General features: G+C 40.5%; 1 protein-coding gene, 1 non-coding gene and 1 pseudogene across 3 annotated transcripts; all 3 read left to right on the top strand.

The window, feature by feature from the left end:
• The first annotated feature begins 39,126 nt into the window (after positions 1–39,126).
• LOC148367283 (junction-mediating and -regulatory protein pseudogene) lies at positions 39,127–40,682 on the top strand (annotated as a pseudogene).
• A 6,682-nt stretch (positions 40,683–47,364) lies between these two features.
• Positions 47,365–142,299, top strand: lrrc4cb (leucine rich repeat containing 4C, genome duplicate b). 2 transcript variants are annotated; one of them, XM_088334140.1, is made up of 2 exons: positions 47,365–47,546; positions 136,359–142,299. In XM_088334140.1, exon 2 carries the CDS (start codon positions 136,386–136,388, stop codon positions 138,276–138,278), a length of 1,893 nt encoding a protein of 630 aa, XP_088190266.1. In that variant the 5' UTR covers positions 47,365–47,546; positions 136,359–136,385; the 3' UTR covers positions 138,279–142,299. The 2 variants fall into 2 exon arrangements, with proteins under 2 accessions (XP_088190266.1, XP_088190267.1); XM_088334141.1 differs by lacking the exon at positions 47,365–47,546 and adding an exon at positions 47,597–47,681.
• On the top strand, positions 87,022–87,213 carry LOC148367282 (U2 spliceosomal RNA). The gene has a single exon (XR_015850377.1). It is a non-coding gene; the product is annotated as a U2 spliceosomal RNA (small nuclear RNA).
• Positions 142,300–144,179: the final 1,880 nt, after the last annotated feature.

The following is a 144,179-nucleotide window of genomic DNA, read 5'->3' as shown; positions in this document are numbered from 1 at the left end:
ACTTCCATGTTTTCCCTTTGAACCACACCTTTTTCGTTGTGTGTTGCTCCGGGTGAGATGCTGCTTGATTCATTCATCCACTGAACCTTGTCAACTGACCTGGGTGCAGAATTATGTGTGGCCCTAACTTGAAAAATGTTTTATTTGTTCAGGTGGCTTGATTTTGTTTGAAGCTCTCGGGGAAGATCCTGTCTGACCAATCAGTGGTCGGCAGTGACTGACGTCCTGGTTCGGTCCCGGCCGGTCTCTTTTGGAACCCCGACAGAGGTGGTACGAAAAACGTTGGAATCAGGTACTTTTTCATAATGGAAAACCAGGAAAGGTGAGGCGAGTTGGTACCATGTAGTGGGAAAGTGTCACATGATTGAAGCATTTTAAGGATTTTAAGAACTTGTATGGACGTTATATAATCGCCTGCTGTCCAACTCTACCTTAGCATCGAATAGCAGGCATGAGCGTCATAAACTGCCACATGAAAATGAACTATTAGCTCCATTAAAGTATCTTGAATGAGCTCTGAATCCTATTCTCCACTAATTTAGCTTCCCAGGGCCTGTGTATCACTCTCCTCCCACCAATTCACCCCCACACCTCAACCCCGAAGTGGCTCTCAGTGTTCTGTCATGCAAAATATTTTTCGCCAAATCAAATTTGAATGGATTGGAGAGGATGACAACCGTTCACGATGAATGGATTTGCAAGGGTCTTAGTTTCTTCTTGGCAAACGTCGCTGCTCGAAAACACTATCGCGCGGGAGAAGGGCTACGACGCTTCACGTATCTCTGCTATCGCTGCTGAAATACTTCGCCATTCCAACCGTGTATTTTCATGCATAATGCGATTGGATACATCTAGCGGAGATATGGCAGGCTCGCTTTTAATCGGGTTACTTGTACATCTGTATCGACAGTACTGTGAGCCAAGTTGTGGTTGGATGAACCATTGTTTTGTACCATCAAAGCGAGATCCCTGTTTATTTGTGAACGGCAAATGCAAGCGAGAGATTAGTCCTGTATTTGAACTTTGGTGATATAAATAGAAAGTTGGTACAAAAGGATGTACCCTCCTCCAGAAATGAAAAAAAAAGAAGAATGTGTTAGCCTGCGTTGTATAGCTTCATGTGGCCGAGCGATGTTAAGGATTTTCAGAGCTGACAGTTTCTTAATCTGTTCTTGTTCGGAACACGACAGCAATTTGGGCCATCTCACGATTCTTTAATGTTTATTCTGCCTGTCAGTGCCGCATCTTTTGGGCTTTTGTCAACAAGTTACATCGGCGACATGTTGTCATGTCCTGCAGGCGCTATGCTTGCAAAAACACACACAATTGATCTTTGTTTTATTGTTTGAAGGACCCTGTAGTTGTCAAGTCATGTTTTATTGTATAGCCCTTAATCACAATGAGTCTAAAAGGACTACACAGATCACATACTATTACAGTATACAGACTTTTATTCCACCATCTCCTGATCTAAAACTTACACGAGGGCAAGGAAATACTCAAAAACCAGCATAAGGAAATAAAGACACCTTGAGAAGGGACCGCACATGAGGTAATCCTCCGACCAGGATGACCAGGCTGCAAAAGACAACAACAAACTATACACCGATATCATCAACGTTTAATATAGGGCATTCGTAAGCTATAGAATAGAAGTGTGTTTTAGCCTAGACTTATACAGTGGTATACAACCACTTTTTCAACACTAAAAAAAATAAAATAAAATGAATAAATAATAACAAATAAATAATAAATAAAATAAAATAAAAGTCTGTATTCTGTAATAGAACACTCTAAAACCTTGCAGATCTCTTCTTGGCTCTTGGGATCACTAGCCAACAGTATTTTCTGAGCGAAGGCTCCGGACCGGAACACAGGGGGAAATTAAATCTGAAATATATGAGAGTGTAAGTCCATGCATAGTTGTGTATCTGTTTAGAGCTGATGCAATTTCCAAAATCAAGAAATTGGCTTTAAAATTCCTTAAAAACATGCTTCCCATCGATCCTATGCATGTTGAGTTGATTAACATGGTGAAGCAGCAAGCAGCCATGCTTTGTGTGTGATACGTTCTGATTGGCTGAAAACAGCGCTGTCGGATCTATTAATTAGCTAACTCATTGACCACAGCAACAGATATTTGTTCAACAGTAAGTGTTTTATTTTCGGCTGCTCTATACGCGCTGCGTGTGATACATCGATACCATTACTATGGTGGGTGTGGCTTAACACTCTGTCAGATCTATTTGTTTATCTGTTAATGACAGTAAATCACCAGTGTCAGCTATCTAGTACCAAAGCTTACCCTGATAAATCATTAGGTCCCTTTTATTGTTCAAATGTTAGATTTTAAACACAAACAATATTACTTGTTTATTAAAAAAAGTATTGGCTCCCTATTAGCTTAAGATGTGATTTTAAGGTTCTGTTGGTAGTATACAAAATTATGCAAGGACTTGCTCCCTCATATCTCTCAGATTTAATTTCCCCCTATGTTCCGGTCCGGAGCCTTCGCTCAGAAAATGCTGGTCTACTAGTGATCCCAAGAGCCAAGAAGAGATCCAAAGGTCCGAGAGCATTCTCCATCCAGGCCCCAGTGCTGTGGAATGCTCTTCCCCCTGAGATTCGATCTGCAACCTCAGTGGAACTGTTTAAATCTAGGTTTAAAGCACACCTCTATTCTATCGCATATGAATAATCTATATTTTATGTTGACAATATTTGTGTATTATTTGTTATTGCAACATCCATTGCAGCCTGGTCATCCTGGAAGAGGATTACCTCATGTGCGGTCCCTTCTCAATGTTTCTTCATTTTCCTCATGATGAGGTTTTTGAGTTTTTCCTTGCCCTCATGTAGGTTTTAGATGAGGGGATGGTGTCATAATAGTCTGTGGTTTGCAAAAATCTGTGGTCTGCGCAGCCCTTCGAGACTCTTTGTGATTTAGGGCTATACAAATAAACATGACTTGACTTGACTTGACTTATTATCTAACTCAGGAGCGCCCCCCCATTTACGAAAATGTGAAAATATAATGATAACACAAACAACAATAAATAGTACTACCAATACATTTTGGTGCAAACTTGACCCCATTGTCCCTTTTTGTGACTACGAAAGGATATTATGTTCCTTATAGTTACTCACTACTTTTTCCCAAAAGTAACTCAGTCACTGAGTTACTTTAATATGAAGTAACTCAGTCACTGAGTTGCTGAGTTACTTCATATTAAAAGTAACTAGTTACCAGACAAAGTAACTAGTTTCTTTACTTATAAAAGAAGTTGTATGTCAAATAATTTGAAATTTTCTGAGCAGTATTCGACTCAGTTGAATAGAGAAGAACAGACGTGTGTTCTCGCATCTTGTCATATCAATTGCACCGCACCAGCAACTCATGCTTTCTACCGCGACCACTACGAAAACATATTTCAACCCCAAGCTCACTGTCATTGTACCCGAGTGAGACCTTGTCTAGAGAAGGGACTGCACAATACACAAAGAGGTAAGTATTAGTTTCAGGAGCGAGCAGCAGCAAGTCAACTGCAGGAGAGAGAGTGGGAAAGGTGAGATGGCACAACATTCATTTGGACAGGTAACTTAAAATTAGTTTTACCTGGTTATATCAGTATTATTTTCCCCCCATTTTATTAACACTCCACTTATTGAAACATGAATATTTTGTTTGTTTGTTTGTTTGTACATGATTCAATTGTTTGTTTGTTTGTACATGATTCAAATTGAATCTTTTCTTCCGGCGCCGTCACGAATGGCAGCCACTCCAGCAGCTCCCGTGTTATTTTCGATTGTTCTCGATTGTTCTCAGCTCAGGGATGCTGCTGGAAATGTGAATTTCCCTTCGGGGATGAACAAAGTATCTATCTATCTATCTATCTATCTATCTACTACATGAAAATACAGGAAAAATACTAATACAGTAATACTATAAAATAGTACTGCAGAAATGTTACAACAGAAATACTGCAAAAACAGTAATATTAAAAAATATGAAAGAAATACTACAAAAAATACTATGGAAATACTTCAAAGATACAACCGAAATACTACAAAAATACTACTGCAGTAATACTTAGGAATACTTCTACAGAAATACTACAAAATTACCTCTACAGTGAGTGATACTATAATACAAATTGCTACCACAAAAGTATTACGACAAAAAAAATATATTGACAGAAATACAGTTCTACAAAAATACGACAGATACATAACAAGGATTCTACTATTGAAACATATCAAAAAACTACTGCACATAAACTACAAAAATTCTACTAAAAGGAAACTGAAGTAACTCCCCCCCAAAAAAAAGAATTACTACAAAAATCTGACTGCAGGGATTCTACAAATATATTAAAAAATACAACTACACTAATACTACCAAGCTAAATATCAAATTTAGTGCTTAAAATAGGGACACAAATATTATTTTGCTTTGATTGCAAGTGTTTCAAAGGCAATTTGTTCAAACTAATTTAAATATAAATAAATATAGCATGTGCATGTATAGTCATTCATAAATGAAAGCAATTTCATAGGTCTCCAGGATCAGCCCCTCAGCTAAAAAATTTTAACCCAATGCGACTCCAAATAACTGCCCACCCCTTAACCAATTGTACTTTATACAATATTATTAAAATCAATTGGTAACAATCCGGCCTTTATAGCCACTTTTTACGTCTCTACTTTCATTTTCATGATTATTTTACAACTTGTCACAGCAGGACAAGAATAGCCTATTAGAGGCGTGCTGCCTCCTGGGTCCTTTTGTAAAAGCCGAATGATTTAACTCTGGTTATGAGCACGAGTTAAAAAGAGAGAATTTGACAACTGAAGCAAGTTTTGTGTAAGTGGCTGTGTGTTGTACAGTGAGGGAAAAGCTGTATGACAGGCTTTTAGAACAGTAATTCATACTTGCTCTTACATATAACATCATACTCTCACACATGCACAACAATACTCTCATACAGACACATTTATACCCATGCACAAACATTACTATACTTTTATACACACTACTTCACTCTCTCACCCATACTTGTATTCTCTGGAAGCAGGCCATGTAGGGAGAGAAAGGGGCTTAAAGTGTGCCTATCGGTCATACAAACAGGAATACATTTAGAGTCACTGAGGGTGCTAAGTGAGAGAGAGAAGGACGGCACTTTCTTCATATGTAAGTGTCTCTTGGAGGAAATTGGTAGAGGGGGAAGTTTCGATCATACGACGATACAATTGATCTGATCCAAGTACTTGCTTAGTATCCATTGAGACAAACCTATCCCCATATAGGTGTTGGGTAAAGTGATGGTAATGTGAATGTTACATTTTCAGTTGCAGGAAGTTCTTCCCATTTCTATTTGCCACTGGGAAATGCTGCTTTAAGTTGTTGCACGGCCCATAATAAATGTCCATAAAAAATATGTAATCCTTGCAAAAATACACATTTCATATTGCCTTGTTTAGGTGTAGCATGCACCTGTCCACCTCAGAGGACAATGCCCTACGTACTAATGCCAGCTGCCGTTAATCACAAGGGAAGAAGAAATGCAATAACAAAGCGAAGCTACCAGAAAGCAGTGTCTGCGTCATTTTAAGCAGACCTGTCCAACATGGCAATCGTTTCAACAATTTACAAGAACTTTGCCCAAAACTCAAGGACTTTTCAACCCCTTGAAAACAAAACATTAAAAATCAAGCAATTTCAAGGATTTTAAGTACCTGTACCAACCCTGATTACAAGATGCCTGGAAAAAAAGAAACTGTCCAGGACAGTACCTCACAATGGAGAATGGAGAAAAAAGTCAATGAAAGCAACAATGCAGATTCCCATCTCTGCCGGGTGTTCGATGCAGACGTTGACATGCTTCAGGTGCAGGTGCCGGTCCACTAAGTCATTTGATCGTCCTTCTCCCTTATATCACCACCAGCCAGGCAGCGGGAAAGGACAGGAAAAGAATAGTATGAGGTGGGCATCAATCATTAGCTGTTGAATAGAAGTGGATCTTAAGTCTAAATTTGAGGTTGCAGATCTTATCACTGGAGGCAGAGCATTCCACAGCACCGGGGCCCGATGGAGAACACGCTCGAGCCTACAGACTTCTTCTTGGCTCTGGGAGTCACAAGTAGACCAGCATTTTCCGAGCGGAGGCTCCGTGCAGGAACATAGGGGGAAATCATATCAGAGAGATAAGAAGGGTCATGTCCATGCAAACATTCGTACGTCAGTAAGAGAAGAATAAAGTCACATCTTTAGCGGAGCGGGAGCCAGTGCAAGTTGGCCAATATAGGAGTGATATGCTCAAACTTTCATGTCTTAGTCAAAAGTCTAGTTGCCACATTTTGAACCAGCTGCAAACTTTTGGTGCTAGATATCGGGAGACCGGAAAGCAATACATTACAGTAATCAAGCCGGAAAGTGATACGCGCATGAATTGTAATCTCAGCATCTGTTTGAGACAGCATCGGGCGAATATTCGCAATATTACGTTATCCTACTGATATTTTTCACATATAACTGAAACGACAGATTAGGATCAAATATAACACCTTGATTTTTGACTGAGCCACTTTGGGCGAGATTACATTTGTCAAGATTCAAAGCAGAGCCAGCCCAACCATAAGCGAGTAAGCGGCTGCTTAGGGCCCCGCAACTACTAGGGGGCGCCCAAGAGCTGTTAACTTTTTAATCCGAACATTGTCCCGATAGTAACTTTGTGTGTCCACTAAAAAACACATCTACAGAAATACAACAAAAATAGTACACAATAACTACAAAACTAAATATCAAATATATTGCTTAAAAATAGGGACCTCGTATATTATTTTGCTTTTATTCTGAAAATAAGAAAAAAATATAGAATTTCTACAAAAATAGTACTACTGAAGTATTTACTCCAACAATACAACATGTCACATGCATCATATGCGTCGCTATCAGTTATTCCTAACTATCCTTTGCCATTCACATCCATCCCTACAACACACCCTTGCATCCATTAAATTAACCTACCTCACATCCAGAGCACGTTTCACCCCATCCATCAACCGTATTTGGACCTCTCGTTCTACTTCCCACCACTTCTGCACCACATACTCATTTGGTCAAATGGCCTTTTTCCATTCTTTTCATATGTCCAAACCATCTCAGAACGTTTTCATCAACCCTCTTAGCAAGCTCTCTCACCACACCTGTTCTTTTCCTTTTGTATTCCTTAACCTATCCAGTCATTTCACTCGACACATGCTACGCAAACATCTCATTTTAAAGACCTATTACGCTCATTTCCTCTCAAACCCCATGCCTCTGAGCCATACATCACTGTTGGTACCTTCATACAATCCTTGCTTTGCATCCATTCGCAAATCTCTACGTGTGAACAATCCGTTCAGCACACCCATCGCCCTGCACCCTTTTCCCACCGTCTTCTTCACGTCCTCTACAAACCGCCACCTGCTTCCACATACGAACCCAAATACCTAAAACCATCAACCCCCTACAAGTTTACACCATTCAGCATGTGTTGTGAGTAAACTGACGATGAACCTGCTTTGTCATACTGTGTTTTCAGTGTTGCAGTCGTAAGACAAAAGACGAACATCTGCATTCCACCAGGCATTTGTCATCTGTCACTGAAAACCAATAGCGTTGTGGTGATGCAGTAGCCATAGTTGGAGCAACACCCCGTCACATACATACATCAAGATGTAGCTGAGTGTAAGGGTGCGTTGTTCTGTGGCTTACAGCCTATTAGTTATTGGGTGGCTGATGGACTCGGCAGCTCCGGGGAAAAAAGATACATTAATCCCTTGTTTTTTGCAGTGGTTGTGTTCCAAAAAAGTCCAGCAATAGTACAAACCCGCAAAGTAGAAACCCTCATTAATTAAATATCAGTAACATATGATATATATGATCAACACAATAACAACTGTAGATTAACAAATAAAAACACAGAATTGGAGTTGAATGAATGGTCTTCATGGACATTATACAATAATATTATACAATAGTACGACAACATTTTGATATTCAAGGTAACAAGCTGCTAAAATACTAGCTGTAGCCATGCTTCCCACTATGTTTTTGATGGACCCATTGACTTGAGCGCCCGCCAAGCTGTTTGACTGAGTACCGCGCACCCAGCACACACAGCCATCCGTCACCTGCCCCTGTGATAGCATTTGCTGTGTGTTGTCTCCTACAGAACACAACGCATGAAAGAAAAGCGTGATACAGTGAGGGATTACTGTACTTCAATTCTCTTTTTGATTCCTATCCATTCACTCATTCCTCTCATGTACTATCAAGAACTGAGAGAACTGAGTCTTCATTGCTGCTTATAGAGACAAGAACAGTACACTCTTGCTTAAATCTTGAATTAAACGGTGGAGTTGGCTGTAATGTACACGATTTAATTTATTTATTTGCAAGATTTGGCACAGCATATCCTATGAAATTGGTCTAGTTGTAAAAGACTCAGATATGTAAGGAAATACAAGTTGCAGTTGAAAAGTTTTGTCAATGGTTATTTGGCAGGAATCTTCCTTGTGACTGGCTCCAAGTCAGCCATTTTCATCATTCATAAGCTCTAAATGCTTTTTGTCTGAGTCTTTATCCTCTTTGTCACACATTGGCACAGTTTTGCGTTTAAGTTTGCACCTGCTGTTAGAAAAGCTTTTCTATTTTTTTAGAGCAATGTGAAAGATTTAAACTCATCTTCAGTTTGATAAATCACGTCAAATGGGAGACACTTAGATTTCGGAATTTACAATTACATTATATATTGCCTCTTTGGAATATTTATTCCTCTCCAAACGGGGAGTTTTTCAGCTTGAGCAATCAACTTTTGTACATCTTTTACAGACCTGTCTCTCCTGCTTGACCCAGAAATACTTACATGGCAGGGATCTCCAACATTGTGCATGCGTGCAAGAGGTAGCCCCCTAAGGACAGCTAAATTGCTATTCTGAAAATAACTCACAAATGCTTGGTCATTGTGATTTCAAGTAAAATGTTTTTTTTCTGTTGCTGAGTCTATTCACTTACAATATTTAACCTTTTAATGACATGGTAACATCATAATAATATTATAAACTGTTATTTTGGAAATGCATATTAAACTGATAGCCTTTTGAGCTTATTAGTAACTTCTCCACATAGAGAAGCGGTGCTTTGGAGAAATAGGTGGAGGAGCGAAGTATCAATCGAATTAAAATAGTATTGATCCCATTACGTTTTTCATTGGGAGGCAGGAACTTAAAACACGGGTGCTCAAAACAAAGACTGAAGTACCAAACAACCAAGTGGGCACAAATTGACTAATAAAATACCAACACAAGAAACCAGAAATAAACAAACAAACCTGGAACGGGAAAAATGCAAGGAGTAAAGTAAAAGAGAAAATAACATGAAAACCAGGATTACAATGCCAGACGAAACTAAAAAGTCGAGTAATGTTTAAAATTCCTTCTTAAAGGGTTCTAGATAACAGGGCATTGTCCATTCCAAACCCTGGTTGGGGCCCTCGGGAAAAGACCCCCCTCCCCACCTAATCAATTTGCCTAGTATCCAAATATTGATACTTACATTGATTCGCTGGCGGCACGAAGCCTCCGTGGTTACCGCGCAGCCCCAAAGTGCAGATATCCAGGGTTCAAGCCCAACTGCCGTAGCCTCCCTTTGTGAAGTTTGCATGTTCTCCCAGTGCCTGTGTGGGTTTCCTCCGGGCATGCATGACGGGCTAATTGGCCGGTCTAAATTGTCCCTAGGTGTGAATGAGCGAGTGAGTTGTCTATCTCTGTGTGTCCTGCAAAGGGCTGGCAACCAGTTTAGGTTGTTCCCTGCCCATTGCCTGAAGTTAGCTGCGATGGGCTCCAGCATCCCCGCGACCCTACTGGGGATAAGCGGCGCACATAATGGATGGATGGATTGATTGATTTGCCCACCCTTACTGTGGAGCAGGAGTCTTCAACATTTTCAAGCTGAGACACACTAAGTTAAATACTCTAGAAATTGAATGCCTGTACTTATTTTTGACAAGGTTTAAAAAGAAGTCGTGCTCCTTCCTATGATCTGATGTTTTTCCCTTCCACAAGAAGCTGATAAACGAGCTCACAAAAGCAAAAGTTAGCAAAAACAGCAGATCGGGCTGATTACTGCAAAACTCCGGCAAAAACCTACGTAATAATTTAGACATGCCAGCAGAAGCGAGGTCTTACTGTGCTGTTAAGAAACTGCAACAGCGCCTCATCTGTCATCTGTCAGCGTCTATTCGGCGTATCTCTCTGCCGCAGCTGGAGAGCCTCCTCTCTCTCCAAGCCTGCGATGATGCACCCGGCCTCAAATGTGATGGATGGTGGGTGCGGACTTCGCTCTTTTTACAGAGCGTGACTCCATTTACACCTACAATGTACCGGGTAACACTTGTCTAGTTCATGGGTCCCTCTGTTGTCCTTATCCTGACCACTTTTATGAACAAGTGAAGACAGATGAATGACCCCTTTTTGCACATTCTGACGTGACTCGTCAAACATTCGGGGGATGGAATTCCAGCACACGAGTATGTACACTATATATGTAGAGTTTTCTCTCAGATACAAAGTGTTTGAACTCGCACTTTGATTTAATGGAGTTTTCTCTCTCTAGGGGACTGTTGCGAAGACGGTCTAGGTTTAAAAATGTTGTTCAGTGCATGCAAATATAGTCATTAAAATCTGCCTTTTGTCCCAAGGGGTCCTGCGATAATCACATCGCTAAATGGAATTCACATAACAGATAACAGAATGGAACAATTATCAGTGTCCTCATTGTGACAGTCCATCAACTCTGGACACAAAGGGCCCCATTTTTATGCACTGGTAAGAATATTTGGGAATTTGGAACTCTACGTTTATCCTCACTTGCTTTTCAAATAAAACCTTGTTTAAGTCGTGACTCATGGTGGTGGTAAGCAATTTTTGTAGATTTGATCAAGCTGCAGGTCGGTAGATTCAGAGCTTGGGGCGGCAGTAGCTCAGGACGTATAGTGCTTGACTTGGAGACGGAGAGGTCGCAGGTTCCATTCCTGGCTTCTCTGAGTTAAATGTCTAAGTGTCCTTGGGCAAGACACTGAACCCCTAACACCTCCGATATGCAGGTAGTCTTCTTGCAAGGCAGACGCCGCTATCGGTGTGAAAATGTGTGTGTGAATGGGTAAGTGTGAAGCACATTATAAAGCGCTTCGGGAGGTCTTCATTAAAAGGCGCTATATAAACGCGGACCATTTACCATTTACCATTTCGCTTCTCGGACCTGTGGTGGTTTCTTCTAATACACTCATGTAAATGACAACATAATGGATACAAAATCCCTCTATGGTTTAGAATGATATTGTGAAGGATTATTAAGATAATCCATGCTTTGATATTTACCCTATGTTATGTATGTTTTACGGTTCAAGGATCCCTTAACCAGCAGGGTCCTCGGGGAAACACTACCTGTGGTGTGTCTTTGGCAAGTACAGGCTTCCTGTGTCAATCCCTCAGCAGGCCATTTTTTAGGGTTGGGGTTGAGGGAGTTCTGGTTACCATGGTCACCAGTAGCAGGAGAAGCCTCCTCATCTGACTCAGATTTCGCACTTTATCATTTGGTCACCTTTGTTTCCATTCTAATTTCTGCGTACAATTTTTCACAACGTTGATTTGAATTCCAATAAAAACAAGTAATCAACAAAGCTCAGAACATCATTGGCTGCTCTCTACCCAGTCTGAAAGGCAATGATACTGCAGAAGAGACATTTGCATTATAAAAGAGTCCTCTCACCCTGGCGACCACCGCTATGTGATGTTACCGTTCGGTGAAACAATTACTTTCAGGCTCAGGGGCATTTTCTTCCTCAGGGCCATCGCAACCTTAAACAGAGTTGCAAAACTATGAAAACATATATCTTGTGACTTACTTGGAATTGTTTATTGGTGTGAATTTTTTATTGCATTACGTTTAAAAAAATTAGATATTTTACAGGCTGGATATAGTCCGCTCCTCCTTGATCTGCTACCTTATCGTGGTGGAGGAGTTTGTGTGTCCCAATGATCCTAGGAACTATGTTGTCGGGGGCTTTAAGCCCCTGGTAGGGTCACCCATGGCAAACAGGTCCTAGGTGAGTGGCCAGACAAAACGCAGATCAGAAGACCTCTAATGATGAGACAAAACTTTGGTCCTCGATTTCCCTCGCCCGAACGCGGGTTACCGGGGCCCCCTTCTGGAGCCAGGCCTGGAGGTGGGGTCCGCTGGCGAGCGCCTGGTGGCCGGACCCTTACCCACGGGGGCCGGCCGGGCACAGCCCGAAGGGACGACGTGGGACCCTCTTCCCATGGGCTCACCACCTGTAGGAGGGGCCAAAGGGGTCAGGTGCGCAGAGAGCTGGGTAGCAGCCAAGGGAGGGGTCCTTGGCGCGACGATCCCCGGCTACAGAAACTGGCTTTTGGGACATGGAACGTTACCTCTCAGGCAGGGAAGGAGCCCGAGTTGGTGCGTGAGGTTGAGAAATTCCGACTAGATATAGTCGGACTCACCTCTACGCACGGCTTGGGCTCTGGTGCCAGTCCTCTCGAGAGGGGTTGGACTCTCTTCCACTCTGGAGTTGCCCGTGGTGAGAGGCGCAGAGCCGGTGTGGGCATATTAAATGCTCCACGGCTCGGCGCCTGTACGTTGGGGTTCACCCCGGTAGACGAGAGGGTAGCCTCCCTCCGCCTTCGGGTGGGGGGACGGGTCCTGACTGTTGTTTGTGCTTATGCACCAAATAGCAGTTCGGAGTACCCACCCTTCTTGGGGTCCTTAGAGGGTGTGCTTGAGAGCGCGCCCCCTAGGGACACCCTCGTACTGCTGGGAGACTTCAACGCTCACGTGGGCAATGACAGTGAGACCTGGAGGGGCGTGATTGGGAAGAACGGCCCCCCTGACCTGAACCCGAGTGGTGTTTCGTTATTGGACTTCTGTGCTCGTCATGGTCTGTCCATAATGAACACCATGTTCAGACATAAGGGTGTCCATATGTGTACTTGGCACCAGGACACCCTAGGCCGTAGTTCGATGATCGACTTTGTCATCGTTTCGTCGGACCTGCGGCCGCATGTTCTGGACACTCGGGTGAAGAGAGGGGCGGAGCTGTCAACTGATCACCACCTGGTGGTGAGTTGGCTTCGATGGTGGAGGAAGATGCCGGCCCGACCCGGCAGACCCAAGCGTGTTGTGAGGGTCTGTTGGGAACGGCTGGCAGAATCTCCTGTCAGAAGAAGTTTCAATTCACACCTCCGGCAGAACTTCGCCCATGTCCCGAGGGAGGCGGGGGACATTGAGTCCGAGTGGACCATGTTCCGCGCCTCCATTGTCGAGGCGGCTGATCGGAGCTGTGGCCGTAAGGTAGTCGGTGCCTGCCGCGGCGGCAACCCTCAGACCTGTTGGTGGTCACCGGTGGTGAGGGATGCCGTCAAGCTGAAGAAGGAGTCTTATCGGGCCTTCCTGGCCTGTGGGACTCTGGAAGCAGCCGGCAGGTATCGGCTGGCCAAGCGGAATGCGGCTTTGGCGGTTGCCGAGGCAAAAACTCGGGCATGGGAGGATTTTGGCGAGGCCATGGAAGCCGACTTCCGAACGGCTTCGAGGAAATTCTGGTCCACCATCCGACGTCTTAGGGGGGGGAGCGGTGTGCCATCGACACTGTGTATAGTGCCGATGGGGCGCTGCTGACCTCGACCCGGGACGTTGTGAATCGGTGGGCGGAGTACTTCGAAGACCTCCTCAATCCCACCGGCACGTCTTCCTCTGGGGAAGCAGAGCCTGAGGACTCTGGGTTGGGCTCTCGTATCACTGGGGTTGAAGTCACCGAGGTTGTCAAAAAACTTCTCGGTGGCAGGGCCCCGGGGGTCGATGAGATCCGCCCGGACTTCATTAAGGCTCTGGATGTTGTGGGCGTGTCATGGTTGACGCGCCTCTGCAACATCGCGTGGACATCGGGGACAGTGCCTCTGGACTGGCAGACTGGGGTGGTGATTCCCGTCTTTAAGAAGGGGGACTGGAGAGTGTGTTCCAACTACAGGGGAATCACACTTCTCAGCCTCCCTGGTAAGGTCTATTCAGGGGTACTGGGGAGGAGGGTCCGCCAGGAAGTCGAATCTCGGATTCAGGAGGAACAGTGTGGTTTTCGTCCTGGCCGTGGAACACTGGACCAGCTCTATACACTCTTCAGGGTCTTTGAGTGTGCATGGGAGTTTGCCTGTCCGGTCTACATGTGTTTTGTGGACTTGGAGAAGGCATTCGACCGTGTTCCTCGGGAGGCGCTGTGGGGTGTGCTTCGGGAGTATGGGGTACCGCACAGTCTTATCCGGGCTGTACGGTCCCTGTATGCCCGGTGCCAGAGTCTGGTCCGCATTGCGGGCAGTAAGTCGGATTCGTTCCCGGTGAGGGTTGGGCTCCGCCAGGGCTGCCCTTTGTCACCGATTCTGTTCATAACTTCTATGGACAGAATTTCTAGGCGCAGCCTTGGCGGGGATGGAGTCCGGTTTGGGGGCCTCAGCATTGCGTCACTGCTTTTTGCAGATGACGTGGTGCTGTTGGCTTCCTCAGGCTGTGATCTTCAGCTCTCGCTGGAGCGATTCGCAGCCGAGTGTGAAGCGGCCGGGATGGGGATCAGCACCTCCAAGTCCGAGGCCATGGTTCTCAGTCGGAAAAGGGTGGTATGCTCCTCCGGGTCGGGGAGGAGGTCTTGCCCCAGGTGGAGGAGTTCAAGTATCTTGGGGTCTTGTTCACGAGTGAGGGTAGGATGGAACGGGAGATCGACAGACGGGTCGGTGCGGCGTCTGCCGTCATTCGGACCCTGTACCGGTCTGTCCTGGTGAAGAGGGAGCTGAGCCGAAAGGCAGAGTTCTCGATCTACCGGTCGATCTATGTTCCTACCCTCACCTATGGTCATGAACTTTGGGTCATGACTGAAAGAACTCGATCCCGGATACAAGTGGCCGAAATGAGTTTCCTCCGCAGGGTGGCTGGGTTCTCCCTTAGAGATAAGGTGAGAAGCTCAGTCATCCGGGAGGGACTCGGTGTAGAGCCACTGCTCCTCCGCGTTGAGAGGAGCCAGTTGAGGTGGCTCGGGCATCTAATAAGGATGCCTCCAGGACGCCTCCCTCGGGAGGTGTTCCGGGCATGTCCCACCGGCAGGAGGCCCCGGGGGCGGCCCAGGACACGTTGGAGAGACTATGTCTCTCGGCTGGCTTGGGAACGCCTCGGGTTCCCGTCGGATGAGCTGGAGGAGGTGGCTGGGGATAGGGACGTCTGGGCTTCACTTTTAACGCTGCTGCCCCCGCGACCCGACCTCGGATAAACGGAAGACAATGGATGGATGGATGGATGGCTATAGTCCGATTGAGATCAGACTTTGGGTTTCGGGACCAATCAGAACAATCTGTTTACATGACTAGGGACATGACACATTGTTTAGGGAATATGATTAGAAGGGTCGAAACCGAAGACATGACACAAATAAACATCCTTTCCACATGTAACTTTTTACAGAAGGATGATTTTATTCATGTCAATCACCACAATCAATTAAGTGCCCTAATTCTTCCTCCCTTACTCCAAACATCTGCTTTGTTGCAGCATCTCATGTGCTTACACGTTTTTCTTGTATGTTGCTTTCTGGAAGCACAGATTTTACACAAAATATGTACATTTTCAAATGCACCATTTTAGCAATGTCACGGAAAAATCAAAACTATTTACATAAGGCTTGTTTAGCGAGTCTGCCAGAGTTAGCGTGTATACAGTTACTTGGTGTCTGTTCTATAAGAGCAAGGTTAACCCAGAAGATGAAAATAGTACAAATCAAACAACAGCATGGAAATGGATCTGATAAACTGAAAAGGAGTAACTCAACCCTCCTCATCAGACTATTAACAGTCCGGATCAAAGCATGTTTGGGATTGTGTGGGCGTTCACTTGACCATTCAAAACCAGAGTATCTGCAATATTCTGACCGTAATCTGACGAATTTAGGCATGTAAACGTTTTGATTGTGAGGATGAACTTAGTCATAAGCCAAACAGTTGGATTTATTGTGTAATATTTTTCCTCAACTGTCCTCAGCCACTTATTCCTGCCAACTAGCTAATATTGGGCACACATACACCGTTTTACCTGGGCACCTGGGTAACACAACCTCTTTAACAGAGTTGTGTGTTTTTGGAGGTGCGATTGAAGATAGATAGGATGAAAAAAAAAATTCCTCCAAATGTTGTGCGTGAAAAACAAATACACAAAGAACTAGTTAAAAAAAGAAATATAATTTGTTCTGTGTTCTTCATGTCATGTGCTGAAAGAGAGAAATCTGAGGAAGCAATATTAGATGGCTCAAGTAAGAAATATTCGATTGGACAAGAAGTATTCATGCTAATTAAACCATTTTTAATAATCTATTTATTCATTAGCTACGTAAAACCTTGATAGATCACTTAGCGAATGCTTGCCGGTGTTAAGTTAAAAACAGCCAATAATGCTTCAGATAAGATTTCCCTCTCAATTTCAGTGTTAAAATATTGGTCAGGGTTGTTGTGTTTGTAATACAAATCATGTACAAAAAAAACCCCACCACAACTACAATATATATAGTTCACTTAACATAGGTAATACATCACTTCTGAGTGTTTTTGTTTTTAATATTGGTTGATGCCAGTTTGTTTTGCTGACTCTTATTCCTCACTGTTTTCCGTTGTTTTGACTAATGTGCAATTTTTACGCCATTGTTTCCATTGGCCACAATGTGGCTGTTCTTTTGATTTCCACACCCTTCAGGGTGGATCTGCTTTTCGTAACCTAGATTTAATAAAAAGTAAGGGCTCATGGGAGGACTTTGAACAGCTTGGACTTTTTATCTTGAGCACTATTGTACTGTCTACTGTTCTCTTTATAAGCTTAAAATTCATTGATGTCTTCTCTCCTTATTTTGAGTGTTTACTAAACTAGAAACTTATCAAGTGGAAACACTTTTTGTCAATGCATTTGGTTTGTCAACCTCAGTCTTGACTCTACCCCAAACATTGATTTTATAAAAGTAAAGTTTTGAGAAGTTAAAATAAGAATGACATATTTTATGAAATAACTAGTTTAATATTTGAAGTATAATCTGAGACATCCTGCTCCAAAATTAGGTTTTTATTGTCCGCCGTATTAATGGTTGGACAAGACATTTAGCCTTTAAGTGCCCCGTAGTGCTATGTTAAAGCCTAATCAAAACAGATCTAGAACACTTAAGAAAAGATGCTGAGAGATAAAGCCAAAGAAAAAAAAAATTAACAGTATTATTACATTTTGGAATACAGACATGTAGATTTATGAGGCGTCTCTAGTGGTGGGCTGTTAGGCCTGCAAGGCCTTCTGTACTGGCCTAAAAAAATACCTGAATCATGTGATGTTAATTATATTTTGTCCATCAACACTGATTAAATAATTCCAACTTATCTGTAAGCTTCCTTTCCATTGCGTTTCCCTGGTTGTTTTACTTCCATATGTGTGCTTTCATACTTAGGCATTTAGGCAATCCCATCTCAGCCATGAGTTGTTGCTTGACTCAGAAATCTACCTGGAAGCCTTCACAAAAACTCAGAAGGCTGTGTATCAAAACATCTGTCTTTGAGAAAGCTGTTGGTTTAGCCCAGGGGTCGGCAACCAATGACAAGCGTGCCATCAGTGGCACGCGAGGGTTTAACCAGTGGCACGCAAAATAATAATGATTGTTTTTTAAAAATGCCTTTTTACCTGAAATTTAGACATTTTCAGTTGCGCGCCGTGTTATTAAGAGGCATTATGGTAGCGCCCCTCCTCCTCTGCTTTGTGTGTGAGCGTGTATCTGCGCGGCGCGGAGGTGAGATCCGTGTTAACCCAGCCACAGAAGCACCGGCGCGCGATAAATGACCGAATCATGACCGAATCATGACCGCTCCTCCAGCAAGAAAATCTCGTTCTTTCCAGCCAGCGTGGGCTTTGTGCAAAAATCACCTTGCTGTTTGTGCATTATGCCTCAAGAGCGTTGTACCTCGCACATCAAGTGCTAAACATCACTGCTAAAAATGCCTCCACTGAAGCAAGCTATCACATTGCTCACTGCATAGCAAAGCACAGAAAACCATTTACTGATGGCGAATATTTTAAAGAAGCGTGTGTGCGTGTGCGTGCGTGCCTTCTATTTTGCTGCTGTTATTTCAAGTTTTGATATTTTCTGCAACAAGATATCATTGATGAATGGTATGCTAGCTGTCCATATTACTTGTTTGTTGATTGTAGTTTATAGTTGATGAAGAATGGTTGATTCTGGTTAATTCTTGTGGTAAAAAGTTGAAGTCATGACAGGCATTCCCACACGTTGTTCACATTCATTTTTTTGTGAATTGATGAAGAAGAGAAGGGGAATATAAATTCGTCAGGTATACGATTAAATGTATTCATGTTGTACATTTGGACTGGTGAAAAATCACAGCTCTGTTGGATATAAAAGAAATGTTGTGCGAGTCATTAATCTTTGTGTGGCACACTGATTTACAAGGAAATTTGAAAGTGGCACTCCACACCAAAAAGATTGCTGACTCCTGTTTTAGCCAATCAGATTCCTCATTGGTGGAAATTGGGCTTCTGAAAGGCGTAAGGAAACATTGTAAATTCGACAAACTATGATTGGCTAGGGGGCGGTAATCCACTAAAAGGATTACGCCAACAGCCGTTTGTTGAAGAGAGCGGGCTGCAAAAGGAAATATATTGTTGTGTTTTTGTGTCTTTTGTTCGGCATTGTCAAGAAAGGTCGGACAACTTTAAAGTGAGCAAGCCTTTTGCAGGTGGGAAAAAGTTTTGTCCGCCACTTTCAGTTTAGAGGTAATATCTTAACCCGGAGTCTGACCTGAGCCTAAAATGTCAATCACTACGCTCGGGTTGGCTCGGGCTTTGCTGACTTTTGCAAAAAAAAAATATATTATCCAACTGTCATTCTTATTTGTTGTCCATTAATACAGTCTTGTTTAACTTAGAACTTGTTACATAAGACAGGCTTTACGAGTCGCACGCCGCAGGACCCCCTTTAATGACATTCACTCAACCAGAATAGGAGTTTTGTGTAGTTGAATTTGCTACTGAATCATGGACTGTTGTTTAACATTCATTTCGCTGAAATTTGGAAAATCCATAGGAAGATGGTATGGCAAATTCATAACGGATGTGCGCTTATGCCCCGCTAACAGAACGGGACACTCCTCAAACTTAAGATATGAGAAGTTCGAGCTGATTTTCAGCAGACAACAACTGTTTAGCGTGTTTTGAAAAGACAACTGCAAATGAAGCCTTACTAGATCAGGTTAGTCCAACCGTTGAAGGACCACGTTATTTTTAACAATGAGGTGACTTTTCACGTAAATGGCAAGATTAACAAGCATACTACTCTTATATGGGGTACTGAGAACCCACTCTAACTTCTTGAGCATCAGCGAGATTCCTCAAAGGTGACCATTCTTCTTTGAAAGAGCAACAGTCAATGGAGAGACGTACCTCTGCATGCTGGAAAAGTGGTTTATGGATTAATTAAGTGAGAAAGAGTGGGTGACTTCATTTTCCAGCAGGATGGGGAAGCATACTGCTACGTATAGAAAATATTTTATGTGCTTCTTTAACCAATAGCTCTGGTTTGTTGGTAATTACATTCTGTCCCATATTTCCACATTTCAATGTGTCCTTAAGCCATAAACTTTGTTTCCCAAATTGCTTCGCCAATGGTGAAGGATCTTGATTAGTGTTAATTTTGTTGATGAAAACTAAACGTAAACATTGTAGTAAACACTCATATTCCAGGCTGAAGGTTTGCGCAGTGGGAATGTTAACATGGAGCATCAAACAAATCCATGTAAAAACTGTATTTTTAGGGCGTAAACAAAATGGCTATTTCTCTATTTCCGTGACATTATTAACTGGCTGCTGGACTTCCTCACTGACAGACCCCAGTCAATGCGGATTGGTCAGAACATCTCCGATGTCATCACCCTCAGCACGGGCTCCCTCTAAGGCTGTGTCCTGAGCTCCCTGCTGTTCACCCTGATGACACACGACTGCGTCCCCAGGTCAGCCACAAACCACATCGTGAAGTTTGCGGACGACACAACAGTGGTGGGCCTCATCAGGGACGACGACGACCTGGCCTACAGAGAGCAGGTGGAGCAGTTGGTGGGCTGGTGCAGAGACAACAGCCTGGTCCTGAAGGTTGACAAAACTCAAGAGATCATCATCGACTTCAGGAAAAACCAGCCCAACCATGCCCCACTTCTCATCAACAACAAGGCTGTGGAGGTTGTCAGCAGCACCAAGTTCCTAGGGGTGCTGTCAAAGTCAATCATTATTATGACTATTTCGTGGCCATATTTGCACAGATAAAATACATGTATATGGTTTAATTCGACATTATGGTGGGGGCAAAAAACTCACGCGACCTCTTGTTGAGTTTCCGGAAAGAGAGAGAGAGCCAGGAAGTTTATTCGTGACGTCAGAGGAACCAGTACAGAGCCAGAACGACTTCAAAATAAAATACAAGCTTGATAAAAGTACAAAAGATATTACACTCATTGTTAAGACGTTACTTTATGTGTGTTTGTATGAGAAACATTGTTTTTATAATTAGTAATATAAAAACAAGTTGATTACCTTGAGACATAAAATCAAGAGATTTACATTAAAAACCTGACATTTCCCCCCTGTTGTTAATCTCGAAGAATTTTAAAAAAATAGATTGGTAATCACACGGAGAAGTAAAAAAACCTTCAACAAAAGAAAAACTTTCTCGCCTCCAAGGAATGTCTCTTGCTGGGAAAAACAGGATAAAACAAACACAGACAAAAGCATAAAAAAGTTGGCCAACTAAAACGAACAAAAACAAAAAGGTGAAAAAGTTTAAAAGTGAAAAAATCTCCAGTTAAGCAATCGCTAACTCCAAGGTTATTAATGGAAACCGCGAGAATTAAGATAAACAGAATGAAAAGATCCCCAAAATCATTTTCGAAACTGTAGCATCACTAGTTAGGCAAGAGGTTAGAATGCATGGTGCCAATTTATCAAAAAATTGTATGCATAAACAAACCTCTAAAACCCTTAGGAAAAATATTGTTTTATTTTATAGCAATATGACAACCAGCATCGTTAAGATGTGTGGATGTCTCACTATAGGAATAAAACCCAAAATCAAAAACATTATATCCTGTCACCCTGATGGGTTCTTCATCAAGTTTGTGACCTAATGTTGAAACGCATCAGAAAAACCTTGATATTTCTTATCATACGTTCATTCTATGATCTGATTCATGTGAAAAAACGTCATTCTCTTATGTTAGCTCAATTGTCAAGTTCTTTGACCTAGCAAGTATTTGTTAGAGAATAAACAAAAAAATCAAAGAATTAATCAATTAATCAGTGTTAGTTTCGATTAACCCAGTAACTATGTTTATAGTTGTGGAATATCTGGTTATTATCAGTGAAATTGTGTGATGTGTGGTTGCTGATACCAATGTATCAAAGCAGTCCGCAAAATCCTAAGTTTTCAACAAAACCATCTTATTTTGGTACTTTTACGACCACCATCTCTCTAGATATTGAAGAGTCCGATACCTATTCTTTTGGAAGAATAGATTAGGTCACTATTGGAAGCTTTGATGCCGTTCTTCATGAGCATGGCCACCGTTAGGATCCCCACGCCTCCTGGCGTGATGACATGTTGCTTGTGGATGATAATGGCCTCGGACGTGTGTAGACATAGCTGATGGCGAAGGTGCTGGCACACTCCCCAGAGTCCTGACCTCTGGCCTTGGGAAGAAGTTAAGTTTGACGCTCCCTGGGCTGACAGAACTCCATCATCTGATCAGCAAGGGTCACCTTCTCCTGTATGGATGAGAAGCATAAATCAATACCATAGAACTGAATATTCAGGGAAAGCTATAGATGGAAAAAAGACTAGACTTAAAAAAATTTTTTGTAGTAGTTTATTCTATGCCTTTCTTCCCCCCTATTGAGACTTTATGGCTCAAAACAAATTAAAAAAAACAACAAATTCATTTATAGATTTGTATATTTTCTTAAGTTGTCTTTATATTTATTATAAGTGAAAATCAAAATCCCCACTATAAGTTTCCCTATCCATTTTGAGCATTTTATCCCAGAATTCCAACTCGAAGATAAACAATTTATTTTTTAAATTGTCAGTTCTAAATTTCAAATTTTGCTTTTTCACTAAATCTAGTCACTGAATCAGTTTAACCATTATCCTTGTCAGAATCATTTACCCTGATTTGAGTGATTGAGTGTTTTCTTTTTTGTGGATTGATCATATTCGGAAAAAATTTGTATGCACTTTTTATTTGCATTTTCTTTTGATTTTCAATGTTTTATCTTGCTGCTGGCCATTCCCCTCGAGGTAGATGACCAAGATAGATTGTTAAATTGTCAATTTAACCCAAGAAAAGACGTTTTTATTGTTATGATTCACTCTTTGTTTTGCCTTTTGTAAAAATCATAACCTATATATTATCTTTTCAGTAAGTAAATTTGTTCAAAATAACAGTATTTTGCAAAGAAAGCAGGTAATTCACGCTCAAAGTGAATGATTTTGCCAAAAATGAAAAATACCATCCAAAAATGTTCTCAATGTGGGCGATAATCTAATGGTAAACGGTTATTTTAATTGATTTTTGTTAATCAATTTGATAAACATTGTAAATTATGTTATATTTCTTCTGTGTAAAATTTTTCTATTCGTCCAAATTTCGTAATTTGAATCTCAAAAAACAGTTATATGGAGAGCTTATTCAGAAGACAATTTTTCATCAATTGCGGAAAAAACTAGGTTTTAACTTATATTTTACGGAATGTCTCAACTTCCCCCCTGAGTTAAAACCTAAGTTCACAATCTATGAATAGGAGTGAAATCAGACACATTTATAAATTTGCAAGATGAATTTATCAATCTTCCTCAAATACATTTACACTTTGTATTAACAAGACTCTATATAACTTCAAGCAGACGTATTCTTGAATGTTGTTGTCTTTCAGTCTTTTGATTTGCTTATTCCACATTTCATTCACCATTTGAATGTTGCTTTTGGCCCATCAAAAATAGTTTTTCAAAAATGTGTCCATGTCAAACACAAAATGACTTTATTGACTTTTTTGTCAATTTCACTGGTAACGACTGCAGGAATCTCCTGTTAGCTGTCTGAAAAGCAGCTGGGATGTGCCCCATCACTCCCTTGATGTCGTTGTTGATGAGCGTAGCTGGGATGTGCTCCATCTCACTCCCTTGGCCTCGCTGTTGATAAGCGGCGCAGATAATGGATGACTGATGTCTTTGGCTCTTTCAGCAAATTATTTTTGTCCATGATTTCTTTTTGACAGGGTGGTATGTCCTTTGAAGAGTAAATGGACTTTCAAAAAGAAAGGAAAGAGTCTTTTTGTGGAATTCACTGGCACTTAAGAGTCTCGTTAATTCCATTGTGCTTATGTAGTGGGATTTTTTTAGTAAATTGGCCGGATTATTCCATGTCTTAAATTTTTCTCTAAATTTAAGTACTAGTAGACATTATCTTTGTTTAATCAATTTCTATCCATTTATTTCCCATGCAATTATTTTTAAATTAGCATGATATGTCTCGAAATCAACTAGTCCTTTACTTTTATTTCCTATGACCCTTTTCAAGATTGATCAGTTTCTCATTGTCTTCTAAAAATGCTCTTCCATAGAAACCGTTTCCTTTTAACTTAACCAAACCATAAGTCAGTATTTGTTATACATTTGTTTATCACTTGTCAATCGTAACACTCATTCTAAAAAAATTCAGTGTGTAATCAATTGTCCTCCCAATTTCCTTTGGGCTAAATTTGTCAAAATTCCAAACCCTCACACTAAACATCAAAAATCTCAAAAGATCAACAAAAATTTCTCAAAAAATGCCAAATCGAACTTAATGTCATAACTTCTCTAATTGTATTTTCTTCTCTCTGTAACCATAATCAATCTTTTGTTATTGATTCAATATAGAGCCATACATACATGTCACTTATGAATTATCTTTTATTCTGCGCAACAATCTTTGTTTCTACGCACTAGTCTTCGTTCTAAGCATCCTTTCGAGATCCCTTGTGATTAAAGCTAAACAAATTAACGATCTGGTCCGACTTAATACTTGTTTCTTTTTTTTCCTGTTTAAAAGAAAAAAATAGATTCAGTGACTGAAATAGCTTCAGCTACGTTATGATTTCTAGTCTCCAATTCTTTTTTGTGTTAATTTGTCGTCATTTTCAAACTTCTTTCAAAATTTTGATTATTTGAAATGGTTCAAATGACCTATTGAGAGTAATCTATTATTGAATACGAGAACAACTAGGGAAATAACCTTTACATATTACGCCTCTTTTGAATTTGTCCATTTACGAACAAGAAGATGAACACTAAAATTATGGACGGTTTTCCAGTCATCTTCATTGCTTTTTTCGTCCCTGCTTTATCAGGAGCAAAACTACATGTCTTAGTTATTACCCTTTTGCTATTCGCATATTCAACAAGAAATGATTAGTTCGGTTTCCCTTTAAGTTGTCATTATCATTTAGTTACTCTTTAACAAAGATTTAACACATTACAAGCCTAATCGTTATTTTGAGTTTTATTTTCCTGCACGCCGATCTTAGCTAACGAGATCTCGTCGCTTCGAGATTACGTCATTGTTGTTGGTAATTCTTGTCGAGCGAAGGTCAGTCTTTTTATTAGACAAACTGCTTTTTTCCTCGTTCAATTCATCAAAGAGAGCTTGCTTTTACGGCTCATTTGCTTTGATGATATCACGAATTATGTTGTACTAAGATGTTAAAGAGAGAAGTACAGAAAGTAGAAAAGTGGAAAAAAGACAAGCCTGTTATTTGCAATTACCATCAACAAATGCAGAAAATAAATTAATAATTTGATGATCAAAACTGACAGGGAATTTAAAATCCCTATCATATTATCATTATTGATAGTTCAGTATTAAAATTGTTTCATATATATATTATATATGTGTGTGCAGCACGGTGGCGCATTGGCCAGCACGTGTGCGGCATTACTAAGGACCTGGGAACAGGTGTGTGTGTTCCAAGCCAGCCACTGGGCTCCTGTGCGGAGCTTGCATGCTCATTGTTTCCGTTAGTTTCCTCCGGCTATCCGGATCACTTACCTCTTTCAAAAACATGCATTTCAGGTGGACTGGCTGGTCCAAATTGTCCCTACGTGTGAATGAGCTAGTGAATTGTCTATCTTTGTGTGCCCTGCAATTGGCTTGCAACCAGTTCAGGGTGTCCTCCAATCGCTGCTCGATGATCGCTGTGATGGACTCCAGCATTCATGCACCCCATTGAAGACAAGCAGTATAGCTGATAAGATGAGATCTATACCAGCTCAGTAGCCTAGATGGTAAGGCGCCCGCTTTGAGACTGGGAGGTCGGTGGTTCGCGCCCCGGCCGAGTCATTCCTAAGACTTAAAAAGTGGTCGGCGGCGCCCTCTGTTGGCTGCGGCTGCATCGGCTCGCTACAACGGGTCAGGTGCAATCGACATTTCGTTCTGTGTACATTGTTACACAGAATGACAATACAAGGAAATTATTATTATTATTATTATTATTATTACTTATCATAGTTATGGTTCATACCGGCCGAATATGAACTCAAAACTTTTCTGCATCTCACCTGTAACGCCCTTATTGTTGATATATTCCTTTAATATCATAAAAATTGGGTTTTCACTTACCATTGTTCAGCACATATAATATCTTCATCATGTTATTAGTGCTACCTTTCGCTGATCCTATTTTCTCCTCATCGGGTTGTTGAGTCCAAATGACACAAGAACCAAAATTCTAGAACTCAAAACATCGTTAGTGCAACACTTTTGCTGTAAAATCAAACTTTACTTCAGTTCCTTTGTAGTGTTTTCACGGTAGTTCCCTAACAATATTTCTGTAACCCATTTTGTAACTATGTCAGTAAATGTATATTCTATTCTATCATAAATGGTTTGCATTTATATAGTGTTTTTCAAAACCATGAGTAACTCCAAAAACCTCACATAATGTGTTGTTTTTCACTTTTCTTCGCAAGTTTTCCATACCCAAATTCCAGCAAATTGTTTTATTTAAGTATCTTTTCCCTTTTAACACTCTTTTTTAGCTTACCAGTTTAAATGTAAAAATGACGTGTATTGATCTACGAGTCATTTTAACATTTTTATTCCACTCAATGAATTTTCTGTCCATATTCATTGAAAATAAAGTATTCATTCACTCTTTTTTGGTAATTTTGTATAAAAATCCTTTTACCTCAAAATCCATTCCAATTTGCTCAATTTGATACTTCCCCTGTCTTTACAGTCCTTAATTTTCTAATTTTGAACTGAAAACCGGAATATTCTATCATTATTTTTATTATTGTATCTTTAGTAAGTGTTATTCTGGCATTAACTTCATTTAACGCATCTAAAATAACTCAAACATAAGTTTTCTGAACTTACCACTCCTAAATTTATCGTTTTCCAATTGAAAAAAACTAAAAAAAATTTGGACCGAAAAAAATATTTATTGGAACCCCTTAGGCCCGCAGGCGTTATGTTGTACACCCTTAGCGTCAAACGCCGATTTCCCAAAAAACGAACGTTTTCGATTCCTAACGCGATGTGCTCTCGGTTCCACCCAAAAACAACATTTTCAAACGGTCTTACTGTTAAAAACAAAACGTTTCTGTCGTTGCAATGTGCACTTAAATTCGCTTCCTTTTTTTCCTCTTTTTTTTTTAAAAAAAATGCACGCGCTCTCTCGTTTGCGGCAATTTTCCCTCGTATTTTTCTATTTTTTTCTTTTCAGTTACGTGGGCCGATTAAAGCCAGCGCAAGACAAACATAAGACAAGAAAAATAAGAATACAGGAAAGTATACAAACATTTAAAACATTGAACAAACATAAAACATTTGACAAGACAAAGGCCCACCAAAATTGGCTTTGTTTAGATAGTTTTAGACGGTGCACCGTGAAGCCATGTAGTCTACTTAGGGTATTTTGTTATCTTTTCATTTTAAAACGATTTCAAATCGGGGACTCTACCAACTGTAGAGATTTAATATATTCACAATAGCGAACCACTTTAAGCCCTCTTCCTCTCTATGATATACGTGGCAAATTCCAATATCATAAGACTGCCGTCTAACTTTCCGTTAACAGTAACTGAAACGAGGCCATTCCTCTAGTTTCAGGGCTACCGACACTGTTAGCGATGAGGCGAATCCTCGAATCCAGTAATCGGCTCGTCAATTTATGAATCACACATACACACATATAAATATATGTATCATATATATATATGGACATACACAATCATATTTGACTCGGTGAGGCACAACCCTCGAACCAATTTAATAATTCGCTAATGAATCCCCAATTATCAACTTCTTCTTTCATTTTATGGATTTTCTTAAAATTATTCGAAATTTGTATTTAAATACACGCATTTTACCCCTGCAAGTACACCACTCCGGTTCGTTGAAGCCCGTTCCTACTCGATTCCAAAGGACTTTGGATGCTAACCTCGGTATGCTAACCGTCTGGTCCTTTGTGTTGTTACATCCCCAATCCATCCGAATCGAATAAAAAACGCGGAACAACCGGGTAATCGGCACCATTTGTCAAAGTCAATCATTATTATGACTATTTCGTGGCCATATTTGCACAGATAAAATACATGTATATGGTTTAATTCGACATTATGGTGGGGGCAAAAAACTCACGCGACCTCTTGTTGAGTTTCCGGAAAGAGAGAGAGAGCCAGGAAGTTTATTCGTGACGTCAGAGGAACCAGTACAGAGCCAGAACGACTTCAAAATAAAATACAAGCTTGATAAAAGTACAAAAGATATTACACTCATTGTTAAGACGTTACTTTATGTGTGTTTGTATGAGAAACATTGTTTTTATAATTAGTAATATAAAAACAAGTTGATTACCTTGAGACATAAAATCAAGAGATTTACATTAAAAACCTGACAGTGCACATCACAAACAAACTCAGCTGGACCGTGAACACTGCATCACTGGTGAAGAGGGCACAGCAGGGCCTGTACTTCCTGCAGAGGATGAGGAGAGCCCACCTGCCCCCACCCACCCTCATCACATTCTACAGGGGCACCATAAAGAGCATCCTGACCAGCTGTATCTCTGTGTGGTGCGGAGGCTGCAGTGCCTCAGACTGGGGTAGTGTGAGGAGGGTGATGAGGACAGCAGAGAAAATCATTGGGACTTCTCTCCCCTCCATTCAGGACATTGGCCAGAAGCACTGCCTATCCCGAGCCAAGAACATCATTAGGGACCCCTCTCACCCCCATCATGAACTGTTCACTCTGCTAGTTTCTGGGAAGAGGTACTGCAGTGTGCGGTGCAGGACCCCCAGGTTCTGCAATAGTTTTGTCCCCCTGGCCATTAGACTGTTAAATGGTCAATCACACACATAGTAAGTCTAAACTGCTGCTAATCTGTTTGTCTGTTTTGTTTTTTTGCACTACTAGGAGTTCTTTATACCCAGCCACTCCTTTGCACATCTGTTCTCCTCTGCACTATCGTACTACAGTGACTTGTTTACCTGACTGCCCATTTTGAACATCTGGTTAGCTGCTACTCCTGCACTCTTTGCACTATTGTATAATACTAAACATAGCCATAATTTTTTAGTATATTATTAGTACTTCAATACTCCAACTCAATACAACATTTTATTTATATCTGTACATTCAAGGAAACTGTGCGGGTCAGATGTATCGACATTTCGTTCTGTATACACGTGTACTAGAATGCCAATAAAGTATATCTGAATCTGAATCTTAATCTGAATCTGATAAATCAGATACAATTTTATAAATTGAATAAATCATAAGATCGATCAAGTACCAATTCATGAGCTCAAGTAAGTGATATTGTGGGTGCTAAGATGTCACTTTGTTTTTAACATATAATTACTAGATCTTACTAGAACTTAGAGATCTGGTCAATCGCTTGGATAAAGCATCACCCCAGTATGGGATGGAATTAAGGACAGAAAACACACAAAAGTAATGACTAACAACCCCCAAGGTATATCACCACAAACAGTACTATTCACCAAGAGATTGACCCTGTCACCACATTTAAATGTCTTGAGCTGTCACATCTTAAGATGGGTCTGAACGGGCAGGTTAAGGGATCCGTGAACTTGCTAGATCAAGTCTTATAATCGAACAAATCCTGATTGATCGAAGTCTACCTCCATTTTATGAAAGAAATATTTCACATAAGCATGCCATAATGGGTGTTCTTACATTTTGAAGGAATAAATTCCCCACATTGTCTGTTTTGGGAATTGTTTACTTGGATTTATTCCTTCTTTCGGTATTTATTCATTATTTTTCTCCTGATCCCATTCCTATCGATTGGCCGCACTCCGCTGCTGCCGAAAGCAATGGTTAGGTGGCGCGTAGGCGTTTTATGGCCCATCCTCTTCCTCTCGCCACCCTGTAAAGTACTTAACGACAATCAATCTTTACTCCTCTCCTAAGGAGATCACATCGACCACCAGCTTGCTATTGATTTGTGAACAGCCCTCCCGGTAGACTTTCCTCAGACCTTGCCTAGTGGCAATCAGAATCATATGCTGATTTACGAATACGCTAACTGATCATGGCGGCATTACAAGGCCCCCTGGCTTTGTGGAAATCCTACCTGGTAACACTGGTGAGATGACCATAATCAACCATACTCCCGTGCCAAAGTCAAGTATGAGACATTTTCAACTGAACAAAGATAATAAAAGCAAACACATTGCGAATACATGTGCAGTTCTGTATTTGGTCGAATCAAGGTCTTTTATCTGTTGCAGTTTCCATTATAGAAATGGTATAAAGCACGGGTCCCCAAACTTTTTCCTGTGAGTGCCACATAACTTTCCCTTTCTCTGGTGAGTGACTAGGGTCAGGTTGTAACAGTAAAAGTGTGACAATTGCAATAGTGGCTAAATATAAACGGCTATTGTTTTCCAGAAAGCCAGACTTGACCAACAGGGGTGTAGATGACTTGCGAGAAGGCAGTCAATTTAATCTCATTATGTCATGTTACCAGAGACAAATGTTAATTTCTTCAATGTAGCAGATTGTTGAGTGTAAGTATGCTAGAGATGTGTAAGATTAAGTACAATATAAAACGTCAAATGATTTGTTCAAATGTATTAAATATGAATTATGCCAGGGCCTGTGTCCCATATTAACAATTATTTGACTTTAAACTTGTGTGCCTCCTGCTAGTATTATAGATTGTTTAGGTTCATTTTGACCTTATTTGTTTTCATAAATAATGGTTTCGAAATAAGGTGCGAGCAGAGTTCTTTTGTAAAAATGTCACAAAATACAGCAAACGAGGATAGTATTTGCCTCCAGATGGCGCTTGGAGGAAAGAAGTGCGATGTCTGCATAGCTCTGCCCACCCCTACTACTTACCCAATCGAATTGGTCTGTGTGCTTTACTGGTGTTTCTGAGTGTTTACAGTTTGTTTTGTGTCTTTTCTTCAAAAAGTGTCTAAACAGCGAACCTAAATTCTTTAATGAGCTTCCATATAAAGGATTCTTAAACGATGTACAGCCAAAACAGGTTCTTTTGGTATGACACCTTGACTGTAAACTGTAGTGGGGAGTATGCTCTTTATGTACTGGACCGGACGATCCATGACATCAGCTTTACGTCTGCTCTGCACGCACTAGACTAGACTTTGCGCTTATCAGAATTTGAACGCTGTAGATCAAATTTGCGTGAGTATAGTTTTATCTAGTTAGCACGCAGCCCCACGTTGCAGAGGGCCAGGGTATAATTCCAGCTGCCGCAGCCAGCCTTTGCCCAGTGTTCATGTTCTCCTTGTGCCGGCGTGGGCTTCCAGGCACTCCCGTTTTCCTACCACATTCCAAAAACATGCATGCCAGGTTAATTGATCGGTCAAAATGAGGTGGTGAGTATTCTGTCTCTGTGTGCATTGCAACTAGCAACTATTTCAGGGTGCCCACTGCCCGTAGATGGCAGGGATGGGCTCCAGCACCACCGCAACTCTAGTGATGATAGCCGATGCAGATACTGGATGGCTGGATAGTTTTATCCCTGAGCTATTTGCTCATGAAAAGAGCCATATCTGGCTTGCGAGCCATAGGTTCCCAACCCCTACTCTAAGATATAGGGTAAGAAGCTCCGGAGGTCAAAACAGTGTGCTTCCACATTGAAATGAGTCAAATAAAAGTCAAAACAGCAGAAGATGCAATAAGAGAGGTACAGGAAAAAAAACGTTAAGACAAAGATTTGTTTAGGAATGTATGGGACAACTACCCACTGATATGCAAACAGCATGTATTCTAAGATAGCGTCTCTGGAGCTCCAACAACTGTTCACATTTTTGTTAGATTTCAAGCCCTGGATATCACATCTTGTACAAAGCCTCTTTATTTATCCCAGACTTCATCACTGGTTTATGACCACACTGAACAAAACCCCCCCAAAAAACAAAAAAAACAAAAAAACCTGTTCTAACAAAGCATGCTTAAGTCAGGGAAATCAAAAAAACTAAAAATAGTTGCTCTGGCGAACAAGGGCTATAATGCGTGATCCTGAGATTATTTTCCAACAGTAAATGGGTGTGTTAGTGTTTCTTGATCCTGGTGTTTTCAATAGGTATTTGTGATTCCTTTCATCCTTGGACTGTTTTTTTTTATTGAAATAGGTAACAGGATTCTGTTGACTGTGATCAAAAAGGATACATGCTTTTGATGAAAATGTTCTCTTCTTTTCTCTTTATCTTTCAGGGTAACAAGCATTATATTGAAAATCACACTTTTCTTTGAAATATCATGTGGAAGCTTGGACTGCTATTGAGGGAAACTCCTGCTGGCCATTTGCATGATGAGTCTGGCTGTTACCCTGGTTAGATAACGGTCCCGCTACAGACTTTGAAAGTGCCAAAACAGCTTTAACAACTTTTGTCGTGATCTAATGTGACAGTCCAAAATATAAAATGTAGACAGTAAAACAGAAAGTAATGCTACAGGCCTTAACTTCTGGAGCTTTAAATGGAAAACATGTTTTTTGTGGTCTACATCACCCTCAGACCTTTGTATTTATGACATCTCCTTTGCAGAAAGCTGTACAAGGGTAGCTGAATCCTCGAATGATATGCAACATTTCTATTCACCTAAAGTACGATTAGCATAAAAGAAAGGCATAGAGAGCTTTCAGGACTCAACATTTAGGTGTTCTGGTCCAAGCTCCTACATATCCAAGCACTTGCTAGAAAGGGGTCCCATTTAGCACATGTCAGCACTCGGCAGAAGCACAGCTCTATTGGGAAGTTTAAAGAAAAAAAACAAAACAAAAACAAAACAGGGATTCAGAAACGGAGATGGTGTATTTAACTCCCCCGTACTCGTTCGACTTTTCAAGAATAGCAGTCAAAGCAACGTTTTTGAAGAGCACTGTGGGAGAAAATATAGCATCACTCTTGAAAGAGCACAGTTCAACTCCAGAGATCAACAGGACTATGAGTGTGCTGAATCATTTATACAAGCTGCACATGAAATATCCTCGAGCATCTACGTGACAAAACCAAACCGTTTTCTTCAACTGTTTGACGTAGCTTTGGCACTTTTATTAATCTACATTAATCTGTTAGATTTTCCCTTTGATAATTTTATTCTGTATGTATCTGATTTTAATATTACTATTATTCGTTATTTTAATTGTGTTCCTCACTCTTGTTTCTTGATTTGACTATTATGTACTGTTTACATCTTTGGCCAACAACCATGATGTTCTCTGGAATTCCACACCCTTTAGGGCAGATATGCTATTTGTAAACTAAGATATTTAATAAAAAGAAAGAGCTCAATGGCAGACCTTTAGAACATATTAGAAATTTTGAATCGTGTGTTTTTTTCATACAGTACTCTCTTGTTGTCATTTCAAGTTCAAAATTCATTAATGTCTACTCTCCTTATTTTGAGTGTCTACAAAGCCTGTGGTTCTCAACTAATCTTTCTCGGGGACCCACCAATTACAAGCCTCGACGGCAGTAGCTCAGGAGGTAGAGCGATCGTTTTAGGATTAAGGGATCCCAGTTCGAATCCCGGCTTGTCTGTGTTACATGTCGAAGTGTCCTTGGGTAAGACATTGAACCCCCAATTACCCCCAATAAGCAGGTTAGCGCCTTACATGGCTGCACAGATCACGGCCGCTATTGGGAAATGTGAAGCACAATGTAAAGTGCTTTGGGAAGTCATTGACTTGAAAAGCGCTATATAAATGCAGATCAGCTCATTTCATTTCATTTCGACCCAAATTAAGAAAAAAAAAATCCACTTTTTAAACTTATTGATTGAAGAGCTCACGTCATTCTCGGCCATCTTGCTGTACGGGAACATAAAAGCTGATCTTTTTCCCTTAAACATGAAGAGAAACCTCAGAGAAGAGAGCAAGTGAGGAACAAGTACTTCCAGGGAAGCCAAAGGAAGAAGTGTTATAGAATCAAAAGCGCTCCTGAAGTGCTTCCTCCTTACTCCAACACAGCAGAGCTGAAGGTTGCTGCAGATGCATGACCAGATGGTATTGGAGCCCTACTGACACACAGCAGCATCCACCCAGCCTGTGGCAACCAGTGACCCATATTTCTAAGAGGACTTACTGACATGGAGAGGCGCAATGTGCAAATAGAAGTGAAGACCCTTGTCACCACGTGGGCGTGCAAAGAACTTTCATTTCTCTCTTATGGGACAACAGTTCTCACTGATCGCAGGTCAACAAACATTGAGTCACTCTTCTGAAGACAAGTGTCTTCTATGACTTCCGCACACACCAAGACCCAGGCTTTGACTGCTGGGCTTTTTATTCCACTTGTGTGCAAGCTTTTCTATAACATCTTTCTTATTTTATGAACATATTCAATGTTGAGTTATTATACTCTTTTTTTTTCCATATGTAGAAAAACTGTGTAAATAGATAAATACCTATATATATCCATCCATCCATTTCCTGACCCGCTTATTCCCACTTGGGTCACGGTGGTCCTGGAGCCCATCCGTACTCGGCGTTGGGCAGAGGACAGCTCGAATTGGTTTGTACACCTATTTTGTGCCCCAATTTGAGCATTTTAAAAGGATATATATGTGGACCTGAGAAATAAGCGTGTAAGTATTTTGGGGACAAATCTCTCCCCATATACAACACCGTGAAAGAGTATTTTCCCCATTCCTGATTTCTGTGATTTTTGCATATTTATCACTTACTTAGGTTTCAGATCACAAAATCAATTTTAATATCACACAGAGACAACCCAAAGAAGTAGCAGCCCGGCGGAGCAGTGGTTAGCGCATGTGCCGCACAGTTCTGAGGTCATGAGATTGAACCTCCTGTGTGGAGTTTGCGTGTTGTCCCAGTGCTTGCGTGGGTTTCCTCCGGGCACTCTGGTTTCCTCCCACATCCCAAAAACATGCATGTCAGGTGAATTGGCCGGTCCAAATCGTCCCTAGGTGTGAATGAGCGAGCCAATTGTCTGTCCCTGTGTGCCCTGTGACTGGCTGGCCACCAGTTCAGGGTGTCCCCCTGCCCACTGCCCGAAGATAGCTGGGATGGGCTCCAGCACCCCGGCGACTCTACTGAGGATAAGCGGTGCAAGATAATGGATGGATGGATGGACAACCCAAGGAAATACAAAATGCAGTTTTGAAATATTGATTCCATTTATTAAGGCACAGAAAAATCAAAACCTATCCGTCAGGTTCAGGGGGCTTATCCACAAATATACATTTTACAGTGCCCTGTTTGGATCTTGAATGCAACCCATTGGGGGTGATGCCGCCCCATAGGACAATGCCATTCAAACTGATGCCAGCTGCAGTTAATGACAAGGGGAAAATGCAGTAACAAAGCGAAGCCACCCGAGAGCGGTTTATGCGTTATTTTTAAGCAGATTTGCGAAACATGGCAACCATGTCCAGCATTTCCAAGCACTTCACTCAAAATTCAAGCACTTTTTAATCCATTAAAACACCTTATTAAAATTCAAATCTTTTCAAAGATTTTAATCACCTTTACAAACACTGTCGTTGCCAACCAGTCGTAGGGCATATAGAGACAGCCAATTCACCCGCTTACTCTCTTTTAGGGACAATTTGGACCAGCAAATCAACCTGACATGCATCTTTTCAGAATGTGGGAGGACACCGCAGTTCCCGGAGAAAACCTACACGCGCACCAGGCGAACATGCAAACTCTTTACAAGGAGACCAGTAGCTGGATTTGAACCCAGGACCTAAGAACTGTTGGGAAATGTTTTAACCGTGCAGTCGCCATGCCGCCACTGACAAATATATGCCATATAAATAAGTGAATACATGAATAATTTATGTAATATCTAAATATATACTGTACCAGGGTTGGGTAGGGTTACTTTAAATTGATCACTTTCAATTACTTTTGGATTACTCCAATACCAAATATGCTAATAAAAGATAAAAGAAACTAAATATGAATAAAATTATGGCAAAAATATGTTGGCAAGCTGTTGGGATTTATTTTCATTTTGTTTCTGTCGCATTTTATGTTAGTTTTGCTGGAGATCAAAGACATCAAAGCCAGGAGAGAAAGCTTACCACGTGTTGTGAGTCATCATTTTATTCATATTTAGTTTCTTTTGTCTTTTTTTAGCATATTTGGCATTGGAGTAATGCAAAAGTAATTGAAAGTAATCACGTTAAAGTAACCCTACCCAACCCTGTACTGTACCATAAATGCAATGAATTCATAATTTATGCATTTTGTTATAAAATTATAATTTATTTGTTTTGTCTTGTTTTTTTTTTGTCACAACAATATGTTATTCAAATGATGAGGTGGCCGAGTTGCCTGAGCTTTTCACCTATTGACTTATCAGTGATGAAAAAATCAGCTCCAGGTGAAAAACTTAGCCAGTTTGACCCACCTCCTAATTAGAATAAAACGTTGAGACAAAAAAACGCAGCAAAATAAAAGAATAAATACTACATGACCAACTCAAACACATAATGCATAAATATATTTATCTATATAGATTATATTTGTAGGCATTTATTTATCCATACATTTATTTCAACATATGGCATAAACTTGTTGTTTTTTATTTATTCATGCAATAAATTCCTCTCTACGTATGGCAGGATTGGTCCAATATAGCTGGATTTCTATTAAATTATTGTACAAAAATGATGTCAAATTTGCATATCTTGAATAAATAAAAAAAGAAAAAAGGAAAAAAAAAAGAAAATCTGATGGTAAAGTTAGCAAGTTACAGTTCTTATTCTGGATTCCAGGTTTGTCTTAATTTCCAGCATCCAACCTTGAGCCAGTGTTTTATGTATCGGACTCATATTACACTCACCACATCAAATACAACAGACATCCATTGATTTGGGCATTTCTCAGAGCTGGAAGCAGTGAAACCACGGAAAAGCATCGTAATTCAGGAGTTTTATTTTATTTGACATGTGCAGCATTCATGACAAAATAACCGGACGCACTAAATTTCCCTTAACTGCTGTCCTTGCACTCCTCATTGCCCAAAGCATTTGCATCTGTCACCATTCATACATTTAGGCTTGCATAGCTGCAGGTTCACACAATGAAGTCATACTTTTGAGGACAACCAGATTCAAGAGCCTATATTTTGTATTCATTCTACACTTTGTCATTTCCATCTCACAAAACTGTGTTATTTCATCACCTGTCACGTGTTTCTCTATGATCTTCGTATTTTAATTAGAACTCTCAGAGAACTCTCTCATATTTCAACATTAAAAAACAGATTCAATTAATTATTCTTATGAGGATGGTCATAACATTACCTCCTCTGATCTCGTGACACCTCGTAATAAATGCATACCATTACTTCACAATTTGACTTTAGTAGCAGCTGAATAGAATACGAGTTATTGTCTCTCAGCGCACAGTGTATAGAATTATACATATTAAATTGTTGCATGCAAATGGTCTGCATTTATATAGCAATTTTCAAGTCAATAAAGACCTCCCAAAGCGCTTTACAATGTGCTTCATACTTTTCCCTTTTACACACTAACTAACCAATAGCAGCGTCAGCCATTCAAGGCAACTACCTGCTATCGGGGGCATTAGGGATTCAGTGTCTTTGTCACAAGCCAGAGACAGGGACAGGACCCAATGGCGTTCGTTTAACTCAGTTTTTGAAAAAAGAGAGCAGTGCTTGCTTCCACGATCCGACGATCGTCAGACACGGGCAGCTGATGGCAGCAACACGAAAGTGGCACTTCCGTGTCGAGCGCGGATAGTCAAGGGTGGCAGGAAAGCTGGTCGGTAACTGGGACAGGGGAGCAAGGGCGGTAATTGAGTCCAGAAAAATAGTCGGCAACAATTTTAGGCAGGAAACAGGGCAAAACAGGTCGTGGTCGGCAACAGGTATCAGGCAGGAAACAGGGCAAAACAGGTCGATGGCCGGGACAGAACAGCAGGGCAGAAACGGGTCCAGAAACAGGTCAGCAACAGGTAATCAGGCAGGAGAAAACAGAGCAGGAGATTGTCGGAGGGTAATGTGCTTGCCTAGCAAAAGCGTAGGTTTGCAGGACGGTCTGACGCCGGTAACAGAGAGCCGGGGGGTTTAAAAAGTGTCAAGGAGCCAATCAGCGACCGGGGCTGTTGGCGCCAACAGGGCAGCCTCAGGTGCCCCGAATCAGTAATCATGACAGTCTTGCCCAAGGACACTTCAACATATAACACGGAGGAGTAGGGAAACGAACCTGCGACCTCTTGATCTCCAGCGCCAATGCCGCCCCGCATAATGCATAAGCCTTTTTATAAAAATACCGCATTAGTTCTTATACATTGCAAACAGAACACAATCATGTCTGAATAAGGAGCTTTTTGAGCATAGTACACTGAGGTCCAGCTCGTTCCTGAAGAGCGGGATAACTTTACACTGAAAAACAACAGCGACCAGATGATCAGGGTGCTGTATCTAAGTCCGATCAGGAGACTTCCCCTGCTACTGGTACACATGGAAATAAATATGATCTGAAAACTCCTACCCAAAAATCAGCCTGCAGAGGTACGGGTGCCACAAGGATTGTTGGTTGAAGGAGTTCAACCAAAATTGCCCTTTAGAGCTGTGTCGCTGAATAATAAGCAACATAATGTGCGAGCTTCCGAGTTCAGACAAGTCTGTAAAAGGAAAAATATAAGGGAATTTGAATCCAAAGCCTTTTAATTTTTTACCTTATAAACCAACAAGCTAAGTAAACGCTGTGTGTGGGGGGATGGACAGTGCTTTCCTCTTATTAAAAACAGTTCCAGATAATTGAAGTGGCATTTTTGTGTATGCATATTACACTAAAGCGTCTTTCTGGGTTGAGGAAAAAATAACTCAGTGTGAGAATTAGCTTTGATGAGGGTAAAAATTCTTACTCCTGAGGGCAAAAGGACAACTTCACATTTCTGTGCCAAGGAAAGCGTTCCTGAGAACGGTTTGACACCCTTTGAAAAGGAATATCAGTTTACTCCACTGTTTTGCTTTCATCAAGAGGCTACGCTATGCTAATCTTCTTGTGTGTTAACCAAACAGGTAGACACAGCCCGCTAATGCTAACACTATATTTGGGTAAGTACACTTATCCTTCGGTTATCACGAACCCCCTGCAAAATGAGAAAATCTGCAAATAACATCACACGTTCACATTTACATAGTATACGACTGTAATAAGATATTAACTATTGGTAAATAAACACAGGACACAGAATTTCACTTGAATTAATGGTCTTTATCATAATTATTTAAAACTACAACAAAATCAGGCTTTTTTTTTTTTTCAAAAAATCAATATAAAGAGCAGATGGCTAGCCGCACGCTAGCATCAGGTAGGAGCCATTTAAGCCAGATCCCTGCGATGATTAAAACACAACCGTCCTGAATTTGGCATAAGTTGTAACTCCGGGTCATTTGTTTTATGCGGAGCTTGCAAGGCGGCGAGGACGCAATGTTGCACCTGGACCAGCTGGAGGCGCTCTACTACGAACTTCAGCTGCAGCTGTACGACATGCAGGCCGAAGTCCTTCGCTGTGAAGAGCTGCTGCTGACCGCGCAGTTGCAGAGCCTGCGCAGACAGATTACGGAGAGGCAGGACGAGGTGGTGTACTACGATGCATTTGAAAGTCCCAATGCAATGAAGGGGACAGAGGACTCATCCGGACCTCCTCCTTTGCAGCCCCTTCGCGACGACGAAGAACTGGGGTCCTGCGACAGAGAACCCGGCAGCTGGAAGCCCGAAAGGGGCGCATCACCACCAAGAAGGTCTACCTCAAAAACAAGAAGGAAATCTGCATCTCCAGTCACAAACAGAAAATGGAAGCACGTCAAGGTCCTTTCGTCCATAAGGCCCCCCTCCAGTTGCAGGAATCGGAGGAAGAGGAAGCAGAACTTAATGCACGAGTGAGTCAGGAGAGGCAAAGAACGCTGGACCGGCTTCGCACCCTCAATCAGCGTTATCCGGGTCACGTGACCATGAAGTCAAGTCGTCTGAGGCAGCTTCAGACGCAGCAGCGAGCCGGTCAACCTCCTTGCACGCAGGCGGCCGGCGTCCAGACGGACGAGGTCGCTTCGGACCTCCCGGAACTCTCGGCGCCACCTCCGGAAGACGCCTGCGAGTCCTTACCCGCCGTCCACTTAGACGACTCGGACTCGTCGTCCCCGCCGTTCCTCTCTCTGCCGACAGCCATACTCACTGTGGATGGAGCCCCTCCCCCAGCTCCACCTCCTCCTCCGCCTCCACTACCTCCCCCACCTCCCCCACCTCCGCCGTCCTTATCCGCCGAGCCTCTACCGGCTTTGCCTCGCGAGACCAAGCCGTCCTCGCTTCCCCTCGCTCCCATCTCGCCGCGCTTCTTCGACAGCAGCCAGCTTTTGACGTCCAGGAAGAAGTTGAGGAAAACCTCGGCTGTAGATGCCGCGCAGTGGAGAAGAGCGAGCTCCCCGATGGACGAAGTCCTGGCGTCCCTGAAACGGGGCAGCTTCCACCTACGAAAAGCCGAACTGCGGGTCCTGGCCCTGGCCCCGGACCCGGACGACGAGAGCGAAAACATCCTGGCGCAGATCCGGCAGGGGGTTCGTCTGCGGCAGGTACGCGCGCCGGCCGAATGGCCCCGGCGCGCCGATCAATTCCCGCACTCGTCCGACGCCTTGACGCAAAGCATCCACGAGGCTCTGCGCAGGATCAAGGAGGCCTCGCCGGAGTCCGAGTCGGAGGACGAGGGCCTGCCCTGCACGGACTGGGAGAACTAACTTTATGGGGTGGGATTTCTTTTCTTGGGTGCAATTTGAAGAAGAAAAAACACTTTTGTATTCCAAGAGGGTTTTGTACACGTGCACAACGGCGCGCACGGTGGTCGATATGGATGTTTACCGTCGTACTGTTTCCTTGAAGGAGGTCCACTTGGGAACGCACAAGTTTGTTTGAGTTTACCATCTTAAATCACGCTTTTTTTTCTTCTGATCTAGCTTTCTTGTGGTGCGAGCGACCGGCAGCTCCAAGAAACAACAGAAGTTGTTTAGGTTGGCAGGCGTGTCTTAAGAGAGTAGTTGGCCTAGCCGTATTAGTAGGCCGGACCTGCCGCCTCGCTATTCCCTTTCTCCTGATCCAGCCTCTATCGCTTTCTGGACCCAATAACAATCCACATAGCCCCCACTGGTGATCACCATTTCTTTCTGCTCTTCTGACTTTTCTCAGAGTCTGATTTAATTGATGAATTTCTTTTTAAGGTAATGAGCCGCTTAAAGCTAGCCTTCACCATGCGTTGTGTTGGGTGAACACATTGACTTGTGCGCCTGCTGTTTGACGGACAAATTACACCAGCCTATCAAAGATTTGCACACAGATAGTCGTGCTCACCCAACAACCAAAGCCCTCCCTTACCTCCCCCCATGATGGTATTTGCTGTTTGTTGTCTGCTCAGAAAACAATGCACAATACACAGATATCAATAACAATAAAGACAGCTCAAACCGAAATCCGCGAAGCAGCGAAACAGCGACAACCGAAGCGCGAAGAAGCGAGGGGTCTTCATATGTGATAGCGCTTTTCCTCTTTCGAGCCAATTTCGTTTGACGTCTACCATTCATCGACTTGTGTGGCGAGGCCACGAAGAGTCAATCGCACATCACATGCTCTCTGCGCGGAACTCGCCTGCCGGAGCTTTTTCTCTTTGGGTTTCGCCATTTCAGTATTCAAAGCAAGACGAGAGAACAAGCGCAACGGGACGGCGGCCATTTAAATAATTGACGAGACTCGGCGGCGCTGGAGGATCCTCTCTCTTCTTTGCACTTGCCGTTGCCACCATCTTTCCCTTTCCTTCTCTTTTTCAGTCTGGCTGCTTGAAGTTTGTCCCAGAAAGCAGTCTGGGATTCACACGAGTGCAGCAGCGCTACCAACGATCCCTATGGAGCCGGGAAGGGATACACAGAAGAAGCAAAACAGTGAAGCTTCACAGCACGCATTTAGATAGATGAGTAACTTGAAGCCTGAAAGGTGGCATCACCAAAGAGAAGACATTCCTGACTCCCTTTGTAATGTTAACCAATTAAACAGATCTCTTTACTGACAGAGAAAACCGAGGTTTTCAAGTTAAGGGAGGAAAGGAAAAATTGTAAGTATCTTTTATTTTTAAAAGGGAAATCCTTGAAACACAATGTTAAGTGTCCCCTTATGGGGAAAATTAGGGCGCTAGAAGTGCATGGAGTTCATCTAATTATATAGTAATCAGGGGTGGGCCGTGGAGTATATTCTTAGGCCTTCAGCTCCAGTCTGAATTAGTGATGCCATTTTATATGTGAGGTCTCGGGTTGAGTTGAGGTGATTGCCGACCCCTGGGTCTCACGGGGCAATGGAAACTCCCCGCCCCAGGCAAGGCCTGTCTTTTGTAATGAAGTTAAACAAGACAGTTTGAACATTGACAAAGAAGAACAATGACGGGTGGAAAATGGTCAAAAACAAAAAGTCAGCAAAAGAGAAGCTCGGCCCGACCCGAACACAATGAGTGACATTTTAGGCCTGACCTGCATGTATATATATATATATATATATATATATATATATATATATAGTAATCCCTCGGTTATCTTCAAATAATGCTTAAAAAATATTTTTTATTTTTTTTTAATCATTTTATTTAATTATTATTATTTTTTAGACCTGAGAAGCTCTGAACCCGCGAACGTGGAACCGCGAACGTGGAACCACGAAGTAGCGACGCCCCTTCAAAAATGCTTAAAAAAAATAAAAAATAAAAAAATAATTATTCATTTTATTATTATTATTTTTTTAGGCCTGCGAAGCTCTGAACCCGCTAACGTGGAACCACAAAGTAGGGAGGTTTAATATATATATGTATATATATATGTATATATATATATATATATATATATATATATATATATATATAGCGCACATTCCAAAGACATGCATTTTCAGGTGGATTGTTCTTAGGTGTGAATGAGCGAGCGAGTTGTCTGTCTCTGTGTGCCCTGCGACTGGCTGGCAACCAGTTCGGGGTGTCCCCTGCCCACTGATTGCTGAGATGGGCTCCTGCACCCCCGCGACTCTACTGAGCATAAGTGGTGCAGCTAATGAGATGAGATGAGATAATATATTATGATATAATATAATATTTTACAATATGGCAGCACGCTGAGCAGTGGTAAGCGCGTGTGCGGCACAGTTTGGAGGTTGTGAGATCAAACCTTCCTTTGTGGAGTTTGCATGTTCTCCCCGTGCTTGCATAGGTTTCCTCCGGGCACTCTGGTTTCCTCCCACATTCCAAAAAATATGCATGTCAGGTTAATTGGTGACTCCAAAATGTCTTTAGGTGTAAATAAGTGAGTTGTCTTTGTGTGCCCTGAAACTGGCTGGCAACCAGTGAACCTCCATGAACTCCATACAGGGCCAACAGATTAGACGGAGAACACTGTGGTCATAGCCCTACATGCTGGATTCTGCCACCTGGAGGATAAGGGACACTATGTATGCTCTTTGTGAATGATACCTCTGCTTTGAGCACCATTCTACCCCAATAAACAGCTAGACCCGGGTATTCCACACCCTACCTATGCTTGGCTGAATGACTGCACACAGAAAGTGAAAGTAGGACACCACAAATATACAGCCATCAATACTGGCACATTTCAGGAATGGGTGTTAGTTCCCCTTCTCTACAACCTCTATACATACTATTGCGCCTCTGCTCGCGACAGCAACATATATGTGAAGTTTTCAGATCACGCCGCGGTGGTAGGGTTTATCTCTGAGGGAGACACGTCAGCCCAGAGGAAAATTGCAGAATACCTGGCCGCGTTGTGCAGCGAGCAAAACCTCACTCAACACGACAAAGACTAAAGAGATAGTGTTGGATTTCGGGACGACGAAAACCGACATTCCGCCTACAATGCTCAATGGGGACAGTGTGGAGTGAGTGTCTCATCTCCGTTTTCTGAGGGTCCACTTCGAGGACATCTCACCTGGAACATTCAAAGAACACAGGTCTTTAAAAAGGCGAAGTGAAGACTCCTGAGGGTGCTTAGTAGCTTGTCTCCTTTGACAGATGCTGCGTTGAGTCTATATGTACATACTGTGTGTGTACCGTTTATCAGCTGATGTGTACATCAGAAGGTGATCAGCGCAGCACAGAAAACTGGACTGTCTCCTTCCCTCACTTGATCAACTGTACAGAGCTTGCTGTGCTAAGAGAGTTCCGAAAATTGTGAAGGACATTTTCCACGCCAGACATGTTTGAACTGATGCCCCCAGATAGACCACTCAGGACCATCAAGTCAAGAACCAATACAATACAAAACAGCTTCTACCAAAATGCTTATGACAGGGATAGTGCAACAATGACAAGGGATGATTTAATTATTTATTATTCTATTCAATATCACTTAATTTTGAAATATAACCAACAACTTATTATTTTCAACTGTGGTATTTAATTATCTGGATTTTCTTACACAATCAGGATGGCACTTTTTGACTTTGCATCACATTTGACATGTTACAATGATAATACATTATATTCTTTTCATTTTGCTGATATTTTTTGTTTACAATGAGGGGGATCTGCTCCTTACAAATACTACTTAAAGGTATGGTGCTGCCGCATGCATTGCAATTCATTTGTTAGGGTCTGGCGCACATCCGACCACCAGAGGGCGCCTAATTGATTTTGAATTGGGGGTGTTCAATCACCCCACACATGTCCCTAGTTAGCCTGACCCTTCGTAAGGACATTTTGGACAGCACCAATTGTCAAGGGATTTTCATTTTCCACATTCAATTTCCACCGTTTGATTTGTGGAGTGTGGTTTTTTCCTGCTCCTGGTTCTGATAGTTTTGTGTTATTTTAAACCATTTCTTTGTTACTTTGTTGATTTTATTATTAAATGTCACCGTTTTTTGAGCACCTTGCCAAATGATAACACATTTTTAATTTTTAACTTAGATCAGTTGAAATATCAATAATGATCATATCACCAGTGTCACCTTGATTTGTGAGGTTTGTTTTTTTGTTCCTGGTTCTGACAGTTTTAGTTTTGTTTTTGATTGGTTAAAATAAAAATGATAATACCAAAATGACAATTATTATTATTTATTCTACTAACATCATAGTAATAATAATGCTAATAATAATAATAATGATGATAATAATAATAATAATAATAATAATAGGAATAATAGGAATAGCAATATGCATCTGTCCCTTTATACATCCTACCATCTATCGATCCGTAGCCAAAACTTTTATCCATCCATCCATTCATCATTGATCCGTTATGCATCCGTACGTCCATCCATCCATCCTTCCTTCTATCCATCTATCATTCTTTACCCCAAATTTGTATCTGTCCATCTATTCATTAATTGTTTCATCTATTCATCCATACATGAATCATTATTCCAAAATTTGTATCAGTGCATCCATACATGCACCCGTTCATCTGTTTGCCCATCCATCCACTTGTCCATCGATCCATTCACCAATCTGTCCATCCATCCATCCATCCATCCATCCATCCATCCATCCATCCATCCATCCATCCATCCATCCATCCATCCATCCATCCATCCATCCATCCATCCATCCATCCATCCATCCATCCATCCATTGAAATTAGTTATTGCTATTATGATTTAGTGCAATAATAGATTTAAAAGAAAGTTTTAATTCATTTTGTGCATAATTTTACATCATTGGTCCCCTGCCCACTGCCAGAAGATAGCCGGGATGGGCTCCAGCACCCCCAGTGACCCTACTGAGGATAAGCGGTGCAGATAATCGGTGGATGGGTGGATGGTAATATACTGTTCGAAAGGACCTCCAAATCCTGCCTTTTCAAAATTATTTATTTCTAGTTTTCTTCCTTTTTCCTTTTTTTCCTTTTGTATCTTCTCCTTAGCTTTTTTCCTTTTCTTTTTCTCACTTTTTAGTTTCCTGTTCTGCTTATTTCTTTTTTCTTGCTTTTTTTTAATTTATTTTTTTCAATTTACATTCTTTCTTATTCTTTTTTTCTTGTTATCTTCCTTTTTACTCCGGTTTTCTCGCTTTTTTTTCCTTTGTATGTCCTTGTTCGCTTTTTCCCCCATTTTTATTCTTTTGGTTCATTTCCCCCCTAACTTTTTTACTTTGTGTCCTCCTGTTCTTCTTATTTCTTTTTTCTTGCTTTTTATGTTTTCCTTTATTGAATTGAAATCGTTCCTTCTTTTTTCAGTTCTGTCTTTGAACATAATTTTCATCACGGCAACCGGCGGCACCTACTCTGGGTTCGGACACTTTTCTTCCTTTTCTTTTTCCACTGTGAACATCTGGGATGGTGAACAAGTCTGTTTTTACGCCACTTACATTTCGTGCAGCCACATTGATGTAGTCGCGTAGGTTAGTAAGGTCCCCTTACTGAAGAACACACTGTGAGCTTTAGGAGAGCCCTCGCTAGTGTCTGCTGACATACACAATATCATATGCATGGGACAGAATAAGATATGCGCTGCTCCGACTGCCCTCATTACTACATCCAATTTTCTTTGGGTGGTCAGACAGTGTCCATGGCTGGGCACTGCCCCCGTGGTAACGCCCCTGTCCATGGAAAACTTCAGATGGCAAAATTTTGGACTGTAGGTGGCAACCCTACCTCATCAAGGACTCAATCAGTGAAGCGCGCACGCGGGCGCCCGCACGCAAGTGCACGCACCTAACGCGTGAATGTCATCCAACCCTGATAATTGACGAGCGCTGCGTGATTTAAATGAGCAGATGGACGCGAGGGCAAAGTGGTCCAAGTTAAAGTGGTCCCTGGGCGACAGTTTGCCTCGCCGCCTCAGATGATTCCTTGCGCGCGCACGCGCGTGCTCAAAGGACATGCACGTTACCCAAGTGTGCAGGAAACCGGCGGGCGGGAGCTGCTCGTGAAAGCTGCTTCGCTTGCACTGCACGAACGCCTCTGCCGGCTGCCGCCACGTCGTACCTGCGGAATTATTACTAATAGGTGCGCTTATACGATCAATACATCGAATTGCTCTGTGTGAAGGGACGTGGAGGTGGAGGCGGGGGCAGCACCAGGCAGGCGGCTCAGCGCTTCTGATTTCTTTCAAAATACTTGTCCATATTGCTGAGCCATTTTTAGACAGCATCTCTGTCCTGTGTCAAAGACGACTCTTGCATGCTTTCGTGTCTAATAGATGTAAGCGCAAACACACGCACTCTCACTTTTTCACTACCCGGTCCTCCCGCTCCGCTCCCATCAATTCCTCTAAGAGTTAATTGTCTCATTTATCTGCACCAGTTAAGTGCAAAGTGATTGGAAGAAAACGACCCAAACCGAAATAGTCCAGATTTATTTCGATGCTCCTCCTTTTTATCAACGAGGAACCTGTCAGTGCGAGTCAATTTTGGGCTTGACTGGTTTTGGGTAACAAGAGCTCCATCACTTACAAGATCCTGCCACCTAGAACACCCCCACCCCCACCACCCCCACCATCATCATCATCACCATCAGAAACTCTGCAGGATCTCCCCTGCCCGGATCGGAATATCTCCAAGTCCGCTCTTGGGAACGGGTGGCATACGTTGCAGATCGGAGCAACTCTGTTAACCCCCCCACCCCCCACCCCAAGTGCTCGGCATTTTCCACAGGCGAGCGTTGTGACTTGTGATCGAGACGAAGACTCGGACTGCAGCAGCTTTCCGCTCCCCAACATACCCCCCACCCCCCTGCAAAAAAAGCTCCTCTCACATGGAGATTTGCACCTCTCTCGCACCGCTAATAATCCACGACGGGGACCAGGACCCTGCTGATTTTTCATCCATACATATTCACTCGATAAATTGCGTAAGTATTTGATCGCATCCGCTCACATTCAACCCACGTCCGGTGTTCTGCACGGATTGTGTCATATAGCTCACGTTGACCAGTTGCAATGCGGAAAACGGAGCGCTTGAGTCCCGACACACGAATGAATGCGTGGTAATGTACTTTTTAAACGTTTATTTCCATATTTGCGTCCATAATATCTGCTGCATCCGTTGTGTGTTTCCCCATGCGTGTGCATGCACCCCCATCAGATGTATAGATTAACATTCGATATATTTTGATCGGTGTAAGGGATCAACGCAACAAATTGCTGGTTTGAGCACTTGCTAGAGGCGGCATGGATGTGTGAGACTCCCTGTTGCCAGCAGGACATCGCTCCTCCAAAAGATGTACGTCATATGGTAATTCAAATTCTGTGCAGGTATTCTCAGCATGCACGTTTGCAGCACGAGAAAAATAATGCAGGGTTCTTGCCAGGCGTGGAAGGAGCCCGGTAAATGCAACGTGACATCTTGTAAACGTTTAAAATGGAGCGCTATTTTCACAGAATCTACACAGGCAAAACCTCCTGTGGTTATTGTATGTCTAGGCACCCTCCTTGTGTACAGCTTGTCTTCTCCCAGCGTGTCCTCACTGTGTGGTGGTGCAACTCGAGCAGAATAGAAGCTGTCATCTAAAATAATAATAAAAAAAAAACATCCTGTTAGTGTTGTCAATTAGTGTGAAATTCATTATGGATCCTATTTTTGGGGTGGGGGTCTGTGCAACAAATAATCCGTAGTATTACAAGAGTAAAGTTATCAAATGGTAAATGTTTGAGCGAAAACACATCGTTTCGATAAATCTAAAACAATTGAATGAAAACGAGTTAATGTCGGCAAATTGGCGCCCCTTCATATGCAGCTTTTATCGACGAGCATCTTTTGAGGCCTCCTGCAGCACATCACATTAACATTCCCCAAATGAAGCTGCCACGGAGGGAAATTACGATCATTGACACGCTGATGACATAGCGTCAAGGGAGACGGGGGCTTTTGTATCGTCTACTGTGCGAAGCATACATCCGTGTACAGAGCAATTGGAACTCTCCTCAAACCAGATCTTTTTAGACGGCTCGATGTTGCAGTAGGGTCTACCTCGGAAGTGGATAACCGAATTCGATCCGATTCGAGCTGGAACAATAGTATTCCGAAATAAAGACAGAAAATAATCAGTCAGCAACGTTCAAACACAAAATTCGTGACTGCAAAGTCAACTGAATGTTTTATAAGACAAGCCTATGCTTTTGGGGCAAATTGAATCGTTATAATTTTATATTCAATAACAGTACTAGAGCTGTACGGATTTTAAAACTTTTGTATTTGTTGATGCCATCTTCTGGCTTGTGTCATCATTGCAGCCTCTTTCAAGCATCGTGCATTTCTTAAACATGCTCGAATGAACTTCTTTTTTCATCATTTTAGGGATTCGGATTGGCGGTTGGACATTGTCCATCATTCTAGCTGCTACGGGTACCAACAAAATCCTTGAGAAATGCTTGGCAAAAAAAGCAAGGAAAAGTGTTGCAGTTTGGTCACATTGAGTTTCCGTAGTTTGTATTCTTCCCTGTGCTTTGTAGCACTTCTTTTCAGTAGCACTACACAAACAGTGACGTTTAGTGGTAAAATATTACGCACTGTCCCTTTAAGATTAGCACTGTTGCGCAACCACCCCAAGACACCGGATGTCACACTCATTGTTTTTACAGTACATTGCTCCTTCTTGAAAAAAGGGGGGTTTTGCTTCATAGATATTTGCACTTGTATTTTAATCCATCCATTCATCCATTAGCTGCACTACTTATCCTCAGTAGGGTCGCGGGGGTGCTAGAGCCCATCCCAGCTATCTTCGGGCAGTGGGCAGGGGACACCCTGAACTGGTTGCCATCCAGTCGCAGGGCACACAGAGACAGACAATACACTCACTCATTAACAGCTATGGACAAATTGTACCGGCCAATTGACTTGACATGTATGTTTTTGGGCTGTGGGAGGAAACCGGAGTGCCCGAAGGAAACTCACACAGGCAAAGGGAGACCATGCAAACTCCGAACAGGAAGGCTAATCGCTGGATTTATCCAATAACCCCAGAACTGTCCCGCGGACATGCTAACCACTCAACTGCCATGCCGCTTGCATTTAAATCCATATTTATGTTAAAAAGATCTTAGTTGAGAGGATGATAGATAGATAGATAGATAGATAGATAGATAGATAGATAGATAGAAAGATAGATAGAAAGATAGATAGATGCTATATAATTATTAGAGGTGAAATTATATGCTTCGGTCGATTCGATTGTATCACGATACTAAGATGCCAATTCGATTTACATCACGATTCTCGATAATTGCCATTCTACAAGTATTGCGATTTGATATCATTGATGATTGCGATTTATTTTATTTTCCCCAAAAAAAGCAACTTAAACATTGCTTATAAAATTGTCTCAAAGACCAAATGCATTCATAATATACTCAAGGTCTAAAAATCATGTCCCGGAAAATGCACACGCAGGATTATAAAACGCATATGTGACTCGCAGATTTTTTCTGGCTATCCAAAATACACGATTAACACAATTTTTCATTACTTTTAACGGCACTGGAGAAATTGGCTTTAAAAGTCCTTAAACTGTGCTTGAATTTGGTCATGAACCCTGTGTTATGTGCATTTGGGTTTGTCACAACATCAGAGTGATTGTGATGAATCTGAAAGGGATTGTGGGGTTTATTCTTTACTCATACCTGCCGAGAGACCAAACAGCCTCAAGGCACGCCTGTCCTGGTAACTAATCTGCTTTGACGGAAGCTTTTACCATTGGGAAAAAGGACCTTGACAAAAATATTGCTCTCCAATCGTGGCACGCTTACAGTCACCATTGTATCATCCCGGTGAGCAATCAGTGAAGCATTTTCTGTGGTATTTGTTCTTCAGCTATCTGCTGGGTAGACAAGCACAAGATTTGTGTCTAATTCCGGCTTGATGCTACACAATTGTTTCTTTATTGTCAAAATGTCGTGTGTCATTCTTTCTTTTCCTGTCACAATGTCTTGTGTCACGCTGCCATCTTTTACATAGATGTTAATAGTGAACTCAATAACAGAGTAAACGTTATTCATATATTCCGGAGCTATTGTCTCTCCTTTTTGTCATTACCGCCCATTTAATACACATTCTTCAGTCACCCAACATTAGTGCTGATCATTGCGAATTGTAACAGAAGCAGCGGAAACACATGTACCCCAACAGTCAGTCTTTTATTAAAGTCATAGGTTCCTTGCTGGAACCACAGGAAGTAAAATAATGAGAGAGCTGGCTGCACCCAACCTTTTTATTTCGTGACACTATGCATGGTGGGATGCTAATCACTGAGCAATTTCAAGGACCACTGGTAATGAGGGGAGCAAAAACAGTGTTTCCCTTTAGCTTCTTAAATAACCTGCATGGTGAATTATAATCCTTAATTATTGGTACCTTTCCGTGTTGCAGTGTACATGAAGCATGGCTGAAATCAAAGCAGCAGAAAAAAAAAGCAACAACACTTACTTACATCTCTCACGTTCAGTTCGTTTCACACGTTGTTCTTGGTATGCGTCATACCGACTACACAAACGCGTTTCTGTGAAAGTACTTACATTTTCACGTGTGTCTCATGTATTTAATTTGCTCTGCAGTATATGTAACAGCCAACAAATTAAAAAAAATACTACATATAGTCAGACTTAGTGGCTTGCAATTGCTGCCTTAAGAATTGGATTCTTTTAAAATATTGTCAATAGGGATGTCCCAATGATACTCTTTTTGTACCTCTTTAGCAGATACTCAGTACCTATACCTAGGCAATGCATTTGGAAAAAAATACGTCTATAGACATATATACATACATATATTCTTTTATATTAGCACATGAATCTATTTATATCAATTTAATGATAAGGTTATAGTTTAGTAAACACTCAAAATAAGGAAATGGGTTTTGAACTTCCAAGAAGAACAGGAGACAACTGAACAAAACCCTCAGATAAAAGATTCCAACCTACTTTAAAGACCCTCTCCAGAGCCTTTTTTATTACACCTCTTGGGGTACAAAAGGCAGATTTGCCCTAAAAGATAGGCAACTCAACAAACAGCAACATTATTAATAGTTACAATGATGTAAACAGAGCATATTAATCAAAATAACGAGCAAAGTGAGGAATAATAGTCAAAATACCAAACTGGCATCCAATGCAATCTTGTGTACCGATGGCGATATTAAAACCAAAAACAAACATAATAAATTTATCAGATAGATTGAAAAAACAACTCAATTTCATGCACTAAATTTGATGATGCACATACTGTAAAATCTACCCCATTTTTTTGATAATGAATTTAAAATACAAGACATTTAAACTGTGCAAATACAAAAAATATAGCCATGATATTTACATAAAGGTTGACTTTGTACAGTGAAGTGCAGCTAAGGTCCTTTAAAAAACTATTTTCATGGAAGCAAAATTCAGTGGAATTGCCGATATATTCATACAGAATGATATAATTCCGATTGAGGGCATTTGATTTGTAAAACAATAGGATTGATTTGGTAATATCTGCATGGAAATACTTTCTACATACCTATCTCCAAACTAGTAGTTTAGTATGTTGTTTACTGCTACCATTAGCGCCAAACTAGCAGGTCATCAAACAATTTGCACTCATTAAATACACTCCTAAAGTTTCGTAAATGGGAACGGTTGCTACCTGCTGTTGTCGTTCTCTCAACTTATGCAGTACGACAAGGCGCTTATTTTGATTGGCTCGGCAGTGACTATTGCAAAAAAAAAAAGGAGAAGGAGATCTATTTTTGTCCTGCATCTGCATAAAAATACAAGCTGATATGTTGCTGCAAGACCCTCACCTAGCGGAGCTCAGAGGGAGGAGGCGTGTGAGTGGCAGCTCTGCTCCTAAAGAAAACAGAAAAACTACAGTTGGGATTTGGCCAAACTTGTTTTGGCCTTGGAAAGGAAAATGTCTTTCTAGGAAAGCAAATCCAAAAATCCCAAGTCGGCTTTTCCTGGCAGTCTTCACATCTAGGGTAACCTATCTGACTGCCTGGAAAAGATGGTGTGGATGTTCAATGTTGTTCTGCTCTTGGAGAGTGCAATGTCTTTCTGGGAAATAATGCTGGAACCAAACAGGGAAGTGATTTTGATGCTCAACCGTCCAAATGGGTTCTTTTTTTGAAGAAAAAATTAGAGTATTGGCTTCATAACACTGATTTTCGAGGGCAATTCCTACATGGATTCACAAAACTAATGAGGGGTGTAGGTTTGAAGGGATGTGTAAATGATGTCTTTAAGGGAATCATGTTAATGCATTGAAATAAAACAATAGGAATCATCTTGATTCTGATTGTGGATTGAGTAATTGGGCCAAGGTGCATATACTGTTCAAAAGTTTGGGGTAGATAGGAAACGTCCTCATTTTTGACAGACTCGCCACTGTTTCCTTTTTTAATAAAGATAACACGAAACTAGTAGCTACATAGTTGTTAACAAGACAATTTCCAGCAACCAACAATCCAGTGTTCTAATTGTGCATTGTGTTTGAAAGTTGTGTTAGCAGGCTAATGGATGATTACAAACCATTGTGCAACAGTGTTAGCACAGCTGAAATCAGTTTTGCTGGTTAGAAAAACTATAAAATTGACATATTGAACTAATGGAATATCTGCATTTGTGAGGTGAACTAAACTTTCGTAATGGCCATAAAAAGAGAAGTTTCAAACTCAACAGTCTATTATTGTTCTAAGAAACAAAGGCTAGTCCATGCGAGAAATTGTCAAGAAACTGAAGATCTGTTACAACAGTGTGTACCACCCCTCTTAGAGAACAGCACAAAAAGCTCCTAATCAGAGTAGAAAGAGATGTGGCAAGATGGCAAGTACTTGGTCTCTAATCTTCGAAATAGACACCTTATATGTCCTCATTTAGCTGTGAAAATCCAGTATCAATAGCTACAGTGAGATGGCGGTTCAGATATACTGGCTTTTAGGGCTTAGTGGTAAAGAGGAAAGCCTATCTAAGACTAGGTAATAAAAGTTACGGATTAATATGGACAAAAACACAGATATTCTGCCACTCATTTGATAAATAACAGTGGGATTTTTTTTCATGGAACACACAAAATTCACTGGCTGACCCCAAACCTTTGAATGGTATTGTGTCTCCAAGCTGGCTAAATTTCATCTTTCTAATAGCTCTTCTGCACCTTGCAATTGATGGAGGGTGTCAGCAACGTTGTGGGTTTTGCATCCTAATATGACCCACTCTTTTGTTCCATCAGTTGTTATTGTCAAATTGGCCTTCAGCTTTCCCTTTTTTCCAGTGATATTAAGATTGGTGAAGGGAGTGATGATAATTTACGTCTGCTGCGCTGTCTGGATAAAGTGGAAAGTCACCCAGTCCCTCCAGGCATGTCTGTTTTAAGTCATAAAAAGGAAGAGTATGCATTTGTGCTTGGAGATGCTGAGTATGCGTCTGGGTGTCATAGATAAGTGAGCGGGATGCAGTTCGAGATTAGTTCGATTTCAAGTCAGCTCCACTTTGATCGACAATTCCTTGCAACTTTCCACTTGTGCCTCCAAACAACATGTGTTTGTGTCACGTCAGAAGACAGTCCTCCAATTTCAATGACTTGCATCGCTTGGGTAAGACGAACTGTTATGCTGTTGTCTACCAAAAGGGGATTATTGGTTGAAACTTGCTATGTGTCATTCACGCATGTGCATTTCCAAATGAACTCACGTCGATGTGCCGATGACTAACAAAGAAGGTTGCCTTGACTGGCGTTGTATAAACCAGCTGTTAATGTCATGATGACACGTTTGCTGTTTTGACAGAGGCCCACACTATTTTTTTTCTCACCAGTAAGTTTGTGTCATAGTAAAGCTACACTCAGGCTTTTTGGTAACTTTGTCTTTAGCACTTCACACATTGAGAACATCCGTACAACTTTACGTTGAGGCTTGTAGGGAACCTTGTGCAACACTTTAAAAAAGAAATAGCAAATAGTGTGAAGCCAATCGTTAGTAATGTAGTCAGAAGCTAGTAATGTAGTCATTGTACTTAACTGAGAGTTTCATTACTTCCATACAAAGTAAAAAGGTAGTCATTGAGGGTTCGTGCTTCTTCGCAGAAATTTTTGGTTGCACTAAGCCAAGCATGTCCAAAGTCTAGCCCGGAGACCAGTTACAGCCTGTGAACAATTTTTTGGGGCCCGCATCCTCTGTCATAAAATTAAAAGTATGTCGCCAGCCAATCATTTTCACCACTGTAAAAAATAATATTCTACAAAAATACTTAAATCACCATTTCCCCAGATGATGCCAGTAGCTCTTTAGTCACCTTGCCCTTGGCTTTCTGTGAGAATTTTAGCCCAATAAGTTTCCGACATGGTGACCGAAAAAAAAGAAAGTTGACTGTGAGGACCGCCGCTTCCAGGACAAGTGGAAATTGGAGTATTTCCCCCCTAAAATCTGAAACAATTGCATCTGCCTAATTTGCTAGATACTGTGGCTGTTTTCAAAGAATATAATATCAAGAGGCAACGCCAGACCAAACATGCTGACTACAACAAGCTAACTGGAAATGAACCCTGTTAAAAAGTGAAGCAACTAGAAGCTGTTTTAACAGCACACCAGCGCTTTTTCACGAGACCCTTTGGGTCAAGTTAAAATGTTACAAAGGCAAACAACAAGGCCGCGAGGCTGACGGCCAAGCATTGCAAAACTTTCATGGAGGGTGAATTTATTGAAGTCTGTTCGAAGAATGCCAGGCTAAATAGTCGGCCCTCACCCATTTTCAGCTTACCAAATCCGGTCCACTTCCTGAAAAGTTTGGACAGCCCTGCATTAAGCATTACAGTGAAGTCTGGTGGTCAAATAATACACATTGCCCCTATACCTAATAAGCTTCCATAACAGATATATATCTCATTTTGCTTAAAAGTTCATGCTTATTATTGGTATAATAGTCATATTGAATAAAATAGCTTAATATTGTTGCAACATGGCACTAGTAATCAAATGTTATCCAGCGGGCAAACAAGAACTCATCTATTAGTCTTGACTTTCACACATGCTATTTAATGGATGTAAAATCGAGGTAACATAAAACCATAGTGCACACATTTATTCAAATAAAAGTAAAATGTACTGTGGTAAAACTTACATTAGAATATATTTTGAAGTTACTCAACTGCATATAAAGGACTAAATGTAACCTGTTACTAGCTGCCTCTGTATGCAGTATGCAAGAGTCATTTACAAAATATGAATTATTCATTTTTAGAAAATGTATTTGTATGATAAACCTTTAGTATTAAAATTTGTTTTCATTGCCATACAGTGTTTTATTCATAAACAAGATTTACAGTGCACACCCCCCAAAAAATGCAATTTTGAAATGGTATACACACACACACACACACTCACACACAAACGCACTCACACTAGAAAGTGTAGGATGTACTGAAATTATGTTCTTTGAAATTAAATTTGCTCTACTACTCCTGGAAATGAGACCTGGATTCTCATGACTATTTTAAGATGGAATTCACAGCCTTTGGATAGGGCTTCTAAGGACGAGTTGTAGCTGAAGAGGCTCAAAGCACTCACGCATCTTTTTTAGTTGAAGTGGATATCAAGGTGTTTTTTTATGTTCTTCTGAAAACCTCCAAATCATTTTACTGAGTTCATGAGGTAATTTGGGTTGGATAAAACCCACAGTCCATTTTCAAGCTACTTTTGTTCTTCAGAAACAACACATTTCGTATTGGGTATTTGTTTTCTAATCAGTTTCATTTCACTTTCTTCTGATTGGTTACATTAGCGCCAACTGTTGAGCTTTCTCCCTTCAAATGTTTGGTTTTATTGGATTTTGATGGGCCATTATACTTTGTCATCAATATGTACCAACATGTAGTGCCTACGCTGTTAGGCAGAGGGAAGCAAAGGGATTATATCAGGAGGTACAGTGCTTGTCTTGGGATCGAGAGATCGCAGATTCGATTCCCGGCTCCTCGATGTTATATGTCGAAGTGTCCTTGGACAAGACACAGAGTCCCTAATACCCCCGATAGCAGGTATTTGCCTTGCACTGCTGACGCTGCTATCGGTTAGTTAGTGTGCAAAAGGAAAAAGTGTGAAGCACATTGTAAAGCGCTTTGGGAGGTCTTCAATGACTTGAAAAGCGCTATGTAAATGCAGACCATTTACATTCTATTTCAAGGTTTCTTTTTTTCCCCGCGCTGAGGTTTCGAGTTTTTCCTTGCCTGCATTGTAGGTTTAAGATCAGGGGATGGTGTCATTGTCACCTGTGCAGTCTCATCTCATCTCATCTCATCAGCCGTACCGCTTATCCTCATTAGGGTCGCTGGGGAGGCTGGAGCCCATCCCAGCCATCTCCGGGCAGTGGGCAGGGGACACCCTGAACTGGTTGCCAGCCAATCGCAGGGCACACAGGGACAGACAACTCATTCGCTCATTCACACCTAGGGACAATTTGGACCGGCCAATTCACCTGAAATGCATGTTTTTGGAACGTGGGAGGAAACCGGAGTGCCCGGAGGAAACCCACGCAAGCACGGGCAGAACATACAAACTCCGCACAGGAAGTCTGGAGCTGGATTTGAACCCACGACAGGTTCCCATGACATGAACTGTGCCGCACAAGCGCTAACCACTGCGCCGCCGTGCTGCCACCTGTGCAGTCCTTTGAGACATTTTGTGATTAAGGGCTATATGCATAAAAGTGACTTGACTACTGGACTAGCCCTAGGTTTGGTGAGTGGTAAAACTGTAAAGGTCAACCGAGAGCTTTATGTTTTGGCTCTGTACTCTTTGACCATGACTGATCAATACGGAGATCAATTGTGTGCTCGATTTTACCCTTATGAGTGATCGAATAACTCCAAGCTATCCAAACTGCTGCACTTGGGACAGCATCTCATACCAGACTACTTAAGTCGAGCAATCCATTTCCGACTCAGTACCATAATGTTGTCGTGTCCAGCATGGTCGCCGTGGCGACCGGCTGGCCCCGCCCCCTGGGCACCGGCTGTAGTAAATCAGTTAATTTGCGTGTGTGCTACTTAAGGGTGGCTTGTGGGTATTGCGGGTGCGGGTTCATTGCGTTTTCTGTTCTGCATTATTCTGTTCTGTCTGTCTTGAGGAAATCTGTGTTTGCACGTTTTGAGTTAAAACCTGTTTTGTGAGTATTCCCTGGTCTTAGTTCCTGTTTGCCTGAAAGCCTGCTTTTGTTTTGTTTTGACCTGAGAGTTAGGGACTTTTATTTTGCTAAAATAAAAGTACTAATCGTTAACGCAAATGAGTTCTCCCTTCCTGCCTCCTGCCTCCGTTCTGGTCCGGTCTCGTGACAAATGTCAGATTTTGGGATGTTGATTTTTATTCCAAATACTTCGTATTCAGGTATAAACAGATTTAGAGCTTAAGTCTTGATAAAACTAACAGAAACGGATCGAGTGCAATAAAGTAGCTGAGTACATAATATTGTAACTAAACCAGCCCTAATTGCTGAGCCCTTGAAATCTGTCCATCTATCACACAATGAACTCCTTTAATACCATCACGTTTTCAGAAGCCTTGGCCAAAGCCCCCAAAATATGTTATATTTGTTATTATTTTAAAATAGACATAAGCTCTGGCTTTTTCCAGTCAGCCCTAATTTTTTTCTGTTTTGTCAGTTTTTTATCAAACCTGTTGATCTGAATCGGAATGTAACCTTGTATATGATGATCAGTGGAAAAAATGCAAATGGCAATCAATCAATATGTTTCAAATATGTGACGTAACAAAGTCCAACCTTTTTCAGTAAAAGGAAGTCCAAAGTGGACCAAAATCTGGCACCAGTCCTAGAGTGACCAAACAGCTTGCATCAGAGTTTGAACCGCAAGTAACCCCTCTAATCCGCAGACCCTTATGCATAATACATATCTTACACTAGCAGAAGAAACACCTAAACTAAAAGCAAAAGTTGTACATGAACGGCAGGTGCAGTGCTAGCTGGAAAATAAACAGGAAATTGGCCTAGTTACGAAGAAAGTCAAGTTAATAGCACAGCGCTAAAAAGGACTATCAACAAGTAGAAATGTCAAATCAGGTACAAGGGAATGGTGGAGTGTTGAATACAATTTGAATCAGATGGCTCCCATGTGAAATAGTGATGTCCTGATATAGATTTCTTTATGGGTTCCTTGGTCATGTGAGGTTGTCATAGTCCTTGTAAAATGTATCAGATATTTTTAGAGACATTTTTTTAAATGAATTTGCCCAAGTCATCAAAATCTCATCTCATCTCATTAGCCGTACCGCTTATCCTCAGTAGGGTCGCGGGGGGGCTGGAGCCCATCCCAGCAATCATCGGGCAGTGGGCAGGGGACACCCTGAACTGGTTGCCGGCCAATCGCAGGGCACACAGGGACAGACAACTCATTCGCTCATTCACACCTAGGGACAATTTTGACCGGCCAATTCACCTGAAATGCATGTCTTTGGAATGTGCGAGGAAACCGGAGTGCCCGGAGGAAACCCACGCAAGCACGGGGAGAACATACAAACTCCGCACAGAAAGTCTGGAGCTGGATTTGAACCCACGACAGGTTCCCATGACATGAACTGTGCCGCACAAGCGCTAACCACTGCGCCGCTGTGCTGCCCTTCATCAAAATCAAATAAGCTTAAAAAAGAATCCCTTTGGGCATTGTTAAAAAGCAGAACAATGCAAAATGGGATGCAGGTTCGGCCCTTTTTAATGTTTAGAAACCTTATTGGATCATCAAACTTCACACGATGAAATGAAACAACTATACACAATATAGTAAAGTTAAGTCATGTTTATTTGTATGGCCCTTAATCACAGGGAGTCTCAAAGGGCTGCACAGACCACAGATTATTGCAAACCACAGACTATTATTACAACATCCCCTGATCTAAAACCTACACAAGGGCAAATAAAAATGCTGAAACCTCAACATGAGGAAAATGAATAAACCTTGAGAAGGAAGGGCACAAACCAATACAAACAATATAGCAAATAAAAAGGAAGTGGAGTGTCTATATTATTCACACATTATATTTTCTCGGATTTCCTTGTACACATATATGGTCTGTTCATGATACTAAACCACATCAAACAATTTTAGAATTCTATATAATGATGATTGATGGCTACCAAGCTAGTTCAATTTCCATAAAGAGCACCTAGTTTTTGTGAGAGGTTCCAAAGTCGCTTTAAGGTATTGAAACATGTTTCGTTAGTTGCCTAAATCTCTAATGAGTTAGTCAAAAATCCATTACAGAATTAACTCATTTAATACCATAACATTTAAATATTTTTTCAGAAGCCGTGTCCCTGAGTGCCAACACCTAAAAATATGTTTTTTTAGTTTTTTTCAAAATTATTTATCATATTATAAAGGGTTTTGATGAATCTCATCCGTAAGCATCAAGTCTTTAGGAATTATTGTTATGATAAATCACCAATAAATGGCAGGAGTGGCTTTGATCAGATCTTTGTCCACTCATTGAGTAATCCCCCTACTTCAGAGTGTTGCATCCTGTATCCAGCAATTGAGAGTGTGTAGCCAGCCCATTATTGGCGAGTAGACTTAGTGAAGCTGTGCGGTAAGAGTTAAGATATGTACAGACAGTTAACAATTTTTTCTTTCTAAAAAAGATGACAAAGTTCCTTCGTCACTGTCGGGGCAGAGAGGGATGACGTTTCAGGCAGGTCAGCAAGAATGGGACCGCCATGGTGACGAAAAATCCTGTGTCCATGTCACCGGTAACATCGAGCCCTGACAAGTTCTTGCAAAGTTCATGCGTCTTTCACAAAAAATGCATGCTTTAACAAAAAGTTGATTTTCTCAGAAGTTTTCTTAAAACGAGTATTTTAAAGAAACGTAGCAATGTTCAACTGATGTTTACTAAACAATGGTAAAAGCTAGAAACATACTTTTTTTCTAATGAATGATGAAGGTTGAAACTTTCTTTTGATATGTCCTATGCCTATCTAGCTACAGGACGAAACTTTCAGTTGGCCTTGAAAAATAAGTCACAATGGCAGAAATTGGCTAGCACTATAAGCCTCTTCCCATTTGAGAAAAGCGTCTGACATTGAATGAGTTAATAAGAAGACACAGAGCCAAATAACCAAACCAACAAGCTGATTTTTAAATTTGTCACACTTAAAACTCCACAATGATGGCCAACCTACACCAAAATCAGCTTATTTATATTCATTTTGATGTGTCAAGTTTGAACCCAGTTAAGGTGAAAGCAAGTCATTGGAAGGGCTTATCCTCAAAGCTCCAGAAAATCTCATTGACTGCTTATCATCCTCAAATTTACTCTGCCTTACTGAGATATTCCCTCAGAGAATTTGGAATAATAGCTCAAGTGATGACTGTCATGATGAGACTTCTTTCCCCTCCACATTCAATGACACTCCTCTTGCGTTTCTTTATTGCCTTCCTGGCTCTTCTTGCCCCCCCCGTTCACCTTCCAGCTCTCACATAACCTGATGCAGAGTTGTCCCTTGAAAGTTTATCTCAACAGGAGGCCATTAATGATATTTGGATTTCTTGCCATGCGACACATTGCATTGCAACACATTCCAATAAGATGAGAACTTACTCCAATTAAGAAAACATTGTTAACTGATATCTAACTTTGCACATATTATAGCTGCTAAAATACAGATGCTCGTCTTACTTGGCACGTATAAAAATTCAGTTACTGGCCCCCAGTCAGACACTTTTAAACCAAGAAGGGAATTGTCTACAGCTAAAAAGATTGCCTCAGTAGTGCATCGCCTCTCCTACGTTTGCTGCCTTTTATGACAACAGCTTTGCTCCAACTCCTGTTTTCTGGTGACTGAACAAGGCCGTTAGAACATATTGTTCCCTTGTTGCCATGTACTAATACATTATTGGTGAACCTCGTTTTTGTTTGCCACGAGAGGATTTAGTCACTCAAATTCGGGGAAAGCCAAAATGAGTCCTCCTGTGATCCAATTCCTTTTACATTCCATTATTAATAATAGAGAAAAGTGGCTTTTGTTGATTTTCTTAGACGTGCTGGTTAACATAAGAGAAGTGGCCTCTTTTACCCTGTTCCTTTAAGTATTTTCTCCTTGTTTGCATACACACCCAAACCCTCGTCTGTTAAACAAACAACTTTGTCTTTAATTCATATCCTAAGATGGAGGTGACATTTCAATAATAATAATAATAATAATAATAATAATTTAACTAAAAAAGATTTAAGCTTGAATCATGAGAATTTCAAAATGTAAGTCAGCAGCCTGTGCTTTGAAACACTGAGATTGTATTTTTCTAAATGGACCCATGTCGGTGAGGCAGAAACTAGAAGCACGTGATGCTCAAAACAAGGACTGTATTTATTAACAAAACTGGGACCAAAGCACTAAACACACAAGTTGACACAAACTTACTTACTTACTTATTGCTCCAGCGAAGGTCGGGGGGTCCCGTCCCTGTGCGTTGAGCCGACCAGATGAACCAGGTTTTTCCAATGCTGGCGGTCTTGTGCCAGCTGTTCTGCATCCTCTACGGCAACTCCGTGTTGTTGGAGGTCGCCCGCAACGACGTCGAGCCATCGAGTGCGGGGTTTCCCTCGTGGTCGTCTCCAGCCTGCGGCCTTTGGGTCAAACTGGAGAATGGCTCGTGTCGGATGGTCTGGTGGTAGACGAAGGACATGGCCAAACCAGCGGGTGCGGCGTTGTGCGACCAAGGAAGATGCTTGGGGCTGGCACGTGCGGGCTCTGAGCTCTTTATTGGAGACTCGCTGGGGCCACCTGATGTTCTCGATGGTTCTGAGAGCCCTGCTATCAAAACCATCGATTCTTGTGGCCAGGGTGTCGTTCAGGGGCCATGTTTCTGAGCCATAAAGCAGGATAGGGAGTACGGCGAGGTTGTAAATGCGGAGCTTCGTCTTGCGTGCGATGGTCTGGTGCCGCCAGAGTGGTTTCCAGAGAGACTGCAGAGCAGATGCTGCCAGGGCTCTTCTGCGGAGAATCTCTGGTTTTAGGTCCCCATTGTCTGTCACCATGGACCCCAGATATACAAAGCTCTTGACAGGCTCTACGATGTCGCTACCAATTTGGATGGGAGGTGGATCTGGTCCATCACCGACATACATGAACTTGGTTTTCGTCCAACTCACTTGCAGGCCAAGCCGCGCTGCCTCTTCGCTGTAAATGCCCAGAGCGTCTCTCAGCTGGCTGTAGGAAGTGCTGAGAATGATGGTGTCGTCAGCATACTCCAGGTCGACAAAGCAACTAACAAAAGGCCCAAACAAAAAAACAGAAACAGAATCAAAACCTGGAACGGGAAAAATTAAAGGAGTAAAGTAACATAGGAACCACGAAAAAAACACAAAGAAACTGGGCATTGTGGTCGTTTCATTTTCATTGTCATTTTCATTTCCACTACTATGCTTGTTAACACAGCTGGCTGCTGCCTAATTCATCCCCAGTGTTTGTTTAATACCCTAAAAATCAAATTTTGTTGACAAAGCATACGGTCAAGCAGTTGTTGCAGTATACCATGCAAAAAAAGAAGGGATTTCCCATATGAGCACAACATCAACATTATCTAAGGTTAATCAATAATATTATTTCAATGATTCACATCAATCTTTCCATGCTTGACGCAGTTGCAGGCTGTATAAATTTAGTATATTTGAACAAGCCATCAGCAAAAATGTGCTAGTGGATTAATGATCCTCTGCAGAGTCTGGATTAAATTATATCAATAAAATTCAGTCAATTACATCATATTAACTGGATCTCAAATGGTAAAATATTAAAATATTGCTCCTTATAAATGCAAATATCCATCCAAATTTACCGCTTATCCGGGGATAGGTCGCGGGACAGCAGCCTCAGCATGGAAGCCAAGACCCACCCTATCCCATAAAAACTTGGACAACTACTGTACGCAGGTGCATTCTGCGTTATGTACACAACACACAATACTTATACAGAGTTCATTGATTCATGTCTTTTATACCGAGGTTCCATTTTACATTACATACCATTTCTTATTCTTTTCAAACGCCAGCGGTAAATCTAACCTTAATTATTTCTTACACAGCCTACATTTGTTACACTCAGTAAACATTGTGCATTTCACTCTAATGGCCCCGTGGATACACCGCTTAAGTTGAATTCTGAAAGCCCATCTAAACAACACCTGCTGTTTGGACCTTAATAATACTAGCAGAAAAAAGGTACAAACTGAGGGGGAGTCCCAAATAAATACGTCATTTACAACTTAGTTATACGATTTGGACCTTAGAGGTGAAATTGACCATCGTGACTGACCTTTTCGGAACAGTCACTTGCAACTTTTTGTCTTTGTATCTTATTAAACAGCAGGTGCATTTGGGAGATTTTCATACCAGTAACTGTCTTACTCATATCCATAATCCAAGAATCTTGGTTTGACTAATTTCCCCTGTTGTGTCATTCGCAAAGGTAATGGCTCTATGAGCCTGCTCTTTTTTCCTCTTTGAGACGATTGTATTATCAGGGATACTGTGTTTTGTGATACCTGCTTTGGATGGATGGTGTTATGAGTGCACTGCAGAAAAGAGGTCTAAATATAGTGGAAACTAGAGCTCTTGTTGGTGATAGCAATGCGTGGAGAGGTGTTGTGAAAGGATAGTGGGATGTTTGGACGTGTTCTCAGGAATGGGCAGCGCACCTGTATGATGTGGCAGGGGTAAACCAGTGAAAGCTGTCGGGCCCTGCTGTTGAACAGAAGAGTGTGTTGTGTCACCCTGATCCGCTTTCTTGTGTCCGATTTCATCTGGAGAGACGAAAGCATGACCGACTTGGGTGCCGAGGTGCTTAACTTGTTTGGGTGGTTGGGCATTTGGGTTGGCCATGGTCCCTAAGTATTTTTGTGTGTGTTTTTTGCTACTATTTCCTTTTTTATTTCCTTGGTTTATTGTGTATGTGTTTGTCTTGCTGTTGGTCACCCCTCTTGAAGGATATGACCAGGGTAGATAGATAGAGAGATAGAGAGATAGATAGATAGATAGAGAGATAGATAGATAGATAGATAGATAGATGGATGGATGGATAGATAGATAGATAGATAGATAGATAGATAGATAGATAGATAGATAGATAGATAGATAGATAGATAGATAGATAGATAGATAGATAGATAGATAGATAGATAGATAGATAGATAGATAGATAGATAGATAGATAGATAGATAGATAGATAGATAGATGGAGGGATGGACAGACAGACAGACAGACAGACCGACGGACGGACGGACGGACGGACAGGCAGGCAGGCAGGCAGACAGACAGAAAGATAGTTAGATGGATAGACAGATAGATAGATAGATAGATAGATAGATAGATAGATAGATAGATAGATAGATAGATAGTGATGCCTGTTTCTTATTTGGACACACTGTTGTTTTTTCGACTATTACCTAATTGTCGTTATCGTGTTGCTATTCTTTGATATCCACAACCTGATCTGTTTTTTGTAATCTTGAAGATTAAAAAAAGAAATAAGGTGCTCTGAGGTGAGCTTTAGGATGGTATAGAATGTTTCGTGATCTGAGACTGAGAAGCTTTGTCTTGGTCCTCTTTGCAAGTTCAAAATGTATTGATGTCTTAAAGTATAAAATGAGTTAAAAGTGTAAATGAGTTGAACGTTCACTGTTAAGTGAAAGAGTAAAGGCGACTATTATGACTCTTTTTTGTGAGTCGAGTCAAATCAGCCGGTTTTTCAAAAACAGCCAGAATTCCCATGACTGCTGTATCCGTATCTGTAATTTAATACGTGGTTCGCACTAACTTTGTACTCATACAATTTTTCATTCAGACACAATAAATCATTTTCAAACTATTTTTGATTTGTATTTAAGAGTACAAAAAATAAAGTTCAACAGTTTTGATCTGTGTTTACGAGGGACATTTAAAACACACAAATTAGTGCATGCACAGATATGAGTCTGACAGTTACGGAAATGCTTTTTTTAAAGCCGTATCCAGGCTTGGGGAGTAACGAAATGCATGTAGCGGCGTTAAGTAATTAGGGTAAAAAAAGTGTTATAGTATTCCGTTAGTTTTAGAAAAGAAGACGCAATCAAATTACAGTATTTTAAATTTACAGTTTGCAGTATCTGAATCAGATCAGGAGGCTTCGCCTGCCACTGGTAACCATAGAAACCGGTACTATCTATTTCATGTGGGGGAGCAAAGCCCTACCCAAAAACAGGCTGGAAAGGGATGGGCGCCACCAGGCTGTACTTGCCTAAACAACACCACAGGGAGTGGTGCCCAGACAACCCTGGCGGTTAAGGGATCCGTGAACCTGTAAAATAGAAGGACAGAAAGCTGTGTTTTTCAACTGATGATTGGAGGGAGAAAAATAGACAATTCAGGCAAGGAACAATGCCCAAGATATATTAAATTATCCTGGGTGACATAGATGTCCTATTCTCAATTTGTTCCAACACCAGCATTGTGCTGTGGCCGCCTGCGATTGGCTAAATTAAGCAGAGAAAAGGTAGCAGCAAAGCGCAGCTGACCGACGGACTGTGTGTGTGTGTGTGTGTGTCGACTGTTGATTACGGCAGGGGACTTTTGTCCCATCTATTTCATATTCATGAGCCAAATGGTGCTCGTTGTAATATTCATGAACAAATTAGACGTTCAACACACCACTGTGAGTAAGACTATACGCGGGATACATTCGCTTACAACTCGTTTGTGGAGAGGCTATTTTCTTGGCATGGCATCCATCAGTTTTTCAGGGCGTTTGGCCTCATTGGGCTGGCAGGTAGGGTGGGCAATACTGGGAATCATAGCATCGATCCGATCTAATAAATACGATCCGATACTTTTTGCTTAGAAATGTCACGATCATTGAATAATTGAACCCCCATTTAGTAGGTTTATTTTTACGATATCCACTACACAAAGATTTCAGGCACTAAAAATGTTTTTATTTTTCATTAAATGACTACAATTATAACGTATATAAACAAACAGTATATAAAAAATAAATCCCAACATTATATTACAACTGTTTTTAGAACAAAACTCAAGAGAGTCAAAATGAAAAGTAGCAATGTAACGCAAATACAAATGTAAATATTTCAACATGTCCATTACACCTTCCATTGGACAATATTTTGAATGAATTAAGTCAGAAAGTACAAATTGGGCATACAATAAATTCTATAAACCTTTAACGGAATGCAAAATAAAAAAACCTGAAGTACAACAACTGTTACAGAGCAAACGTCAAGCGAGTCTAGCCGAAAAATCAGCAATGTGTCAAAAAAGCTGTGCTGTAGTTGTGATAACGGAATTACAGGTTTTTGTTCAGGAACAGTAACATGTTTATACTCCTAGCTACAGGGCGTTGCTTTCTGTAGTGTGAACTTTTTTCATTTGTTTTTGTAAATTTGCCACATTACCTCACAGATGACAACTGGCATTGCCTCTTCTGTTTGCCCCTGTCATTGTTAGCATCTGACAAGGGTGCTCACAGAGTTGGCTTGTTTTATATCTGCCTAGTAGGTAACGTTCAGCAGCAGGCCAGGTGGGGAGAGGTGCTAAAAGTGCTTAAACGTTAAGAGTGACCGCGGGAGCTGAGTGAGAAAGAGAAAAACTAAGCTATCTACATAGAGAAGTGGTGCTTTGCGGAAATTCCTAAATCCGACAGCACTTGTTTTCAGCCAATCAGAAGGGGAGGCAGACGTCAGCCCGTGGCTGCCGGTTTAGGTCGGCCATCCTTGTATCACAAACAGTGCCCGTGTAATTCACACGCTTGTCCAGTGTTTTGTATCAAAATGGTGATGTAATATTCACAGGCTCACTTGCAGACACTCAGGGCTTCAGACTTCTTCATAGATCGCCAACATTTTTTATCCACCCTTACAAGGTTAGCGACTTTGGACACCTTGATGCCATGAATATAACTCTGCATATAATAATTGAGAACCTTTTCTACCGAATTTTGAGCTACATTTGCAGAAGCCGGAAATGATACTGGTATGCTATCAGGAATATCGACAAAAGAGTCGCTTGCTGTTTTTGTTTCAGCCGCCATATTTGCTCCGCTTGTGATACGTGGATACTGTAAGTACAGTGGGTGCGGCCTAGTTCTCGCTGTGGGATGTATGAATTGGTGAGAGTGAAGTATAATTTCCAGGACAATAGTGTCGATCTGATCAAAGCAACTGCCTAGTATCCATAACATCGAAACGTGGATCGGTCCGCCCACCCCCACTGGCAGGTCAGCTGGAGAGTTTGATTTTGGGAGACAATGTTTGAATTGTTTTCTGCAGTCAGTCTTATCCTGCTCAGGGTCATCGCAGTTAGGTGGGGACCATGCCAAGTACTCCTCCTCTCTGTCAGCTGCTATAAGTTGGGATATGTCTGGAGGACAGACACACCGTTCAAATTCACATTCACACCATCCCTGAGTGAGAATTGAACCAGTCACACCATCTGTGATGAGACTGAATACATTTGACTGGCTTCATTATATAGCATGTCTTTTAAATGCATCGTGGAATCCATAATTTTGATGTAGGCCGTATTTAATTTTAGCATTTATGAGTCAAAAGACGAAAACATATTGTTACTACCCTTGTTAAGTGGAGTCACTCACAGTGTGGGTTTTCAACAGATAATTTCTTTTGCATTTATAAAGGAACGCCTGATTTATCAGGAGTTGCGGAACTTTGTTTATACTGTACTCATTACTAGTGTTGGGCGTGTTACTGAAAAGAAAGTAGTCACCGTTAGCAGTTACTTCAATTAAAAAGTAATTTTGTTACACCCTGGATTACTGACACTCAAAAAGAGCAACACTAGTTTGAAAGTAACTTGTATCTAGTTACAAATTACCGTATATAGTCGCATTGAAACCGACTAGCTAAAAGTACTTAAAACAGCTACATAATCAAATAAATAGAAGAAACCATGTAAACCAATCGTGGAAGCAGTGAAGTTTTCATATTTCTTGGGTAATTTTGAGAGCTTTCAAATGAACACTTATGAGAGACCCTCTATATCCATTTTGTCCGTGGGCTTCAAACCATTTGAAGATTTTCTCTTTCATTGTCCAAGCTGTTTTTTCCCCGGCATAGTGTATTACAAAAATTATTCTACAAATAAAAAGACATAAATTCAGAACACGTATACAGTTAATTCTGTAATAACGTTCCCCCCATTGATTTCATGGTGCTTTGTTGTTCCTGTATAATTCACACTTCCTCCACACATGCTGCCTACCATTCACTTCTGGTAACACACAACCAAACTTGTGGATTTAGGCTTACCCCCTGATTACAGTATTTTATTTTGTACTTGTAAACTCAGCTTAGATGTAGGGAGAATCTCACTAGGGAGAGATTCTTGTACCATGCCACTGTCGCTGTATTAAATTGTACTTTAAAGGGACATATGCCAACTCTACTTTGATGACGTAATTAGCGGTGAGAAGCTGTCGGACTAAGTGTTTATGAATCTGTCCTGAAAGTAAACAATTACATATGCTTAGATTTTGGGGGGCCTTGCACCTTGTTTGACTAAAGACTACATCTGGACAGTAACCAAATTTAATTTCCACATCAGAACCGATAAAAGAACAACGTAAGGTAAAATGAAGGTAACAGTTTTTAACAGCTTTTTGAGGCACTTTACTTTTCTTCAAACACAGCAGAAAATGAACAGTTTATTTAGAAATGATTAAATATTTTTTTCAGAATATTTTTTGGGGCAAACTAAGTAAGAAATGTAACTGATGCAAATCAGAAATACATATTTCTAAACAGATGGGATTTTTTTCTTTTAATTGTTGTTTATCTCACATAGAATGGTAGACTATTGTTGTGTAGGATGCCGTTGTTAGTCCTGATACCTAGAAACATTTAACGTTTAGGGTCTCGAGTAAGTAATTTATCCACTTTCTTGGACGACAAAAACTGCTTAGAATGCATTTGTTTCTGTAATATAAAGGGTGGAATGATAAGTAAATCATTTATTCAGTTTTTTTCCATCTGAAACTTGCAAAAACATTTTTTTCAATATGTCAGGGCTGTTTGTTATTTCGTCTATTATTATTTGGCATAGTTGTTTGCTATTTTGGCTCACTGTTCATTGTTCTGACAGTTATTTTGCACTGCTGTTCGTTATTTTGACTATTATGGTCTATTTACATCATTGTCACTATGAGCCAATTATGTTACTGTTCTTTGATTCCACAGCCCTTGGGATTCAATAAAAAGAAACAGCTTGTGGGGTGGGGGGCTTATAGAAAATGTTGTAATTATTTATGAATATCTTGAAAATCTCAACAGTATGTAAGGCACGCTATTACCTGCAGTGGCATATATGTATTTGACACTCTCCTTCTCACAACTGCTCATTTTCAACCCAGCAACAAGCACTGTGGGCTCTGTAAAATGTCCTTTTTATTACATGCCGTAGGCCATTAAAAAGGATGGTCAGCCACAAATGGCTCATCAGGCCACAGTTTGGACACCACAAATACACATCCTGGACTACAATTCCGCAATTACATGCCCGTTTCAGCTAAGAATGGATCCAAGGAGGAATGCGCAGGGTTGGTGCGTCATGTTTTCTCAAGAGCCTTGTCGACTACAGGCCCGTTTTAGCAGATCCGCGGAACAGAAAACGCTCTCTCTTTTTTCTTGTTTGTTGTAATGTACGTGTCGTGTTGGAGTTGACTGGATTTCCCAGAGATGTGTTTGTTCATTCATTCTTAAAGCTGAAAGGAAAAAGGAAGAAACACAAAACAAATGTTTGCCCTATCGTGCTCAGCGGTTTCTATAGTAACCTTTTCATTTTGGCATAGACTATATTTAAAAGTTCAAATTGAGGCAAGGAGTGGGGTCACTCAGGGGCCCAGAAGCTCATATATATTGTCATGCAATTTGGCCCCGTGAGCCACCTCCAGTATGCGTGTGTCTGCCTTGTAAATTCTGTCCATTACAGTATGTATTTAAGGTCAACAGAAAGGGCAAAATATACATAACTTCGAACGAGTAACGACAGGCCATGCAAATTAACTTCACAGTCAATCAACAATCAAATTAATATTCACCTCATTTAAATTCAGCCGAGCGACTTTCAAAGTACTCGGAGACTGCGGTGCAGTTGGTCAATCACTGTAATGGTGTGGATTTATAGTCTATTTTGCCCATTAGGCGATAAAAGTGTTTTATACCCGGGTGGGTCTAATCCTCTAATCGAATTGATCACCGTTTCTCGCCACCAAAACATGACAACCTTGATGTATATTTTGCAGAGATTTAACTCAGTAAACAACCCATTGAATAAAAAACAAATAAACTTAAAGCGGAAAATTACATCTAGGTTTAATAGATGATGACAGTAGATGCGTATGAGTGTAGCAGAGGTGGGCTTTAAGGGCCTACTCTGCTGTCCTAAAAATATCTGAATCAAGTGATTTTGAATATATTTTGTCCATCAATATGAAATAAATAATTCCAAAATGTCTGTCAGCTTTCTTTCATTGCTACTTGGTTGCATTGCTTTCAAATATGTAATTTTATATTCAAGCATTTAACCAATTACATTTTAGCAATTAGTTGTTGCAAGACTCAGTAATCCACCCAAGGAACTTCACAAAAAAAAATCTCATGTCCGTGTGCTATGAAATCATCCTTTCAGAAAGCTGTTGGACTACAAGTTGGCATCTGAAAGCCTGCTACAAGTCCTTGAGAAACGTAACAGGTTTCACAAACTTGCTTATTTTGGAGTTGTCCGACCTTTCGCTATTAAATGAACACAACAATATATTTCCCTGTGCAGCTTGGTTTCTTCAAATTTAATGTCTGCTCGCGTGATATCTTTGGTGGATTACCCCAACCTAGCCAATTATACTGTGTGAGATCGATAACGTTTCCCAAGGACCTCTAGCAGACGCTGACTCTCCAACTTGGAATTTGACTGAACCAACAGCTTTATTGTACACTGATATCACAGTTCACGGCGTTCAGGGTAGATTTCTGAGCCTAGCAACAACTTATAGCTGTAATGTGATTGGTTACATGCTTAATCGGAAAGTCACCCATCTGGAAGCAGACTACCAGGGAGAAGGAATAAAAGGAAGCCGACAGACAATTTGGAGTTATTCAATAAATATTGATGAACTCCTCTGCCGAGTTTACGTGTTCTCCCCGTGCCTTCGATGCTTTCATCCGGGCGCTCCAGTTTTTTCTCATTTTCCAAAGGCATGCATGGCAGGTCAATGGTTGTTTGAAAAAATACCCCCCAATCGGTGTAAACCATCAGGATCAGATGCTTATTTTGTGTTATGGTGGTATGTAGAATTTCATTTTTTTGTGCTATCGTACATCGTTTAATTTTCTTTGAACTGAATATGTTGTTGAGGTTGTATCGTGAACATTACTTATACGTCCCATTTATGTGTCACATACAATGCAAGGTTGTGCTCACTACCTTTTGCGCAATCTTGTCACTTGGTGAGAAAATGCCGCCGAGTAGAAAGGCAATCTGTGCTTTTGCTGTCTTTATCATGGGAACACTTGTCACTCACTTTTTTTCCCCCTGGTTTCGGGCTTGAAAATGATGAACCGCTAGCCCTAGATCCAGCCATGGTTGTCATGGTAACTAATCTTTTCTATACTTCTATTGGCGTACCTGTATTGGATTTGTGGACCCTTGTTCTTTGCATTCAACAGACATACATTGGAGATCAAAATTAGAGAACAACTTCTGAAAAATTGAATAATTTAAAAATAATACCAACTAAATTGTATTATATTGTGTCTACAGTATGTCACCCTTTTTTTTTCACAAAATGACTCATTTCACTAAAAATATCTTTCAGAAAACGCAAAAAAAAATTAGAAAACAACAATGACTTTGGCATAGATTTTCTTTCTGAAGATTACATCAGTCAGCAATTAGAAGTGTACAGGGCTCTGCTATAAATGACTTCAGCACATCTGGCCACAGGATAGCACTAGTTTCTCACATGCTCTGGTGGGATTTTGGTCCATTCTTCTTCCAGCCTCCTCAACAGCTCGGTGATTGTAGTGGGTTTCTTGACCATAACTTTGTCATCAAAGATTTTCCAGATGTTCTCTATTAGGTTGAGATCTGGATCCGAGGCAGGCCATGTCATTAATTTTGTGTTTGCACCTTCAATATTTTTTACCTGTTTTGCTGTGTGACATGGAGCATTGTCCTGTGCGAAGACTGCAGGTTGCTTGGGCGCAAGTAAGGAACCATGTGCTGTTGAAGAAGGTTTTGATACACATTTGCATTCACTCGGCCATGTAGTTGTTTAGGAGGCCCAGCCCCTGCTTCAGAAAACATGTCCCAAACCATGACTTTTCCCTCCTCCAAGTTCCACTGACATTTTACACACTTTGGGTTTAGTCTTTCTCCAATGTGTCTCCAAATAGATTCAATTTCCTTTCATCTTTGAAGTGAACTCTGGACCAGGTTTCCTCTGTCCACACAACGTGTTCCTCATCAAAGCTCAGTCAAGCTTTTTGTGTTTTTGTTTATTGCTAATGACAGGTTTATTCACTGCAGTGTGGGCCTTCAGTCCAAATTCTCTTGAACCGCGAGACACTGTATGGCGAGACAGATCCATACCCTATTCAGCACGGAACTGGCGAGCAATTTCAGCTGCAGTGTGGAAACAAATACCCATTGACATCATCTGCAGTGACCGGTCCCCTCTTGCATTTGTCTTCTGTGAACGACCAGCCTTCTTGGGCGACTTTAATGAGTTGGTAGTTTTGTCATTTTTGGGTGATTACCACGTGTGTGCCCCTTCTCAAGGTTTCTTATCTTACGTATGTTGATGTTTTGAGTTTTTCCTAGCCCGCATGTCGGTTTGAGATCAGGGGATCGTGTAATTCTGGCCCATGCAGTCCTTTGAAACATTTTGTGATTAAGGGCTATACAAGTAAATGTGGCTTGACTTGTTAAGATTCAATATTCTTGAATTCACTTATTTGGAACGATCAACATGTCTTCCTATGGCTGATAGGGTCATCCTTTTTGTTTTCATCCGCACAACCTGCGTCCAAAGGCTTTCAGTCACATTGAATGGCCAACCTTCTTGCAAAGTCAACAAACTGGCAGTTAGAATGCCAGTTAAATAGGGGTTGGCATATAATCAAGAAAAATAGCACCATGTGCTAGATTAGACCATTAAGTGGCAGGCATCTTGAAGTGTTCTCTAATTTTGATCAGTGCATTTTAGCTGAATATAGTTTTTTTTTTAAATGCCTTGTCCATTTTGTGAAAAAGTGTTGTCGTAGCATGGTTGACACACAACAAAAAGATCTTAAACTGTTGAGTGGTAAAGATGGCATTTTTTCAGAATTATTCCACTGTTTGTAAATTGTTCTCTAATTGTGATCTCCAGTGCAGGTACTCTTATCCTCGACTTTTCTCCACTGAATTCATTATTTTTCAGAGTTTCAGCTTGAGCCTCTGTGCATTGACATGTATTATTCATGAAACTCCTTCGGCCAACTGCATTACATATCTCACGAATGAATTTAGCATCATTCTCCTTCACAAATTGACTCAAGAATTTAACCTTCAATTATAGCTGTGCGTTTCAGAACGCAACATGGTGTGTCATTATGTCAGATATGGTTTCAACCTGCAGCTATAACTTGGTAATTAAATGTGCAATCAAAGACATGTTGATTTAATTTGCATCTGACAAAGTAATGGCTGATGTAGATCCTTTTGGTAATTAACTTCTGACCCGAAGGTCCAAAATAATCTTTGGATTTTGCTGGCTGGCAAACGGTTGTGATTTTCACACGTTTAAATTGGAAGATTAACGACCTTTAATGAGTCTCTTGAGGCGTTGTGAAATGCAGTGGCGGACTGTGTAGTTTACACCTAGGCTTTCAGTTCCAGTTTGAATGAGTGATGTGTCGTTCACGAATGAACTGTCTTAATGAGCCAAATGTCGGGAGTGAATTTTACCATTTTATCTTTGAGGAATCGGGTGGGATAGGGGTGATTTTGACCGACCCCAGCCTCCGGTGTGCGTCCGCCTCCCTGCTTCTGACAGCGCTGGGCGCCGACCCCGCAGAGTGCAGTCCACTCGGGGAGCCGGCAACGCGGACTGTGCAAGGGGTGGAGGGAGAGTGGGACGGGCGACACTTAAAGCCTGTCTTTTGTAACTGTATCTAATTTAAACAAGACTGTTTGAAAAGAGACTAACAAGAACAATGGCGGGTAGATAATAATGAAAAACAAGTCAGCAGAGAGAAGCTCGTCCCGTAACGTATTAATTGACATTTTAGGCCTGACCCGGCATGATATTTGAATCGACTTGGGCCTGCCCTCAAAATTTTACCTCTAAGCGTAAAAAGGTGGAAAAACCTGTTCCCGCTTGCGAACGGCTGACTTGCTTCGGAGTTCTCCGACCTTTCGCGAATGAATCAATATAACAGTATTATTTCCTTCAGCAGCTCGCTTTCTTCAAGTTTAACAGCTGTTGGCGCGATCGCTTTGGTGGATTACGGCGACACCAGTGGATGATATGTGATTGTTTAAATGCTTAATGAAAGCACATATTTGGAAACAGCAAACCAGGGAGAAGCAATGAAAGGAAGCTGACAGACAGTTTGAAATTATTTGATAAAAATTGATGGAGTTCCTGTGTTGAGTTTGCGCGTTCTACTTGTGCCTGCGTTGGTATTGATGGAAAAACATAATTAACATCACATGATTCAGAGAACGCGAGCATGTAACTTAACAAGTGGAAGATTGACTAGCTGCCTGAGAACTTTTCAGTTCATGAGAGGACCTCAGTCATGCTCAGGAAATTAACTGGCAGTTCAATTCAATTTTTTTTAATTTTTGTACGCTGAAGGTCTTAACCCCGACATTATTCCCTCAACAACCAATTGTATGTAAACTGCTCTAATGCCGCTCTTGCGGATATTATATTGACCTTGTGTTGTGATTGAGTGCCAGAATTCAGGAACAGAAAAACATTTGTAGGATATCTGACAGTCGAAATATTCCAAACAATCGATTGAATGTAATCCACCGGAATATTGTCCATGACATTGCGCTATTTTAATTCGAGTTGGCGTTGATCTGAACCAGTAATAGGATCCATGTTTTGTTCTGAATGATAGATGAGCCAACATCCTGAGCTGCTTTGTGTTGAAAGCTATTCTTTCGTTTATTTGATAAACAGTACAGAAAATATTATTTTTGTGGATAGAACAGATACTCGCTCGTCATGAGTCTTCATTCAGTTATCGCTTACTCAGAATATGACCTTTTCTGTGTGAAGGCAAAAAGCAGAAAAAGCAGTCGACATGGCACCATCTTTTTCAGAGTACCAAGTCAAGTGCATTTAAATAGAAGTTGCAATCAGAATTTTTATTAAGGGTTCAGAAAATGATTAATATATCGAAGACCATTTTGCTGACGGATGCATTTTCAACCTCCTTCAACTACCTGTCAAATGCCAAGCGAACACTTACCCTGCTGTATGCAATTGTATGCCATTGTCAGGTTAGACTGTAGTAAAATCTAGGAATAGGCATTCATGGCATTTTCTCTCCTTTCATATACTAAATGTTATTTTCCCGGTTGATTCATTTTGGTTAAGTCTTAATGTCTTCACCTGTAAAAGCCAATGGGGACACAGGGGCCATTAATACAGGAGCCTTGTTAGAAGAAGTTAGCCCTCTTTGACAGCCAGGAATCTTGCTTGTTTGTTGGTGACCAAATACTTATTTTCCACTCCAAATTAGAATTAAATTATTTAAAAATCAAATAATCTGATTATCTGTTTTTTTCTCCACATTCTGTCTCATATGGATGAGGTTTGCCCTTTTTGACAATTAAAGACCTCTCTTTTCAAGTAGGAGAACTTGCACAATTGGTGGTTGACCAAATACTTTTGCGCCACTGCATAAGGGTTAAGTAAAGATATGATATAACTTCTTTTTACTGTAATTGCATCCCTGAAAATTGTTTGACACAGTAAATACATGTTATTATTAATCAATACCTGTCCGATAATGATACTTTTTGCTTAGAAAAGTAATGATCATTGAATAATTAACCTTCCTCCTTAGTTTGTATTCACAATAAACATAGCCCAAATATTTCAGGCATGAATAATGTTTCATTTTTTTTAAATCAAATTACTACAATTCAAACTTCAACAGTTTAAAAATAAATACCTATTTTACTGTTACAACTGTTTCAGAACAAAAGCCCAGAGAGTTAAATAAAAAAGCAGCAATGTAAAGAGAATACAAATACAACAATATTAATGTGCAAATTTTACCTTCCATTGTACACTATTTTAGTAATAAAGTCAGAAAGTGTGAATTTTGTAACAATACAATCAAAAAATATTTAACAATATAAAAAAATGAAATACTTCTACTATAACAACTGTTACAGAATGAAAGTCAAACCAAAATATCAGCAATGTACCAAACAAGCCTGTTTGGATCTGTTTTCATTGTAACATCGTATTGACAGGTTTTTGTTCAGGAACAGTAACATATTTACATTTCTGGTTGCAGCTCGTTGCTTTCTGTACGATGAACTTTTTTCGTGTGTTTATGTGAATTTGTCTCAGTTGCGGACCACTCTAGCTGTGTGTGTGTGCGTGTGTGTGTGTGTGTGTGTGTTTGTAGATTTGGGCCTCTCTTTTGCCCGTCAGGTGTGATGCAGCAGCAGACCAGGTAGGGAGAGGAGATAAAAGTGTGCCTGTCAGTCACACAAACAGGTATTCACCTAGAGAGTGGCTAATGGTGCTGGATAAGAGAAAGACTGGGTTATCTACATATAAAAGTGGCGCTTCGAGGACAGCTTAAGTGTCAATCCTAGCACAATCAATCTGATCAGAGTACTTGCTCGATATCCGTGGTAATCTTGATATTTTGATTGATCCACCCAAGCCTAACTGGGTCCTCTGATGTAGTCCATGCCTGATGAATCCAGATGTTGTTGGATGAAAACGCTATTACACATTTATGATACCGGACTGATATCAATATCAGATCAGGACACCACTTGTATTAAGGAACAAATGTAATTGCTAGCATATTGAGTAACCAGTAATTTTGTGGTTACTTTTCTAATACTCGAAGCAACCTTGCTCCACAATTTAATAGCACAAAAAACAATCCAGTGCTTTTTTCAGAATACATTTTTTTTTATTCTGCCGCAGCAGCAATTACAAGCTGGCTGTGCCGTTTAATGATTGCACGGGTCTCATATTGTAATATTGGAAATAGTCTGACAGAAAAGAGCATTTAGCTAACGCTGCATTAAGCCCAATTCACACTGACTGCTGAACAGATGCGGTGCAGTTTCTGTAATGATGCCGAAAGGAATAGGAAGCATTTGAATTTGCGTGCCATGCACGCCAGCTACGAAACATATTCTGCATGTGGATTATCATCTGAATTAAATCTGTTATGTTAAAAAAAAGCTTGTATGGGAAGCAAGCTAACTGAAGTGTGCATGTTAAAAACCAAGAACCAAATTTACTTTGGTTGCACAGTGGCTGACTGGTTACCACGTCTTAATTACCGTTTGAAGGTCATGGATTCAATTCCGGACACCAGCCCCCCTGTATGGAGTTGGCATGTTCTTACTCTGCCTGAGTGATTTTGGGGTGGCACTCCAGTTTCCTCCAGAATACCATAAACATGCATGGTTGATAGGCAAATCCGAATTGCTTCCGGGAATGTCTGTATGAGTTAATCGTTGTCTGTCTCTGTGTGCTTTGCAATCATCTGGCAACCAGTCTAGGGTGTACCCTGCCCACTGCTCAAAGTCATCTGGGATGGGCTCCATTGTCCCTGCGACCATTATGAGGTTAAGCAGCTGGAAAATGAATGCATAATTCCATCCATACATCCATTATCGCTTGTCCTCAGTAGGGTCACAAGGGTGCTGGAGCCCATCCCAGCTATCTTCGGGCAGTGGGCAGGGGACACCCTGAACTGGTTGCCAGCCGGTCACAGGGCACACAAAGACAGACATTCACACCTAGTGAGAATTTGGACCAGCCAATTAACCTGAAATGCATGTTTTTGGAATGTGGGAGGAAACAGGAGTGCCCGAAGGAAACCCACGCAAGCACGGGGAGAACATGCAAACTCCTCACAGGAAGGTTCGAGCTCATGACCTCTGAACTGTGCCGCACATGGGCTAACCGCTGCACATGGGACAGGACGAGTGCACTGCGTTAAAGAGAGGATGACTGGGGTCGTGTATTTTGGGGAACAACCTCTTTCCCTCAGTCAGAGCATTGAAGATTAGCCGTGGCTCGGTCTTCCAACATGACAACGACCCGAAGCATACAAACATAAAAATGAGAGAACTAAAATACCTCTTATTACACAATATTTTGAAAATGAAGTCTGTGGTGCAAATAAAGTGCAAACCGAATTGGATCGGCTCTTTTTTGAGGTAAGGGTTTGCTATCCACATGAAACAGTACTGGTTTCCATGGTTAGCAGTAGCAGGAGAAACTTCCTGATCTGACTCAGATACAGCAGCACCTTCATTATCTGGTCACCGTTGTTTTTCGGTGTAAGGCGGCATCCAGCCTACAAAGGTGAACCGGACTTCTCCATTGACGGGGAGCAGTGTCCTTTTTGGAATATGATGCTATCTGCCTTTTGTTGAAAATTCCACTAAGGCTAATGCCTGCGGACAGAGGGGTGTTGTGGTGTCCGCGGACCTGTTCTCAAAATAGCTCAGTTCTGGGCCATTGTGATTTTCTAGTACAACGATATTTTTAGTCGTTAACTGAATCAATCCAGTCCTACTTCCAATAAGTAGCATGTTATTAGTGCAGTAACAAAGTAATAAATCATGATACATTGTTATTTTAGAAACACATATAACCCTGGTAGCGCTTTGTGCTAATTCGTAACAAAAATTGGCTCTCAGCTTCAAAAAGGTTGACGACTCCTGCTCTACGGTGAATACAGTGCAAGGGCTAACTGGAAAATAAGGTGACTGTTTGCCCGGGTTGTGTTTTTCATTACACATAGTCCTCACTACAGGGATCCTCAGGGAACCTTCAAAGCGACACTCTGGTTTTCACCAAATGTACCTGCTTGTCCCCTCGTCTCACTGGTATCAAGGAAATGAGGAAAATAGATGGGGGGAAAAAGTCCATCACATGCAAGAAACATAATTTGAAACTTCTTCCGTGCCCTAGCCTACCCTTAGGCTGTCGGCAGCGCAATTCACAAAAGGTGTTTGGCACTTGCAAGGCAGGGGAGATTGATGTAGGCCATAGGAGAAACCAGCATGTTGGTGTGTCTTGGGCGTTTAGAGGATTGCTCGTGTAATTCCATCCGTATTCAGGGGATGAACATCCACTTTTACAGCAGGGCGGTAAGAGAGAGAGAGAGAGAGAGGAAGAAAGACAAAGAAACGTCAGCCAACATCTGTCGCTCTGCCTTTATCGTGCTTTCCGTCATCTGCCAGTCACTTTCATCCATTTAGCATCAAGCCACGAGCCTCCAAATGTTAATTGGGGAAACAATTCAGTCTTACAAGAGAAATGTAAGATGAAATCCTCCGTTACCACCTGGCACAGAAACGACCCTACGCTTTTGCCGCAGGTATGGATAAAGGAAGCCGTAAAAACAGATGGTTTGTGCTGTGTAAAACCGTGATATATTCATCCATATTCAATGCACTGTGTTATGTTTCATTGTGCGTGGCCTTTATTCAATATTTAGTGGTCTTGTTGAAAACAATTCAAATCACCACCTTAAATTGTCTGCTGAAAAAACAGAGATTGCTATTTTTTAAGCAAAATAGATGTAGTGATACAATCCGTGAGTTGTTTTTTTATGAGATTCATTTCTTTTAGATAGAATAGGATCTAATAGAATAGAATAGAATAGAATAGAATTGTCTTTACTGTCATTGATAACAACAAAGTTAACATTGTTGCCAATGAGATTAACACTCCAAGATACATTTTTTTTACACGTAATAGACTTAGAAAAAGAAAAATGAAATATGTGTGAGATATGAGATAATGCCAGCTTAAATCGACAAAAACATTTAGGAAGTAGTACTCAAAGACTGGTCCACTTTTCTTTTGTATTATTAGTGCGATAAAAAATTGTGCATCTTAACACTAGTGCAATGAAAAGTAGTGCAATAACATTTTGTAGTACCAAAAGATTTGTATACCCATTTCCTATTCAAATACCCTTCTTTCAAAACAACTGGTGTGATAAACTGTAAAATTCGGACTATAATCCGCGACTTTCCCCCCCAAACTTTCAACCCTGTACCTTATAGATAGATAGATAGATAGATAGATAGATAGATAGATAGATAGATAGATAGATAGATAGATAGATAGATAGATAGATAGATAGATAGATAGATAGATAGATAGATAGATAGATACTTTATTCATCCCCAAAGGGAAAACGATGCGGCCAATTTATGCATTATTTCTAACAGCCGCCAGGAGCTCCCGAGCAGTAAAGGTTAGGGTGAGACACAAGTTTAATGTTACTTTGTCCTTTCCATTTGTAAACGGAAATAACGTGGCAAAACGAAAGGATTACAAAAAGCAACACCCAACGGAGCAAAAATGTTTCAGGCGTATTTTCACTGTCGGTATTATTATGTGCTTTGGAGTAAATATTTTACTTGTTTAGAGTCTATGGATTGTCCTTAATGTAACGAAACCCTTTTCGCGGACATTCAAAAAAGTCGAAGACAGCCAGGGGACATGATGGTGAGCTACCCCAGGTAGCTATAAGGTTTTGGGGTATTTTGTTTCAGACGGACTGTGATGTTTCTGTGATGAGTATATTTCAAAATGGTTATAATGTCTTGAATCCCAGGAGTATAAGCTTTCCAATGATATGTGGCATGACGTTCAGTGAATGGTGACGTCGTACCGACACGCCTACTAGGCTACCAGCGGAACGTTAAGGGTAACGTATATCATTAAAACTCTTACTCTGTACCATCTTTCTTTGTAAATATTTCCGATTTCATTGTGGGCCCATGCGGCTAATAGTAAGGTGCGGCTCATAGACCTAATGTTTCAGTAGTATATTTTTCACATTTTTTCACGCTTGTTCAGGATGGTGATGGGGATGAAACTGTCTCTGTGCCCTCTTGTCCTTGTTTTAAGGGATCCGTAGACCCTAACAGAGGGCAACAGGTAAAAAAGGTTGCGGCCAGGGAGACCGGAGCCCTTTATATTGTTGTTGGCAGTATTTTGGTATTGCAAGTCGGCAATGTCATCCAAACTGGGCAGAGAGCAGCCAATAATTTTCTGGGCTTTGTTGATTACTCTTTTGAACGCAAATGGTAATTTGCTAAACTCATGTGTAAATGTATCCATTCATTCATTTTCTAAAACGCTTATACTCACTAGAGTCGTGGGGCATGTGTAAATTGAATATTATAAATTGCAAAGGAACTTTCACAAGGGCAGCAACAAAGACAGCCAGCTAAGGACATCACAAATAAACAATAAAGACAGCCACAACAATTACCAGAAACACAAAGCGATATCATTCAGCAAAAGCATCAATTGAAAAATAAACTGCGATATACAGCATCAATTTTTCACAAGATAAAGGTTGACGCAGAGTCTTTGCCAGTTCTGCAAAACTGCTTCATAAATATTGTGCATGTCCACTCATCTCTTGAAGCAGGGGTCTCCAAACTTTTTCCCGTGAGAGCCACATAATAACATGTCCAGGGTCAGTTTGTAACAGAAAAAAGACTGACAATTGTAGGAGTGCCTAGATGTAAAATCTCTTCATTTTCCTGAAAGCCACAAGAAAATAAATAATAACACTATTTATTAAAATAAAAATAACGCAATAACACTCTATGGGTTCTTCAAAGAAAAAAAATGAGTCCATTGTACATAACTTTCTGATACTGTATGCCGTTTACAGTCTTAACAGGTCCAAGTTCAGCTTAGTTGTCAGGGCACTGTAGCACCAGTGGTATACAGTGGGGAAAATTAGTATTTAATTGACCACCAATTGTGTGAATTGATCACAGAGAACTGAGACCACAGTAGCAAAGGCTACTATTAGTAACACAATGAGCTGCCAGGGTCTCAAATCCTGCACTGCCAGACATGTCCCCCTGCTGAAGCCAGTACACGTCCAGGCCCGTCTGGGGTTTGCTAGAGAGTATTTGGATGACCCAAAAGAGGACTGGGAGAGTATGTTGTGGTCAGATGAAACCAATATAGATCTTTTTGGTGTAAACACAGGTTCTCGTGATACTGGATTCCATCTGAAGAACACCATACCTACTGTGAAGCATGGGGGAGGAAACATCCTCAAAGGGATCAGGACAGCTGATCTGTGTATAGGAAATGATGAATTGGGCCGTTTATCGAGACATTTTGGATGAATATCTCCCTCCATTAGCAAAGGCATTGAAAATTAGAACTGGTTGAGTCTTTCAGTGTGACAATCAAACACACTGCCATGGCAACAAAGGAGTTGCTTTATAAGGAGCATTTCAAGGTCCTGGAGTGGCCTAGCCAGTCTTTAGATCTCAACCCTGTAGGAAGGAGCTCTGCATGGAGGAATGGGCCAATATGCCAACAACAGTATGCAAAGGGTACATAAAAAAGTATTTAGATACACTTTTGTTATTGACCATAAACTTATTTTCCACCATGATTTAGAAATAAATATAAATTCTTTGAAAATCCCAAAATTTTATTTTCCATTTTCCCCCCCACATTCTGTATCTCGTGGTTAAAGTTTATACTGTAGCTGTATTACAGGCACAGTGTGTCACAGTACAGACATTTTCACTATATATTTTGGTGAATGTTTTTAAAAATGCAATTTTTATAGGGACACTGTCTCATATTTGACCAGTAAATGCCGCTGTATTGTGTAGTGCAACCGAAAACGAGTGCGATGAAGCACAAGAAAGAATACGAACTACAAATCCCCAAATTGACCGAAGTGATTTCATTCAGTTGAATAGGAATTTAAACTGTAATATTTGAAGAAAACTTGAGTCGAGAAGCAGACGAGAAAATAGATAAAAAAAGAGCGCTGTCATGGTCAGTGAGGCAGCTCCTGTTGATTGTTATGGAAGCTTTCTGTCATGGCAAGCATGTCCTCCTCATGTCTTTCATTTGTAAGCCATCAATGCATGATGAATTGCCCTCTGATTCACAGCATACCAATGAGATCACTTTGCTGTGTAACGGAAAAGTCCTGTTTTTGTGCAGCGCTGCCTGTGTGTGTTTGTGTGTGTGTGTTTTGTTACCTGTTAAAATATGTACTCTGTCATGTAATCCAAGTACCCTTATAATGAATAGTATATCTCGATTACTTTCAATTACTTTTGGATTACTCCACTACCAAAAATGCTAATACGATACAAAACAAACTAAATCTAAATACAACTTGAAAATGAAATAGAGGAAACCAAAATTAGGTTGTTGCTTGTAGTAAAAGGAAGCTCAAATTTTAACCCATATTGAGGAAAATATTCAAATTTTTTCCTTTGACATGACTGACTAGATATGCTCAGTTTTAGCTCATATTTAGAGCTCATTACGAACCAGATATTGTTTTATACGCACAAATTGTTTACTTACTAAATTTCCAACACACTCTGGGATGTATTGTCATTTTTCTCTGTCTCTCTCGGGCAGGGGTCTCCAACCTATTTCAAGCCCAAAGCATTTTGTTACTAATTAGCGCAAAAGGCACCCAGTTTGATATGCATTTCTAAAATAACAACTTATCATGTTATTATTATATTGTTACTGTTATCCGGAAGTTATTGGGAGTAGGGTTAAATACACTCAGTCAACAACATAAAAAGTCATTTTACTCGAAAATTACAATGAGGTATTTTCAGAACAGGGCACCAAAGCTGCCCTTAGGGAGCACACCTGGTTCCCGCGGACATCACATTGGAGACCCCTACTCTAGTGTCAGTGATTTAAATTGTGATAAACACATTCCATCTATCACTGCATTATGTATTTGTAAATGTAAAACACACGTGAATGAGTGCATGAAGTGAATGAGTGGGTGCTTGAAAGGATGCTGTGGAATAGGAAACATGCTCCCGGGCATTAAATTGCATTCATCATTTTATTTCATGTTATTTTATTTATATTTTATTTGTAAGTTGCACTTTATCTGTATGGTATATAAGATTTGGTATTCAGGCACTTGAGGCAGCTGCGAAGGGACCTGAGAGTGAGTGCAGCGGTGTGTGTTTGTGTTGGAATGAAAAGGATGGCAGAGAGAGAAAGAGAGAGAGAGAGAGAGAGAGACAGAGTGATAGAGAGAGAGAGAGAGAGAGAGAGAGAAAGAGAGAGAGAGAGAGAGGGTCAAACGGACATGACAAACATAAACAAAACTAATGCGATAAAGGAATAGGAAATGTGCAACATAAATCAACTGAAAAATAAAATTGTAATCCGTATTTTTACTAAATATACCAGTTTTTTGTAACTGTTACAGAATACAGTAATTTTTTTGTATCCTAATTACGTAACGCCGTTACACGTTTTCTGTTCTTCTCCAAGCCTATTCACTACAAGTAGGGAACAAGATGGAGTTGTTTCCCCACAAAGAACTAGTAAACATATACTGTGAAACGCTAATTACCATAAATGCTGAACTACAGAGCTGCACGCTCAAATTAAACAATAAAACTCAATTTTGTATTTGGACGAGATTTTAAGCTTGCAGGCTTTAACAGTCCTAAAAATAAATTCATTCACGTCCATTTTTTACATTTTAAGCCCGGCGCAATCCGTGTTGCGAATTTGGCGTCAAGGCCAACGCCAACTGCGCCGTGCCCCTGCAGACCTGATGTCGTTTGGTCAGTTCTGCTCCCACTTGTGTCTTCAAATCATGTGACCATTCAAGATGGCGATTTCAAAGACTCACACATGTCTGCCAACTTGCTGCTATGGGTATGCCCAAAGAACATTCAAGTTGCAAAAGGTTGGGCAAAAAAAGACAACATTTTCCTGTTAATTCACCTGTTCTCTGTAGGTTGTATTCTTCCTAGTGCTTTGTAGCACTTCTTTTCGGTTGCACTACAATTTACAGCACAGGTGTCAAACAGGCGGCGCGCGGGTATCTGGTTCTTCCTAGGAGGAGAGCCGGCTTTTAAAGCCTTTACGTTCGCTAACGATACATCACTAATCCGAGCTACATTGGTTTGCCGACAAAACTGCTATTGTCTTTGGATTTGTAACTCATTACAATGACGTAGTTATTGTTCAAACCTCATATTGTTAGAATATGATATGATGAAATTGTGAGTGTGTTTAATTGGTGTGAAAAGTGTCGATAAAAATTGTTCAAACCAAAAAGTTATCTTTGCAATGCTTTATTGGAAGAAAACAAATATTATACAGCTGTCACGAAACGGATCGGGAATCAGGAAGTAGGAACTCATTTGCGCAGACGTCCTCACACTTTTTAATTGAGAAAGAAAAGTTGTCCAAAACACAAACGGACCAGACCAAATAACAAACCGGGTCAAACACAGGCAAAACTACAAACTAGGCATTTCCAGAATTAAACCGAACTTGCAGGAATCTCTCAGAATGTTACACCGAATTGCAACAAAGTCCCACAAGCACAACAAGTATAACCAAGCATAAACAAGTTTTCAACAACGATCTGGCAAAGCTCAGTTCAAAAGAGAACGTTTAAGTACCCACAGAAGTAATCGGTAAATGCGAGTCAGCCTGTGTCAAGGGGCGATGCCAGCTGGGCGCCATGGCAACCGTGCAGAACCTGACAACATCAATGTCGATGAATGCATGGGATATATATATTGCCGCTTTGCAATTGGTCCGGACTGTGCCATGTGATTGGAATGCTTTGCTGTTGCAAATCAGTTTAAAGAGTCGATTCGTGTTGAATGAACGCAAACAGAGTAACACTGTTTTTGGTTGAAGCGTATTTACTCAATTTTGGTGTTAACCCGTTGCATTATGGTGAGACTATTAGCTTAACTGATCCATACCTGTCAACCTGTACGGTTTTGCCGTACAAAGTAAGTTTTTTATGCATTTTAAGACGTGTACGACGTACGAGAATATCTGTACGGAAAAACGCAATTTGTCAATTGCATGCGTCTGCCGCCTGGGGATTTCCCATCCTGCATCATTCCGAAAAATAAATAAATTATAAATTATTTTGTATTTTGTACGGGAAAATACAACAGTTTGTAAGGGCATTGAGCCGTGGAGGTTGACAAGTATGCTGATCGTGTCAGGTAATAAATTGTGTCTCAAAACCGATTGTTGGCATCGCTTCTCGGCCTTTTGGCTAAGATCAAGGTTAGTGTCTGTTCTTGTCAGTTTAATAACTGATACGTCCCTTATCCGGGGATCATGTTTTAAATTGATTTTTGGAAGTTTGGAGAGAGATTAGGGGCTTGCTGCGTCCACTCCACGCATCAGCCTGGTATAGTAGTACCTCAGGGAATGGTGTACCCCCTATAAATGTAAATAAAACTAATGTATTTACGCTTCGTAATCCTTTAGTAGTCAGAAGGGATCGAAAATGTGACTGAAATGATGTGTGTGTAGAGTGTGGTAGTAGTGATAAGATTGGATAGATTGAGAAATGAAACTGTAAGAGACACAACTGTAGTAGCAATGGATCTGAGCAAGCGTGTGGATAAGAGAGTATTTGGTTATTTTGGACACATGGCGAGGATGGATGTGGAGCGAATGTTGAAGAGGATCTACAGAGCCGAAGTAAATGGAAGGAGACCAAGAAGGAAGGCTGCGATTGATGTGGATGGATGGTGTTATGAGGTCTAAATCTAGTGGAAGCCAGAGCTCTTGTTGGTGATAGGAATGAGTGGGGAGGTGTTTTAAAAGGATAGTGGTATGTTTAGACGTGTTCTAAGGGATGGGCAGGGCACCTGTATGATGCGGCAGGGGTAAACCAGTGAAAGCTGTCGGGCCCTGCTGTTGAACAAAAGAGTGTGTTGTGTCACCCTGACCCGAGTGACTTGGTCGCTTTCTTGTGTCCCGTTTCATCTGGAGGGACGAAGCATGACCAACTTGGGTGCCGAGGTGCTTAACTTGTTTGGCTGTTTGGGCATTTGGGTTGGCCATGGTCCAAAAATGTTTGTGTTTTTTGCTACTTTCCCCCTTTTTTGTTTTCTTTGTTTTTGTATGTGTTTGTCATGCTGTCGGTCACCCCTCTCGAGGGCTATGACCGGGGTAGATAGATAGTAATGATCATCGTATCACTTGCTTGATAGTTGAACATCTATCACGTGTAGGAGTAAGGAGTATCCAAAATCATGATATCGTCCACATATAGACCGTAAATATATTTTACTCTTGGTTAATCCAATAATTTAGTGAGGTGGAAATCACACCCTGAATGCATTAACACGTGTTTGAAGAATGTTTTAACATGAATTGTTATGTCGTTCGCGAAACCCTTGAATTTTAATGTTGCGTTTTCAAGGATTAAAATGTGCTTGAATGTAGGGTGAAGTGCTGGTATATGCTTGCATTAAAACGTTTCACAAAAAGCCTGTTAAAAATGATGCAGACACTGCTCTTTGGTGGCTTTGCTTTGCGATTGCATTTCTTCCCTTTTGATTAACGGCAGCTACCATTAGTTTGTATGGCATCGTCTTATAAAGCGTAATCACCCACTTATGGGTTACACTTAAGAAGGTAGGTCGATGCTACACCTAAACAGGGCACTATGAAATGTGTATCAGTGCATGTATTACGTATCAATTATGGGCATTTATTATGGGCCATGCAAAAAATGAAGGTAGCGTTTCCCAGTTGTAAATTGTAATGCAACTGCACATGTAAGCGACATATTACCGTTATTTTACCCAACACCTATATGTGGGGAGATTTCTCAGAAAAATATTTACACTCGTATTTTTCGGAACCACAAATATATTCAAGATTAAAAATCACATTTGTAAATCGCATATTTGTGGCTCCGCAAATACCTGATCCACACGGGATTTTTTCTTTAAATGGTACTGGGGAAATTTTAAAATTAGCTTAGAAAGTCTTTAAAAAAGGTGCGCGAACCTTGAACATGTGCATTTTTTTTTAAATAATAGGTAAAACAAGATGTCAACACTATTTTTTTTTTCAGTTTTTGGACTTAATTTCACCTATTTTAAACAGTTTCCCTAGCATTTATTCATCCATTTAAGACTTAATTGTGTGGACACTTCCGTCATACTTGGCACCTGTAATTTAATTTGATTATATATTGAACTGAAAATCCTAAATTAAGTTGTTGGTGAAAAACGTGTGACGCTCATTACGAAAAAATATCAGATAACTTGCGAGACTTTTTACAGAAAGCACAGACAAAAAGACAAAAAGACTGGTCGATAAATGGGTTCAGGTTACGGCAAAAATTTGATTAGAGAATAAAAAACGACCCCAGAATATTTTCAATTTAAGTCTTCCGGATAAAAAACACAACTCAGCTCCTCTGAGTTGAATGTTGAAGTGTCCCTGGGCATGACACTGAACCCCTAATGCTCCCAACAAGCAGGTTGGCAGGCGCCTTGCTTGCTATCAATGTGTGAGTGTGTGTGTGAACGGGTAAGTGTGAAGCCAATTGTTGTAGCGCTTTGGGAGGTCTTCAGTGGCTTGAAAAGCACAGACCATATACCATTTACCATTACAACAATTCCTCATTTTTGTATTATACTATGTTCTTCCCTGTGATTTTATGCATTCGTATGTCTTGATTGTTGTCATTTTTTATGATTTGGAGAAGTTTTGCTTATTTCTGTCCCCTTTTAATTTTTACGATAGCAAAAAATAACTAAATTAATATGAAGATTAAGAAACATAATAAATTAAGGAAGGCGTGGTTATTTTTATTTGAAGGAAAAAGTTGTGTTTCTTTTTTTGACAAGTTCACTAAACTACAGTTGGCTTCTTTTTTCCCTGTAACATTCATTCAACATGGTTTCGAGTTAATTTTCACATTTGATAACCTTTAAACAAAAATAATCCTAAATTTATTGTTCTAATTAGTGCGCTAGCTAGCACTTGCATGATTTTGGAGGAAGTTAAGGCCTCAACGTGATCGGCACCAAAATCCACGCAATGAAAACACCAAAAGGTGAAATAACGTTTGCCAAAAAAGCATCGATCATATTTTAGCAGTTTTCAAATCCTCCTGCCTTTTGCCCTGTGAAAAAACATTGTGTCTTTAAGGCCTCATTAGGGGACGTTTTTGTTCGGATGTTTCTGGAATTCTGGCTCTTTTCAAGAACAGTCCCTTTCGGCTTACTAAAATTAGCCAGCTCTTTTGGCTCCCTCACTGCCCCTAAATCAAAATGTGATCCATAATAATGAAACACTATACTAAATGAATTATTTTACAACTTGTGTTATATCACTATGTTAATTTTGCTTGGGCAAGACACTAAATCCCTAATACCCCCAATAAGCAGGTCGGCGCCTTCCATGGCTGCATGGCCGCTAATGGTGTGTGAGAGTGTGTGTGAATGGGTAAGTGTAAAGCACATTGTAAAGCGCTTTGGGAGGTCTTCATTGGCTTGAAAAGCGCTATATCAATGCAGACCATTTACCATTTACTACTGCGCGGAAGGAAAACGGGAATGAGGGCTGCGTTGCGCAAAGTGCGAGCCCCATATTTTTAGACAGCAGCGCCAGGGGAACCATACGATGGAGAATAGGGCCAGATAGATTTTTATGTGTTATCATCGGTGGGTGCCGTGGTAGCAGACCAAATTGCATTTGCTTGTTAACGTTCCTCGAGGATTAAAGGAAGCTTCAGCAACCAGTGACACTGAGAGAGAAGTATAGCGATTTTGATGGATAACTTCCACTGCTGTTCAATTTGGTTGTATACAGTATATTAAAAACCTGACATGTGGGTGGAAAAGTTGAAATATCAATATTCAATAAAGTTCTGTTATGTATTAAAAGAATAATGTTGGCCAATAAAGGGCATCATGGGTTTTTACAGTCCCCGCAGTGTTTTGTATTTAGACTGCATGCATTGTTGTCAAGAGCAGCATGCTGTTTTTCCCTGGTTTCACGTCCCCCCAAAAAATAAAAGAAATATAAATAAGCCTCACTCTATTTACAGCTGCAGTGTTCAAAATGTGGCAAAAAGGTGGTTACTTGTACTCTGAAATTTACAGGAGTTTAACTTTACTTTTTTTTTTTTAAGTTAGGCTCAAATAATAAATAAGGGATACCGTACATAAATAAAAATCAAATCAATGTTCTTTCTGTACTTGAATATTCGAGGTAAATAACGTAAAAATATTTTCTTATCCTCAATGACATTCTGTCTCGGAACTGTCAAAAATCATGACAGCTATTTTGTCGAGGATTTTTAGAAAGTGTTACAATTTACCACTGGGAAATGCTACCTCCATTTTTTGCACGGTTCATAACAAATGTCCATAATTGAAAATGTAAGCTACATATTACCATAGTTTTATCCAACAACTATATGGGGAAGGGCGGCAGTGCGGCTGGATGGTTAACGCGCAGCCCCACGGTTACTCGTGTGGAGTTTGCATGTTCTTCCTGTGCCTGCGTGGGTTTCCTCCAGTCATTCAGTTTTCAGGCCACATTCCAAAAACATGCATATCAGGTTGATTGGCCTGTCCAAATTGTCCCTAGGTGTGAATGAGCGAGTAAGTTGTCTGTCCCTGTGTCCCCTGAACCCCGGCCCGAAAATGGCTGGGATGGGGCTCCAGCACCCCCGCGACCCTACTGAGGATAAGCGGTGCAGATAATTGATGGATGGATGGAACTATATGGGGAGAGATTTGTTTTGTAAACAAATATATTCGTGATTTAATATGCACTCTCAAGATAAAAAGATCACATAGGTAAACCACATATATATTTGTGGCCCTACGATTCATAAATGATTTATTTTTTTCTTAATGGTCCAGGATAATTTGACAAAATGGGTTTGAAGGTCCTTAACAAGTGCTTGAATTCGACCATAAAAAAGGTGGATGAACCTTGAGTCTGGAAAATAGAGTACAGTGCTGGTACTACAGTTCTGATTTTAAACTTGCATAAAACTGATTATCTCAATAATCTCAACGAATATGTTTTCTACTCCAGTGTATAAACATATTTTACAAGGTTTAATAACGTATGAGTAGCCTCCATTTGATGAACAGTACGCCTTGATGAATTCCAACTTCATTGTGGTTTTATAATTGATTACTTTGTCTATAAAGTGCATTGAATAGATGGTTCTTTGTGTCTGATTCATAGACGAGGGGTACATTTGCATTTTTTTACATTTCAGATGCCATCCCCTGTATCGTATCCAGGGCGAACAGGGCAGAGCAAGGTGCATCCTTCAAACGCATAAACACCGTTTGTCAAAATCAAAAAGCCCTCTTAAATTTTGCACAGCCCAAACCTGTTTACAATAGCTCTCTCCATTTTTGAAAGAGTCTGATTTTAATTACCATACATGGCGAATTAGCTAATGAATAATGAATGGATTTCTCACACTAAGTGCTCTGACTGCAAATGCACTTGCATTTCTCCCACTTTGCAAACCCTTCACACACTACCAATTTTAAAGCGGCCTCTCCCCCCCTTGCTCCCTTCCCGAGGCTGACACACACGCAATTGCGACCCATCATTTGCTTTTTTTACTCGGATTTGATTAGATTTTTCTCTGTGAGGAATTATTTAGCGATGAGAGTAGAGGATTAGACAGAGTCTTGCATAGGCAAGGACAGATAGTGGTTCCCACAGGTCTGAGGGAGAAGCAGAATGGTGCTTCGAGGAATGCAAGTTGAGGAAGGAGAAACAACACTCGAGGATTAAGGTGCTTTCGGAGCTGTAGATATAAGTCACAAAGAAAATTACTCTGTGCATAACTTCCAATTCCATTAAAAAGATAAGAAATGTCACCCCGGTACAAATATAGGGACATACATGTGGAAGTGATACTACTGGAGGGCTCGGGTTGGTTTAAACACAGCAAGCAGATGAATTCTCCATGGGATTTTTTTCCTTTCCTTATCTCAATCTTCCGTTCTTTTTTCACAGCTGCTCTAGTTTTTTTCTCAGCTTTCCAAAGACAGCCACGACAAGAAAAGTGGGGACTTGAAAGCGCCCAGAGGTGTGAATGTGTTTGTCTGTCGATGCGTGTTAGCGCTGTCGACCTGACTGAGGAGACTCTGGCTGGTGCATCCAAGGTGGCCGGAGCGCACAATAAACTTGGCCACGGTATCGGCGTGCTAGCCTCAAGAGAGCTCAGCCTCGGGCTAACTGGGATTCAATTAAGTGGAAACGGTGTCAGACATGAAAAGATAACCCAGAGTGCTGTTAGCTTGGGATTAAGTTGCAACGTGTGAACAATTAATGCGGCGTGATGTTTACTGTGCTTGCAACTGCATCATAACACTGCCAAGGTTCACTAGGAGGAGGAGTGTGTGTCTAGACGTGGCCACTGACTGTACTCAACTCTCGAGGAGTCACTGAGGTGATGACAAGGACCGATAACACGTGTACGTGATACAGGCAATTGGCAAGCACGTGCATTTCTTAAACGAACTCAAGTCAACTCTTTTTTTTTCTTTTGAGGTGTTTGGGTTCGTGTTTGGACTAGAATCACTGATACTGATACTTCTACATGTGAGATTATTTTTTTTCTGGATCATGTTCATATCTAGAATCGCTTGTATCTTGAGCAAAATTTCCCCATACTAAATAAGTAAAAAACAATTAATTCGTTCCCGCTCTCCCAAAAGCATACAAGTTAACAAAGTATAGCAATAATTTAAATCTCATCTCTGATCACTAAAAACACATTCAAATAGTAACTGAACATAAAAATACAGTATTCAGATGAATAGGATCATGGTGTTGCGTATACCGGATGGCTGGCTTTAGGTTCCTAGGGTAGCATGGCGGTCATATTGCATATGAAAGTGTTTTGCATTATTAATCCATAACAAGCATCTGTTCGATGCATAAATGATACTGAACATACATGATATATTATTTAAAGTTCCTAGGGAAAATCTTGAGAAACTAAAAGTAAAAGTAATCACAAAGAGGAAGGTTGGTTTTCCAATAAAAACAAACAAACAAAATAAAACAACAATAAAAGTCACCTCCACAACAAATATCATTTGCATTGTCTGATATCACACTTTGAAAATGTTAGAAATGTGGTCCTACAAAGCCACATAACACCAATGATTCAATGTAGTAGCTTTATTCTGGAAGGTGTCCCCCTTGAAGTTGAGCCCGGAGTTGCAAATGAAACAGGAGACAAAGTCAGGGTTTGTAAGGGTGCTTGAAATATTTGAAAATGCTTAAAATTTAATGTTGTTTTCAATCTTTTGAAAGTGCTTGCAAAGTTGCAAATTGTTGCTTAAAACGTACACCAACACTCCTCTCTGTTGGCTTCGCTTTGCGATTGCATTTCAAGTCAAGTCAAGTCTCGTTTACTGTATTTGTATAGCCCTTAATCACAAAGAGTCTCAATGGGCTGCACAGATCAAAGACTATTGCAAACTATTATTACATACTATTATGACACCATCCCCTCATCTAAAACCTACATGAGGGCAAACAATACTCATATTGTCAACATAAAATATAGATTATTCATATGGGATATAGTAGAAGTGTGTTTTAAGCTTATATTCAAACATTTCCACTGAGATTCCAAAATGAATCTCAGGGGGAAGAGCATTCCACAGCACCGGGGCCCGGATGGAGAACGCTCTCGAACCGGCGGATCTATTCTTGGCACTCGGGTTCACTAGTAGACCAGCGTTTTCAGAGTGAAGGAAATTAAATCTGAAATTAAATCTGAAAGATGAGGGAGCAAGTCCATGCATGATTTTGTATAATACCAACAGAACCTTTAAATCACATCCAACACACAGCTAAAAGGGAGCCAATGCTGGTTAGCTAAAATCGGTGTAATGTGATCAAACTTTATTGTCTTAGTTAAAAGCCTCGCTGCGGCGTTTTGTACCAGACCGCAGAGTAGTGCATTACAGTAATCGAGACGGGAAGTAACGAACGCGTGAATTATAATCTCCGCATCTGACTGAGACAGCATAGGACAAATTTTAGCAATGTTGCGAAAATGGAAGAAAGCTGTTCTAGTAATATTCTTCACGTGTGTTTGAAAGGACCGATCGGGTCAAATATGACACCTAAATTTTTAACTGAGTCACTCTGGTTGATATCACATTTGTCAATGTTCGGAGCAGTTTTTGAGAACAAGTCACGGCATTTAAATGGACCAATAACTAGCTTTTCGGAGTTTTCAGAGTTAAGGCGCAAAAAGTTGAGTGACAGCCACTCTTTAATATCAGTGAGGTAAGCCTCCAAATTTCCACAATATAGTGTGGCAGATTCCTCCATCGGAAGATATAGTTGAGTGTCATCTGCGTAGCAATGGAAACTGATATTATACTTGTGAATAATATCACCTAATGGAAGCATGTAAAAGCTGAAATGAAGGGGGCCAAGTACTGAACCCTGCGGAACACCACAGGTAACACTAAAGGGCTCAGATGTCATTTCACCGTATTTAACATAGTGCGTCCTATCTGAGAGGTAGGATCTGAACCATAAGAGGACGGTTTCTGAGAGACCAATTAATTTTTCCAACCGTTTTAGTAAGATATTATGGTCCACAGTGTCAAAAGCAGCACAAATGTCCAGCAGCAGCAAGAGTGATGAAGCGCCCTAGTCCATTGCCAGTAGAAGATCATTGGTTACCTTAATCAGGGCTGTCTCAGTAGAGTGGTTAGCCCTGAATCCTGATTGCATTGATTCAAAAAGATTGTTTTCGGATATAAAATCATTCAGCTGTTGTGCCACAACTTTTTCAAGTACTTTAGAAAGAAACGGTAGGTTTGACACAGATCTATAATTACATAAGCTTTCTGGATCAAGGTTGGGTCGTTTCAGTGTAGGTTTAATAACAGCGGACTTAAAAGCCGCTGGAACTACACCTGAGGAGCGTGATATGTTTATAATATTTAGAACTGAAGGTCCGAGGACCTCAAAAAGACCTTTAATCAGCGAACCCGGAATCGGGTCAAACAGGTAAGTAGTCGGTTTCCTCTTCCATTATGATTAACTGCAGATTACATTAGTTTGTATGGAAACAGTAAGAGCACAGAAGTCAAACGCATCACTTCCAACCTGTAAACTCATACCAGCTAATCTTCCCTCTCATCTCATAGTTACACTCCTAGTTGAAACTTAGTGTTTATGTCATGTTTGTCATACTATAGAAATCATATTAAAACACAAAATAATACCCTCCCCCATGTTTTTCAATTTGTAAAAATTTTTGGGAAAAGCGCAAAGGAGCCACTTCGCAGCGCTACCAGAGCTTTATGCGGCCTCTGAGCCGAGGGTTTCTGACATTAAAATTCAAGGATTTCAAGAGCTGAGTAAATCCTGGTTGTGGCTGGAGATTTTATAAAAGACAAAAAGAGTGCCTTTGCTCATAAAAGGTTGAGAAACACAGCATTAGAAACACACTAACAGGGATCCCCGTTTTTGCCCACTGGCAGCCTTTAACAGCCTATTAGCATGCCAGCGGAGACTACTGCCCATGAGGGAATAATGAAAGAGAAAACATGATGGACTATGTACCGTAGGCTGTCGATGCCGGCTACACCCAATCAATCATCTATCAGCAGTGACAAAACTCACACATAACGACCAGCAATTCGGCACACTGTGTGCCGTTATAGATAAGGAACTTTTTGTGCTATTAAACAAAACAGCATAACCTTTTACACTCCCTCCACTCTGTGGGAGAGTAAATAAGTTAAGAATATGCATCACATTAGTGGGGGCGAGTCGTTCGGTAAAAACAGAAGAAAAATGCAGGTGTCGTAAATGACCTCATGGAGGCAGAACACTAATTTATGAGAGGCCATTTGAGAAGTAAACCATACTTGCTCTCACATGTACCATCATACGTTCGCACATTTGCAGCTATACTCTCCTGCAGACAGTCATACCCATGCACAAACACTACTATAACCCCTAGCAAAAAGCATGAAATCATCAGTCAGTCAAGTACTCACTCCGACATTTTATTCTATAGAGTTTTTCAAAAGTACAACTTCTTGGCATTCAGAAACACTCAAAGAAATGAATAACAAAACTTTGGTCAGTAAATGCTACTTTTATAGACAAAGCACAGGGAAAAAAATTATGGAATCATGAAAAACAGACAAAGAAATATCAATCAAAACATATCACAATTATTTAGCTGCACCACCTTTGGCTTTTATGACAGCTTGCAGTCTCTGATGAATGGACTTGATAAGTGTCAAACAGTATTCTTTATCAATCTGGTGCCCTCTCTCTTCGATTGCAGTTTCCAGATCATCTTTGCAGGACTTACTGTGGACAATATTTTTCAATTTCCATCATAAATTTTCAATTGGGTTGAGATCTGGGCTATTTACAGGCCATGACATTGACTGGATGCGTCTTTCTCGAAGGAAGACTTTCCCAGTTTTTGCTCTGTGGCATGATGCATTGGCATCTTGGAAAATGAGTCTGTCAAACCCAAACATTTTTCCAACTGAACAAATAAGGAAGCTGTTAATGTCAATGTAAACTTGTGCATTTATTGAAAAATTGACCTCAGTCATCACCCCAGTCCCTTTCCCTGACATGCATCCCCATATCATTAAGGACAGTGTGAATTTTAATGTTTTCTTTAGGCAATTTTCTTTGTAAATCTCACCGGAATGGCACCAAACAAAATTTCCAGCATCATCACCTTGTCTAATGCAGATTTGTGACTCATCACCGAAGATAACCTTCATCCAGAGATCCACAGTCCATGATTGCCTCTCCTTAGCCTATTGCAGTCTTGTTCTTTTGTGTTTAGGTGTCAATGACAGTTTCCTTTTAGCTTTCCTATATAAAAATCCCATTTCCTCTAGGCGATTTTGCAAAGTTCTGTCACATACATTGACAAGAACTTCCTCCCCTTTCCTCTTCTTTTTCTTGTTGTGCATTATCTGTTTTCAAGGCATTTGTCTTTTAGTTGTTTGTCTTGACGCCTACATGTCTTCCTTGGCCTACCAGTATGCTTGACTTTACCAACCTTCCCATGCAGTTTGTACTTGGTCCAAAATGTTTGATACAGCGGTCTGTAAACAGCCCATATCTTTGGCAACCATACAACTAGAGTTACCTTCTTCAAGATGTTTGACAATCCTGTCTTTGGTCTCAAAAGACATCTCTCTTGTTCGAGCCATAATTCTTGCCAATCGATTTAGTCCAGGAGCCCTCCAAGGTGTAATAACTGCACTGTTTTTGACTTCTGACTAACGGGCAGACTTAATCTAAGCCAGGTGCCTAATTAAGAAAAGGAAATTGACTGGGTATGTCCTTTATATAGCACTCAAAATGCACTGATTCAATTTTTTTTCCCTCAGAATTGAGTGATTTCTAATTTATTTCCCTGCACTAGCTCTATAAAAGTAACATTTACTGACCATTTTTCTTAATTTCTTTTAGTGTTTCTGAATGCCAATATGTTGCACTTCCGAATGACATTACTATTGTTTCATGTTTGAGATCGGAGTTTTCTTCTATAGAAAAAATTGCCGGAGTGAAGGCTTGCACAAGACTGGTGATTCCATACTTTTTGCTAGGGGTGGTAGTATAGTAGTAGTGTAACGTTCAGCTCACCGCTCAGTGTTATTTTACTCCGGTTACTTTCATCCATCAAGTGGATGATCTGTGTGTATATGTTGCACAGTTCGACGTCAAACTGAATTTGCTCCTAGTATGTGTGAGAAAGTATAGTAGTATAAGTAAGAGAATACAGTAGTATGTGTATGTCAGCATAGTTGTGTGTATGTAGCCGCCACTGGTGCCGTATTCCCTACAATCAAGCATTGGGAAAAGCGCACCGCTTGCGCCACTTTAAAAACCATCATTGCTCAGGTATCCTCTTTTACCGGAGACTCTGACTTCAAACAGTCTGGCGGTGGTGGGGCATCCAGTGACGGGAGCAGGTTTGAATGAGTTGGAAGCTCTTAGCTGGAGATTTGCACGTTAGCAGCACGCTAGCATCTGGGAGTGAGTGGCAGTTGCTCTCGGCAGACCCCTGTGCTTCTGAAGAGCCCTATCTAGGAACCGCACTGCTCACCATAAAGGGGAAAAGGTCTAGGAAAGGTGGCCTTAAGATTGCCCACTCAGCGCAGTACCTGGATGGGATACTGCATCTGTCAGGACATTCCACCACACGGTCAAAAACCTATAGCATTTAGCATTGCAGCATGGAACATAAGGACACTGGATGCCAGTCCAGACAGACTACTGCGCAAAACATCTCTAATTGCCAGCGAGCTAAAGCGCTAAAATGAGGACGTTGTAGCACTTAGCAGTTAGACTTCGACTCTAAAATGCTCCGCCAGCATGCTTTGCGAATCCTCCCCCTCATGATTGTTTAATAAAGACAAAAGAATAGACCAAGGGTGGGCAACTATTTGGAGTCGCGGGCCGCATTGGGTTAAAAATTTGGCCAAGGTGCCAATTCTGGAGACCTATCCAATTTTTCTCATTGATAAATAAAAATAAATGCAGACATCCACATGTCGTTTTTCTTTAAACGATCAGAATTCAAGCAAATTAATATAATAAGTCCCTGTTTTAAGCACAATATTTGATATTCAGTATGTAGTATAACTGTAGTCATATATATTTATTGTAGTATTAATGCAGTTTGATTTTTGGAGTACTTCTCTACTATTTTTGTAGTAGTTTTATATAGCAGTATTTTTGTCATATTTCTCTTGTAATATTTCTCTAGTAGTATTTTTGTATTATAGTTTTACTGTAGTGGTATTTCTGCAGTATTTCCATAGTCGTACGCTTATAGTATTTCTCTGGAATATTTGTAGTATTTCTGCGTATATTTGGAGTATTTTTGTATTAGATTGTTGCTGTTTATCCATAGGAATTTGGTAGTATTACTATAGGTGTATCTTTTTAGTATTTTTCTTATAATATTTTTGTAGTAGTATTTTTGTATTATAATATAACTAATGATATTTCTATAGTAGTATTTTTCGGATCTCTGAAGTATTTTTGTAGCAGTATTTTTGTAGGATTTCTTTAGCATTTTTGCAATATTACCGTAGTTGTATTTTTTTATGATTTCTGTGGAAGTATTTTTTAGAATATTTCTATTATATTTATTTCTTTTCAGAATGAAAGCAAAATAATATATATTACATCCCTGTTTTTAAGCACTAAATTGGATATATAAATTTGTAGTATTTTGTAGTATTTCGGTAGTATATCTGTATTTTTGTTGTAGACACACAAAGGGACAATGGGGACAACGTTAGCACACAAAAGAACATGTTTTTACTTGAAAAACTTGCCATTATGTTTTGACCATTTTCGTTTGGCGGGCGAAATGAAAAAGCCTTACGGGCCTTATGTGGCCTGCAGGCTGTAGTTTCCCTACCCCTGTAATAGATAGGTTGAGGTGTTGGGGGTGTGTTTGAAAAATTGCCCCCCTCCCCAGTCGTGAGAAATTTATTGAGTCCAAATAGATTTGATGGCGGCTATTTTTAAAACAGACCTTAATCCTCTGCTCCGCCTTGATTGTGAATTCCATAATTATAGTAATCTGGATGGAGAGAATTGCATTTTTCCGGCAATGAATTGTTGTGCTGGTCTGGCCTTGCCGGCTTGCTTAAAGCGATGTTCGGCTTTTTTGAAATAACAACTCGATACTAAAACCGTGTTCAGGATCTATTTAGAAATAAATGTGGAAATAAATAACTACGAATAGATGTAAATTAATGAATACATAAATAAATAATGTAATAAGTAAATAACATTAATCAAATGTATTCATGTATTTATGCATTTTGTCTTTTATTTATTTCAGTTTGATTTTTGGAGTACTTCTCTACTATTTTTGTAGTATTTTTCTATAGCAGTATTTGTCGTGTATTTTGTCGCAACACATTATTCCTACTAGCTGAACTTTTCGATCAACCAATCGGTGAAAAACTCAGGCAATTAAGCCGCCTTCTCATTTGAATAACATTTTGTTGTGACAAAATGCACGACAAAATACTTGTCAAAATAAATGAAAAAATAAATACCAAAATAAATGATGAATTGCATACAAAAATCTGGGGTTTTACTGGTGCTTGAAATCCTTGAAAATGCCTGACCTTTGATGTGTTTGCGAGGGTTGAAAAATGCTTGAATTTTGGGTTAATTAAATCCTTGACATTGTTGCCATGTGTCACAACAAGTCTGCTTAAAAATGACACTGACAGTGCTCTCTGGTGGCTTTGCTTTGTTATAGCATTTGTTCCCTTGTCCTTAACCGCAGCTGGCATCAGTTTTTATGGCATTGTCCTATAAAGCGGCATCGCCCCTTATGGGTGGCATCCAAGACCTAAACAGGGCACTATAAAATGTATATTTGTGCAAGGATTACATATCAAGTATGCACATGCAAAAGCATTTTTAGAATTTCTCAGTCATAAATTGTAATGAGAAGATTTTCCTGCAACTGAAAATAAAAGCTAGATACTACCGTAATTCTTACCTAACATGGGGGTCAGTAACCCACCGCTCAGGAGCAGCATGCAGCTCCTTAGTGCCAGGGAGAGGGAGGGAAATATATTTTTGTTTTCTTATGGTTTCTGTAGTAGGACTAAAATGACACAAAATCATTTCAAGCTTTCCAATTCTGTAAAAATGCGTAGAATAAATATTACGTTTCAACTAGGGGTGTAACTGTCACGAGACGTGGTGGCGTGGAAGGTGACCGGACCAGAACGGAGGCAGGAGGCATGAAGGGAGAACTCAAATGCGTTGACGATCCATAGGTTTTATTTAATAAAATAAAAGTCGCCCAATACTCCGGGGCAAAACAGAACAATACAGAGTTCCTCCGGCACGAACTCAACAGGACAAGGCATAACAGACTAAAACAGGACAAGGCATAACAGAACGGGATTGTGAATAATGAGTAGTAATGAACCCGCAACCGCAGAGCCCACCATGCAGCCTTAAATACAGACCCACCATTAGTGGAACTGCTTTCAGCTGTTGCCCAGGGGGCGGGGCAGACTGGTCACCAAGGCGACCGTGACAGAATGAACCCGCCAACAATTGAACTCAGCGAACGATCCCAGCGCGACTTTGGGAGAGCTGGAGTGCGCAGTTTGGCAGGCGCCTACTGAGTTGGCCTTCCCTGCCCGTTCGAACCACGGCCCCGCCCGTCGTGGCCCTTGCTGTGCCTCGAATGGGGTCCCAGGAAGAATTGACGCCTGCCTGCCCGACTCCCGTGCCGATTGCCTGCTATTCCCTCTCCCCTGCGTGCAAGTCCGACTCCGACTCCGCTGCCCGTCGGTAAAAAGAGAAAAGTAACTGCAGAGAAATCAAATCACTGTAATAATGTGATTGTATTTAGTTTACCTTTTCAAAATTATATTTTATATTTTTGAATGCATGTTTTGTTTGACTAAAATATTTTTGTTGCTCAGATATGAGGCACGTTATGTACGTTCCCTTTTCTCAAAACAAAAATGACATCAAAGATTTGATTTGTGTTAAACTTGAGGCAGTTTACTACAACTGAGTAGTCATGAGGTGCATCATTATGCGCAGGATGTGCTGCTTCCAACTTAATGGTAAGCTATTATTGCTAATATAGATACACACAGCATGTGTTGCATTCATTATAAGGATTATATAAGCCTTTCAAACTTGCAGTTCCAGATTTTTTGTTCTGTTTTTTTGTCCAACATAGCACTTTCAACATTTTGGGTTGCTGACCCCTCACCTACGCCTATATGGGAGGATTTTGTCTCAAAAAAGAACATATTCACAATTTACTCAAGATCTAGAAATGTTATGTCTTGATAAATGCACACGTAGGAATTGCATTAGTGAATCTCAGATATATTTGTGGTTCTTTAAAACACATGATTTAATTGGATTTCTTTCCTGTCATGGTACCGTCAAAATTGCAAAATTGGCTTTGAAAGACCTGAAAAGGTGCTTAAATGTGGCCTTGAAAATGTTTACTAACTCTAATAAATGAATGAATTGCATTTACGTCATTTATTCAGCTATCACCTGTTTTATTTATGTGTTAATTCATTTATAGGCCATATTTTTAGGTGTCTATGTATTTATACATTTATTTCTACATAATTGTTGGTGATAGGAATGGAATGAGTGGAGAGGTGTTGTGAAAGGATAGTGGGATGTTTGGACGCGTTCTAAGGGATGGGCAGGACACATGATGCAGCAGGGGTAAACCAGTGAAATCTGTCAGGCCCTGCTGTTGAACAGAAGAGTGTGTTGTGTCACCCTGACCCGAGTGACATGGTCGCTTTCTTGTGTCCCGTTTCATCTGGAGGGACGAAAACATGACGACTTGGATGTCGAGGTGCTTAAATCTTTTGGGTGTTTGGGCAGTTTGGGTTGGCCATGGTCCAAAATTTTTGCTTGTGTTCTTTTGCTACCCTTTTTCCCTTTTTATTTTTTTTTAATTTTCTTTAATTTTCTTGATTTTTTGTATGTGTTGTCTTGCTGTCGGTCACCCCTCTCGAGGGATATGACCAGGGTAGATAGATAGATTTCTACATATAGCAGGATGGGTCCTCCAAAAGTATCCACTTACTTTACTTGGAGTTGCTCATTAGCAAAGGCATCAATAGGAAACATTATTCAAGTGAATAATATTGTTTTCTTGAGAAAGTAACAGAGTAATACAAGTAATTTTTTGATATATGTCCTCAACACAAAAATCATTTAAGTACATTTCTGACACGAAATACTGAAATAAATGTGACCAACAAAGGCAAAGTAGTCTCTTTGACTTCCTGTAACAAACGCCATAAATAATACACAAAAATGAAAACGAAGGAATATAGAAGGTAAATGTTTTTCTTAGGATTAGCCAGCTCTTTCTACACTTTAAAACACTTTAATGTTGCCTATCAAAGGTTACCTGAAATCAACTCCAAATGTTTCGAACTCATTATGCTTTGCACACGGTTGAGGATGGAAATATTTTTTGGCCGTAGTTAGGAATTTTCTTTTGATGGTAAGGAAGCACAATTCAGAAGCACAGATTAGTACAATCAGACAGTTGTCCTTCATAAGGGGAGTGTTCATCAAAAGAAAAGGCAGGCGGTGAGGCAATCAGTTTACAGAACACCAGAGACATCAAGCGTTACCAAATAGACAAGCAATAGGTTCAGGGAATCAGTGAGTCCAAGCAGTGAAGTTGACAGTTCAATAGTTCATGAAGTTATTCAAGAGGATGTCAGGCAGGTGTTCGGTCTACTGGGTAGGGAAGAGAGCTGTGACAAGATTGAGTAGAACGTGACTAGGAAGGCAATGAACTAACATGGAACCAAAAGGGACAATATACTATTAAAGGAAAGAGGATGAGACATGTTAGGAGGAAAAAGACATCAAGCGTTACCAAATAGACAAGCAAAAGGTTCAGGGAATCAGTGAGTCCGAGCAGTGAAGTCCACAGTTCAATAGTTCATCAAATTATTCAAGAGGAGGTCAGGCAGGTGTTCGGTCTACTGGGTAGGGAAGAGCGCTGTGACAAGGTTGAGTAGAATGTGACTAGAAAGGCAATGAACTAGCATGGAACCAAAAGGGACAATATACTAATAAAGGGAAGAGGATGAGACATGTTAGGAGGAAAAACACGGAGAAATTAAAACAAGTGTCAATATCTCTAAGGGAGAAATAGAAACCAGGAGTAGCCAAATAAGGTAAGGTCAAGCGACAGAGAGAGAGAGAGAGAGAGAGAGAGGGGGAGAGAAAGAGGACATACAAATAAGTAGATATCTGAGTGTAGGATTGTGACGGCTACAATTGTTAGGTAAAAAAAAATAAAAAATAAACGCCATAACCAGTTTGTTTTTTCAGCCCCTATCATTTCCGTGCTGTGAATTATACATGACGTTTGCTTGACGCTGGCTCTCAACAAAAATGGAGCACTGACATCTGGAACAAAACTTCTTTACTCAGAAAATTATTGTTTAACTATAATAATGCGTTACAATAGCACAAAATGTTAGGAAAAATACTGGTCCTGATCAGAAAACCCTGACCAATGGTATTGTAGTTTCGTTTCGGATGCAGATTTCCTTGATAATCACGTATTTAAAACAACATTTTCAGTAAAATGTAACTGACATTAGTGGTGGGCGATGCTGGCGTTTTTTTGTATCGCTCCGGTACAATTATGTCACGGTTGCCCATTGCCCTCACTTGGGCCAGCCCGTTGAGCGCCAGCTGCTGCTCGTTGCCTGATTGGCCCCCCTCCTGTTTAAACTCAGTGCTCTCATTCCCTCCTTGTCAGTCCGTCAACGAACCTCTGCACTTGCAAGACTTGTATTTTGACTCTGTCTGGTATCCTGCTCGTGTATCCAGTATCCGGTATCGATCCCGCCTGTCTCGTCCTGTCCGGTATCTTGCTCCGGGCTCCAGGATACGGTATCGATTCTGGGTCCTCGCGTCTGGCTCCTCCGTCTGTTCGGGTTCTGACACATTATAGTATCGGTACCGATCTGATGCAAATAATTGTTGCTTTGACATTTCATGATTATTGAATATTTGAACCCCTCTCCCTTGAGTTTTATCATTAGAATAAAAACTGCCTAAAAATTGCCTATTCTTTTATTAAATAACCACAATAAATATATATAAATGTTTGTATTACAACAGTTTCAGAACAAAATAAAATCAAGTGCAAATAGAGTAAACAATACGATGTAAAAACCGTTAACGATGTAAATAATAAAGTACTTCAACAACAAAAAATGTTTCAGAACCAAAGTCAAGCAAGTCAAACCAAAAAGCAGCAATGTACAAATACAATATAAATGTTCTAAAAAGACAATTAAAATACCATGTTTCCCGGACTATAAAGCACACCCAAACCCCCAAATTAGCTAGCTATTCAAAAGTGCGCCTTACTATACAGTGCATAAAGTCGGGTATACAGTAAATTAATCTAAAAATCTGTAACTACAGCAAAATGCTTCTGCATACGGTTGCTATTTATGAACGAATCAGATTCCCTTATATTGATGTTCTATAAAATATGTTAACATTTGTCTATTTTAATCTCATATTCTTTATAGTTCAATGCGCCTTATATATGAAAAAATTCTTTCAAAAGGGGGTATTTTTAAAGGTGCGTTTTAAAATCCCACTTACCTTATAGTCCGGAAATTACGGTGCTTTTTATTTTGAAAATAAAATCAGTAGTGCCAATAAAGTGAGTCCACATTAAATCAAATATAAAAGTTATAACGCATGAATAATTTGATGACACACTAACAACATAATATACCGTAAGTAAGAATTCAAGTGGGAAAACAGGATCGAGCTTACGACAATACTATCGGTCCGATCCAAGTGCCCGCCAAGTATCGACAATCTCGGTATTTTGATCGATCCGCACAACCTTAAGCAGGAATGTTCTTGCCCTGTCCTTGAGAAAGACGGCGGTTCTTCTGCTGACTCTTGGCCACCAGCGCTGGGAGCAAAGATGCCCCTCGCTGACCTCCCTTGAGAGAGCAAGTGTAAAGAGAAATCCTCTGCAGGGATCAATAAAGACACCGCATCCGAACCACCTTATCGACTTGCTTGCAGAAAAGGAAGCTTTGCTTGTGTTCATTCTTCGAGCAGTCGAAGTACGCGGCTTTCTCTCGCCAATTTCCCAACTATTCTAGTGCTCATGCTAGTCATATAAAACAGAAGCTGTCAGGTTCCGGATAGTTCTTTCACATCGCTGTTTGTCCAGGATTTGATCTTTTGATTCTTGTGATCTGAGCTGTTACCTAAATCCAATTAATAATTGGAGAACAAAATGTTTTAAGAATATTAATTTTGGTTGCAAAATGAAGTATTTCTTTTTTTCATTCTTTGGGGGGTTACACAAATGACTCAACACTTCCCCGTTCCGTTACGTCTGAGTAATTGCAGTGTCTGAAATAACGTCTGCCAGGACGCCCGGGGCGTGCATCTTTTACGTCGGGACTAAAACTTACAAAACGTCTCTGCCCGGGTGGCTGCCAACTTTTTTTTATTTTTTTCAAATCAAACGTTTGCTTTATTCCGATTTTGAAATCTTCGTTCGGTTTGGAAATTTTGGTTCGTTTGGCAATTTGCATACTCGGCAGCCAATGAGAAGCCTGCATCGAATTACTTCGTGCTTCCGGACTATCCCAAGCGTTATAAGGTCGTCCATTTGCATATCATTTTCCAAAGTAGACGCACAGAAAAAACAAGAAAAATGGATAAGTGGTTAGGAATCAAACCAAAACCTCAGAAGAACGATTCAAAAGAAGCTAACAAAATTTATGACGCTACAAAACGTTAGCGTACATGAAAAGCATCGCGGAAAGAGGAGTTCACGTGGCTTGTAGCAGACGACGCAACGCAAACATTGCAATGAAGATGAGTAAATACAGGGACATACTGATGGCAGATGGAAAACAGCAATGTCATATACTTATACTTATAAGTTGATTTATAATAAACTTAATTTTAATATGTGGTTCTGTTATGTATTCTGATTATCAATCCCTAATACTTTGCAACAACGGGTTTTTTTGCGATCAGTCGTCTTATTGTGTTTCAAGTTGTAAAAAATGGGGCAGGCAACTTTATGGCTGTGTAGGCAACTTTTCAGAGTTGTCTGCCCTGGTGTCCCGTAACTTTTTGACATGAATTTCAGACACTGGTAATTGTCAGGTTGCTCGTGTTTCCTTTAATCTTTGAGGAATGATGACAAGCAAATTCAAATATGTCAGTTACCCTGGACACCACTAATGACAACAACACAAAAAGAAGAATTCTCAAGTCTCTGTTGCAATCTTGCACTAGTCTCCTCAATGTGGTTGCCCTGGCGCTGTCTTCTAGAATAATAGACCTTGCATTTTATGCAACACGGCCCTCATTCAAGTTGTCTTTTGGCATAGTAGCAAATATGTGCTCCACTTGCCAATTGCTTTCACACTCTGTGATTGTCGCCATCCTGAATAGTCACATGTTTTGAAAACACGTGACATTAACTACTTGGAGTAAAGCTTAAAACGGCTGCAGGTGTGCTGGCCTAATTCCTCACGGCTTGCCCAGTTGCGTGCCATGGAGTTCATACTTGGGCCTTCACTCCAGTCTGAATCGGTAATGTGTCGTTCACAAATGAACCGGCTCTATGGAGGTAAAATTTCCCATTTTAATTGTGAGGAGGTGGAGTTGAAGTGATTTGGGCTGATATTTTTCTGTTGATGTTATTTTGGCGATGAAATACTCAGAAATCATGTTAGGAGTTATTATTTGTGGCCCCTCTTTTTCAGGACGACTCACTCTTTGAATATCTCGCAATACCAATCTGTTATACTATCTGTAGTAACAGCTTAAAACAAAAAGAAAACAAAAACCAAACATGGACTTGAATTTTTAGGATTATAATGACCGGAGAGACTGGAACTGAACATGAACACATTGTAAGACAACTTAAACTGGAAATATGAACTGTCATACATATATACCAAAAAGTTTTTTAAATCTTGCTCTCTCAGATGTCAATATATTGTCATTGTTATTTTTACTATAACCAGGCATTTTATGGGCCTGTGTGGTGTATGGTGAAGCAATTCCTGGCGACAGACACCCACAGGATACATGACGCATCAGTACCTCGATTCATTGGACCTTTGACAATCCAAAGTAATACGATTTTTATTGGTTACGGATAAGAAAAGATGCTTTACAAAATGTATTACTTATTATGCCCCTATTGTTGCATGCTAAACCAACAACTACATCGACACTGATGTTATGCCTCAGAGCCTGCTGAACTGATTCAGAAGGCCTCCAGGTAGATTTCTGGCCCTAGCAAAAACTAGTTGCTGAAATGTAATTGGTCAAATGCTTGAATATGAACGCCTAGAAGCAGTGCAACCATGGTGAAGCTATGATAGGAAGTATGATTAAATAAGTACTATTGGCGGACCACTTATAACTGACGTCACGATATAGATATTGCCGGGAAGTCCAGCAGAGAGGGCCTTGCGGGCCATGTAAAGCCCGGAGGCCTCCTGTTACCCATCCCTGCTCTCCTTCTTTCATCAAGTTCACAGTCTGAAGGAACTGGATCCTTCCACAAAAGAAAATAATTCGCACACATTTCCATTGTCTTTAAGTAGAATCTGCAAAAAAGTTAGACAATGAAACACGACAGCGCACCGACGGGTAATCAAAAAGGTTTCATTACATTACGGTGTGCGCAGCAAGATAACGCTTTGCAGTCTTGTATTGTATAAAACCAGTTGATCAAAAGGCAGCAACAGCAGGAGGTAAAACCAATGTGCAAATTGTTCCATTAAGTTCAAAATTGGGAGGGATGAAACATCAGCAGCCGAATGTGTTTAAATATACGTGCTGTGGATGATTGTAATGATCTCTGCAAAAACATGAGGAGGTGGTCTTTTCGGGCAAGCGGATTACTGCCCTGGGCATGCACGAGGGGTGGGCGTTACTTGGAATTTTGATTAACTGTAGATCCGATCCAAGTAAATTGTAGTAATATCAATACTGATACCGATCATTTTTTTCATGATCATTGATGTAGTGTTATTATTAACCTAAGGGCCCCTGTGTCTGTCTTTTGTGACAAAATTGAAGTTGAAAAAAAGACTGTGTAAACACAAGAACTATGATGAACTATGAACTGTGACTACATTGACCCACTTGCTCACTTCAAAATCCGACATTTTGCTATTAAAACTACACAATTGTATTATTTCCTTGTTTAATGGCTGTTGGCGCTAACACTTTGGTAGATTACCGCCCCATAGCCACTAAGACAGTCAAATTTTGTGCAACTGGTGATGTCGCTCAACATCGCTGGATCAGGGGTTGTGAACCTACGACTCTTTTCATGAGTACATCTGGCTCGGAGATAGAATACAACTTGCACAATCAATAACTGTGTTGTTACATGCAGAACCCACTTAAGTACGTGAAAAGCCGAGACACCTGGATTCGGTCGAGAATATAGAGGGTACAGCTTCACACCCACAGACCCTTTTTTGGCTGTAGCTCGCTAAATAATACTTTATATAGAAGCCAATTAAATAATCTCTGTTCATTATTGAGAGAGTTTTTGATTAAAAGCAACAAAACAAACCGTAAACACCCAAAATATCTAGCAAAGCACCAACAGCAATTTAATTCGAATAGCTGTAGGAATGGGCGGAGCTATACACACAGCACGCCTGTCCTTCTCCTTGCCATCGCTGTCCGCAATGAATGTAAATACATTGCTATACTCGTTTACAATATTTTGTGACATTTTTACAAAAGAACTTTGCGTGCGCCTTGTTTTGAAACCAAGACAAAGATGATGGTCAAAATGAGCCTCAACACTCTTAAGTAAATTCGATAGGAAAACACATTTTAAGTGGTATGTTCAAATTGATATGGGACACAGGCTCTGGCATTATTATTATTTTATAGATTTGCTCAAATACTCAAACATCACACAGTGAAATAAAATGTGCTAAAGAATTACCTTTAGTCTGTAGAGCATGTTTTGCAGTTTTGTCTAATTTTGTCCTAATATACATATATATATACATATATATGTATATATATATATATATATATATATATATATATATATATATATATATATATATATATATATATATATATATATATATATATATATATATATATTTTTTTTTTTTTTTTTTTTTTTTTTTTTTTTCTTTTACGGCTACGGGTCAAAAAGGTTCCTGAATCATATGCTAAATTCCTATCGGACACCAACTTAGAATCTGATTGGCAACACAGACTGCTCTCACCTAGACTGATTGGATCTCATCCTGAAGACCTTCTGTTAGATTTCTGAACGTAGCAACAAGTAATGGCGGACATGTGATGAATCAAACACTTAAATATGAAGGCACTCATCTGAAAGCAGCGCAACCAGAGAGAAGCAATGAAAGGAAGCTGACACAATTTCGAATTATCTAATAAGTTTTGATGGAGAAAATATAAGTCACATCACATGGTTTAGATATTTTTTGGGCCAGTAGAGAAGGCCTTGCTGGCCCTCACACCACTAGTAAAAAGCTTTAACAGTTACAAAAAAAAAATCTAATACTTCTACAACTTTTTCAGAGCAAAAGTCAAGGGAGTCAAACCGAAAAGAATTCCGCAATGTAACAAAGAAGACCTTCTTGCTCTGTTTCCATAGTGACACCAGATATAAAGGTTTTTGTTGAGGAAAAGTAACATGTTTACATTCTGGTTGCAACTCGTCACTCTCTGTAGTGTGAACTTTTTTTCATGTGTTTTTGTAAATTTGCCTCAGTAGCGGATCCCATTATCACACAAATTATACCTGTCTTTGTTCTTTTCTGTCGTTGAAAAAAAAAGCGTCCTGATTTCCCCTCATTTTTAGCTTCTAGTAAAGGGTTTGTGAGTAGATTTAATCCTCTCTTCTTCTTGACAGGCAAGATATATCAGCAGGCCAGGTAGGGAGAGGTACTAAAATTCTACTTGTCAGTCACACATAGAGAGTGACCAAGGGCACTCAGTGAGTGAGAGAGAAGGGCATCTGTATCTACATGGACACTTAAAGTGGTGAAGTATCGATCCCAGGACAATAGTATTGATCCGATCTAAGTACCGCATTTTAATGACCGTAGGCGCAGTCTCTGTACTCTGTACTTCTATTTCTGTACAGATGCAACAGGTGCACTGCACGATAGGGTGTTGGTGCCTTCGGTTGTGGGCCCTGCTGTTGTGCCTGAATCCGATTCCCTTCTGCATTAACTAATGCTTCACAGCGCTGCGGTGACTTTTGCATCCATCCATCTATTATCTGCATGGCTTATCCTCAGTAGGGTTGCGGGGGTGCTGGAGCCCATCCCAGTTATCTTTGGGCAGTGGGCAGGGGACATCGAAAACGTGTTGTCAGCCAATCACAGGGCACACAGAGACGGACAACTCATTCACACTTGCCTGGAAGAAACCCACACAAGCACGGGTAGAACATGCAAACTCCGTACAGGAAGGCTTGTAGCTGAATTTTAGGGACCTAGAACTATGACGCAGCCGCCCTGCAGCCCTGACGTATTGATGAACTTATTATATAAACTATGATCGCTTTTTTGTTTTTCATTAGGCCAATCATTATTCCTAAACAAACACATATCTCAACTCACGTTCTGTCAGAAGCATAGATTTCATGTACGATTTTGCAGGAGAGGGGTCGAATTTGGGTGCAACATCTCTCTCGGCTGCTCGGTTTCCATGATCCTTCGCTAGCGTACAAAACAACACACAACGGCGAACGAAAACACGGAAAGCGTTCAATGGTGGAAAAGTGAGGTTTTGGTTTTGGATTTGGGTGGGGGACACTCTGTTCAGCCTTTGGTAGCACAATAACTTTCAAATTGCTAGATATACCAGGGCGTTAGCATCCATGAGCACTTCCGCTAACAACGCATGATGTGTGATGTCATGCGTTCTCTTATGCACAAGCGGGAAGCTTATGGCGTCTGAACAAGAGTAGCTTAAAAGTCACAGAAGATCGCATACAAGTCGAATTTAGTTGAAAATCTGAACGATTTGGAAAAAAAACCCCTTGAGATTTCACTCAAACATGCTGTGGGTCTTGACTTGGCCGGGGCTCAAACCTTTAACATCCCAGTATCGGGGGCGGGCACCAAATCCTACGTCCTCCAAGCTGGTCCACATCTGCCACTTTGCATGACACAGAGGGCGACCTGCAAAATAGGGCGTGCCACACATTTAGAGGAAAATCTCAGACTTTTATGCGCGCCCCTATGGTCTTGAAAATATGATCCTTGCTTAATATTGATAATATCGGTGCTTGGATCAATCCGGCCACCTCTAACATGCGCTCTGAGTGAAAAATTGTGGACGGACCAAAATCTCCTAAGACAAAGATGGTCGAATCTGACTCTTGTAGAGTGGGCTCTAAGGCTCTTCCTCCCCCACCCCCCCAAAAAAATAGAAAGACTGATGTGCTAATGTGAGATGCTGATAAGCATCACAAGGAATGCTGATGCATTTGTGGGTGTTGGAAATGTCAGGGAGGGGGGCAGAGCGCTGACGACAGGGCCCTTTGTATTCACCGTGCGTTGCTGAGTCTTCCAGCGGGAGGCGGTGCCGCTTTTGTACAACAGAGTGAAGCAGTCAGGGATTATGGTGCCCAGGTAAAAGAAACACATTATGGCGGTGGGCACAGGCTGCGGGAAAAAAGTGCCAAATAGACTCCACTGCATCTCACCCTCGAGCAAGCGAGTATTTGATGTGCGGGAAAGAGTATGCCAGTCTGTGCATTTTTGTCAATATGCAGGCCTGACCTATACCAAGACATTTACAGTAATCCCTCGTTTTTCACAAGGATTACATTCTAAAAATATCCCGCATTAGTTAAAACCTGCGAAATAGAAGTCAAGTCATATTTTTGTATAGTACCACAAAATGTCTCAAAGGGCAACAACAAAATAACTAGGAAAATACAACATCAGCGAAAAAAATGTTTTTGTAGGAACGGGAATATTTTGATAAAAATATGAAAAATTAGGTATGTAATTTACATGCTCTGGTATTTTTTTTATAGATTTGAATCATTAAAGGACACACAATGAAGCAATACGGGTCAGGACCAGAACGGAAACAGAACCCAATTGCGTTACGTTTCTCACAAGATATATTAAAGGAAAGAGAAAGGGTTGCGCCCACGATCCGGTGTTCGCTGGACGGGGGAAGCAAGTTGCTCTTGTACTCGGATGGTGCTCCGAACGCAAAAGTTGATCTTCCGTCGCGAGCGATGGCGGTGTCAGGGACAGAAAAACGGGGAGGTAGCCGGGACTGGGAGAGCAAGGCGTGGTCGGGGTGGGAAGCGAGTCGAAAGTTGGAACGGGAGAGTAGACGTAGTCGAGGGATAAAACGAGGTCGTAAGCCAGGGCGGGAGAGCAGACGTGGTCAGGATCATAACGGGTCGAAACCGGAGACAGGTGGGAGTCAGGGTCGAAAAAGGCTTGGCTAGTGTTCACTGAGCTTCGCAGACGGACTGACAAAAGGGGACGGGCAGAATTGGGTTCAAATACTGATAGGGAGGCGATCAGAACCCGCGGCAGTTGGCGCCAAATGAGCGGGCACAGCTGAGTCGCATCAGTTAACATAAAAATATGTGCTGAAGAATTAGCTATTGTGTGAAGACAGGCTTGGTGGTTTTGTTGAATTCTGTCTTAAAATATATGGTGTAGTTCTCTCCAAATTTTTGGGAAATATTTTGGCTTTTATGTCTGGTTCAAAACAACATGGTTCATATTTCCCGGATCTCTTAACCACCAGGGTTGTAGGTCGGGGCATAGTTTTCTTTTTGTGTCATGCGGAAGTAGGCCGGTCTTAGGGGTAGGGGCTTAGAAACCTTAATTTGTTTATTACTCGAACAAATACAATTTACAGGCTAAGTTTGTGTTTAACAAATAAAAGTACTGTACTCTATTATGGTTTTCTCTAATAACTTTTGGCTTTCAAAAAATACCAGAGAGAGCGTTGCCACCGAGAAGCTCGGACACTCTTGACCTGGCTTCATGAAATGGGTTTTTTTGTTCTTCACTCTTCCACTTTACTCTACACTTTACAGAAGGTTCTGACTTTCCTCATCGTGAGCACGCTTTGCTAGAGTAAGGGCTAAAATTGAGAGGATGGGGGAGTTATGAAATTGAGCCTAAGACCAGTATATAAAAGGCACTAGAATTATGGTGATTTATTCTACACAGGGTGTACATTTTTTCTCCAGGTCTTGGGAACTGATTCATATCTCCCTCAAATATTATTTTAAATTAGGACAAACTTTGACCCAGATAGGTGATAGAGTAAGGTTAAATACATTAAAGGCACAAAAGCCGCAGGGTTGAACGTTTGTAGTTTATTGAATTTACGGTACTCAACTAATAATACTTTTACGTTTATTCTTAAATGCCATCTGTACTAAGTTTTAAGAAAAAAAACAGGCAATTTTACATGGTGGCGTTATTTACTAGAATCGTACTTGCTTTTGTCATGTTGAAACACTGTTAACAAATCGGGATTTGTGGTAGGGCATTTGATTTAAAAAAATACCTGCTTTGACTGTCTTTTAAACAGCCAATTTCGGGTTTTAATCGCTTTCTTTCATGTTAAAATGCAAGGGGAAAAATACCTTTTAAGCAAACTTTTATTTTCAAAAGTACAAATACGAAAATTTGTACAAAATTAAGCTTTGATTTGGAACATGACAAAATGAAAACAAAACAACAAATGGAAAAATAAACCCCTAAAAACAAACAATGTTATCGTACATGTTCGAAAGGGAGTAGGAAGAAGCATATGCTTATTAAATCCTATCCCTTAATAAAGCTGCATAGAGTTTTAACAACAATGTCTAGATTGAAAAGAATCACTGCTAATACGTTTCACCAAGATAACCAATTATTGATAATATTACTGTCACTACCAGAAGGGAATTAGGACCCAGATGTGTAACGCTAACCACAAGTTTATTGAGATATGGAGGAAAGGCAGCATCCGTGATCCAGTGCTCGCTGGACGCGGGAAGCAAGCCGCTCACATAATCTGAAGTGGATCTTCCGGATCGGGAGATCGTAGTGTATAAGATGGAAAAACAGGTCGATAGCCGGGACAGGAGAGCAAAACGTGGTCGGGGTAAAAAAAAAAAACAGTCGATAGCCGGGACAGGAGATCAAAACGTGGTTTGGGTCAAAAACGGGTCGTAGCCGGAGACAAACAGGGAAATCAGGAACGGACGGATGGAAAACGGGTGAAAAAGCGAGACCGACGGGAGTCAGAGTCATAATGCTTGCCTTGTTAAACAGAGGTTCGCTGATGGACTGACCACAGGCGAGTGAAAGGACAGAGCTTAAGTAGGATGGGGAACCAATCAGGAAGCTAGCAGCGGCTGACGCCAAACGAGCGGGCACAGATGAAATTAATCATTCATCATGACAATTACGTGGTTGTTTTATATGAATTTAGTATTATTTGAGAGTATCCCTTAACACTTTTGATTGCCATTTCATTTATTAAAACACAAACCTTTTTGTTAATGTCTAAACTCATTTAAGTTAGCAATGACTATATTTAGAATTCTGGATCGCTTTATTGGTTGGTAGCAGTAACTTCTTGTGTGCCAATATGTCAGTCATACGGCAGTAATAACTGTTGCCATTGGGCCTTCAGTTGCTTTATCAAAACTTAGGAAAAGGAATGATGTGATCCCCACTGTGGTGTCTTGAACCCAAAATATATAACAAGTTAAAAGCATAATAATGTAAAAAGAATAAAATTGCATTTCGTCCAATCTGTATTCATTTCTAAATTTTGATAAAAGGAAAAGCGTGATGAATGCCAACTAAATTGGCTGTGCGCCATTAGAACATTTCCTGTGTTGAGACGCAAAATAATTTTTTGGGTTGCATTTCCCTTTTCGGCTGGGTCATTCACCTCTAGAGTGACCTACCTCATTGCTTGTAAAAGATTGTGATCCTGGCCAAACGTGTTTTGGCCTAAGAAAGTAGAATGCCTTTCTGGGAAAGATGCTAAGTCAGCAAAAGCAAAAGTGCTGAGTCTACTTATTTGCTATTTTTTCACCAACTCTCCTGTCTGCATGGCATTGCTGTTGAAATTGAATGTTGTTCTGGCCTGGAAGAGGGGAATGTCTTTCTGGAAAAACTGCTCAGTCAGCAAAACCTAAAATGCTGAGTCATTTTTTTCATTTTCTCGTCTAGGGTAACCTACCCAACTGCCTGTAAAAGATGGTGTTCATTTCTAAACTTCTTAAAATTTTTCTCGGGTCGACAGACACACAAACAAACAAGAAGACAGACAATTTGTAAAGTATACACTAATTCAAAACAAAAATATCACCACCCTTGCTTTGGTGATTTAAAAGAAAGTAAATTATTGGGTACGCCAGCTCGGTGACCTTGGGGATAAGGGCGCCCGCCCCGAGACTGGGAGGTTGTGGTTCAAGCCTCGACTGAGTCATACCTAAGACTTACAACATTGGTACTCATTGCCTCCCAGCTTGGCGCTCGGCATTAAGGGTTGGAATTGGGGGGTTTGGTCACCTAATGACTCCCAACACATCAGTTGGGCTGAGCGAGGGGGCTGGGAATCCCCTCTTCTGTATCAATCTCCCAGAAAGAGTCAGAAATGACTCTAGCAAACTCCCACTAGGGGGATATGGCTCCGGTATATATATATATAATATATATATATATATATATATAAATTATTGGGTAACTGCCAACAACAAAATTGATCTCATAATCTTATCATTTTTAAAATCACAGTTCTCGTCTTTTTCTAAATTCCTCGTATGGTTATTGTACAACAATGGCTAATTGGTCATCAGTGTCGGGCATGACTGACAAAAATTTATTTGTTACTATTACTTGTTACTTCATTTCAAAAGTAATTCATTGTGTTCTGCTTTACTGTGGACCCAAACGCAGGAAGCAGGAAGCAAAGCCAGGTGCTCAAAAACAATGTTTTATAAAAATCGGAAAATAATTAACAAAGTAACAAATGCTCAAATAACAACTAAACTATCCAAACCAAAAATCTAATACCAAACCTCAGAAACAAAGATAAAACATGAAAAAAAAGGTGATGTTGGTATGGAAAGTAAACTGGAAGGTAGAAAAATACGAGTGCAAAATTAAAATGACCCGACAGGGGGTGCTGTCCAAAATGTCCTTATGAAAGGTCAAGCTAATTAGGGGCAGGTGTGGGGTGATTTGACACACCTGTCCCAATTACAAACGGATGAGACGCCCTCTGGTAGACAGAGACGTGCCAAACCTCAACATCTTGTCCCTGCGTGCCAAAACATATGGAAAGCATTGTTTGGACATTGGAGGCATCACAAATAGAAACTAAGCACCCAAGTGAAAGTTCTGCTTGAAATACAAGCTTTTAAAAAAAAGCTGTTTTCTTGTTAAAGATTTCCTTCAAGAAACGTAGAAAAGTTTAACTGTTGTTTATTAAACAATGGTAAAAGCTAGAAACATGCTTTGTTTTTTAGATGAAAGATGAGGGTTGAAGCTTTCATTTGATACGTCCAATGCGTATATCACTCTAAAATTAAATTTGCTGTAGGCTTTTTGACAGAAACGTCTGGCATTGAATGGGTTAATACTGAGCAGCTTATTTTAAATCTGTCTTGTGAATGCTGCACTGCATTCTTGTACTTGTCTATCTTCGGCATAAACTCCAGTAAGTCAGTTCTTTTGCTTCCCCCATTTTCACCTTTTGCCTCTTCTGCGTTGAATTGAAAGCGAAAGAAATGAGCTGCTCCCAATTTCCTGGTAGTAAGTCGGCTGTATTCCCTCCCACAATGGCACAAAATTTTTGTAATTGCACACTTTAGTGAAAACGCCAAGAGATGCACATGCACACTTTTTTACAGCACTTTGTGCTTGACTGGCACTGGGGACAAAAATAGGGCCCTTGGCATTAATGGTTGTTGTCTATATGTGCCCGGCAATTGGCAGAAAACCACCCCGTGCGGATGTCAATTGGCATACGCTTCGCTGCATCCGCAACCCGAATGAGGACAAACACTTTCCAAAACGGATGGATGGTTTTCAGTTGCAGCTCAATTACTTTAAATATGTTGGGTTGAATGCCATTCAAATAGAAAACTTTGAAGAAGACACGTCAAATATTACACTGGACATAAACTAAACCAAGGCTCTCTAACATGCAGCCCTCTAGCCAACTGCAGCACATCGTCTGCAAAAAGCAGAGATGCAATGCTGAGGCTACCAAACCGGCAATGCGAACCAAACTCTTGAACCGGTCATACAGGGACCGAACAGCCTTAAAAAGACTCAGGTACAAAATACACCCTCCATAGGGATCCATAGGGATCCCTAGGGAGCGCAGTTGAATACCAGCTTTAAGTTCACAAAACACAAGTAGAATGAATGGGCAAACTCCCATCCACCGTCAAAGACCCTGCAGAGGGGGCAGAGCTGGTCCACTTTTCTTAAAACCACACTGCTTCCCCTAGATCCAAGCCTTCCGGGCAGAATTTTCTATTCTGTACCCAGAAAAGACCTTACCATAGTGGTTACATTCCACTTGGTCAGCCAATAACTGCCAGCAGCTTTAGAACTCCCACAAGCCAAAAAGGCCATATAAGACTCCTTCAACTTGAAGCCATCCCTCACTGCTTGTAAACACCACTGTCTCTGAGGGTTTCTGCCATGACAGACACCAAATGCTTTACAGCCGCAGCTCCAAACATCCGGCCTCGATATTGGAGGCACGGAAAACCCTGCCTTTGGACTCAATGTCCCCGCCTCCCTTGTGGACATGGCCAAAGTTGAAACACTTTCTGACAGGAGACTCTGCCACACATTCCCAACATGCTTGGGTCTGCCAGGCCGGGCAGGCATCTTACCCCATCGGAGCCAAATAACCACTAGGTGGTGATCAGTTGACAGCTTTGCCCAAATCTTCACCCGATTGTCCAAAACATGTGGCCCCAAGTCCAATGAAATTACAACAAAGTCTATCATCGAACTGCGGCCCCTCGTACAGGTGGTGAGCCCATGGGAAGGGGGATCCACATCGTCCCTTTGGGCTGAGCCTGGTCAAACTGTGAGTTTAGGCGAATTTTAGGCTATTAATGTGATTTTAAATGAAGTCCTCGTGCTGCAAAAGCATTTAATAATTGTTGCAAAATGAGTGTTACTTTACACCAAAAGAAAAAAAAAGAAAGTATCTCCCTGGGGTTATCAAATTTACGGAGGTAGTTAAGCTTTTACGGTTTGAAATGTACTTTTTCTCATTAATGTCACAGTTGTAATTATCCTTAAACACAGCACTTATAGTGTTCTAACTGCAAGAACAAAGCAAGAAGGGACAGAGTGAGATTGCCTATCGATAGGTACAGAACGTTTTCTCAAGGTTAAAAATGAATCCATAGTTACTTGTTTGAATTAAATAAATAAATGAACAAATTACTTGTACTCAATCATCAGTACAATTCAATAATGCAATACATAATCTTGGGCCCGAAGGGAGCAGAACAAAGCAGAAGCTATTTACCTTTCAAGCAAAACAATCAAAATCAAAACAAGACACATGAACGCATCCCTCCCAGCACCCCCCCCCCCAACACCCCTCTCGAAAATACATATCAGACCCGCAATTACACAGCTAAGGCTGTCATCATACAAAGAATATATTGATATTATTTGTAAAATACTGAATGTAAATCCAAGGTTGAAGATTTCTGTAAGATTTTGGAGCGACACTTAAAAATATCCATTGTATATTATCTCACTCCAATAATTCACTTATTCATGTAATAATTAAAAAATGCACAAAGTGTATGACATCTGTGTACTGGCCCAAATTAATAATTGATGTTAAGCAAAACTGGATGAGTAAAAGGCGTGATGTACAGGCTTCCTTGGGCCGACCGAGCAGAAGTGTCACTTTTGTAAGAGAAGATTTTTACTTGCAGTTTTGTTTTATTTCCATTGGCCTGATAACAGTAAACAAACATATGAGCAGCTTTCTATAAACAAAGGACTTCAATTTGAACTGACTGGGACAGAACTGTGTGAGTTTATCTGATGTTTGACAAGAATAAGCGCTGAGTGAAGCTCTTCAAGCTAGCTAGCCTCTTTCTAGATGGCTGTAAAGTAGTGAGCCGTCATATACTTGTCTTTTATAAAGACCCGTAATTTATGTGTCTTATTTTATGATGTTTTACATCAGAAGTGAGGTTCTTTTAGTGTTCGATTGTACCCTTGGTATGGTAATTTTTCGAAAAAGAGAAGCGACTTTAGAATAACTTTTTAAAAGAGCAAATTTGACTCAGAATAACTTCTAATAACCACACCTGGTAGATGACAAAGTCAGAAATGCATAAAATGTGACAAAAAACGAAGGAAATAAAGCCAAGATTGATATATATACATATATGTACAATACCTATTTACATTTTGATATCGCCACACTTTAGTTTATTCTATCAATGGTCAACAAAGTATCGAACAAAATCTTACCATTTTTTGCATTTTTTTAATACATGTACCTCATCGGATAGGTACCGTGATGATTGGAACTGCGACAAAGGTTTTTCAATAGACTTTTGTGATACGTTACGATCACCTCAAAAGTATACCAAAATGTGAGAAATCAGTTCATGGTTTTTGCATACAATCTATATGTATTTAATCAGTATATTCCAATTAATCTCCAAGATAATACATTCTAAAGACAGTCTATCGCCTTTTAGTTCCTGAGTTGTGAAGTCATCAGAGTAACACCGGCTCCCTCTCAAGCCAGTCGCAATATTGGTCTGCCTGTTAATTGGTCAAAGACGTTATAAGTGTGTGAAGCCAAGTTTTGGTCGTTTCTGTGGAAAATGCCTAGGCTCTGCGTCACCGGTGGATGCAATATTGGTACAATAAAGGGTGGGAAACAATGGAAAGTGGCAACTGCGACAAACGTAACCTGGCCGGGGAATAAACCAATGGACACGGCAGGTTACTCGGCCGCTAACGGTGGCTAACCGGAATGATCAACTAAAAGCAGCTGCAGCCTCAGCGGAGAAACGTGAAGGTGGTCGACCGTGAACACGCAGTGAATAGCCAGGATAACAGGGATCCAACAACGAAATAGGCAACGGCGACAAATGCGAACCCGTCTTGGAATAAACTAATGGGCACGGCAGGCTACCCTGACCGCTAACGGGGGCTAACCAGAACGATTCACTAAAAGCAGCTGCAGCCTCAGCGGAAAACTGTAAGGGTCGCCGACCGTGAACACGCAGTGAGCAGCCAGGCTAACAGGGAACCAACAGTGAAATAGGCAATGGCAACAAATGCGAACCCGGCCGGGAATAAACCAATGGACATGGCAGGCTAGCCGGCTGCTAACAGGGGCTACCCGGAACACTCAAAGAAAGGCAGCTGAAGCTTTGTCAGAAAAAGGCTGGTTGACCATGAACAGGCAGTAAGCAGCCAGGCTAACCGGGAGACTAAGATGAAAAACGGCTACGGTGACAAAAGCAAACCTGGCCAGCAATAAACCACTCGACACAGCAGGCAAGCCGGCTGCAAACGGGGGCTAACTGGGAGCAAATAAAACTTAAGCCTTTGGCAGCCCCGACACTAATGTGGAGAAGCTAGCCAGACAATATTTTACCAACTGCTAGACACACGGCTAAAAACACAAACGAAAAGCCACAATCACCTACCTTAAAGGACACGAAGGCCTGCTGTAACGGCGGCAGGTTAACTTACCATATGCAGCTTTATGAGGTAGAAGCACGCAAATCAGACAAAACAGTCGTAAGGCCCCCAGTGACAGGGTAAGCAAAGATCCAATTTTTCCAAGCAGAAATGAGCTCTATGCAATCGCTTTTAACTACAATTGCCGTCTGCTTCGGAGCTGCCTCATATGTTGTGTTAACGGTATTTGTCTTGTTGAAAGTGATGTGTTGGCGTCCCAGCTCTAGAGGATATAAGCCAAATCAGTCAACATTGGGACAAAATTCATAGAGTACCCCGGCGCGTGGAAAATTTTGCAACACATCTGCATAATTCTCAGGAAGAACACTACACGTTCTGTACCTAGTTGACAAAAAATATATTTCTGGATATGTTTGAAAGAGTATCAAGACACTTGCGAAATTTAAGGTGTTTAATTTGTAATTCCCTTATTTCTATTGCCAGTTTGCTTTTGCACAGCTTGCATTTTCGAAAGACATCTATTGTTACCTAGAAAGAATGCAAACAGTTAGCGCTACAGTTGTCCTAGTCAAGAAAACATGGAGTGCTCTGGAAGTCTTCATTATTTAGGGTTGTGAAAATGGAATCTTTCTGTCTTAAACTCAATTAAAAATGTCATGAAACATTGCAGTCGAACTTCAAAACCGTCGAGTGTTATGGTAACTCAGGGTGTGGTTGCAACAAAATGACAAGTGTAAAGACTGTAGCACATGTTGCACGGCAACAGCTTTTGTCAGTATTCTTTCACCCTGAAGCACACAGCAAAACCCTAGAGAGCCCCCTCTTTCATTCACTCAATTTGCAAATTCGAATAGCTTGACAAGAATAGCTGCGACTGAGCAAGGCGAGCCCCTGGCAGTTGACGGAAGAGGCACTCTGCCAAGGCCGGCCATTGAAGCTTCACTGTGGTTGTGTCATTCTCCATGTGACACTGTTGAATGACTCCATGTCAGTCATTAAGAGGCAGGGCAACTGGTACCCCCCCCCCCTCTTGGAAAAATAGACAAATGCAACATGTTGTTGTAAATTTGTATATCGAGACACATTCATTGCATTTTAAGCTGTAATGTCCACAGTGGCATTAGAAGAAGAATATTAGGAAAAGGAACATTATTTGGTAAGCATGCTTTTTTCCAGGGCTGGCAGGGGTTACCCATATTTCTTTACGTGGAAATACAAGTACTGCATTATCCGCTTTATAGCACACCTAAAAACACACATAAAAGCCTTAATTATTTTTTCAAAAACTGAACATGGGCCTTATAATAGGGTACACCATCTACAGACCAATATTGAATCGCAACAGGACTCGCAACTTTGGTAGGCAGCCGCTGACTCGATTTCCCACCGCAGTAGTAGTGTGTGTTGCATGCTGGGATATATATGGGATATATATGGGATATATATATATATATATATATATATATATATATATATATATATATATATATATATATATATATATATATATATATATATATATATATATATATATACCTGTATGTATATATATATATATATATATATATATATATATATATATATATATATATATATATATATATATATATATACTGCATATATATGTATGTATATATGCATATATGTATACATTGTGTTGTGTTTCATTTCCTAACCAATGTGTCAATCATCATTTGAATCGGTCACTATTGGCTAAGTTATTTGGAGGTAAAGAAGGCGGGTACATTTATAGGCTCGTATAGGCTATGGCAGAGTGAAACAAAGCCTCCAATTGGCCGAAAAGGATGTGAATCACAAGTTCAGTTGGTCTACGGCCTACAGAAAATCATTTCACTAGTCTTTTTTGTAGATAGGAATTATGGGGCTAAACAGACAGCTAGCAACAAGCAACGTCCATCGATCCACAGGTGCTTTTCGGCAGATTTTATTTTATTTGTTGGCACAATTGTGTGTTTTGGAGTAAGTAAATATTTTAGACGGTTGGATTCACTACACTCACCGATGTGAGGGGACCATATTGTGTGTTATCATCAAATAAAGGCTTCAAAACCACTTTGGTGAGCTATCCCGGCTTTATAAATTTCCGGTATCTGAGGTGTTTTTGTGATGAGCATATATATATATATATATATATATATATATATATATGATCATCATATCCAGAATCCCAAGAATTTAAGCTTTCCAATGATATGTGGCATTTCAGTTACTGGTGAGATCGTACAGACACTGGGTCTGTACAATGTCACGTATTTACTTCTTAACACTAAGAGATTAATAAAGTTTTACTGACCTATTCGACTTTTTTGTTCACGTTCCTACCGTAGCGCCTTATGCTGTGAAAATATATGACAAGAGACTATTTTTGGGGGGTGCGCCTTATAATCAGTCTAGTCGCCGCTGGTTTACAGTTCATTATTTTTGCCTTACTTACACATACATGGAGACACAAAGTGTACTATATTTTAATGCTTTGTACTAGCTTTAAGAAGAAACACAGGGACACTTTTTATAAGCCTATATATAAGCCTTTATTGCATCTTGATTAGACCACTATGCTTTTTATATTTAGTAAGCAGTGTTCACTTATGTACTATGCAGTGGCGTGCCGTGGATTTACAACTTCACCTTCAGCTCTGTACCAATTTAGTGATGTGTTGTTCGCGAACAAACCGGCTCTTGGAGATTAAAGAATCCCTATTTTAGATTACATGATATAAGATGAATTAGGCATTGCTAAATGCATCTGTCATTAAACCTCTAGATCAGGTGTGGGTGAACAGGCTTTTCCATTCGGCTGCCAAACGAAAATCATGAACACGTAATCACAATATAAATTATTGTAAATGAAGTACTACTAAAATGTGTTCAATGTAAATGGTCTGCATTTATATAGCGCTTTTCAACAAGCTTCACACTTAACTATTCACAGTCACTCACATACCAATACCAGCCATGCATTGCAACTACCTGCTTATTGGGGAAATTAGGGATTCAGTGTCTTGCCCAAGGACACTTCGGCATATATAACGGGGGAACTGGGAATTGAACATGCGACCTCCTGATCCCGAAACGAGCGTTTTACCTCCTGAGCTACTGCCGCCAACTCTGTCCCTACTGCCCCTTTGTGTCTCTACAACCGAAATACCACCACAGGAATACTACAGAAGTACTACAAATTGCTAAGAAACTAAATATTAAATTTAACACATGAAAACAGGTACCTATTATATTATTTTGCTTTACGTCTGAAAAGAAAAAAAGACTACAAAAACACTGCAAACGAAAAACTTTAATAGAAAATACTACTACAACAATATCACAACAGATAAAGTACAAAAATAACTATACTAATATTATAAAACTGCTATGACAGAAATTCTTCAGAAATACAACAGAAAAACTACAAGAAATACTAATAAAATATCACTACGTTAATATTATAATACAATAATACTAGGACAGAAATTCTACAAAAATACAACTAGAGTAATATTTCAAAAATATTACAGACATACTGCAAAAATTCTCCCATGGAAATGTTACAAAAACACTAATACAAAATACCACAAAAATAATACTATGGCAATACTACAACAAAGTGCATAAATACTACAAAAAATAAACTAGAGTCATAATATGAAATACTACAGAAACACTACAACAATCAGACTAGGAAATACAACAAAAATACCATAAAAATACAATTACAGTAGTACTAAAACAAGACATCAAATTAAGTGCTTAAAACAGAGACCTACTATATTTTTTTGATTTAATTGTGAGCGTTTCAAAACCAATGAGATGAAACTAATTAACAAATAAAGACATGTAGATGTCTGTATGTATGATTATTTATAAATGAAAAAGATAATCGATAGGCCTCCTGGATCGGCCCTTTGGTCGAATCTTTTAACCCAAAGCGGCCCGCAACTCCAAATAGTTGTCAACTCCTGCTCTGGATTTACTCGCACACTGATATTTCATGTACAGCACTCCTTAGCTCATGATGCCAAAACGTTGATGCACCCTAGCATGACGGGAACATGTTAGAATATGTTCTTTCATCGCCACAGTGAGTAATTGCAATGGGATTGTCAAGCCACGTTTGTGCAACCACAAGCCTTTCTCCACTGCCGTGTTGCCTCCTATACATCAATGCTGAAAGTGGTGCGCTAACCAAATGACAAGAATACTAAGTGTGCCCTCATCCTCAGCCATGCAAGCGTTCCGTCATAATCTCTCTACAGAGCACATACCAACATCCATGGAAGTCCCTGGACAATGATTTAGCCCATGCAATTACCATAATGGAGGCAGCATAAGGTAATGTCTGATTAAGAATTAAATTATCACTTGATGAGTGTCACTGAAGCATTCAATTAGTTCTATTGGTGAAATTGATGAAATAAACCCACCCTCCACCATGGCCATCAAATATGGAACAAAAGGAAGACCAAAATTCCTCATTATCATTCTAAACTGCAGGAACGCTTACCACAGAAACACAAGTATTGCTTAAATTGTGACAATGTGAAGCAAAGAGCAATCGGCTATCGTATGTGTACAAATAACTGTTTGAATTAACAGTTTCTAATGGAAGCAGTGGAAACGAGAATGTTCCACTGGATTCGGCGCTCATAAAAAATGAACAGAAATAAATAGGTATGCTCCATAATTAGAAAATAACCCACATGTTTTCAGGTCATGATCAAACTAGCACTCGTTCATGAAGAATAAACACATTTAGTGTACACTGTACTTTCTGTTGCTAACCCTTCTCTTGGACTATATACTGGACTGTCTCAGAAAATTAGAATATTGTGATAAAGTTCTTTATTTTCTGTAATGCAATTTAAAGAAACAAAAATGTCATACATTCTGGATTCATTACACATCAACTGAACTATTTCAAGCCTTTTATTATTTTAATATTGCTGAATTTGGCTTACAGCTTAAGAAAACTCAAAAATCCTATCTCAAAATATTAGAATATCATGAAAAAGTATACAAGTAGGCTATTCAACTAATCACCTGAATCATCTAATTAACTCGAAACACCTTGCGAGGGTTTCCTGAGCCTTAAAAACACTCAGCTTGGTTCAGTAAACTAAATCACAAGTATGGGGAAGACTGCTGATCTGACTGCTGTCCAGAGGACCATCATTGATACCCTCCATCAGGAGGGTAAGACACAAAAAGAAATTTCTCAAAGAGCAGGCTGTTCACAGAGTGCAGTTTCAAAGCATATCCACAAAAAGTCTGTTGGAAGGGAAAAATCTGGCCGGAAACGCTGCACAACCAAGAGAGATGACCGCAGCCTTAACAAAATTGTGAAGAAGAGCCGCTTCCAGAATTTGGGGGAGCTTCAAAGACAGTGGGCTGAAGCTGGAGTCCAGGTATCAAAAGCCACAGTTCACAGACGTTTCCGGGAAATGGGCTACAATAGCCGTATTCCCATGGTCAAGCCACTTCTGAACTCAAGACAACGGAAAAAGCGTCTGACTTGGGCTATGGAGAAGAAGCACTGGACAGTTGCAGAGTGGTCCAAAGTCCTCTTTTCAGACGAAAGCAAGTTTTGCATTTCATTTGGAAGTCAAGCGCCAGAGTCTGGAAAAAGGCTGGAGAGGAGCAAAATCCAAGTTGCTTGAAATCCAGTGTGAAGTTCCCACAGTCAGCAATGGTTTGGGGAGCCATGTCAGCTGCTGGTGTTGGTCCACTGTGTTTTATCAAGTCCAGAGTAAATGCAACTGTGTACCAAGAGATTTTAGAGCACTACATGCTTCCATCTGCTGAAAAGCTCTATGGAGATGAGGATTTCATTTTCCAGCATGATCTGGCACCTGCCCACAGTGCCAAAATCACCAGTAACTGGTGCACTGACCATGGCATCACTGTCCTTGATTGGCCTGCTAATTCCCCTGACCTGAACCCCATCGAGAATTTGTGGGGTATAGTTAAGAAGATGATAGACACCAGACCTACAAATGCAAATGAGCTGAAGGCCGCTATCGAAGCATCCTGGGCATCAATAACACCTCAGCAATGCCACAGGCTGATTGCCTCCATGCCACGCCGGATTGATGCAGTAATCCGTGCAAAAGGATTCCCAAACAAGTACTGAGTGCATCAATAGACATTTTCAAATGTTTGATTTAGTTTTGCTGTTATAAAATTATTTTTTTACTTGGTCTGAGGAAGTATTCTAATATTTTGAGATAGGATTTTTGAGTTTTTTTCAGCTGTAAGCCAAAATCAGCAATATTCAAATAATAAAAGGCTTGAAATAGTTCAGTTGATGTGTAATGAATCCAGAATGTATGAAATTTTTGTTTTTTTAATTGCGTTACAGAAAATAAATAACTTTATCACAATATTCTAATTTTCTGAGACAGTCCAGTATATGCTAGAAGAATGACAATAATAATGACGCCCTTTATTTCAAATCGGCGTTCAGCATAAAAAACAGATAATTGAATTTAAAAAAAAAACAGAAATAAAAGCCAGGGCAAGGCTATGGACGAGGATGGTGGTTGTGTGTGTGTCTGTGTCTTTGAGGGAGGGTGAGAGGGTCAAAGATGTTTGATTGAGCAGAGGTTAAAGTAAGCTGACCGGGTGATTTTGTTTGTATAATAGTGGAAGCTGAGTGTACTGTTGTGGATGACACCTAGACTCTTGACCTGAAAGGAGCGAAAGACTAGGGAGCTGTTGATGGAGAGAGTGCATGGGTCAATTTTTGACTGGGTGGATTTTGTGCCAGTAAGAAGAAATTCAGTTTTAGTTCTGTTTAATTTTAACTTTAGTTAGCTGTGAACCATGATTTTATTTCAGAAGGGCAGGAAGTTAAGAACTGGGGTCGGAAGTGTGGAGTTAGGTTTGCAGCAAAGCTAGTGTTGGGTGTTGTTTGTGTAGCAATGGGAAGATATGTTAAATTACGGAAGATATGGCCTAGGGGGAGGTTGAAAGTTATGAAGAGGATGAGTCCCACATTAGAGCCCTGGGGCACACCGGTGATAACTGGAAAGTGGTTAGAAGAGAAGGACTTAATTTAGTATGGACGGTGGTGTCAGGACCAGAACGGAGAGAGGACCCACTTGCGTGCGTTTCTCTTAAGTTTTATTGGGAAGAAGGGAAATGATAGTACAAACCATGTACTAGGAAGAGGTTGCTCAGACGCAGGAGTGGCATTTCCGTGGTGAGAGATGGCGGTGTTGATTGCGGAAAAAACAGATCAGTAGCCGGCACGGGGGAGCAAAAATCGTGGTCGGGATCAGAAAAAGGGTTGGAGCCGGGAAACAGACCGAAATCAGAACAGGAGAGAGTCAGGGTTGAAAAGCTTGCCTTAGCGTAAGCTGAGGTTTGCAGACGGACTGACAACCGGTGACATGAAGACGGGGGTATAAAAAGTGACAGGTAGCCAATCAGCGTCCGAGGCAGTTGGCCCCAAATGAGCAGGCTCGGGGGCCTCGCATCAGTAATCATGACACATGGGGTAGAAATGGAACCATTGGAGAGGGGCTTGGGTGATGCAAAGAGAGGAAGGTCTACTGAAGAGGATGTGGTGAGAAATTGTATTGAAGGTGGCACTCATACAAACTACGGAGACTCAATGTGACCAAACCACACAATTTTTTTGCCCAATCTTTTACAAGTTTTTTGTTCTTTGGGGGCACCCATAGGAGCAACACGGTGGACAATAATGTCAGCTACCTATTGGAGCTGCCACACCTGCCGCTCATCAGGCGCTTTGTATAAATGGACTGCGCTAACAATCTTATTTGTCAGATTGTTGCGCTTTAAGCCGTTCCTGCCTGCCAAAGGTTCCACTCCTTGTCGCCTGTGCCATTCCCTTAAAAACCTGCCATTATTCCTTCAGCCATGAGTTGTTCAGACTGTGCTTTTGTTCATTTGTATTCTTCTTTCCTGTGCAGAGCGCCTTTTGTTCTATTTCCCTTTCCCCCCCAAATAAAACTGTCAATGCTGCTCATGTGTCATGTATTTTTGATTATTATTAAAATCCATATTGCTTGCTCTAGTTAATTATTTTTTTTACAACTAACCATCCATCCATTTTCTGCGTTTCTTATACTTACTAGGGTTGCGGGGGGTGCTGGAGCCCATTCCAGCTATTTTCGGGCAGAGGGCAGGGGACACCCTAAGCAGTTTGCCAGCCAGTCGCAGTTTTTAACCACTAGTAATGATATATAAATTCCCTTTAAAGAACAATGAGATTGGCATTGTAACTTATACAGTTAAGTTACACTGACAAGAGCTGGTAGCCAAGAAATCTTTTTTTTTACAATGTTAGGGCAATTGTCAGTTTGTCCATAATTCCAGATGGCAGTTTGATTGCTCCTAGTTAGTGCCTGTCTTAATTTAATATCCACTTTTAGACGGAGAGGAAAATTGAGGATTGGGCTGATTTTCAATCGTATGATTGTCCCATCTGGGAAAGCGCTAGTCCTCAGGGGAAGGTGGAGGTTAAATTCGGGTCAGAAAGGTCAAACATAACACCACATTGTGCTGTGATTTGATGCAAAAAAAAAACCTCTTCCCTTTTCTCTCTCTGCAAACGAGCTTGTTCGTTAACTGCCATTTATCAGAAATGATTGCAGCATACTGGCTCATAAATTTAAGGAGGCATTTTGTCCCCCCAATCCCCTCGAGTCCATGCTTATGATAAACGGTTTGGATTCTATGACATTGGACTATTTTGAGTTTAAAGTATACCATTGTTTCACTGGATACCACAAAGCTATTATTTTCTTTGAGGCCACTGAGCATGCATCATATTGACACTTTAAAGCTAAGGCTCAATGGGCCAAAACATATTGCACATAAATATCAAACGTGCGTTATTAAAACCATTGAATATTGCATACAAAGTGGGAAAAAAAGAGAAAAACCAACAATCATGCACTGGTCTTTCACATAGTCATGATTATGATAAAATGTGTTTACATGAATTTACATAATTTTGAAATTTTAAAGACATGCTAAACTTTTGCTGATAATTTCAATGCTTAGGAGAATTGTAAACAACATCTGGCCTGTGAATTGAAACATTTTCCCACAAACAACTAACAGACAAAGCCTACTGAATGTTCGCAGACATAATTAATCCACAATGTGTTAATATATTGGTGAGATAACGTTTAGCTCAGCAGCAGGTGTCTACAGTAAGAGCTGGAATGAGAAAACGTGTCAGATTTCGTATGGGAAGTGATTTCACACCTATGCCTATAGCTTTTCAACTTATAAAAACTTCACTAACTACAGTGTGGGGTCGAAAAGATTCCAAACACACCTTGATTTTTTTCTCAAATGTAGCTGGGGTAAGTAATCAGATTGTTTTTTTTACCTGTATAAGCATATGTTGACACCGGTTAATGCGCAGTTCGGATTTGTGGGGAAAATCCTTTTTTTGTAAAGTTCTTAAAATAGCACGGCAAATACAGAAAAGGAGAAGCATCAAAGATGAGGCACCACAGCATTCTTTTTTGCAGCTGAGAAGGTAATAGTTTAATAGACACTTAAATTCAGGAGAGAAGACTTAATTTTTGAACCTACAAGCTGTTTAAAAAGCCCTCACAATGCAAAATTCCAAATCTGTTCTAAAACCCCTCTCCTAAACCCTTTTTCTTTTTATTAAATAATCTAGAGAACATGAAGCAGATACACCCTAAAGGGTGTGTGATTCAAAGAACAGTGACAATGATGTAAACAGTGCGTAATAGTCAAAATAATGAACAGCAGTGAGAAGTTGCAGTCGAAATAACGAACTGACATGTGATCTTCTTTGAGGGTGTCCGATATTAAAAACAGAAATAAGAAGATTGACTGCTTATCTCGGCTATTTGCTTTTAATGGGTCCATTTAAATTTTTTAATTATAAAATGTTGTGGCACCATTGTCTTGAGTATTAATGAACTGTCCTATTAAATAAGTAGTCAGACCACAATTGTTGTTACTGGAATTTGTCGTTTTTCACAGTTAATGGGTATCAGAAGCCTTTTCCAATATAAGAAAATCTGCAAAATACCCTCGCTCCACACCATATTTTCTAGCATGCGCTCTGTCATCCCAGCATTAGTTTACCAGGGGTTAATGGATCGCCGCATTGGTGCTGTTCATTCTAGGCAAAATAACCACCACGCATGATCCAAATTTGCTATCTCAGCCACAGCTCTCGGCAATAATTGACTGGAGATAATCATTTGGACCAGTGCAGATCATTTTAGGCGGGACACAATAAAAATGTTTCAGTCAGAATCCCCCAAAAAGGGTTCTCTGCCTGCCCTGGCTCTCTGTAATACTCAATTAGAGATAATGGATCACGGCCATGACTCCTTACCAAATTTCCGTCTGCTGGTCCCCACTAAGAGCAATATTCGATTGGAATCAATGAATCGCGGCCACGTAGGTGCAGTTCATTTTATTCAAAAATACAGTATCAGCAACAACAACAAAAAAACGTGAGGCCTAACAAAAGTGCTTTCTGCAGGTCCTGCTTGAAGCAATATTTGATTGGGAGTAATGGATTGCGGAACACTATTCAACCTGCAAAGTACTGAGACTGGTAATTACAGAGTGCAAAGTATTTAGGGATCACAGTATTCTGCTTCATCTTTTACGAAAGGAAACATTAAAGTAAACTATTAAGGCACTAATCTTATCTAAAACTGCGATTTCAAACAGCTGTCAGCCTTCTCCTGCCCTCAAGGAGCATTTACGAGACTTTTGATGACATTGGGGTTGGATAACTGCAAACTGGGTATTGAAAATGAACGAATATGTATCTAATGTTGGACCACATATGGAAGCAACCTAGGTCACATTTTGAAAATCCAGTATTGGGCCTTTTTCAAAATTGTCGGGTACAGGTTGTGTTGGCCGAACACATTTAGGCCAAAGAAAAATTGACATCTAATTGTTAAATGATACACGCTGTCCCTTTAATTTCAATGAAGGTAAGGAACCAGTTCATTAAAAACCACGTAAAGCCAAAAAAAAATATAAACTTACTCAATTGGCCAGTTTTTCCTCTGACCACAATGCAAAAATACTTTTGAAAAATGTGCTATGTCTGCAGAAATATCAGAACTTAGTCCAGTACAGCGGGGTCGAGTGTATTTCTTTCCCCATAGTTTGGGCTTAGCTACAAGATGTTTTATATTTTATATCTTTTAAGAAAAAAAATATGTCAAATATTTATGTGTTTGGTCAAGGAAATTGTGCTTACAGTGCTTTTGTGTCCAGAGAATGTATAAATCCGTGTAATATTTACCGTATCGCCAGAGGCTGTTGGCTTACAAGTAATTGTAGGTGAATGTTTATGTTGAAGATTAAATTTTACACGTGAAGAGCTAACTGATTTTAGAGGTTGTAGTACATTCAGGAAAGTAAGATTCCTTTAGAAAAGAATGTTGAATTTAAGCTTTTTGTTTTCTTGTGTTCGCTATATTTACAATCGGAGCAGATGGGAAAAACTGCAGTAGAGTATATTATGAAAAGGATTCGTCCAAGTCTTGTGTGTAATTTCTGCCAGCAAAAAATAACACACTCATCACTTAAACCTCTTTTTACAAACATTAGAGCAAAAGAGAACAAAATACATTTTGTTGACCGATCATCCTCTCTGTGTGTTTGCTATGAACATCAATGGCTGTGTTTAGGTGGCGGTGCAGTGTTTGTCATTCCCGGGGGATAATATGAGGCCTTGCTAGTGGGAAGGCTCATTCCATCACATTTTCCAACACAGACATGTCCCCCTTTGTTGTCCACCTATGATGAAGTAGCTTAGCAGCTTGGCAAGGGAGAAAACAAGCCACATGCTCAATACACCTTTTCTTTTGATCACTCCCGGATTTTAGTCTTACACGTGACCAGTTCAGCCCGGGTTTTGGATTTTTCAAACTAATTAAATGTAACCCCTGTTAAAAAGTGAGTTAGAAACAAATAAAAGACATCAAAGACCTCATAGCGATTGCCTGTAGCTAATCATTTGTCATTGCTTCCGGAAGAACACAAACTCCAGCGTAGACAACAGACAGAACTTGTGATTCTTATCACAATCGTTAGCAAGACTTTGCTAAGAACTGGATATTGGAAGACCAAGTCTTTTTTCTTCAATTTGACTTCATCCGATGATGGTGTGAATCACATGGCCAGATTTTTTTCATAGAACGCTACATCAGGTTGCAGTAGGACTTGGACTATTCCTTTGATATTGACTGTGGACTGTTGAACTTTGAGAAATAAGCAATACCTATGGATTAGGGATTCCCTGAATTGAAAAACATTAAAAATGGCATTCATTTGAATTATCATTGAATTTTGAAGTGTATTATTTTGTTACTTTAAATTCTGGCACAAAATCAGATTAAGGTTGATTTTAAAACCCTATCAGTGCACATAAATATACATTTTGCGACTAATAATAGGTTATCAACCAAAATTAGGGTAGATGACTGGTCATTAAACTGAAGTAGAAATAAAACAGGGTTATTAAACCAAACTGGGGAGGTTTCATCTAACACCTAAAACCAAATGAGAATGTTATTTATGTTTTATTTTGTTTATTGTCTTGTTTATTGTTCATTATATTGACAGTTATCGTTCAAAGTAATTTGGAATTCTCTATTACTTTTTAGCACTCATCAAACCTAGAACTAGTTTAGTAGCTTTTTCCCCTCTGTCTAACAGCATAGGTGCTACATAAACATCTATCCTATTATACCTATACATAAGGTTGGAAAGAAGGCAATCAGAAGCAATTGTGAGAAACAAATTGGCCATTTTATTGTATGTGCTCAGCATATACATGATAAGTTTGGAATAGTGTGTTGGTGCTCTGTTGGTACAGTATGTGCGTGGGTTGCTTGTACGGCACAACATAATAAGGGCTGCTAGGACATCAGTCATGGTGTATGAACTAGTTGGTGTCTGCGTTATACATTGTATACATTATTTGAATGTGTACATTTATTTTGGGTGCTCTGCAAGCGAACGAATACAAAAAATGAACGATGATTCTGTATCGTTCATGTTTCTAACAGCCACATCCAAGCAAAGGTTATCTTATCCATTTATATAATCACTCATGCATGCACTATCATCATGTTCTGTAAAAAGTGATGATTGTTTTTTCATTCTTTTTTTGGGGTGTTGATAAATGGTACTGTAATTCAATGTCAATGGATCATAGCTCCTATCATGTCAGATGGCAGACAAATGTCCGGTTGGCCAGCAGCTCCTGTAAGTTTATAACTATCTTGGCCAGTAGCTTGCTTCTTTTCTAAAATAAATTAAATGATTTAAATTAATTTACACAAAATAATTCAATGGAGCTTGTTTATCAGTGTGCCTTTATAAAAGAAATGTTCATTTATTTCATTAACAGTACGACGTAGTAAAATTCAATGCAAACCAAAATATAACAATAATACGGATCAGTTATTGGATTTTTCAGAATGCCCGATAAAGCCCCCTCAAACTCCAATCCCAAAATTTTAGACATGGGTCTGTCGATTATGTCATAGAGAGCTGTAGCATTTCCGACTGAGTGTTTCATGCCTCCGATATTGTTTTTTTTTCCCGGATTCAACAAGGCGGTGGAGAGCTTTTATTTTTTTTTGCATTTGAACAACAATAGTAATAAACATTCATTCATTTTTCAGATGCTTGCCCCAGCTTACTTTGGGCACTGAACACCGAGAATTGGTACCCAGTCCATTAACAGGGCATGCAGGGCATGGAAGTCCATTAATAGGCCTACTTATACTTAGATACAGCTTATGCCTGCCAAGCAACCTGCCATGCATTTTTGGGGCTGTGGTAGGAAACCTGAGCTTTTAGCGAATACCCACTCAAGCACAGGATAGGCAGAATTTAACCTGGGGCCTCGAACTGTGAAGCAAATATGCTAAGCAGTCACCACGATGCCGTCTTGTCATAAAAAAAGGGATTTTTATCCTCCTAAGACCTGGCGTCCACATGCGTGGACATGAATGCGCATTAAACAAGAAGCTTAGGTTTTAGGTGGTTAAGTTGATAAAAAAGTTAGTTGTGAGGTTGATATACAAAATCTTCATAATTGATGCTGTATAAGCTTTCTGGCAGATAAACAATGCCAAATTAAAATACCATAACTGCAGAACTTTCACAGTTATTGAATGCTCTCACCAAATGTTTGTTTTCTTTTTGTGTTGCAGAAAACTCAAACAGTAGATGAACTATGAATGCTGAACAAAATGATCTCCTTCCAGCGCCAGACCATGAGAAGTCGTAGGCTAAAGGGGGCGCTGTCCAATCCCCTATTTGCGCTTCTCTTGGCCCTTCAGATCTTGGTGGTGGCCAGTCTAGTTCGCGCACAAACCTGTCCTTCTGTCTGCTCGTGCAGTAACCAGTTCAGTAAAGTCATATGTACCCGTCGCAGTCTACGGGATGTGCCGGATGGTATTTCAACCAACACCCGTTACTTGAACCTCCAGGACAACCTCATACAGGTTATCAAGGTGGACAGTTTCAAACATTTGCGGCACCTGGAAATTCTGCAACTGAGCAAGAATCACATCCGCAGCATAGAAATCGGCGCCTTCAATGGACTAGCCAGCCTGAACACTCTAGAACTCTTTGATAATCGACTCACGACAATCCCCAATGGAGCATTTGAATATTTGTCTAAGCTGAAGGAACTTTGGCTCCGTAACAACCCCATTGAAAGTATACCATCCTATGCCTTCAACCGAGTCCCCTCACTTCGAAGGTTGGATTTGGGGGAACTCAAACGTCTTTCCTACATTTCCGATGGAGCCTTCAAGGACTTGAGCAATTTGCGCTATTTGAATTTGGGAATGTGCAACCTAAAGGAAATCCCTAATATCTTACCACTGGTAAGACTGGAAGAACTGGAAATGTCTGGAAACCAGCTGACCATCATTAAGCCAAGCTCCTTCACAGGATTAGCCAACCTCCAGAAGCTGTGGATGATGCATGCTCAGATCCAGACGATTGAGAGGAATTCATTTGATGACCTTCAGTCCTTAGTGGAGCTTAACCTCGCTCACAACAACCTCACCTTTCTTCCACATGACCTCTTCACACCTCTGCATCGTATGGAACGGGTTCACCTTCATCACAACCCTTGGAACTGCAACTGTGACATCCTGTGGCTCAGTTGGTGGCTAAAGGAGTCAGTGCCCGGCAATACAAGCTGTTGCGCCCGCTGCCACACTCCCACGCTCTTTAAAGGTCGCTACATTGGAGAATTGGATCACAGCTACTTCCAATGCGATGTTCCTGTCATAGTTGAGCCGCCCTCTGACTTAAACGTGACAGAGGGCATGGGTGCCGAGCTCAAATGTCGTACGAGCTCCTTGACCTCCATCAGCTGGCTCACGCCAAACGGATCCTTGGTGACTCATGGCGCATATAAAGTCCGACTCTCCGTACTCAACGACGGGACGCTTAATTTCACCAGTGTCACGATGCAGGACACCGGGACGTACACTTGTATGGTGAGCAACACGGCTGGCAACATCTCCGCCTCAGCTGTGCTCAACGTCACGTCCGTGGAAAACAGCGGAGTTACCTATTTCACCACGGTTACAGTGGAAACCATCGAGACCCCGGGTGACGACAGCCACACTGTGCTCCCCCCTTTTGGTTGGGTGTCCTCGTCGACCACGAGAACCACTCCGCTTTTAACTAGGACCACGGAGAGAACTTACACCATCCCGGTTCTGGATCTGGACAGCGAGGGAGCCCTCAACGGACTGGACGAGGTGATGAAAACCACCAAGATTATCATCGGCTGCTTTGTGGCCATCACACTCATGGCTGCGGTACTCCTCGTTATTTTCTACAAAATGAGGAAGCAGCATAACCAACAGGATCCTGATGGGCCAGCCTCCTCTATGGAAGTCATCACTGTTGAAGAAGAGCTTGCAGGTGTTGCTGCTATTGACAGACACCTATCCCTGCCCCCGCTGGAGCACTACAACCACTACAACACCTACAAGAGCACTTATCACCACCCTTCTATGCTCAGTAGCATACACAGCTCCACCACACAGGAACATTTATTGATTCAAGCCTGTTCAAAAGACAATGTACAAGAGACCCAAATCTGAGCCCGCTTTTCACATCTCATTCGACATGTGCAGTTTTCAGAAAGCAGGACACTACAAAGAAGACATATAACTGCAATATGACATTAAGGCAGTTTATATAATCAAAGTGCAAACATCAGCATTTGACAAAGGGACCACAAATGATACTTTATGAAGTGTCTTTACAAACATAAAGATTATTTATTTAAAAACTTTGTCTTGTGACAAACGACAAAAAACTCATTGTGATAGCTTTTTAGCTTGTTTTCTTTTCTCTTTTATCTATCTATCTGTTATATCTCTCAAGGAAAAGAATGGTTTGCTAAATAAGAATAGGCAAATTTGGTCATATTCTGACTTTATTGTTTTGACTCGCTGACTCCAAGCATCAGTTCACCCACTAGCGTCCACACTTGGGCAGTTGGCTATATGGCTCCTGGTATAAGATTAGTTAATTTTCATAATGAAGCTGTTGGATCAGATACTCACAAGATTATTTTGAAGGGAAAAGCTTTTGATTATATCAGAGAATTTGACGTGTTTGAAGATGAAAGCAATGAAATTAGTATGTGCATTCTACCCGTAGCGCCTTAGAGCAGCCAGACATCATTTACCGTCATATAACATAAGTAACATTCTCATTCACGTTATTTGCACCAAAATTCTTAATTATTCCATTCTCTTTGTTGTTTTATGATTGAGTACAGTCCTCCCTATGTCCTTGTACTTGTCCTTTGATCGTCTCTGCTGCTTAATTCAGGGACATTCCCCACCCCGTGCCATGTCTCATTCGTCTCCCTATTGCCGTCAGCATGTGTCACACGACAGAATATTGCTGGGAGAAAATGAAGGGAAGCATAAGGCTGCAGTCAGTTGCCCGCCTCGCTTTATACCCCTTTATGATGTACGTCCATACAGTGTCGCGTTACCTCGCCATCACCCTGGGGTCACACGAGCTCATGTGCTGATAGTCCATCTGTTGGTACAGATAAAGAGGCAAATGAGGCAGCTTTGTAATGTAGTGTGACCCTGTCGGACCGATGCAGACGGGGCTAACGGACTCAGTGAAGCAGCAAGGGACCTGGCACAAAATAAGGGGGAGATGGGTTACGTCTCATTAAACTGCATCAGCGCATCATTTGCAGACCAAAAATGGAAAACCAATAAGAGCAGTGCATTCGATTTTTTTTCTGGGTACCTTGCAGAGCTTGAAGATAAGGAAGGCAAACCCTGCTTGAGTCTTTCAGTATGTTTACAAGCAGTGGTAACATTTAGAAAATTGTTGCTATTTGGGTTTTGTAAATGTGAAAATATGCTTATGCTAAAAGTCTGATTGAAAGGGTTGACTTACTCCTTTAAAATTTGTAAAAGTAATTCATATAAACCCATAGTAAAAGTGAAATTTGGGAAAGGTGTCTGTAGAATAAGGCAGTCCGAGCGTCGCCCCTTCCAATCTGGTTATCACTAAACATGACACAGTTACTGCGATTGGCTGGCAACCAGTTCAGGGTATCCCCTGCCCACTGCCCGATGATTGCTGGGATGGGCTCCAGCACCCCCGTGACCCTACTGAGGATAAGCGGTGCAGCTAATGAGATGAAATGAGATGAGATGACACGGTTAAGTCTTGTAATAGTCATTTAAACGTATTTTTCTGATTGGTCAGAAAGTCCAAATTATATTACAGGCATGACAATCTCTCGCCGTTAGAAGAAATTCCCCATTTTTCAGTCAAAAATGTGACGCATATGAATTGTATGGATTTGAGGAGAAAATGTTTTGAGGTGGGGAGGGGGTACTAAAATGGGCGTTTTAGGTGGTTCATTTGAATTAAAATCAGTGTAGTTTGCACGGGCAGAAGTACTGTATTTATTCGTGTGTAACACAAAGTCGAGTTTGTCTCATTATCACACTATTTTCATACACGGTACCAGAGACGAACGTTACAAAATGTAGAAAACAGAAAGTGCTCCTGAGAAATATGAATAACGGCAAAAAGCATGACAAGGGAAAAGAACTCTTTAGTGTATCTGATGATCAATCGGACTTTGACGGACATGAATTAAATCCATTGTAAATTTTATGTTGGTACTGTGTTAATAAAATACTAGTTGTGCACGTTACACACAAATAAATAGGGTATTTCTTCTACACCCTTCTCACCTTTTTAAGACCTGGCACATTTGTTCTCAAACTTAATATTCCCTGCATTGAAAGATACCCACTAACATGCATGTCAACATCAGCCAATCCCTTCCCTTATCAACAAGACAAACTATGTTGAATAAAAAAAAAATATATATTTTGTGTAAAATTTTTGTGTCTTTTTTTGCTCAAATAAATACTTGCTCGAGAATAACATTTGCTGGTTTACCGTGACAAAATTAGCAATCGACGATGACGTCTGATAACAGTGACTGGGACAATCCAGTTTACAGCCAAAATGGGCAAAACTCGATCAGTCTAACACAAAATTGGTTAAGAAAAAAAACCATTTTGGGATATGGCGTACACACCGTGAAATGATAAAAAACGTATATAGTATGGGGAAAAACACGTAAGTTGACGGGTATGCACCAATCTCAGACAAAAACAAGAAAAATGAAGAGCGTACACTCTGTAGCTGCATCATTTATAGTCTGTCAGAATATTGTCTCGGTAGTTGGGTTAGTTAATTCATAAAGGTGAAAGGAAGAGCAGTCGGAGCATGGAGGAAGGATAAACCTACACCGGTCATGACGGGTCTTCAAACAGAAATATAGACGATATGAAGAAAGGAGAATAAAAAATAGATTAGGTGTAAGGAGGCAATACTAGCCATCAGACTGTCGCTATGGAAACGGTGACCTTGTGCAGAAACCGAGATGCGGGAGATATGCCTCTCGCTTGTCTGCGACGGTCGTCTGTTCATCGAGCATGTTTTGATTTTCCTGACAAGATTATGTAGTCATTGGTACTTAAGTTTAGAACATGCAATGGCCGTTTACAGACGCAAAAATCACGTTCCAGCAAAAACACATGACATCATCGTTGCAGGGCAATCTGCAGCTTCGTGTTTTGAAACAAAATCAAATGCCGGCTGAGGTTGAAAATTTTCACCGCTTTTTATTTCCATTGCCCCTTCATTCGAGGTTTTAAATTCAGTAAGGGCTGCAAGCATAGCTTATAGTTGGAGAACACAATAGAGGCTCATCGCTCAAAAACTCATCTGCGTCTGATTGGTTAGTCACATGCGATTTTTTTTTTATTAGTTTTCAATAACAAATGTGATGGAGGCAAAAGTATTTATCAGGAGACCAACGTGTGGGTAGAGAAATAGATTAGACATGGCTGGCTTTCAGCCTGTGTTATGAATGATGTGAGTGTCAATAATAATGTTAATGTGTGAACCATTCTTTTCCTTTCCCGGTTTTATGTTTTGGTGCTCAATTTGTCATCACTGCTTTCTGTGACTTTGTCATTCATTGTTGATGCTGGCTGTAAAACAGTTGGGATTTTATATTTGTATGTATTTCAAAAGGAGGGTTGAAATTTTTCTTTTTACTTTCCTTACAGATTGTTTTCTTTCTTTCATTGATAAGATTATGTACATGAAAAACTGTCCGATGTGGAGGGCTACTTTGGTTCAAAAATAAGACTGCTGTGTAAAATGTGGGTCTCAAAAAAACAGGTGAGTCGGCTTGATTTTTGTGCAAAACGCAAGACAAGGGGATTCTGTCAAATGTGTATGTATGGGGAAGGGTTACCAGATGTAGGAATAATCTCTCATTTTTGGAGAGGAAAACCATGCAATGGTTACATTTCTACAAAAAAAATATTTTCAAAAACGTAATGCAAAAAAAAAGCTCATAATTTTACATGTGCTTCAATTGTTTAGTACATGCTGAAAAAAAGAACAGCAAGAAACTGTGCTTGTACTAAGTCCAGCTAATTTCTCTGCAGATGAAGTTCACTTATTGATACCTGAGATTGTAGTTCATACTGTACATGAATATGAATAAAATGCATTTTTTCCTAATAGCTTTCAGGAAGCATATCATCATGACGTTGTTGGTACTTTCTTCCTTTCATTCCATTTTCTGATGAATACGGCCATAAATATTCGAAAAGACTACATTATTTATAAGAATACACTTTGAAGAGACATGCTATAGCTTTGCAATCTTAGCAAACACCACCAGGCATATAAAGCAATATTTTTCTTGTCACTCCGTGGTAGACATTGATTAATTTATTACATTTACTTTTGATGGCTTCCATTAACATATAACAAATCAAACCTTTGAAAGGAAAGACAACAAATCGCTGCTTAGGTTTGTAACATTAAAAGACAACATTATAATAAAAACGAAAATAGATCATTTAAAGGGACACTCTGTAATATTTTGTCATTGCATTTCTTCTTTACTCGTGATGAACGGCGGCTGGCATTAGTTTGCATCAGACATGGGGACTTGAGACTTAGTGACTTGGACTCGAGTCGACTCGAGTCGCTGTTTTTATGACTTGTGACTTGACTTGGACTTGGCAATCTAAGACTCGGGACTTGACTTGTGACTTGACTTGCCCAAGAAAAAAATACTTGGGACTTACTTGGGACTTGAAGGTGAAGACTTGAGACTTACTTGAGACTTGCACATGTGTGACTTGGTCCCATGTCTGGTTTGCATGACATTGTCCTATGAAGCATCATCGTCCCGATGCTGCTTCTAAGAGGACAGGTACATGCTACACCAAAACAGAAACATGCATTAGTGCAATGATTATGTATTAATTACAGACATTTATTCTGGGCCATGCAAAATCTTAGGGTTAATTGAACTTGGAAGAACTTCCTGCAACTGAAAATCTAGGCTACATATTACTCATTTTTACCAAACACGTAAATGAGGAAAGTTTTGTCTCAAAATCAAATACATTCCCCATTTACTTAGGATCTAAAAATCATGTCTTGATAAATGCACACACAAGATTAGAAATTGCATGTTTAAATATGAGATATATTTGTGTATATATATGTTTTCTTTTAATGGAGAAGCTGGAAAATTGGCTTTGAAAGACCTTACAAAGGTGCTTGAATTTCGCCATTAAAAAGGTATAGACACCCTGGCTAGATGTTTCTGTAATGTGTAGTGCAACCGCAAATGAGTGGTACAAAGCACAAGGAAAAATACAAACTATGGCGACTCGTAGTGACCAAACTACCATTTCTTTTCTCATTTTTTTGCCCAGCCTTTTAGAGATTTTGGGTTACCCACAGCGGCAAGATGACAGACAATCCTGTCAGCTCCCTTTAGGTGAGCCTTATGTTATTTAAAATATTTTTGGGGGGGACAAACGGGTATTTCAAAAAGATGGATGTCTATATGATAGTTCATGTAATTTTGCATATTACCCAAACCAATATTGTTTGGGTTTTTTACCTCTAGGAGGCACTAAATGATGTCCCCTTAAGGTCACGAGAAATGTCCTTTCCCCCCCTCCCTCCTTAGAAGAATGAAACAGCAGCACAGGAAAATAAGGAAAAACAAAGAAGCCTCACAGCTAGGTTAATAAATGCAGGGAGATATTGCAAAAATGACTCACAATTGTTTACACCAGTGGTCCCCAACTTTTTCTGTACCAGGACCGTCTGACAATTCTTGCAGCCCGGCCCAATAATAACATTAGAGATAACAACAACAATAATAATAATAATAATAATAATATGCTTGATCCACTGTGTAATAACTAGACCACGAGGGTTGTAGATGAAATTGTCAAGAACCGGATCAGGATCAGGACCCAAATGCGTGACGTTTCTCACACAAGCCTTTTATTCTATGGTAAATGGGGACTCATGCACGTTAGGCAGCAGTCTGGCGTGCAATGATAGGAAGCCAGAGGCCGACGAGATCGATACCAATTGCCCGAGCAGATATC

The sequence above is a fragment of the Urocampus carinirostris genome, chromosome 4, assembly GCF_059441175.1.
Source record: "Urocampus carinirostris isolate Australia breed hairy pipefish chromosome 4, RoL_Ucar_1.0, whole genome shotgun sequence".
NCBI lineage: Eukaryota > Metazoa > Chordata > Actinopteri > Syngnathiformes > Syngnathidae > Urocampus > Urocampus carinirostris.
This window is presented reverse-complemented; position numbering and strand designations above follow the sequence as displayed.

Excerpts from the sequence above, each read along its gene's own strand:
- lrrc4cb (XM_088334140.1), top strand. The coding sequence starts at position 136,386 with ATGCTGAACAAAATGATCTCCTTCCAGCGCCAGACCATGAGAAGTCGT.